This window comes from Lissotriton vulgaris, chromosome 5, assembly GCF_964263255.1.
Source record: "Lissotriton vulgaris chromosome 5, aLisVul1.2, whole genome shotgun sequence".
Classification (NCBI taxonomy): domain Eukaryota; kingdom Metazoa; phylum Chordata; class Amphibia; order Caudata; family Salamandridae; genus Lissotriton; species Lissotriton vulgaris.
In genome coordinates this window covers 1,501,420,436-1,501,564,614 of record NC_141693.1, presented here as the reverse complement: position 1 = coordinate 1,501,564,614, position 144,179 = coordinate 1,501,420,436, and the positions used below count along the sequence as shown (strand labels likewise).

Genomic DNA, 144,179 nt, shown 5'->3' with positions numbered 1-144,179 from the left:
CACTATCCAACACTTACCCTACTGTTGCACCCCCTGGAATTAGAATAGTAATTTTTACCCCTACACTATCCAACACTTGCCCTACTGTTGCACCCCCCTGGAGTTAGAATAGTAATTTTTACCCCTACACTATCCAATACTTACCTTACATGCAATGTAATATTATGCATTGTAATGGTATGCGTTGTAAAGGTAGTATGCGATGTATTGGAATGCATTGTAAAGGCAGTTTTAAAAAATTTGTTGTAAATGCATGCATTGTAATGATATGCGTTGTAATGGATGTTGCGTTGTAAAAAATGCGTTGTAAAGGTAGGCGTTGTAAAAGTATGCGTTGTAACGTCATACATCAATGCCCAAGTGCTTGTAGATGGATGCATTACGGAAGGTACTTTTGCCATTTGTTAACGTGATTCTTTATTATCAAGTTTATTGTGGAATAATGTGTGCCAATATTTTGAACATTATTACAAATGTGCAGGTGATACCCAAAAATATTTTGCCACATGTTTGTAACCCAATCCAAACTTTGGGTAACTGCATTGTTTCAGAGTGAGTGTGAACTCACAATATCCTGGGATTCAAACACTAGCATTCCATTACCATTACAGTGACATCATAAGGAGTGCAAGGTAGATGGACAGCATGCTTATAGAGCTACTACAACATCTCCACTCTTTCCATTAACACAAAAGGAAAAGAGATAAAGCAAAGGCAAAAGAAGATAGGCAGAGAAGAGGAGAGATGAGAAAGATTTACCAAGAAGCAATGGGATGAAAAAGGCAAAAGGTGTACCAAACAGCGATAACAAAAGGGCACTGAGGATAAAGATGGACACAAAGGCCACACATAAATGTTCATAAATCGAAAAAGCAATAAAACAACCTACAGATTTAAATGATTTGGCGGGACAATCGTCCTACTACTCCTTCGTGGAAGGACATATTTCGAAAAGGATTTCACAACCTGGGAAGGTCTCAGTACACTCTCTTTAACAGTAGGTTTTCTTTGAACTGATTGGGGTTGAACAACGTTCCCCATTTCAAGACCCAGGTGCATCACAACACACATGGGATTCTTGTAAATTCTGGACAGATTCAACCAATTTTTGCCATTGACTATTACAGCAAAGCGCGAGGTAGCATAAACTTCGACAGGAGGACTAAACTTTGACAGACCCTTGGGGACATTAAGAGGGGACTTAATTCTCACCCAATTCTCACAAAAACCACAGACTTGGATTTGGTCACATCCGAGGCAGCAGGCTGTGGATGCTTACCACAATCACTTTGTGTCAGGAATGCAGGAAGTTATTGTAAACCACTATCTCCCTGTGTCTCCCGGCATCTTGACAGCAAACCCCACTTCTTAATCCAAGCAGGGCACATGTGATAGGTAGCTTATCTACCTCTAAGTAGAGCGAAAGGACTAGACCCAGTGATGGCACTTGGAAGAGTGCGATATGCCCCCAACGTACTCTGAGCAGCCCCCTTGATATCAACTCTGGATGAAACAGCCCACTGAACACATTCGACAAGAATTCGGTTGGTGCGCACAATGAAACCATTGGCCTGTGGGTGATATAGAGCTACATGCCGGTGGGAGATGCCACACTGGAACAGAAAATCAGACATTTCTTTGGACGTAAACTGCTCACCATTGTCGGATACAATCTCCTTTTGGAAACCCTCTCTGACAAAAAGGCTCTGAAGAAACCTGATGACCTCATGAGAGTTGGGATCTGTCATAAAATGGACCACCCACCATTTGCTGAAGTAGTCAGCAACTACCAGTGCAAACTTGTATTCATTGGGCAGAGCATTGAAGGGTCACACGAAGTTGATAACCAACTTCTACCAAGGACCCTCGGGTGCCTCCACTTGTTGAACAGGAGGCAAAACAATCTTAATAACCTTATCACTGGTACAACATGTCACACATCCTTACACAGCATCATTGATTTGACGGTCCATGGAGGGCCACCAATAGGCACAACAAATCCTTTTTTTAGTGTTTGTCTGCCCAAAATGGCCCTCTTGACCATAGTCGTGATGCGATCTCTGAGAGATTCAGGAGGGACAAACGTATCCCCCTGCATAATCATCTCTCCACCCTCCAAAGTAAGCTCATCAGCGACCTTGGCAAAAGGATGAAGATCATTGTCCAGATGTTTTTCCTTAGGCCAACCCGATACAATAAAATACTTCACCTTGTTAAGTAAAGTATCAGACTCCATTCCACCAAACCAATCACACTCAGTGAAAGAACCCACACCACATGCATCAACTGTGGCAATAAGGCACTCTTCATCTGTATTGTCATAACGATCATCTTTTCCTAAAGGTAAAGGAGACCTTGAAAGATAATCAGCTCTTGTGTTTCTCCCACACGGGAAGTGTGCAACCCCAAAATTGTACTGCAGCAATTTTGAACTCAACTCACGATTCTGGGGGTATGGTCTTTGACAATTCTACCCTCAAGGTTGGGAATGAGGGGCCTCTGATCAGTAAGAAGAGTAAACATCTTCCCCCACAAAAAGCATTTGAAATGCTCAACAGCCCAGCAACACACTAGCAATTCTCGCTTAATAACTGAGTTGTTTTTTTCACTCTGGCGTAACGCACGTGAAGCGAAACCTACAGTGTACTCTTTACTCTGCTTGACCTGAGAAATCATGCCAACAAGACCATCTAGACTGGCATCCACAGACACTGTACATTGAAATAGGGGGTCAAATGGGGTAAGAATGGTGCAGGACCCTAATTCTTTTTAAACTGTGAAAACTCCTCCTGACAGGAATCATCCCAACCAAACACAGTTTTCTTCTTGAGGAGACATCTCATGTGGACTGTCTTGGCAGAAAAATTGGAAATTAATTTCGTGTAGACTTCGCACAAACCCAAAAATGAGGAGACTTGTTGCTTGGAGGTGGGACATTGAGCGTTAGAAATGGCTTCTATGAGACCCTCTCTTGGCACAATACTGTCATCAGAAATGAGGTGTCCCGGGTACTAAATAGACTCAACAACAAAAACACACTTGACCTTGTTAGCTACAATTCTCCTACTCTCCAATCTCTACAAAGCTTTCGCAAGGTTTTTGTCATGTGAATCCTTGCTCTTTCCAGACACCAAAATGTCATCTTGGAAGACAACTGTATCTGTGACACCCTCCAAAACCTTCTCCATGACACGCTGGAAATCTGAGGCTGCCGAAGCTAACCCGAACGGCATCCTTCTGAACTGGAAGGTGCCGACAGGTGACACAAAACCTGTCAACTGCTTGCAGACTGGATCCAGCTCAACTTGATGGTATGCTGAGGCTAGATCGATCTTGGAGAAGTATTTCATACCTGCAAATTTTGACAGAATGTCATCGATATGGGGAAGGAGGTGCAAGTCAACCCAAATCTCCCTATTAAGCATGCACAAGTCTATACATACCCTGAGAGTCCCATTCTTTTTGCGCGCCACCACCAAAGGAGATAACCCGAGGGAGGACTCAATGACACCAGATTCACACATTCTGATGACAGGTCATCCCTGATACTGAAAGGCCCATTACGCAATTTGTGCTTGATGGGTAGAGCCACTTCCTTGACCTTGATAAAGTATTTGAACCCTATGATGCATCCAAGCGTGTCTCCAAAAACTCTCAGAAATTTCTTGGACCAAGAAACTAAACTCTCTCTTTCAGATTGTTCACCCACCACCGGAACTTGTTCTACCGTGCCAGGCTTAAGAGTCATCCCGAACAACCCCTGGTGATACCAACCAAGACTGTTAAGACCCTTCTCTGCCACGTAATTGTTCCCTTGGATGTGCCAGTCCTTAAAAACAATGGAGGTCACAAATAAACCAGTTTATTCAATCCTCCTGCTTTCATGGGACAAGGGACTTTGGTCACGGGGGATCAAGAGGTTTATTTCCCCATGTACTTTCAAACAATTCCTTAGTAATCATAGTCATGCGCTCCCCCAAATCCACCAGCGGTTGCAGACATTTACCATCCACCAACACATCAACTAGAGGATCGACACAATCCTCAGAATCGTCTTAAACAACCACTACAAAGTTGGTAAGCGAGCTAACAACTTCACACCCAGGATCATTCTTGGGGTCCTCAGAGAACACAACATTGACACTCCCTTGGAAACCACACGTTTTTGCGAAATGCCCTTGTTTCCCACATTTCGAGTTGGGGAAATGCGATGGCAACCCACACTTGGTACAGAGATTTTTAGAGTAAGAACATTTTTTCTGTTTTTGTCAGAACAAACCTATTCCCCCTTTGATCAGATAGCGGTTTGATTTTGTCTCCTTGTATTTTCACACTGAGATCCTTATGATCTTTAACAACACCCACAACACTCTTCTCAGGTTTTAGCTCATTCAAGGCATTTTGAAACAATTCCTTACCCTTGACAATGGTAATCATTTCCTCCAAAAAAGGGTTCTTTAAGGTGAGTATTTTCTCTTGGACCTTCTTATCCCTACAATGCACCACACTTTGATCTCAAATGAGTTGAGAAGTAAAATGTTCAAATTCGCATTCTGAGGCGAGAATGCGCAAAGCCGCAACATAAGACACAATGCTTTCATCATTCTCCTACTCTCTAGTAAAAAACTTGTGCCTAGCAACAACAAGACTGCTTTCCACATCAAAGTGTTTCTCCAGCATGCCCATGGCATGATCATAAACATGTATTTCGTCTTCTCCCTCAACTACAACTAGAAGAGGTAGAAGTTCTAAAACAGCTTGACCTTCAAACCCCAGATTATGCTCTTAAATGAAACGCTTCCTCTCAGCGCTAAATCTTGAGCCTCCCATACCGCCTAAGTATTTTACGAACAATCTACACCAGACTTTCCACTTAACTGGTGAACCACCTGGAAGCTTTAAAAAAGGGGGGGGGTGGTGGTTGTTGCACATTCTGCATGGTGAGCATAAAACAGGAAGCATATAATTTCAATAAGCATAAATGTTCATTTGAAAAAAATATCTGTAAGGAAAAGAAATTAATACCAATACAACTATGTCAAAATTGGAATAGTCCACATGTGAAATAAAGAACAGGTTACTAATTTAGACACCACCAAGTCGATAATGGACCTCCACTTTGACCGCGTATTCTCAAAAAGATGTAGCGCTGTCACTGTGCAGCACTGAAACAGACTGCTAAGCCACAAAATTGAAGATAAATTATGCCAAACTTCTGTTCAACGTGTCGCTTGTGATGGAAGAGTTAATTGCGTCACTTCGATTGCAGTACTTGAATAACAGAGTGACAGTCAATTACATTTAAATAATGCATGTAGCCAAACAATTGCTCCGCCTCTACTGCAGTGTTGGTCGCATACCTTAAAGGAAATCCTGTGTTGACCTTCGGATTGAACCAGAGTGAAATAACTTTCCGCTGTCCACAACCAGCTCGGCAGAACAATTTTTCGCTTTCCACTAGTAGCTCCCTACTGAGAGAAGCGATGTCACCTGGACGATGAATGGAGAGGAGCTCCAGTGGAAGTCTCTGTAAGACTTAATTCCCGTAACCAGGGAAACCCAAGGAGTGCGCTCAGAAAGAGCTGCGCTCAACGCACTCCTCCAGCGGGAAGACTCAGTGATGCACTCAGAAAGAAATGCGCTCTATGCACTCCTTGGCATGAAGACGCAGACTCAGTGACACGCTGTAGACCAATGTTTTCTGTTATCAAGGAACTGCTTGTGACACGTAAATCGCTCATACTGATGCGTAGCCCATCACCACCGACTCTTGTGGGAGGTTCTAACACGTCTTCAGATGTTGAAAGCTGCAGAAGGTGAAGGACCTCTACCCCAAGCGATTTCAACGGCCAACGAACAACAGCGCAGGATCGAGTCCGCTACAGGCAGCAAATTCAATTTGAACACAAGACGAAGCACAACAATGTCTGCACACCAGGAAATGTCACTAAACCACAACACAGTATCTTCTCCAAATGCTTGTTCCGAACTTGAAGTGTGTGGAAAATAGAGTAAACATGAAAACAAATGTGATGAACCAAATGTGGCAAAGAGTCACTCCTGTCTGAAGATGTTGTTTAAGATGATCTTCTGCACTGAAGATACCAAGGAAGGCTCCAAAAACTTGGAACGAAGGAATCCTTTGCTGCACACGTGGGTGAAGATAGGAACAGCCATCCTTGTCTCCAAATTTGAAGTGATAACACCAAGCAGGTAAGTGTAAGAGCACATACTTTATTGACTGTTCGTCTCCACAGCTTTCAGGAACTCACAAGATCTTGGGATTCAAACTATAGCATTCCATTACCATGACAGTGACATCATAAAGAGTGCAAGGCAGGTGGACAGCATGCTTATACAGAAACTATTACAACTATGCACTCTCCTTTGTTTTTTATGTTATCTAGGGACTCATGTTCCTTACTAGAAAAAGGGTATTTATTTTTTGACCTTACATTCAGGTCTCGAGATATATGTTGTATTGTAAGCTGCTTTGTGATCTTTTTGCAAATTATAACTTTTAGTTTTATGAAAATTGGTATAACTAGCCTTGAGTGGTTGGGTCTCTTAGGAATTAACAACTGTTATTAGGGAACTCTCTTACCTGATTGAAATTATTCGAAATTTGACTTGCATTGTCGCTACTGTACTTATTCCTATTTGGTTGAATTAAGATAGTCGACCTTTTGTGCTCATGTACAATACATACCCCTTTTTAGAAAGGAGTGCAATTTTGAAGAGCACGGACAGATAGTTAGATATCCCTTGTGTTGGGTTGTGGATTAGAATGTTATTGGGGATATGTGGAATGGATTGTTGGGCGGTGGGGTGAGAGATCCAGGACCGATAGTTGCTGGTCGGTTTGACTGTGGATGCGATGTGCTGGTGGTTTGTACAATGGACTAAATAAAGAAAAGTACATGCTGTATTATTGGAAGGTCTTCTTCTTTTCATTGGCGATGAGCAGGAGCCATTCTGCCAGCAGCTTTCCACATTCTCAGCGGTATTTCTCCTGTTGCTTCATTCCAAAGTAAGCTGTTCCATTGACCCATCGCTGAAGCTGCTACTCATCCACGGCGAGTTTGTGGTCCCCATTTTGAAATTGCCCTTACTACAGAATATTGATACAGTTTTGGTGAGCTGTGTTGCTCACTGGCAGGTGAGCGCAATCCAGAGGATACGCCAGCCTTCTGACCCCTGTCAGTTGGTCTCCAGGTGCGATCTCTGGCATGACTCCAGTCAGTTTTCCCAGGGGCGCTGGATACTTGCCTGCTTTCATGTCTCCTGCCAGGAGTTTAGGTAGCGGGCTGCACAGATTTAGGCAGTCTCCCAGGGGCGGAGTGATGTGCAGAGCGGGTGTTTATCTGAAGCCTTGTTTTATCCAGTGACGTTAGCGCGGCCGCCATCTTAGTGTCAGGTGCTGAACCTTTCCTCTGAAAGGAGTTTGTCATTACTGTGGCACGCTGTACCATTGTGGAGATAGAGAAATCCAGCGGTCATCTTTGAAAGATTTACACCATGTGCCTTATGGCTGTGCAGTGGATACCAATTTTCCACACAACCCAATTTTTGTTTCTCTTTTATTGCACCTCCAGCATTTTTGTCTGCGCCTGGTACTCCTCCTTTGTGTTGGACACAGTGGAAAGAAGCTTATGAAGCATATTTGGATGCACTTGATGGGGGCACGTTTACCAATAAAAAGAAGAAAGCTTTACTGATCCACAATTTAGGTCCACAATTTAGGTCCTGAGGGCAGGTCTATTTTAAAAACATTACTGCTACTGGAGGTAAAGGTGCAAATACAGCAAGAAGCAGCTTCTGGGGAACTGGCCACAATTGATGTAGTGGATGACTATGCCTCTGTAATAAAAACTCTTGACATAAGATTTTCACCACCTAGGAAAATTGTATAAGAACGACACAAACTCCTACAAAGAGCGAAACATCAGGGTGACTCAATAGATGACTTCGTGTCACCGTTAAGTCAGTTGGCCATTGCCTGCAATTACAGAGATTTCAAGGATGAAATCATTTGTGATGAGTTAATTGAGAAAACTCATAACAAGAGTGAGGTTCCGTGACAATTGTAAGTGGTGTTTTCGACTCGCACGAATATGGTCGAGTCTGGTATCTATGAACCGCAAATGACGAGTTTAGTAAGTGTGCGCAGTTTCGCTGTGCTAACTTAAACCGTTCGTTTGTTATGTGGGTTTTTCATCTATACCCACGGGTTCCATCTTAGATATGGCATCCATTTTGTCTCTTGCCCTCAAGTAGCCAGCGAACGGACGTTGTCCGTTTCGCGACCCTGGGACTCCCAAAATATCCGCGGAAGACACATGTTCTTTGTGAGTGTCTTTATGACGAGGGGGTTGCTACTGTAAGGCAGATGGCGCCGCTCGAGGCTCATCTTGCCGCACGGACTTATTGTCTCAGCCGTGCATCTCATTAGGCACGTCCCTTTGATGCCTGTATCTCGTGTTTCCCGATACCTCCCCTTTTACACCCTTTCCGATCTCCCCACTGTCTCCGTCTTCCTCTACACCTGTCCTTGTTCCTATTTCGATCTGTTTTACTGCTGATTGGAATTTTGCTAATGATGGGAAGATGGGTTTTTACAGTTGGGAACCGCCAAATGCTTCCGCGCTTATGTTCCGGACCTCATGTGTTTCAAAGTGACCAAAGCGACCCCTCTGGGGGATAATGATCGGAACCGGGTTGTAAACTTTTGTGTTCAATGTTATCCTATGGGTAAAAACTGTATAAAAGGAGCGATCCACAGAACCAATTTGAAGCAGTCTCCCCAAGTTGCACGCTGTGTACTTGCCGTGATCTCTGTGTTCCCTGCAGCAAATAAACCTTGAATCTTTGACGTCGAAGGAAGTGTCCCGTGTCTCTGTGATTTGTACGCCGGAGCAGGTTACCCACGAAGGTTTCAGGTGTTGTGCCCTGGCACCGCTGGGTCTTAAAGAACCCAGTCCTTCAGTTGGCGCCCAACGTGGGGCTGCATCAGTGGTACCGGTCCAAGCCCGACGATCGTGAGGAACTTCGTGTGAAATCTCCGAGGGAAGGTGCACTCCGCTTCATCGATCCTGTTGTCGAAATAAGTGGCCCGAAGACTTTTCCCGCGAAGATTCCCGCCTCCGGACGGCTGCGACGGACTGCTGCCCTGACTGTAGACCTGTTTTGGCGCCTGGCGTAGACCTTGGTATAGCGAGACGATTGACGGGCCTTCCTGGTGACGCCATCGATTTTTGAGTTAAGTATTTGTGGGTCGCTCCCATAGTTCTTGGTTGTTGACACTTTAGCGAGTGTTTTTGTTGTTAGCGCTGTGTGAGTGTTTTTGTCGGTGACACTTTGCTAGCGTACTTTGTTGTGTTGTTTGACGACTGCAGCCGCCAAAAACCGAGGGTTTTGTTCTTTGCTGGGACTTGGTAAATCCCGTAACCCTTGAAGTTTGTGAAACTCGGCTAGTGTGCAAGATGCCTGGTCGCAGTACTTTGTTTAGTTGTTTCAGACCTTGTGGTACGGATTCCCGACTGGAGGACTCGTGTCCGATACCTCCGGTTGGAACTCCCACGTATGAGCTCTATAGTAAGCATGGGCTAGGCCCAGTTACCTTTAACGATTACTGGATTAAATATACGAAAAAGGACGGCGACCTTCGTTGGCCACCTCATGGTAGCTTCGAAGCTCCGATCTTAGATAATCTAGAGATTAAATTGTTCGAAAGAAAGTCAAGGCCGGCCATGTTTGATGCCTTTCGGTTGTGGCGCAAAGAAGCCCGACAGAAAGAAATCAGACAGACTAAACGTAATCAGCGAGATAATGTTGCTACCATAGTGAAGAAAGCAGAGCAATTTCAGCGTGATAAGGAGGTTAAGGATAAGGAAGTGTTTGACCGATTACAGCGTATGACTGTAGATAAATGTTACCCCGCTTTGCATACGGAGTCGGAAAAGAAGGAAGAGTCAGTTGAGGATCCCTTAATGTCTTATCTTATGAAGTCGCCACCTCCGTACGTACAGGGTACCGCAGCTCCTGTGGTCCCTGCCGTACCTATTCTTCCGCCCATTCCTCCTCCGCCTGTTCCTCAACCTGCACCCGTTCTTCCGACTGTTCCTGCTCCTTTGCCTGTTGCTATCCCTACTGCTCCTCCGCTTCCACATACTCCTGTTCCCGCTACTGCTTTTACTACTGCTCCTGTTTTGTTAACCCCTGCAGTTGCTACTGTTTCTACTCCTTCTCTTGTTAGTCCTGTATCGTATGCTTCTCCCTCTACTCGTAGTCGCAATTCTCCTCTTGCGGCTAGTTTCTTTCATTCGCTTGGACCTGTTCATGGGTCCGCTGGTTCCGATGGTCCTCAGAGACGTAGTCAGCTTCCTGGAAACAGAGAACGCGTGGCGCTATATAATATGGCGATGGGTTGGATGGTAAATCCTCAGAGAAGTCCACCCCGTGTTGTCCTCGAGACATTTTGTCAATTCAATATACCAACCCAGAGATATGTGTTTAATGAAATGTGCAAGTTCCTTTATGATCAAATAGCGGCTGATGCGCCTGACGAGGTGCTCACCGCTTTGTCTGATCTTCAGCTTCAGTTCGCAAATGGACTGATAGTGGATACTAACGTTCGACGTGCTGTTGAACGATTGTTATCTCTTCGTCCCGCTCCCATCCCTCACGCATTGTTTGTTGAGGATATTGAAAAACAACCAGATGAGTCTGGCCAATATCCTATGCGTGAAGTTCCACCGGTTTGGATGCCAGGTAACCCCGCAGCTGCCCCTCCGGTCCCGCCGTATTTCCAGAGAGTATGGATACATCTCCCATGGAAAAGATCGGAAGTGTTGCAGGTGAAGCAATCTTTGCCTGACCCTCGCAAAAATCCTGCAGGGTATTACAAAGAATTATCGCAGCTCGTAGATGCTACGGTTATGAATCTTGCCGATATCGACATGTTGTTTGGCAATGTCGTACCGCAACCGGTATGGGCTAAGATTCGTCAGGAAAATCACACAAATGAACTAGGTGGTGATTGGGCGGCCATTGTAGCGGCAGATGGGTTGCAAGTTGGTGGCGCTAAGCCTGAACAGTTGATTGCTGCTCTCCCTCAAAGAATAATAACATTAATGAAAACACTTATGCCAGCTATGAGGGTAAACTGGGACAAATTGTCAGCTTGCAGGCAGAAGAAAGATGAGAGTGTTTCCGACTTCTTTACGAGGTTCGAGGAAGCATTCATCGACCATAGTGGTCAGGATATGGGTACCGAGGGTGGTCAGAGATTGTTTGTGGATAAATTTGTTTCGAACTTATTGCCCGACTTGAGCAATAAATTGAGGAATTCGGAAAGTGCATGGGCCGTTTCTACTTCGGCTCAGATATTGGCTACGGCACAATACTATGAGAATAGAGAGAAAGAAGAGAACGACCGTGCTGATAAAAAGACGAAAGAGCTCAAAACTAAAGTGTTGTTGCAACAAGCGTATCCTCCGCGGTCAAATCAGAATAATTCACAACAGAATAGGTCACAGCCACAATCGAACAGATCCCAAACCCGTAATGACTCCTCCTCCCAAAGATCCTCGTTAGGGTACAATCAATGTGCCTATTGTAGACAGGAGGGACACATTAAATTCAATTGCCCCGTTTTGAATGAACGTAATAGTGGTAACTCATCTAGAGGAGGTCGTGGTGGTTCGCAGCAAACATCACGTGGTAGAGGTCGTGGTGCTCAGAACGATCGCTCAGACAACTCGTCTAATTCTAATAATTGTTTCGATCAACGTGGATCATCGCAAGGACGATCTGCGCAGTACAATGTAGACGATTATTACGTCGATCAGGGAACTGACGACAGTAATTACTAGGACAGCCATAGACAAGGAGAGGGAGTGGTATCAGTTCCGGTTGATCAGAGAGGGCCTTACGTCGCAGTTGCTACATCGGGCGTCGTTGAGCCTTTTCTGTTGGACACTGGTGCAGCGAAAAGTTCTATCATGTATTCGAAACTCCCTGGCGCACCTTTGTCTGGCTTAACAAATGTTTCCGTTGGATTCTCTGGCGCCCCCGTTAGCAATCCAGTTTCGTGCCCTTTGCCCCTTAAAATTGGGCCACGTGAGCTAGAAGCCCCGTTGATTTTGACTACGGGTTGTGGTGAAAATCTTTTGGGCCTGGATTTGCTTAAACGTTTGTACGCAACTTTGTATTGTTCTCCTGCGGGTGTAAAGCTTACGTTAGGAGAGAGGGTTGTCTCTCCCATGTACTTGTCCCTCGATAAGCTCCCACCGGAATTGAGTTCTCTTCCTGCGTCTTTGTGGGCAACAGGTCCAAACGACGTGGGCCTGCTTGATATCTCCCCTTATGTTGTTCAGTTGAAATCTAATGTGCGATTGCCACGTATTCCCCAATATCGTATCTCCCTTGATGGTGAACGAGCACTGTTGGCGATCATCTATGATTTGATCGAGAAAGATGTTATCGAAGAGACTCGAGGAAACGTGTGCAACAGCCCTGTGCTGCCCATTCTTAAACGTACTGATCCTTCAAAACCGCCTGTTTATCGTTTTGTTATCGATTTACGGGAGGTAAATAAAATTGTGGTTCCTCAATTTCCTGTTGTGCCTGACATCACGGCGCTACTGACTCTGATTCCAGCTTCTGCATCATGGTTTTCGGTGATTGACTTGAAAAATGCGTTTTTCAGCATCCCAATTGCCGAAGAGAGCAGGGACCTTTTCGGTTTCTCTCTCGGTGGACGTAGCTTCCGGTTCAAACGCGCTCCTCAGGGCTACTGTGAAAGTCCATCTATTTACAGTCAAGCCTTGAAGGGTCAACTGGATGCATTTAGGTTGCCGGTTGGTGCGGCCTTGATCCAATACGTCGATGACTTATTGGTGGCTGCTGATACTCAGGACATTTGCAAGATTGCTACGGTGTCGTTGCTGCAACATCTCTGTGAGTTAAATCACAAGGTGTCACCTTCTAAACTCCAATATTGTTGTCAAGAAGTAACCTATCTAGGTCACTTATTGTCAAAGGAGGGAAGGAGATTGACCCCAGAGAGAATTGCAGCGATTGCGCGAATGGCTGTGCCAAAAACCCAAAGAGATGTGCGTGCCTTTCTAGGTATCACGTCATACTGCAGGCAATGGATTCCAAATTTTTCATTGCTAGCGAAACCATTGGTGGCTCTTACGTGCAAGGATGTTTCAACTCCTTTACCATGGACGGAAGAATGTCAGAAAAGTTTTTCTGAACTGCGTGATTCATTGTGTTCGGCTCCTGTGTTAGGTACCCCTGATTACAGTAAGCCGTTTACGTTATATGTTCACGAGAGGGAAGGTTGTGCTTTGAGTGTCTTAACGCAACCTTTTGGTGGTAAGCAACGTCCATGTGCATATTTTTCCTCGACCTTGGACCCAGTAGCTAGAGCATTGCCGAGTTGTTTACGAGCAACAGCGGCAGCTGCGGTCTCCATCCGACAATCAGCAGGATTGGTCATGGATAATATGCTTACGGTGATGGTTCCGCATGCAGTCGATACTCTTTTGAATCGAACGAAAACTCAGCACTTGACGAGTGCGAGGTTGTCTGGGTACGAATTGACGCTCTTGGCAAGCCACATTCAGATAAAACGTTGTAACGTTCTGAACCCGGCGACTTTGTTACCAATTAGCACAGAGTCAGATGAAGTAGCAGAACATGACTGCTACTTGAGGACTGAAGAGGAAACAAAAGGTCGAGTGGACCTTAAAAACACCCCATTGGAAGATCCGGATGGTACTTTGTATGTGGATGGGTCATGTTTTAAGTTGCCGAATGGCGATGTGACTACTGCTTATGCTGTTGTAACATTGAATACTGTTGTTGAGACTGCAAGGTTGAATCAGAATTCTGCCCAAGCTGCGGAGCTGATTGCTCTTACTAGAGCATGTGTGTTAGCGAAAGGGAAACGTGTGAATGTGTTTACTGATAGCCAATATGCGTTCGGTGTTGCTCACAGCTTTGGACGATTGTGGAGAGAGAGAGGTTTCTTGACGTCGCACGGTACGAAGATACAGCATGGCCAGCTTGTGAATGATCTTTTGGATGCATTGACTTTGCCTACGCAAGTTGCGATTGTTAAATGTAGTGCGCATCGTAAGGTGACGGATGATGTTGGTCGTGGTAATGCGTTTGCGGATGAGACTGCTAAGGAGACTGCCCGGAACCTTAGCACTCGAATGTATGTGACGAGTTCGGTTAGGTGGCCTACAGAATCGAGTATGTGTGAAGACACTATCGAGAGTGTGAAAGCAATTCAGAATGAGGCCACCGAGACTGAACAGACGAAGTGGAAAGAAAGTACGGGAAAGTTGGATGCGAATGGTTGTTGGATTGATTTGTCGGATCAGAAAAGATGGATGTTGCCGGATGCGTATGTGCTGGCCGTTGTGACAATGGCGCATGGATTAGCACATATTAGCGCGAAAGGTATTTGTAAGTTGCTGGCTCCTGTGTGGAAGAATGATGGTATTACGAAATGTGCTGAACGTTTGGTGAAGAATTGTATGGTGTGTATAATGTACAATCCTGGCAAAGGAACCCCAACTCCTCCTGGCAGTTTTGCTCCCCCTTCGTATCCCTTTGAGGTGATTCAATTGGACTTCATCCATATGGAGCGATGCAATAACCTGAAATACATTTTAGTTGTGGTTTGCGCATTCTCCCGATGGATCGAGGCCTATCCCCTCAAAGATAATACTGCTTTGTCTACTGCGAAAATCCTACTGAAGGAATATTTTCCTCGGTATGGAATGCCTAGAGTCGTGTGGTCGGATAACGGAAGTGAGTTTGTTGGAAGTGTGATGAAGAGTGTGTGTAAGGGCCTTGGAATTAATCAGAAATTCCACAGCGTCAATCATTGCCAGTCAGCTGGATTGGTTGAAGGGTACAATGGCACCCTCAAACTAAAGTTAGCGAAGATTCAGGCTACGACTGGTCTTTCGTGGCCTGACGCTTTACCTTTAGCATTACTGTCAACTAGGGCGACTGTACACTCCCGAGTAGGGCTTAGTCCCTACGAAATAGTGTTCGGCCGTCCTGCGAATGTGTGGGGGGTTCCTAGGCCAGGAATGTTTTCTGATCTTGAGTACCCAATGTTGATTGATTATCTACATGACTTGACTGCTAAACTGAGGTTAATTCACCAACAGGTTTACGACGCATTGCCGACGCAGACAGAGGGTCCAGGCCACCAGCTCCAGCCCGGAGATTGGGTGGTGACAAGGAACTTTTCACGCAAAAATAACCTGGACCCGAGGTTCACCGGACCCTATCAAGTGCTCCTGGCCACGAGGACTGCCGTTCGTCTCGAGGGACGTAAGAATTGGGTGCATGCTACGCACACCAAGAGAGTCCCTATCCCTTTGCCGGCAGACCCGTGGGTAAGGAGAGGCATTGCGTCATCTGAAACAGAAACATTGCCGGCGTTTGTGCCTTTTAGCGACGCACAGCTTGTTGAAGAACCCTCAGCGCAGCAGAAAGACATTGTTGAACAGTCGGCATCAAAAGACTCAAGACCAGAACACTCAACTGAACAGCAGGACGCTGTCTCTTCAACGGATCCTTTGTTTGACGAGCAGACACGTCCTGGGAAAACTCGATACTTTTTGCGATCTCGCACTAAGGACAAATAAAAAGATCTTGCCTTGCCGTATTGACAACTGCATTATCCCGTTTTCCGTGATCAGTTTTGAACTTTCGTATTACTGTAATTATTTTTGTACATATATTTTGAGTTTCACTCCTTGTATCTTTTTGCCTTTACAGCTGAGAGACTTTGTTTTTGCATTTGTACATATTGTGCATTGAAGGCCGTAGGGCCGCGCGCGTACTTCCTTCTGGACGGTAGGTCTTGACGCTAGGTTAAAGGCCGTCGGTTCCTGGGAACTCCTAGGGATTGACTATTGCTGCACAGAACGAAGTGCGTCAAGAAACGTTGCGGACGGTCGTAGGGAATGGCATTCTCGAAGCTGAATGATTTGGAGGGAGCTCAAGTCCACAGATTCAAGCTGCAGCAGCTCAGTCGTACCAAATGTTTCATATTCCAACTGTTTGTATTGTTCTTGACTGCTTCTGCATTATTGGCGGGTGGGGTGTATTACACGATGTCTTACTTCTCACCTGCTACTCCTACTCCTACTCCTTACCCTAATCTTACCTCTACTGCTTCTCCCCATTCCTTTCACATGTTACCGGAACACGAGCAGGCTAGACGTGTAGAATTCCGCAACAATTCCTTTATTCAGCTCCTCCATCAGCATCAGTTAGTGGTTAACACTACCAATTGTTGGGTGTGTGGGTTGATGCCACATACTACGGATAAGGGAATTCCATATCTGGTGTTACCGTATAGTTCCCAAGGGTCAGCTCGAGCATTTCAAACAATGTTTCGAAGCGCACTGGGTTTCCACCCCATTCGAGAGCCACGTTCCCCCTACTCTGGTCCTACCTCGTATCAAAAACCTTTGTCGATAGCAATAGAGGATTTGGATAGTGATATCTATGATCCTTCGCTTATTCCCGAAGAAGAGGTACAAGCCTATAGAGTCCTAAGTAGAGGTGAATATAGTGTGTTCACTAGCGAAAAGCAGCTTAAAAGCTCGCCTCCGATATGGGTCGTACCCCACACTGGTAATTTTTGTCTTATGGGTCGTGGCCGAAGATCGCAAGCCCGACTTGGAGCAAGTGCTTGCACTGAAAATTACATTCTGCCGATGTTCTCGTCCCCTGTGTTTCTGGCTGCCAAGGGTACATACTTTATCTGCTATGATCGTGCATACACATGGTTGCCCGCTGACTTCATGGGCTCATGTTTCATTGCAAATTTGTTGCCTCCGACGTTTACTGTAGATGCCGATTATCATAAGACTAGAGTTGTGCGAGGCGTAATTAGCGAAGAGGATACTGCCGGTCAAGAGGCAGGAGACTTTTTCAAGGGTTTCCTCCCGTTTTGGGGACCTATGGTCAATAGTAGGAACCTGAGACAGTTGACTCGGGTGGTAGAATCGACAGCTAATATTACTGCCAGTGCCCTTGGTAATATCACCACAGAACTTCAGGCGGAGAGACTTATGACGTTACAAAACCGTATGGTTTTAGATGTCATCTTAGCAGATCGAGGTGGGGTATGTAAGGTGATCCATTCGAGCTGCTGCATTTTCATTCCAGATAATGCTCCTACTGTCTATCAAGCCATCTCGAGGTTGCATAAGATCTCCGAATCCATACACGTGGATGTAGGGGATTGGACGCTACTTGGATGGTTTTGGGGCCTGATGTCGACTTGGGGTTGGAAGATTCTGATGATCATCGGAGTCGTTGTAGTGTTCCTGTTCACGTGTTGCCTTTGTGTGCAGTGTGGTCCTGCCTTATGTGGCCTTTGTGCTACAACGTGTATGAGACAACCACCTGTTACCAAGGGGACTCAGTTGGACAGAGCTATGCTACAGCAACATCTCGATGGTTTGATGAATATCGAATATGATTCCGACTAGTGCTTGCCTACATGAGGGCAAAAGGAGCGTCTGAGGTTCCGTGACAATTGTAAGTGGTGTTTTCGACTCGCACGAATATGGTCGAGTCTGGTATCTATGAACCGCAAATGACGAGTTTAGTAAGTGTGCGCAGTTTCGCTGTGCTAACTTAAACCGTTCATTTGTTATGTGGGTTTTTCATCTATACCCACGGGTTCCATCTTAGATATGGCATCCATTTTGTCTCTTGCCCTCAAGTAGCCAGCGAACGGACGTTGTCCGTTTCGCGACCCTGGGACTCCCAAAATATCCGCGGAAGACACATGTTCTTTGTGAGTGTCTTTATGACGAGGGGGTTGCTACTGTAAGGCAGATGGCGCCGCTCGAGGCTCATCTTGCCGCACGGACTTATTGTCTCAGCCGTGCATCTCATTAGGCACGTCCCTTTGATGCCTGTATCTCGTGTTTCCCGATACCTCCCCTTTTACACCCTTTCCGATCTCCCCACTGTCTCCGTCTTCCTCTACACCTGTCCTTGTTCCTATTTCGATCTGTTTTACTGCTGATTGGAATTTTGCTAATGATGGGAAGATGGGTTTTTACAGTTGGGAACCGCCAAATGCTTCCGCGCTTATGTTCCGGACCTCATGTGTTTCAAAGTGACCAAAGCGACCCCTCTGGGGGATAATGATGGGAACCGGGTTGTAAACTTTTGTGTTCAATGTTATCCTATGGGTAAAAACTGTATAAAAGGAGCGATCCACAGAACCAATTTGAAGCAGTCTCCCCAAGTTGCACGCTGTGTACTTGCCGTGATCTCTGTGTTCCCTGCAGCAAATAAACCTTGAATCTTTGACGTCGAAGGAAGTGTCCCGTGTCTCTGTGATTTGTACGCCGGAGCAGGTTACCCACGAAGGTTTCAGGTGTTGTGCCCTGGCACCGCTGGGTCTTAAAGAACCCAGTCCTTCAAGAGGATTCAGGAAAGATTGGTGTCCACAGGTGATCAGTGTTTTGAAACAGCTATCACCATTGCCAGAGCTGTGGAAAATTCAGATGCATACTTCAAAGAATTGGCAGACCAAGGGGATTCTAGTTTTTCTAAAGGGGCTAACGTTGTGCCAGCGAGAGAATTGAAGGATGTGAAAAAGTATATTCTTGGAGAAAAAAAAGGAAAGAAGTTGGAAGGCAAGCAGAACAAAAATTACACTATTCTATATTTCAGGTGTGGGAGTGACAACCATGTGGCTTCTGCCTAGAATTATCCTGGGTTATCTGTCACATGTTTTAAATGCAATCAAAAGGGACATTTTGCGATTATGTGAAGAAATACACGAAAACCAGTAGTATCTCAGATTGATAAGTCTGCAATTGAGAGCGAAGAGGATGTTGTTTTAACTATTGTACCCGATAATGGTAACGTATGTGTCACTGATGAGTGTTTGGGTGGTGGGGATGACTCAATGGTTTGGGGAGTTGAATCTGGTTCACAGAAAACCACCCTTTTGCAATGTATGATTAATGGAATCAGTGAATACCTCATGGCTAATTCTGGATCACTGTTCACATTAATTGGTCCTGAAGTTTTTTTGATGTTCAAACTTCTAGAACTTCCTCCATCCAAAGTTAAAATATGTGCATATGGGGGCAAGAAGATTAAGGTTGAAGGTCAATTTGATGGTCTTCTTGAGTTTGAAGGGAAGACTGTGCAAGGGATCTTGTTTCTGGCAAAGGAAGGTTTAAATTGATTGGGGTGGCATAATCAAGGTGAATTAGATGTAATTCTGGATCCCAATCACCCTGGTTGAAGTCTAAGTCGGATTTGGTACCGACATGTTTGAATGTGCCTGCTTCGCACCGAGAAAGCATGCAACAAGCAACTGACCAACTTCCTCTAAACCAACGGCTCCCTTGACCCGACCCAGTCTGGCTTCCGCAGCAACCACAGTACAGAGACCGCCCTCATCGCCGCCACCGACGACATCAGAACCCTGCTCGACAACGGAGAAACCGCAGCCCTCATGCTTCTAGACCTCTCAGCTGCCTTCGACACGGTCTGCCACCGCACCCTAAAAACACGTCTACACAACACAGGGATCCAGGGAAAGGCCCTGGACTGGATCTCCTCTTTCCTCACCGACAGAACCCAGAGAGTCCGCCTACCCCCGTTCCACTCAGAGGCCACCAAGATCATCTGCTGCGCACCCCAAGGCTCTTCACTCAGCCCGACGCTCTTCAACATCTACATGAGCCCCCTCGCCGATATCGTCCGCGCACACGACCTCAACATCATCTCCTACGCCGAGGACACCCAGCTGATCCTCTCCCTGACCAAAGACCCAGTCACCGCCAAATCCAACTTCCAAGAAGGAATGAGGGCCGTCGCTGAATGGATGAAGATCAGCCGCCTGAAACTGAACACAGACAAGATGGAGGTCCTCATCCTTGGACCATCCCTCTCCGCCTGGAAAGATTCCTGGTGGCCCGCCGCCCTGGGCACAGCACCAACTCCCACCGACCACGCACGGAACCTTGGGTTCGTCCTGGACTCAACGCTCACTATGACCAAGCAAGTCAATGCCATCTCCTCCTCCTCCTTCAACACCCTCTGCATGCTACGAAAGATCTTCAAATGGATCCCCTCGGAAACAAGAAGGACTGTCACCCAAGCTCTTGTCACAAACCGGCTCGACTATGGCAACGCACTCTATGCAGGGACAACGGCCAAGCTACAGAAAAGACTACAACACATACAGAATGCCTCCACACGCCTCATCCTGGACATCCCCTGCCACAGCCACATCACCACCCACCTGAGAGACCTGCACTGGCTCCCCGTCAACAAGAGGATCCCATTCAAGCTCCTCACCCACGCACACAAAGCGCTCCACAACGCCGGACCCGAATACCTCAACAAACGCCTCTCATTCTACGCCCTGACTCGCCAACTCTGCTCTGCCAGCCACGCCCTCGCCACCGTACCATGCACCAGAAGAACAACAACAGGCAGAAGATCTTTCTCCTACCTCGCCACCAAGAACTGGAACTCCCTCCCCACTCACCTCCGACTGACCCAAGACCTTCTCACCTTCAGGAGACAACTCAAGACCTGGCTGTTCGAGCAGTAGCAGCACTCCTCCTCCCCCCCTCAGCGCCTTGAAACCCTCGCAGGTGGGTAGTGCACTCTATAAATGTACTGATTGATTAAAGTGGGTAATCAAGTTTCCCAAAGTTTTTACCAAAAAGCTTGTGAAATTGTCTGGGTTCAAGCATAAAGTAATATTAAGACCTGGCTCTATTCCAGTCGAACACAAAGTATGCAAGGTCTTTTTGTCATTAATAGATGAACTATACAGGGAACTCGATAAATTATGCAGTCTCGATGTGATTGAGCCCATTGAAAGTTCAGAACGGCTTGCTCCTGTGGTTTTAGCACGTAAAGTTGATACTTTCTTATGTTTATGTGTTGATCTGCTCAATCTCAATCATAGCATTTTGGTGGATAGGAATCCTCTACCTTACATTGGTGAGATTCTAAGTACATTGGAGGTGTTGTGTGTCGATTTAGATACCCGTATATAGGTTTCCCGATTTATGCCCGTATATAGGCACAATTCTCATTGTCCTTATTTAGGCATAGAAATCCAACCCTTAATAATGCATTACCCATGCTAACCAAATACAGGTATGGTCACCTACATCCGTCCATCCACATCACAATAAGGTCTTGGAAAACCAGACACTTAAGCCTGTAGGACTTCCCCTGCTTGGATTATTGATTTTTCCAAGAACTCATTTATTATGCATGAACATCTATTCCTAAGGGGTTCATTCATGACATTCCTCTACCCGACTTTTACGTCAATACTGGCATTCCTAAACACCTTCAAGGTATAAATATACCTTCACTTGCCATGGCAAACCACGGCTTGGCTACACAGCTCGATTCAGCTCGCCAGGGCAAGTTCGGAAGGAATTCGAGTCCCCGCCTGACGCACTGACCAGACGCTGTCATCTTCCTCGCAGAGAATCCAGCTCCAGTGTTTCTGACTCCCTTCGTGGGGTGTTAGAGATGGAGACACGGAAAGAGATTCCAAACTCTCTCATTCTAAGGTATGGAGCAGACTAAAACCTAGAGGGACTCTTGGCAGTACTAACTATAGCTAAACTAGACTATAGAAAACAGCACCTCGTACTACTCATAGGTTGGGTACACTGGGGTAGAATTAGCTAGAAGCACCAGACGAGAATTCACATTTTAGCCTGTGTTATTTATGTATGTATTTTTATGAATATATGTCATAGCTACAAGCCATGCTATTGCAGTATCATTTTATCTTACTGCTAACTCTGTATGTATTATACTTCGCATTCTGTCTTACGATTGTAGCAGCTCATATCTCTTGCACGAGGAATAAGACTGTTCAATAAACCCTTTTTATTGAAACGCACATCTACCTATTTCTGTGTAACTGTGTAGAAACGCAGCATGCACGATTGATTGAGTGAAACTGTTATCTGTTGTTTCCACGATTCTGAGAACTGTTCCGATTCTAAGGGAAACAAAGTTGTCATGTTTATGCGGTTGTCAGAGACGAATCCCTTCTTGTTCATTCGAGAAGTTTCTAGTGACCTCTAAGCTAGCTGGCACACACAAGTAATTAAGTTTAATGTACTCGATAGAGACATACTGACCTCAGTCCTTTGTCAAAACTATAGTGTATATAATTCCAATGTGCAGAGCCTATAAGGGGTATAGGAACTACACTACATCAGTGTTAACCAATTTGGACATGTCGGCTGCATACCACCAAGTAGTCTTGAGTGAGGAATCCAGGCATTTAACTTCCTTTGTCACACAACTGTAGGCGCTTTTAGATTTGAGTACATGCCAATTGGGTTGGCATCTGCCTCCAGTGTATTTCAAAGGCTTATAAAGCAGATTTTCAAGGGTTGTGAGGGTGTTTGTTATTTTCAGGACATCTTAATTTCTGGTCGAAATTTGCAACAACACAATAGGCGTTTGAACAAGGTTTTCAGTATATTGCATGAAAAGGGAATAACTCTGCAGGAAGACAAGTGCATATTTGAACAACATGGAGTTGACTATTTAGGCCACTATATCTCTAAGGATGGTAAAGATGAAGCATATAAAAGCTGTCGAGCAGGCTCCTATCCCTTGTAACAAAGAGCACCTGATATTCTTTTTAGGCTGTGCGGAATACTATTCAGGTTTGTGCCCCATTTTGCTGAGAAAACTAACGCAATGAGGAATATGTTAAAAAAGGAAGCAGTGTATGTGTGGGACGATGAGTGTCGGAAGTCTTTGACAAGGTGTGGTCAGACTCTGTGTCAGCATGTCCTCTGAAGTTGTTTGACACCATGGATAGAGGCATCATAGTCACAGAAGCGAGCAATTTCGGGCTTGGTGCATTACTCATGCAGAAGAGGGGTAACTGCAAGGAGGATGTAATTGCTTTTGCCTCTTGATCTCTCAGAGAAGCAGAGCATACGTATTCTACCATTGAGAAGGAAGCCTTAGAGTTGTGGTGGGGAACTCAGCATTTTTGCATGAATGTATGGGATGTTCCTTTCTTGTTATGAATTGATCACAAACGATTAGTAGAACTGCTCAACACAAAAAAGGGTGATAAAGCCACTCCCAGGATTGCTAAGTGGAAACATTGGTTACAAGAATTCAAGTGTGACATTGAATATGTACCTGGTAAAATGAATATCTTAGCGGATTTCTTATCCTGTACGCCATTGGATGATTTGAATCAGTGTGCCGAAGGGACCATGGAGGAAGATGAGAAGTGGTGTGCTTAGCTAATTCCATTAATAAGGTGTTGCAAGGAAAATTGGATGAGAATTAGTTGAGGTCAGAGTTGTGCAAGGTCCCTTGTTGTGCAAGGTCATGAGTTGAGTTGTGCAAGGTTGGCCTAATTTGAAGTCCTTGCATGAAAGTTTTTTGCCATATGGGCAGGTTGCATGTGAATTGTCGTGTGAAGATGGTCTTTTAAGGAGACTCTGTCACTTAGTAGTTTGTGTGAGTTTCAGGGGGCAGATCTTGGAATTAGCCCATGAGGGCCACTGTGGCATAAGGGGCATCAAACATAGAGTATGAGAAGACTGCTGGTGGCCTGATGTAGATAGAGTGGTGGAAAGCCACATGCGTGATGTTGGTCCTTGTGTTGTGAGTGATAAGTCGCAGGTGACTCATCTGTCCCCCATTGACCCAGTTCGTTTTCCTTTGGTTCCATGGGCGAAGGTGGCATTGGATATTGCAGGTCATGTTAATGTTTGAGGTGACAGGTCCAAATTTGCGATTGCTCTTATTGACTGTATGTTGAAATGGCCTGAAGTTGGTTTTGTAAACAACATTAACTTGGATGCCATTATACCATTTTTTCACAAGGTCTTCATGAGGGAAGGCTATCCTGCAGATATTGTAACAGATAATGGTACACAATTGGTGTCCAGCAAAATGGAAGCATTTCTGGTATCACAGGCAATCAAGCACGCAAAGACGTCCTTGTACCATCCTAGGAGCAATAGTCTAGCTGAACGCTTCAATCGCATGTTGGTGGATCATTTGCAACTAGCTTGCATCAACAATTTGGATTGGAAGTCAGTTGTGGACGATATGCTATGAGAAAGAAGGTATAAAGCAAGTATGAGAATGTACATACCGGATGTGTTCCCAGTGATTTCTGTGTGGAAAATTGGATTAGAATCAAGAAACCTGGACATGTTCCCAAGGGTTGTCATGGTTTTCCCCTCCCAAATTAGAGGTTAAGGTCTCTCAGAGCTCTGTTCACACCAGTGATGGCAAGGTGTGGAATAAGGGCAGGATCTCCATTGTTCCTGAAAGCGAGATTGATCTGGTGCGAGCTCATTTCGAGAATACGTTGAGGTACATGGGGTCTAGTGATCCGCCTGTGACCAGAGCCAATAGTGAGCGGGCCAAGCCAGTGTGGCATAAGGATTATTTGGTTGGGAGGTTTTTCTGCCAAGTGCAATGTTCTTGACTTTCTTTTTAGATTTCTTTGCTTATTTGTTTTCTTCCTCTTTCTCTTTCATTTATTAGGGGGTGAAGTGTTGGGTTATGAGTTAAAATGTTATTGGGGATATGTGGAATGGAATGTTGGGCAGTGGTGTTGTAGGACAGGGAGTTCTAGGACCAGCACTTGCTGGTCGGATTGACTGTTGATGCGATGTGTTGTTGGTTTGTAACATGGACTAAATAAACAAAAGTACATACTGTATTATCGGAAGTTTCTCTTCTTTTCACCTTGCTACCACTCAGACTCTACAGTTAGCTTCCATATTTTGTGTTAAGCAAGACACAATAGAATGGTTTAAATCACTGCAGTTTTCTCTAAAATATATTAATAATCAAGGGTTGTTTTACAGTATAAAATTAGATATTTGACATACATGCTCTGAACCCACGATACTAACTTTGATCACACTATACATACAGTCCTGCTGCGTGGGCTCCCCCGAGACCCACGGGACATTCAAATGTTGTTGACGACCACTTTGGGCCTGGCGTAAACTGACGCGGATCTACTCCTCTGAACTCCCGATCGCCAATAACCCATGGCTCCCCATTACAGAGGAGAGGCTAGTTCAGCGCACGATAGCCACTTACTCTATGACCAAATTTGTAGATCTATTCCCTGAAGGTCATGTTTTCTCCAGTACAGATGGGAGAAAGTTTAGCGAGGTGACATTTATGGATCAATGTGTGTTCAGTAGACTACGCAGGGCACTCCGGTCTAAAATCGCGGACTATCCTTTGGAACCAAAGTCTTTCTCTCCACTGTCCCTACTGATTAAGAATGCAAGCAGGGATCATCTGATCACAACACTATTCAAGGCTTGTAAGGGATTGGTCCCTTGTTATGATACCAAGGTCCGGGAGGCATGGGAGGGAGATCTGGGGCACCCAATACAGGACTCACATTGGCTGTACTGCTGCACTCATATTAAAGCAGTAACCCTAAATAGCAGGCATAAATTAATACATTTTGATTCTTTATGGAGGGTTTACATGACACCTGCAAGACTCCATTCAATTGACCCCAATCGTCTGCACAACTGTTTGAAATGTGGGATTCCGCAGGCGGATTTCTCTCATTTAACCTGGAATTGTGCTACGCTTAGGGATTTCTGGAGAGCTATTTTAGACTAATATTCCAGGTGACTCACTTGGATATAGCTCCCAAACCAGAGGTAGCTTTATTGGGATACGTGCATACCATGCCTAAAGGGTCGCGCAGATTCGTTGCTATCGCACTGTTGCTGGCAAATCGGGAAATAGCACTCAAATGGGGTAGTAGATCCTCACCCACAGTAAAGGCTTGGCTAGCTAGTCTAACTTACTGAACACAAATAGTGAACTATATGCAACTATCCTCCCCCTGCTTTCCATCTCAAAGACATCTGGGGTCTCCTCAAACAGTACCTACTTAGCATAAGTGGGCTGAACCTGAAGCATCCAGTTGTCTATACGGTACACATCCCCAACCCATTAATGGATGGCGACTCAGATGCAGGAAATGGCCAAGAAACTATGTACTTGATAGTGAGCAAATGTTAAAATATGATATTGTGACTACCCTGTTCCACAATGCGACACATGACTGTGTACCATCTGTCTGTGTAAGTTTGTGATACTGATTGATGTAGACTAGCGGTGAATTATCGTATATTGTTATTACTCATGTGGAAAATGATAAATACAAACAAAAAACTTTGATCACGCTGTGAGCTTTGCATTCTTTTTTTTAAATGAAGCAATAAGTCTATTTAGAAAATGAGTTAGAACACAACATGTTATGTATTCCACCTCCAGCCTCTCAGGTTAGAAACCTTGGGGTCATCATAGATGACAGTCTATCTATGACTCAGCAAGCCAACAAAGTAGCAGGCATATGTTTTACCATTCTTAAATGGCTACGCAAAATTGTCTGGATGTTACCATCTACTACCCAGAAGACCGTAGTCAATGCCTTAGTGACATCTCGGCTTGATTACGGTAACATCTTGTACCTGGGCTCAAACAATGCAGTAATAAGACGTCTGCAACTGGTGCAAAACGCTGCTGCCAGACTGCTTTGCAGAATCCCTAGATCCGCTAGGATCACCAAACATCTTAGGGACCTGCATTGGCTCAGGGTTGAAAACCGGATTCGTTTCAAAACCCTGAACTACCTATTTAAAATCAAAGCTGGCACTGCTCCCAAATACCTACAGGACCTTGCTAAGCCCAACTTCCCCAATCGCAGTCTTCGTTCATGCACAGCTGCGAACTTTGCGGTACCGAGGTTCAAACGGGCTAGAATAGGCGGGAGATCCTTTTCCTATTTGGGCCCAACTCTGTGGAACACATTGCCCATTCATATACGCAAGGAGGAAAGCTATATGAAATTTAGGAAAAGCGTAAAAACCTGGTTGTTCGACAAATAAGTGCTTTGACTGTTCTCTATCCAGTTGTGTTTTGTGTTTTGCTGGTCCGGCGCCGGGAAACCCTTTGTGGGTAGCTGTGCGCCTTACAAGTGTTATAAAATAATAAAATAATAAATATATTGGTTATGATGAGTGATGAGAAAGACAATTTTTTTTACTACATTAAAAATATATGTGCTTAGATAGTTTAGCACTTTGAGAAAGTAGAAAGAAGATGTATCTGTACATCACAGTTTTTCAAGTATCTTGTATGGGTTCTAGTACTGTTTGGGATACTTTGTAACGATCTGTTTGTTTAAATGCATCACCACACTCTATGTCACTTGTCTTTTTGCGTGTATATAACATTTATTAAATATTTGTGTTTGTACTTGTTTGCTCTGATTGTTTATATGTTTTTTAACAGCCACAAAGAAGTCCTTATATTTAGGGATGAAATGCATTGTGTGTCATTGTCTCTGTTTTGAAACTGAAACTGAAAAAAAAGAAATAAAATATGAGTTTTCAGAAAATGTCATATGTTTTGTGATGTCTAGTTCCTCTTTGTTGGGATACTAATGTAACTCTGCCTTCTAACACTTTGGAGGGACATTTTTTTATATGAGAAATGTTCAATTTTTTTTGCTATTCAAGTGTGTGCTTCTTCCCATGCTATCATCTTTGTTAATACCAGGGTCTCTTGGACGATTGGGACTATGAGAGAGCACCTACAGTTTGAGGGAACTATACAGAGTGCGGTAATATACATTGCAATCATTTTGGTAGCGTTTTGACTCAATTTATCAATTCATGTCTGGATTACGGCAACTCCCTATACCTAGGGAGCCCCAAATACATGACAAGACGACTGCAGGTAGCCTAAACCGCTGCTGCGGGGACTCTCTACAAAATCCACTTGTCAGATGCACTAGTGTTAAGAGCCCTGCAATGCCCGCTGACTCACAGCAGAATCCAATTCAAAACACTCTGTCTGGTGTATCACGCCATCCATAAGAAAGGTCCCCAGCATAATCATCACTTGGGGACTCCTTATACGCCAAACAGATCATTGCAGTAAGGGCAAAAACAATCCGGCACCTGCTTTCCCGAACAAAGGTGCCCTCTGCTCATCCTTGCCCACCAAAACTGCGCCATCTTGTAGTCACAGCCACACAAGCACCACCAATGTAGTGTCAGGACACTTGCCTTCCCCATACAGCCTCACAATCACTTGCTTTCTTAGATAAGTGACTTCGCTTTGCATTACCTTTGCATTAGCGTATTTGGGTACTCGTCGTTCGAAGAGGTCAATAACAGATCAGAAATATCTACACATCGGAATGAAAACGTAACAGGAAACAACATAGGAAATCAAAGAGAGGAAACATCACCCCGCCTAAAACAAAGAGACGCTTCAACGATAAGGATGAACGCTGAAGACAGCAAAACGCAAGGCATTGAAGACTCCTCTACAGCTGTACCCCAGTCTACTCCAGCTCAAAGGTATTCGAGAACGACAAGAAATGCATCTATTCCAAACAGAGTATTAGTTGCACAAAGCTTGGACAGCACATCCAACAACTCAAATAATAGAGAAACAGCCAACCAAACCAATTTCAAAAGGAAGAAGACCCAGATGAAGAGATCAGGACCAATGAAAAGGAAAAGAAATTACCAATCTCGAATAAAACAGGGGATCGAACGCAACACACATCCCCAGACCCTGAGAGATATCAAAGAACTTCAAACAAAAATGGACAAAATGGCACAAGTCACGACAAGATCTTTGCATGAGATGGAAAAACTACACAAAGCCTTAGACAGCCCACAAGAAAATTGAGCACATCATAGATGTAATGTGTAACGCACAAGGAAAGAATAAGGTGACTGCGACACCATTATTAAACAGGCGTAATGGACCTGACAGGAAACGCAATGACTTAACTGAAGAAGAAACCCTATCATTACTTCTGGAGTATGAGGAAATGGACGGCAGGATAGGGGAGGTAATCAAAACAGTACAGATCAATACCAATAGAACATCAAGACAGAATGATAGGAAACCCAACTTTAACAACCTACAACAAATACATATAAACACCGAACCTCAAAACCTAAACTCAAACAACATTGGGAATTCACTAAAAGGTCTTCTGATCAACTGTAGATCTGCCACTAAACATGCATCAGACATAGCGGACATCATCATTAACAAGGAAATTGATTTAACAATCCTCACGGAAACATGGCTAATGGAATCATCATCGCCGGTCATGGACTTACTAGTGCCCCCTTCATATAACATTGTAAGACTGGATAGACCTGCTAAAACAGGAGGCGGCTTAGCCTGAATACACCGCTCTAACATAGAAGTAAACCAAATCCAATCGGAACCACTCAAATCCTGTGAATACTTAGGTCTAAATATAAGATCGGCTAACAACCAAAATTGCAACTTACATGCAATTTATCACCCACCAGGTAACAATATCTCTTTTATTGAACAACTAATGGAGATCATTACATCAAACGCTAACACCGACGCAAATAATATATTCTTAGGAGATTTTAATCTGCATTGGGATGACAATAATGACAAACAGGTCAACACTATTAAAGAGTTCTTAACTGAGCTAAACCTAGTGCAAGCATGCAGACTGCCAACTCATTCGAAAGGAGCTACGTTGGATTGGATAATCTCAAAAAAAGAGAACACGTCAATCCTAGCAATTGAACCTTGCGACTGGTCGGATCACCATGCCATAACCTTCCTGATTCATACATGGAAAAAGAATAAACACTCACAACCAAACAAAATAAAAAAATGGATACGGGACTCAAGAGAAACTAACTTGGAACTCCTAAAAGATAGATGCGAGAAGGACCTGCACCCACCTAACAACTTGCAGAATGTGAGTGACCTAACAGACCACTACACTAATTCAATAAAGGATATAGTGAATTCCACTATGCCCCTAAAACTGAAAAAATTCACAGAGAAAGACAAAATCCCATGGTTTAACGACACACTGAATGAGGAAAGAAGAAAATTGACACAAGCAGAGAGAAAATGGAGACAACACCCATCCTCTCCCGAACTGAAAACTCTCAGAAAAACCAGAAAAGAATACAATAAGAAGATCCTCAACACCAAAAAAGAATTTATAAGAGCATAACTAGACCTCGCCAAAAACAGACCTCGGAAACTTTTTGAAATTTTAAAACAACAATCCAACAAATGTGCCAAATCCTCACAAGAAATCACAAAAACACAGCTAAGCTGCGATGAATTCTCAAATTTCTTCACCAACAAAGCCAATTCATTGGAAAAAGATCTTAGGAGAGCAGCGGACATACTTAACTCCCAAAGTCCCAGAACGAACAGCACCAACTCTACCAATGCAATAATTAAAGAGGTCGAGACGAAAAACAAGGCACACTGGGATACATTCAAGTTGTTAGACCAGACTAACATTACCAAAATGTTAGTACACACCAAACCTAATAACCATTATAATGACCATCTGCCATCTAAATTCACGAAAGAAATCAGCCACATCTTGATTCCTATATGGACAAAAATTATCAACGCCTCTCTCTCACAAGGGATTCTTCCGGATTGTCTAAAAACCGGTCAGGTAGTCCCCATTATCAAAAAACCGACGGCAAACCCAGCTGATCCGAATAACTTTCGCCCTGTGACCAACATCCCTATTCTGGCCAAGGTAATAGGGAAATGTGTACAAAAACAACTTAGCGAACACATAGACAATTTCTCCCTATTGGATGAATGCCAATCGGGTTTCAGAACAGGACACAGCACGGAAACAGCAATCCTTCATATAGTTGATGATGCTCTACATGCCCTAGACCAAAAAAGATCATGTCTACTCATCCTTCTAGACCTGTCCTCTGCATTTGACACGGTAAACCATGAAAAATTGCTGAACAAACTCCGGGACAGGATGGGAATATCGGGCACTGTCTTGAAATGGTTTGATTCCTTCCTCAAAAATAGAACGCAAAGATTCCTGATCAACCAAAAACTATCGACTTCATGTCCTAACACGATTGGAGTTCCCCAAGGATCTACATTATCTCCCTCATTGTTTAACCTATATGTGGAACCGCTCACGGAAATTCTCCGAAATTCAAAAATAGCCTTTCATATGTACGCAGATGACACACAACTATACATTAAAATTGCATCTCTGGAAGACATCAAGATAATGAACGAGGCCTTACAATCAACATTACAATGGTTAACAAGCAATCATCTGAAGCTAAACACCCAGAAAACAGAATTCCTACTAATCTCACCGCTAAAGAACCGCACAGAGTCTAAGGAATGGTCAAAAATGATCACAGCGCTCAACTGCACCCCTACGCTAGTTGAGTCGGCGAAATCGCTTGGAATCACACTCGATGAGAACCTTGACATGAAAACTCACATCAAAGCAATGGCAAAAAGTGCCAGTTTCCATTTGAACTACATCAGAAAAATGAAATCTTACATCTCTCAGGCGGATCTTAAACTAGCAATCCAATCCTTGGTAATCGCGAGGATTTAATATGGCTGCACAACTTTAGCCGGCTTACCCAAAATCTCCACAGCCCCACTAAAAGCATGCCTCAACGCAGCCGCAAGAATGATCACCGGGTCAAGAAAGTTCGACCATATCTCTCCACACTTGAAAGCGTTAAACTGGTTACCGTACAAAGCCAGAATTCAACTAAAAATGGCATGTATCACCCACAAAGCACTTCACTACAGGACACCTAGCTACCTGGCCCAGAAAATTGAACTATCGGGAGGAAGCAGACCAGCGAGAAGTGCCAAGGAGTTTGTACTGAACCACCCATCTTCCGGAAGAAGAAAACCTATGATAGAGCTTTCTCAGGAGCAGCACCCAGAATCTGGAACTCTCTCCCACCAAACATTAGAAAAATAACACACACAGAATCTTTCAAGAGGGAATTAAAAACTTTCCTAATGAGCAAATACCTCCCATAGACGAGTCTATTAGTTTTGAAGCTCCACGTTAGACCATGGTAACTGTGTATTCTGTTCAACTGAGCTATACTTTTTGACAGCACTTAACCAGGCATTGTTCTATTGTAGAAAACGGTATATGTTGAATTTGCTTGATTGTATCTCATCTGCCTCACTTACTGTAAAGCGCTCTGATACCCATGGGTCTTGTTCGCCCTATACAAAACTTTTCAAATAAATAAATAAATATTCATCAAACCGGACCTTGATGTCACCCAACAGACTCTGCTCTGCCATTTCTCTGTGTGCCCACTCTAGGCTTGCTAGTTTTGCCTCCAGCCGTGACAACCATACCGGAAGCGACCGAAGCACACCAGCGTGCTTTGACATTGTAAACCATGAAAGCCTCCAAGACTTGAGCAAATTTCTACACAGATCCTATGTTGGCATTAAAATATTGATTAATCGCCTGCGCAAGCTCCTTCCGGAACACAGTGTCCAGAAGTGAGTACTGTGGGAACCGCCAGGAGAATGCAGGAAGCCATGCACTATCCAGCTGAAGCACCTGTGAGTGATCTTAGTATGTGTGCGGCAATTGCTCGCACCACCAGACATGTGGCACCAGGTTCTAGGACATTGACCAATAGTCTATACACATGTGAATATTGTGTACCATAGAGCAATGGAAATACCCCTCACCCATGGGAAACCTATGTTGCCAAACATCCAGCAATCCAGACTGCTCCCCAATATTTAACAATACAGCACACTTGACAGCGGCCTGTCAAAGCCGCACTTCACTGTTCTGTTACTGCTGTATATTTTATATTTTAAATGAAGATGTGCACAACAATTCCTGCACCTTCCGTCGTTCGGTGAAACTGCAACGCAGAACAGAAATCTTGAATTTTGGAATGGTGCACCATCAAACTTATTGTCAACAATCAATAAGGATATGCGTAAACTCCGATAATCCTTTTAATTCTTTATTTATTTATTCAATTCAGATTCTTTGCATCAATGCACAACTTCCACCCAACACGTTTCGTTCAATTTACACTTGAACTTCATCAGGGCTTTCACAATAATAACTCATTGGGCTGTCCAAATTCCTCTCAAAATGCCGCACGTATGTTCTGACCAACTTTTTCGGCCCTCCTTTGAGGGAGGATGATTGGAGGTGACTCCAGCCTGTTATCATTCTAGTGCAGGGATTAGAACTACAAACAGGGCCTATTCATAAGGCACATTAATGCACTTTAGTACCCTTTTCCTTAGATCAGGGCTTATAAACTTAAGTTAGGGGATAGATTCATTAGTATTAGTGATAATCCGTCCTTTTACAAGAGTGTTAGTACACCTTCTATGGAGTTATGCGTATTTCGGGCCTTGTAGGCCTCAAACGGGAGAGACTCCATCTTGCTTTCTGCCCCGGCAGCTTGAGATGCTTCTAGGTCAAGTGTAATGTTTTAGTTTCGAAGTGTTGTTCGCTTGGAGAGAACCGGCTCAGGCTGGCCCTTATCGAAAGACTGTATTTTTCTCCACTCCGAAGACACAACATCAGGCCGGCCGGCTGGGAATGTGTCCTTGGTACGGGGAGGTACAAGAATTTGGTGGGCGGCAGGTTACTGGCCGTAACTTTCCATGAAAGGACAGGCTTCCATATTAGTGAAAGCGTTAGGCTGTGAGTCAGTCAGTCTGTAGGCGGCAGCTAGCCGTTAGCATCAATGCCATTAATTATTTCCAGGCAGACAGTCGCCATTTTGAAGTCCGAGAAAGATCATGAAACTGATACTCTCTGAGAAAGATTGAAGAGGAGAGAGGAGTAGGGCAGAACGACCAGAGACAGCAGCTAATAAAGAGGAAGGTTCCAGTGACTTGGAGGGAAGCAGAGGAGACAGAGCATAGCGGTGCAGACGTGTACTCGTGACTGCTGAGGTGTGATTCTAAGACGAGCTAAGGCACAGACGAGAAGGGAACCTAGAAGACTGTCGAACCCCGACTTCGTGTCCATAAGGTGACGTCCGCCCATATTTCCTAGTGTGCACATTCTAACCTTTTACTTTTCTTTGCAGGATATATGTTATAGTATAGTATTGTGTTTTTAAAATCATTGTAATAAAATACCCCAGTTCTTAGTGAACCAACATGTGCCTTGTATTCTTGTTCAATCAGGGTAACCTGGTCTTCTAGTCAGACATCGTTCTCATGAACGGATGTAAATCCCGGTCAGGTAAGAGGTGACTGAATAATGAAGGAGAGAGGGACCATTTGATGTTGAGAGCAGAAGGTACATGATTCAATTTGGCAAGTTGTGCTAATTCCTGTTATTGTAGTATCATCCCGAGTAGCCAATGAGAGATTCCTTCCAAAAGGTATTTATAGGAGAGTGATCGTGGTTGGTAAGCGGCGTTAATGAGAACACCAGGGGGGACACTGGTGTGGAGATCCGCCGGATTGCGGATCGGGCTGTGAGGGAGAGAACACTGGGGGGGACACCAGTGTGTAGGTCCGCCGGATTGTGGACCGGATTGGGAGGAAGAGAGCACTAGGGCTGGAGCCTAGTGTATAGGCACGCCGGATTGCGTGTCGAGTGAGCACTGGTGGTGATCAGTGTGTAATGGTAAATAATCAGAACTGCCCCAGGGTAGATTAGTCTGGGCCTAAGTTGCCGTGAGACTAACTGGTATGAGTGAGATATTGTAGAAAACCTATACGTGTATATTGCTATTTCCCCATCCTTAGGTTCGAGATATAAATATATATATATATGTACATACCTATTGTAAATACGTTCTAAGGAGGGAGGTGATTACGTTCCGACTGGGTTGGAGGTGCTCTAAGGAGCTGATTCCATCTGGTTCGAGAATCCGGTCGTTACACGGGCGCACCGGCCTCCACCCGCTCTCTGTTGTGGGGCGTGCCCCATTGCGTTACCATGACGCGGCGGGCGCGCCTCAACTTTGATTGGCCCCAGGGTCCCCTAGTGACCCGGAAGTGATCGGATCACTTCTGGGTCACTGTGGAACAAAGGCCAGGCCGGTTAGATCCGGCCTGACAAGTGAGGGGTGAAAAGGCAAGAGAGAGCGGGAGTTGGCTTCTTTGACTCCGCGTTCTACGGCCTGCCCCTCAAGCCTCTTGGAGGCTGTAATTCTTTTTCTTTGTTTCCCCCCTTGCAGGTCTTTGGGATCAGAACAGCTGATCGTCGCCGTACAGGCCGAGACGTGGCCACGCGTGGGGGATATTTGAGAAATGAGCAGTGCAGCTGATCGTGGCAAGCGGCGTGAGAAGAGTGGGGGAGCGAGATCCCAAGTGAAGTTGGGAGGCGTTCGTCGTTTCCGGGAGAAGTGTGTCGAGCCGCAACAGGATCTGGCAAGACTTGAGAGACTTCAGGCACTGGGCAGCGAAGCCCGGGTGTGGGCAGAGACGGTGGTCCATCGGCGCGGAATTCGGCATGGCGCTGGTTTTAAAGGGGAGCCGCGTGTGCCATGTTTTCCCAGTGTGGGTGTTGTGTACATGTGGGGGAGGGGGCACATAATGGACCTGGTACTTTTTCGGCACAGAATTTGCCTGCCCTGTTGCGCACCAAGTTAAAGACCATCAAGCCGCGCTTCTTTTTAAGTGGGCGCTGTTGTATTTCAGCCAAATATAAGGCTTTATAAATGGTCATAAATTAAGCATTGTGAGTGTTGATCATTTGTAGATGGGGTTGGCCACTGTGTGGGTGTGTGAGCCTATGTGAATGTTTGGGTGCGTGTATGTGTAACGAAGAACTCTGCTAGGCTCCAGTGGAAGTAGGTGTACCCCAAATATATTTCCCCTTCCTTCACTAAAGCAGCAGTTGTTGGGGTCAACAAGAATGGACTGATATAATTTACTGTTGGCATTCCGATGCTATCGGTGTATCAGGCTTTGCCCACACATGCACTTTGTTTTTGTAGCATGCCTACTTGTAATTTTTTTTTGCTCAAGTAACGCTGCTGTTCCTAGGGTGACCAACCGTCCGTAAATTTCACGGACAGTCCGTAATTTCAGCCGTCTGTCCGTTATCCCTGAAGGATTCTTTAACGGACTCCCATTTGTCCATAACTTTTTACTGCCCACACTGCCCAACAGTTGGCACAGCTTCCACCCACCTCCCTTCTTGACTCCGATGCTGTTGAGGTAGGGTGTAACAGACTCTGGTGCAGTACCAAAGCTCAGATACCCAGAAGCATTGGAGAGGCACAGCGGAATGGCAAACTTCACTCCTCCGGCCCTTGATGAGCTGTTAAGAGGTGCTTGAAGGTGACTGAGAGAGTGGGGCTGCAGCCTCAGGAGCAGGGGCATCTATTCAGATGCAAACAGCCCTGAATGCTCATGTCTCTACAATTTAGAGGGGCCTCACACATTCAGTTTCTACCCAGGGCCCCAAACATCCTAGAACCAGCCCTGATTACACCGAGGCAGCACGTGGTTCTCTTCACAGAGCTTAATTACTTTTATTAAATTGTAAACAAACCTGTAGTCTGTAATGTAATAGAAAAAAGAAATGGCACAATCGCACCCACACTGATTAACAAAGTATGGAGGACAATCAGTTAAATCAGTTCTCTTGGAGTATCTCCTTTAAGTACTGTACATCACAGGGGGAATGGCAAAACTAACATTTTGGAAAGAATGCCTGTCTTCTCCTTGTCTTGTCCAGGAGGGGTTCAGGAGCCCTACCCCACCCTGGTGGATCCTGTCTCTGCCCTGGGTAGCTTCTGTCCCAGTCCCGGAATGGCTCCTGCAGTGAGGGTGAAGTTCTTGATGGGCCTCTTCTCAAAATGGCTCAGATCAAAATTAATATGAACAGGTGTGCGAGTGAGTAAGTGAAGGGATGGGTGAATGGCTGGATGAATTAGTGAAAGGGTGAATGGATGAATGAAAGATTGAATAGATGGATAATGAGCGAGGGTGGATGGATTGATGAGTGAGTGGAAGGATGGAAGAGAGAAAAGGTAAAAAGCTGGATGTATGGGTGGAAGGGTAGCTGGATGGGTAAAAGGGTGGATGGATGAGTGAAAGGATGGATGAGTGAAAAGGTGGATGAGTGGGTAGGTGGATGATGAGTGAAATGATGGATGGATTGATGAATTGATAAGTGCAAGGGTGAATGGATGGTTGGATGAGTGAAAGGGTGGATGTAAGGATGGATGAGTGAGTGAAAGGGAGAGTAGATGGACAAAAGGATGAATAGATGAGTGAAGGAGTGAAAGGATAAATGGATGAGAGAAAGGGTGGATGAGAGATAGGGTCAATGGATAGATTCATGAGTGGATGAGTAGATGGGTGGATGGATGGATGGAAGGAATGATTGCTAAGTGAAAGGGTCGATGGAGAGAGAAAAGGAGGATGAATGGATGTTTGAAAGGGTGGATGGGTGGAAGGATGAGTGACTGGGTGGATGGATGAGTAAGTGAAAGGATGGCTGGATGGGTGAAAGGGTAAATGGCTGGATGGATGAGTGAATGGATGGATGGTTAGAAGAGTGGATGGATGAGTGTACAGATGGATAGGGTGAAAGGATGGATGGATAATGAATGGATGGATGAGTGAAAAGATGGATGAAGGGATGGATGAGTGAAATGATAGATGGAAGGATACATAATGGATAGGTTTGCAAATGGTTGAATATGTTTGGATATGGCTGGGCTTACTTATATACTATTGCGCGACCTCTGATGTGTCGGTAAAACTTATCCAATTGTCCTGAAGTTTTGTCCTGAATTTTGACCTCCTGTCCTGAATTTGTGTCCTGAATTTTGACTCTTTGTCTGAACTTTTACACTCACCGTCCTGAATTTGCACCAAAGCCAGTTGATCACCCTAGCTGTTCCTATTATGAAGCGCTCTGACACTTTCGGGTTCAGTCCGCGCTATATTAAAAACGCAAAGGATAAAAATGAAATGGACGACAGTCTGAGATGGGATTCTTTTCGGCATACAGGAGACTAAATCTAGCCTGCATGTGCTACCATCTAGTGGTCATGTTGAAGAATTCGGAAATAATTGTAATGACATGCCTTTCAGAGCCTGGGATCCGTAATAGATGATTTTCCATCTTTTGGGAAGACACTTCATGGAAATATGTGGGAAGTGAATGACTATTGTTGTAAAAAGACCGGCCTGGCTCGGAGTTTCCCAGATTATAAAGATCCAGTTCTCAGATATGTCCGATTCAAAATATTGACATCATTGATGCTGACAAACTTATGCTTGACTCCCATTTGGAAAAATACGAACAAATTTGTAAAAATAAATGGGGAAGAACTGGGGAGAGCACGGCCTGTATTTTTTATGGTGGCCTTAATTCACACTTGATGGTTTTCTTTGAGAATGGCGTTTTGCTATAATAAAACTGTTCAAGTAGAATTTATTGATTTCTTTACTAACTACTAGTGATTGAAGCTGGGCGTCTGTGTACTGGTATGTCATAGCCTTTGACTTGTCTGGGAAAGAGGCAACTAATCCAAAAATGCAAATTAGCAGGTTTGCATTGATGACGGATGGTGCGTGCCAGGGAGAAGGCAACGTGCAGGCAATTAGAAGTGCGAATACAAAACCTTTGAGAGTGCGACATTATATTATGCAAACCAATTTCTTCGTGTTTGCCTTCCTTCACAGAAAATATTATTTTAGCTTTTCGGTTGTGGGAAACTAGCAGTCGTTTCAAGTTTGTGCAGATATCAAACGTGTGCTAGTATCGTGTACAGGAGTATAAATCAAAGTCAGGCCTATTGCGAACCATTTCCCCAGTACATTTCACTTGGACGAATCAGAGACATTTAGAAATAATCAGTCAGTGTGCTGTGTTTACTGCCTTTATCAAAGTGTGCCTAATATGGGCTAAAAGCAACATGGAACGCAAAGGGGCCATGGCATTTCTAAGCTAATAAGAATTTCCTCAAGTTTCCTTTTCAACCTAGCACCCTGATATGATTTATACTAGGGTATGAACCTGGTACATTCACCACATGCGACTCGTGTAAGAAACCAGATGACGTTTGATTACTCTTGTTCAGGAAAAGAATTCCAATGGCCTAATGGTGAAGGTCTTAGATTATTATTCTCAAGTTAGGAATTCATTTCCTGGTGTTGCATGGTATCAGTTTCTTCTAATATAGCTAAAGGCAATGTTACCAAATGCCGGCTGGGAATTAGTCCCAATGTTTATTTAATGAACAGAGGCGTGGCGCACCATCTACGGGCTCCGTGTATAAAGTGCCCTCAGGTTGTTATCAGGCACGAAGCAGGAAGAAGAGTGGTGCAGCGGCCATGGTGACTGACTCAAGACATGGAGTTCAGAGTTCGATTCCCGGCTTAGGTGACAGGTTAAACCTGATACTCTGGCCACTAGCTCGCTTAATCTTCCGATGACTCCCAGCGCCAGGACACCTCTCCAGAGGTAGCTGGGTAGTTTACTAATGCTGGGATTATGACAAAAAGACACTGGGTACATTTTGTTTCTGTCGGTATGGGTCAGACACAAATATTTTAGCTGTAGCATTCCTTTGGTTAAGCACTATTACCCTAAACTTTGCACGGCAGGTCCATTCTGGAATTTGTAGGGCTCCCACTTTTGGGGACATTTTCATGTGACCCTGGGGAAAATCATATGACCCCCTGCAGAACTGCGTATGAAGGGGTCCCCCTGTAATGCGACTGGTGCTATTGCTAAGCACTCTCATAATAGGCCTAATTTCAACGTTCCTCACGTAATACAGCTGGTACGATGCTAACGGGCACATGCATCAACCTATTTAGGAAGTGCAAACCGTGCGAATCGGTAAATTTGGCCGTTTGCGCTTCCTAAATACGTTTTTGGGATGCATGAAACAATTTTTCAAAATTCGCTTTTTTTTGCATTTCCTAAAAATGCGAATGCATTTAAGGAATCGCATTGTGCGATTCCTTAAATGCAATGCATCAATTTTTAAAAAAATCTGAATTTTGAAATAGGAAGTGCAAATTAACACGAGGTTGACCCTCGTGTTAATTTGCAAAATTCTTTAAAAAAGCACAAAAATGCATTTTTGAAAGTGTCATGTTACAGACAGGACATGTGTGTGTGAAACATGCACTTTAAAATACTTTTCAGGGGTGCAGGGGGGGGGTCCTTTGGACCCCCCTCTGCACCCTTGCAATGCATCAACAAATTGCGAATTCCCAAAAAAAGAAATGCAAAACGGCATTGATTCCTATGGGCCTTTCCTTATGCCATTCCTTAATTGCGATTCGCAATTAAGGAATCGCAAATTCCAAAAATTAAGAAATCCTAAAAAAATTTAGGATTTCTTGATGCATAGGATTTTGCAATTCCTAAATTGCGATTCCTTAATTTTCTCAATTTAGGAAATGCAAATTCCTACAATGATGCATGTGCCCGTAAGTGCTCTCAGCTGACAATTTGATCGTAATGCAATGGCTAGGCTGGACTCTCACAATAAAACGCCTGTTTTAAAACTAATTATTAGAAACACCCAGCCTGCGCATGCTCCTCTAGTCGGGCACAACGTGTTAGCCGTGGGCATGTCACTTTGTTTGCAGCTCTTCTCATAGGGATCCAAGAGGGGAGATGTCACCTGGCCTTCTCCTTCAAAGGTTACATTTGTCGGGTCAACTGTATATCGCAGCAATATAAAGGAAAACAGCTGATGCTGGGCAGATCACTTAATCTCCAGCGCAGGAAATATGTAGGCCCCCCTCCATCATGTAATGAAAATGGGGGCAAGGCCAGGCGCTCTTATTGAAAGTCCGCTTTCAATGTTCCTTACAATAAAACTTTTGAGACAAAGTAAGTTTTAAAAAGCCAGTCTCTGGGCGGCCAGCTATCGCAGGCCGAGGACCTCACAGGAAACGCAAGTTAAAAAGATTCTGCATTTGTCGGTTATAAATTCATGCCCAGTCATTCCACTTCTGGGGCATTACTTATCGATGGGGGTTTTTAATGATCACGTTTTAAGTGCATCAGAGGCAGGCCTTTGGTACCGAAGGGCTGGTCGGGGTAGTTTGTTGCCACCAGAATGGGTGAACCATGGGCGTTTTTTAGGGCAAAACGTGACTTGCCTTACTGTTGGCATCACATCTAGACGCGCTCATTGAATGTCGGTTTTTCCATGATCTTTATGTAATACAACTGATGCTATGCTAGCGTCTCACATGAACACGTTAGGGCAAGGACCATTCACAGTTAAATTGAGTTTGGACCAGTTCACAAGAAACACAAATTATATATTCAGCTTAGTACCTACTTGGGGAGTTACGCTTAGCATGTTACAGCAATTGATTACAAGGTTTTGAGGTCAGTCCTGCGAGACACTGGCCTCGGTGAGATCACTCGAGTACATTATCAACACTTATGATGTCGAAGCAGTGCATCCCAAGCCTTGTTGTCAGACTTCGAGAGTACCTCCGCACGCAGGTGCAATTACACATATATAGATTAGGTGTCTGTGTCAGAAGCATCTAGGCACCAATTATAGGTACACATGTGGTGCAGAAGTACGTTACTTCACGCAGTGCTATGAGACCGGTCCGCGTCTACCCGTATGCGTAGTATGCCAGTCGTTGTCACACGGTATCTATACACCCTCATGCGCCTACACGTATGCGCATTAATGTATTGTGCCACACAGTATCTCAGCACCCATATTTGGGCACCTGTGCAGTGAATGGCCGGGTGACGTCACACGGTAACGGTCTGCACCCTTTTGCTTGTACATGTCTGTGGTTTGTCACGCGGTATTTCGGCACCCTGTGCTTGAACACTTATATAGTGTCACGTCCGTGTGGGGTCACACACTACTAACGTCCTGGGCACTATACAACTAAGCACCCTACTTATGTGTTGTCGCAAGGTCCCTATTACCCAGAGGGCCTTGTACAAATTGGTGCATTCGGATGCCTATGTTGTCAGACAATACTTGTGAACTATTTGGGCACGGACAATTTGGCAAAGGGTACAGGTGTAGTATCACGCAGTATCGAAGCATCTATGGCCGGCATATTAAATGTCAGGGTTGCGTCCCAACAGTACCTATGCACCCTAGGCTGAGGGTGTGGGTGAAAAAAGGAGGTGCAGTCTCGTGAAGTAGGGCTGGCATGTGAACTGTATCTGTCATCTGAAAGCCAAAAAACACTAACCCTTTGTGTTTGTTTTCATTTATGTATGGCTGGATCCCTGATGGGTACCTTGGAAGTGCTCCACACCACAGCAACTGCAAGAGGCGAACAGCCAAGGGGACCGGTAGATCCGGAAGGTGAGTGGTAAGTGTGATGTGTGATCAATCAAGGGATCAAGAGGTCCAGCACTATATTGGTTGTGTATAGGTGTGTTAACCATTGGTTATGCCAGCTGTAGTAATTTAAATGTACGCTGCTTCACAGGTGTATGCCTTGACAGCTTGACCAAACCCAGGGGTAACGGTCGTAAGCAACACCTCAACACCCTTTGTCGGTAAACAGTTTCTGCCTTTACAGCGCCTGTGCTCGCAGGTGCCATCATAGCAGACACTACGAGGTTGGGATATTCCGTAGCAGGGGGGTAAGCAGGCTAGAGCATATCTCAGATAATAGTGGTCAGGTGTAGGTGGTGCACAGACTTAACACCTTAGCTGCTTCGCAAATATCCCTCCCCAGTGCTGCGCTGTCCATTGGAACTAGTGCTGAATGGACGTCCAATGGTCGTGCGCAGCACTGGGGAGGTAGAGCTCGTGACGACTGTTGGCCGTCAGCAGCGCTTAAGAGGTTAATGAGATGCGCATGGGAGATATTGGGGCCTGTGGTTCTCTGGGTAGCCTTCCAATTGCACCAACAAGGAGTGTTAGTGTATGGGGCAACGTGTCATAGCGGGCCCAGCGTGATGACATCAATTGAGCTCATTTAGTGGCCCCATGACGCTATGTCACCTTTTCCTGAGTCATACAGCCTTAGCATCTTTATCTCGCACACTTCAGACACTCCAGAGATACTAATGGGAGGAGCGAGTATGTGGGGGGATTGAGCCACTCGCAAAAAAATCAAATAAATACCTAGTAAAAACTGGTGTGGTTATCCAGGGTTTTACACTTACAGTCTATAGCCAATGGGTGCACCTGGGGGGAGTTGTGCTTCTTAAAAGACGGCGCCCATGTGTCCACATCAGGGAAAGAAATTGTCGCAGGAGAATCTTCTTGCCTATTTGGTGGTTTATAGGGACAGGGCATGACCTTTCAGTGTAGGAGGGTAGTGGGGCCATATAGTCGGTCAACTACGCTGGCCTGCGGCAGTAAGGTCATGATTGGTGAGCAGTAAATGTCAGGTCCTTAGAGGGTGGAGCCATTCTTGGATGGGGTCGCCCAAGGGGAGGGATAAGTGGTCTCTGCTAGAACTCCAGGGGTAGTTACAGCCTGTTGGCTGGATGGTTGTGGGGGAGGGGGTAGTCACGCTTCCTCTAGGCTGTTTGGCCACACCGCACATGCACAATGACACCAGTAAATGGCGCAGAGATGCAAGGGCCCCCTTTAATGGAGTTAATAGAGCGTATGGGGGTAACTGTGGGGGAAAAGTACCCTCACGGTAAATGGGCCCACTGCGCATGCGCACTTCAACAGAAGGGCATGGTTAATAGGGCGTACGGGGGTAACCAGGGGGGAAGTACCCTCACAGTAAACGGGCACTCTATGCATGGGCACTCCGGCAGGAGGGCGTGGTTTAAGTGATAAGGATCTGACACCAGCTAGTGACCTTGCCGAAGGCCCAAATAGGATACGCAGAAAAGTAATTATTGTATAATTATGATTGATACGTTAGATTCTGATAGGAAATACCTTGTACTAGATTTATGTTTAGGTTAGCCACCTGATATCTGTATATATCAATTGTAATCAAATGTCATGGAACGTTTTCTGCGTAATTGTGTAAATATTGTTTATTTCAATTTTTGATTTATTTTTATGTTTTAATAAATACGGCCAGGGGTTGTACGACCCCCGCATCCAAAGAAATGCCTCTCATGTCCTTTTATTAATGTTTATGAACGGAAGGGGGTGGTCCTTCGTTCTTATGAATTACAGTGATCAGACCTTGTGCTCCGCTGGTCCTGGGAACTCATGGTACTTGGCCACCATGGCGCTTAAATATCTCTTTTCCCTGATGTCACTCAGCATGTCCAGGAGGCGTGGAGGCAATTTATCTCGGCCAAGCAAAAGTTGCAAGAACTGTACTTGGAATATGCAATGCTACACCCTGCTCGCCTGTGGGTGACGATGGATGAAAAGGCCAAGATCTTCAGTGACCCTAAACAGGTACAGCAGTTTCTTTAAGCAACGTGTGGCTGCAAGAACTCAGCGGTTCTCACTGCGGTCAGAGGAGGGAGAGCTGGTGGCATCGAAGGACCTGCAGTAGCAGGACTAACACCCTTTCTGCCTCATGGACTGGTTACAATAATTTGTTCTATGACTTTGTGGCCCTTGTTTAGGTGGCTAGTCCCTCATGCTCCGTGAATATGTGGGGGTACCTGATGCTCGTGTTCTACTTGTGTGCTACTCGGGATGCTGGAGATGGAGGCCCTGGGTTATGACTGTGGATGGCCTTTAGTGGTTTAACTTGTGTTAGGACAGTTGTGAGTTCCTGCGGCCTAGATGTGCGACTTGCTGCTTTGGCAGAGATGCATGGGACCCAGATGGCAGATCAGTATCTTTTAGGAGGCTGAGTGGCAGTTGGAGTACCCAGTAATTGACATTTGTTGTACATCTTTATGCACAGTATGCCTGGTAGCTGCCCCCTGCACCTTAGTGCAGCAGGGGAGTTCGTCAGGGCAACATCTGTCCCCATTTGTGCTCCACATTGTTTGGGTTTCAGGGTAGGAGCAGGATGGGTTATGGATGTGAGTGGGGGTGGGTTATGTTCAGCGAAACCATAAAATGTGCACTGGCGAGAGCTTACTGCAATGCATGGTCTGAAATATGCTTCTTGTAATTTGTGAGGAATCGTGATGGCAAGGATGGTGAAGGCGCGGACCCTAGGTGTCCATTGATGTAGAAACTTGGAATGTCAGGGGATTGAATGATTGCAGTAAAGTGTGCAAAAGGGTGACATACTAACAAAAGCATAGCATAAACGTTGCCACATCGCAGAAACCACACCTGGTTCCCGGGAGCGGGCTACTTACATAGTGATGCATGTGGGGCGCCTGCTATGCAGCGGGCTTCACTGCGCAGGCCAGAGGCATGCTGATTTGGGTTCGGCGGGCGAGACACTGGTATTAAGATTCAAGTGTTTCAAGAACCGGGTGGGCGATTTTTGGCAGTGTGCTGTCACAAAAATGATTTGTCTGCTCTGCCTTTGGGGGTGTATAGTCCCAGTTATGACAACCTAAGAGGAATGTGCATGCACAGGCTCCAGCGCATGCGCAGTTTCAAAGAAGAAGGCGTGATAGACAGGAAGAGATGTCCCCTCGATAATGTAAGTGTTTTAACTCTTATTTCAGCTTTAATCTTTTTAATATTGTGGGTGGGAGGTGGGCGGGCGGTGGGCGGGTGTCACGTAACAGAAATTTGCGGAGAGGCACGTAAATTGGTTCAATTTCCGTGCCTCTCCGCGAAAGTCCATTACGGGACTTCCGCCCACCCCTACCTGTAACGCCCCTAAATCTAGTATTTAGGGGGCACCATGAACCTTGCTTACTCAGATCCAGAAACGATAAGCAGAAAAGAAAAAGGACCGTACAGCCGTGCAGCCAGCTAACAAGAGAAAGGCTCCCACTGACTTAGAACCCAGCCCTACAGGCATGTTTCCTCTCAAACTTGCTCCTGTGAAATCCCGGTGTGTCCTGCAACCAGCAACCTCAAAAGCCCCGGAGGACCTTCCTGCCTTCACTTCCAAAGACTGCTTCTCTCGTGAACATCGGATTTGTTCAACTGCAACCTCTGGCAGCAGCCGGAGATCGCGAATCCAGCCCACTCTGCACTTACCGAACCCGGCCCGAGCTCAAGTGGAAAAACACCACTAGGAGGTCACCCCAGCGATCATGAACCGAGATCCAGTGACCCCTGACAAGCCTCCAGCCGACGCCTGTAGTCTAAATCCAGAAGGCCCCCCTAACTATGACCAGGAGCTGGTATGAAGATCTGACCCCAAAAGGCACCACTGCATCCGACACCCCACGGATTTGTGTGCCCAAACTGACGGTGCCTAACCAACCCTTAACTTCTCAAATTACCTCCTGAAGTGGTGCTCGCACCCAGAAGTCCTTTGTCTCCCTGCCTGTAGTGCTTTTGCAAACTGGAGGTTCTCCATTAAAATTAACGGGGTGCCCGACGTTTAAAGAGCACTCTGCATCCGGCCGCCTCAGTGCCGCTTTTGTGCTACTTTGTTTCCCCATTTGCCCTCACCTAAACCCTAGGAGCTTTGCACCCACAACCCAGGGAAGCAGTGGGCGGCGGTCACAGGTTTGCAGTGACATCCGAGGGTTGGTTTTAAAGGCGGGCGGAAAAGCATAACTGCAGGTTATGTAGGGGTGAGAGTAAAGTAAATGGATGCGTTAGTAGCAGGCACGAAGGCAGTGGTATGTGTTTGAAGGTGAGTCACTAAGTAGGAGGATGTGTTTGGTGGGCTGGCTGGAGGCAGTGTTATGTGACTTTGCTGGAGGGCGCAGCAGCAGCATTTACTGATGTATGTAAATCGCCCGATGAAAGGGCGGAGGTGACCAATGTTTAAGGCTGGGGTGAACCCCTGCAGTATGGCGGGTCGCTGGCCTGAGAGCTCTTGACTGACGAGGAGAATAGGGGGCCCCTCTGTGTACTTTGCATGGGGGCACCCTAAAGTTTTTTACACCACTGAGCTGTTGGGCTCCTTAAAATGAGGATTTTAAGCAGCAAAACATGCACTTTAATGAATGGAAATATATGATTTCTAGTCACACAGGCAAGGTTGCTATGTGAAGAAATATTTTTGGTTTCTAGTTGGCTAATCTATGAACTCCATTCCAGATTATGTTCGTGGCATTTATTGCTTTTTTATCTAATCTATTTACTTGTTATGTTTGGGTCCTGATGAACGTTCTTTCTGCCTGTAGCCCAAATGATTCTTACTCAATAGTTTGGCAAGCCAGGAGTCGGAAGGACATGTAGACACTGCACTAGTAAATTACTGTGTTGCAGTGTATGAAAGTTAAAAGTTTAAAACTGGCATTCTTAGAAACTTTCAAAGTGCATTGATTCAATGAGAAACCTTAAGGGCCTCGGATATTTCTTTCCGTCTCCTGATGGCAATAGTCGTAAACTATCTGCTGCCTGTCTTTTTCGTAATGCTTTTTAGGTCTCGCCTGGAAATCGCATCCGAAGGATGCGTCCAGGCTGGAGACTTAAAGCTGTCTGACACGGGGGAATGAAGGACAAGAAACTGTGACGAGCTTATCCTTGGCTGGATTCAGCTGCGTGCACGCGCACCAACATTCACGCATGCGCACATCACAGCCACACGCATACACAGCACTCACGCATGCGCACATACACACGCATACACAGGCACACCCCCGTCGCCGCCGCCGCACCTACATGCATACACAGAGACCCCTCCACACACACCAGCCCCTCTCCTCCCGGCTCCACTCACCGGTGTCTGGCGGGCGCTCCCCGGGTCTCCAGGCTCCTTCCCTTCCTCCGCAGCTGCAGGCTCTCCCCACATCACGGGGGCCCGCTGCTGGACAGAAGGCTTCTCTGTGGCTGGGCGGTGGTAGCGCTCGGCGGGGCTCTCTCTCCACATGGGAGCCCCGCCTCCTCAGTGCGCCCGCTTCGCCCCGCGGGTCTTCACCCGGTCCCCCATCTCGGGACCGGGACTTTAAGGGAAACAGTATCCAGGGCTCCTTCCTGGTCACGGGAGCCCCGGGGCCGCAATGCTCACGCCTCTTCCTGCTGCCGGCTCCTCTTCCTGGTTGCACGTCAGGTCCCGGGCCAGCAGCCAATCAGAGCGCGGCCCGGGAATGACGTCACAGAGGTGTCCCGCAGTACCGCCTGCCTGACTTCCTTTTAAGATTCCATGACAAACGTGGTGCCGAGGATGCGATGGACCCCATGGACGGAGCCGTACTGGATGGGCGCGAACTTCGGGTGCAGATGGCTCGTTATGGAAGGCCACCAGACTCACACCATAGCCGCAGGGGACCACCACCCCGAAGATATGGAGGCAGTGGAGGAAGTTATGGACGCCGGAGTCGCAGTCCCAGGAGGCGTCGTCGGTCGAGGTCCCGCAGTCGGAGTCGCTCCAGATCCCGCACATCGAAGTCCCGCTCCGTCCGAAGATGCACGTAGGCCACTGGTATGAATCTCAGCATAGCCCAGTGGTTCCCAAACTGTGCGCCGCGGCACCCCGGTGCGCCGCTATGAGGTGCCAGGGGCGCCGCGCTCACAATGTGGGAAAGTGCACTTAGTGTCAGCTGTAGTGCAAATTATGTGTCCCCTGCACCCCCTGCATAATCTGAGTACATAGTTTGGCCCGAGAGAACTGGCGCGTCTAAATGAACGCCTCGATGAGTCTTGGAATGGCTCCCCGCCGCCTCCTGATTAAAGAGTCTCCTGTAACGAGGGCGGGCTCGGACCACCACAGCTACGCACCAGAAATGCAGAGAACAGGTCTGCCTGATAGACGGTGATCGAGTTTGCATCGAATGACTGTCGAACAAGGCAGTGGTTAAAAAAAATGTTAAATGAAATGCAGTTGCCCTGAGGTAGGAAGGCCCATCGATGGCACTCACTGCTGAGAACAAAGTGTCAGGTTATCTCGGGAGACCATCATCTCGGGACCCGCCAGTGTCTCTTGCATTTTAGATTACAGGTCGCTTTAGAAAGTTCAAAGTTACTTTTTTACAGCACTCACTCTTTGTAAGCGCTCCTTTTGTTGTGTTACGAAGACACAGGAATATATTATCACGTCGAGATGTACACTTCCTTACCGATTATTAACCACGTTCTTTGTATGTGCAGAAGGGGAGCATGCTTCTGACTAGTAAACGTGTAATTTCAGTCAAGAGCACTCCCCCCCACCACCACAATTTAGAACGGCAACAGTTCTTGTTTCTGGATCTAGTTCGGGCAATATGGAAAGCCAGCGTCCACCCCTAACCAGGTAAGCTATGCTAATGCAAGGAACCATCCTGTGCTTAATTTGTAAAATATGCGGTGCCGAGGCCTATGTGCTTAGAAGTCCATGGCTGGTGCTACTGAAAGTCAGGGTACCAAATAGAAAGGCTACGTAGTCTGTTTTACACTCGAATCACCAGCATTATTTTTACTGTAAATTTTACAGGAAAAATAATGCTGGTGATACGGGAGTAAAACGGAGGTTGTGCTGAAGATCAGCATGGTGCTTGATTAATAATTTGACTATGAAAAGGCGGGCTCCAGGGAGCGAGTAAAAGTTTAAAAGCACAAATCGTACTTTTGCAGAAGAGGGACAATTAGTAAAGTAAACACTTTCCGCAAATGCCAGCATAGATTCTAATCTGGGCAAATCACGTAATTTCGCCAGTGCTGTTCAAAAATGAATGATTATAATACCTTCATTGCATCCCAATTACTTTAGGTAGCTGACGGTAAGTACTCCCGAGGTCGTGCTTACATCCCCCCCCCCAGCCCACTGGTAAAAAATGGTGGGGAGCCACGGCCAACTGCCAATTAGGTCAAGGGAGCCACGGGTCAAAAAAGTTGGGGAACTACTGGCATAGCCGATTCAACCATTCCCCCTTGTGAGGTTGATAAAAGTAGTATCATTCAGTTGAATAGTAATCACAGTGTAATGGTGAGAGAAAAGTATACTTGCACTCTGTAAGAATGATCAGGTCATCAAAATGTTAAGTAGCGTTCTATTTCCTGAGGAGGGTATTGGGGAGGTTTGTGTTGCTGAAGAGTTTCTACTTTTGCGATTGTTGGTTTGCGTTTGTCCCCTTCTGTGAGTGCAGAGTGACAGTGAGTGCAGAGTGCGTGCAGAGTGACAGTAAGTGCAGAGTGCGTGCAGAGTGACAGTGAGTGCAGAGTGCGTGCAGAGTGACAGTGAGTGCAGAGTGAGTGCAGAGTGACAGTGAGTGCAGGGTGCGTGCAGAGTGACAGTGAGTGCAGAGTGAGTGCAGAGTGACAGTGAGTGCAGATTGACAGTGAGTGCGGAGTGACAGTGAGTGCGGAGTGACAGTGAGTGCGGAGTGACAGTGAGTGCGGAGTGACAGTGAGTGCAGAGTGACAGTGAGTGCAGAGTGACAGTGAGTGCAGAGTGACAGTGAGTGCAGAGTGCGTGCAGAGTGACAGTGAGTGCAGAGTGCGTGCAGAGTGACAGTGAGTGCAGAGTGACAGTGAGTGCAGAGTGACAGTGAGTACAGTCACTCAGCACCACCATAGTATCACTCAGAACCACCACAGCATCACTCAGAACCACCACAGCACCACTCAGCACCACCACAGCATCATTCAGCATCACTCAGCACCACCACAGCACCACCACAGCACCACTCAGCACCACCACAGCATCACTCAGCATCACCACAGCCCCATTCAGCACCACCACAGCCCCATTCAGCACCACCACAGCCCCATTCAGCACCACCACAGCATCACTCAGCACCACCACAGCACAAATATGTTCTCTCAATGTTTCAAGCTTTATTACAAATGTCACAAAAAGATGTTAATATTTCACTTCTGTTCTTGGATTTCGTTACAATAAAATACACTGAACATAATCTTCACAAAAGTTATTTACAAAAGTTTAAGCTATTGCCATTATAAATTACAATCATTTTTATTAAGTATTAAAAAAAATTAAAAGCCATTGTTATTTGTAATATCAATACATCTAAGTCACGTAAATACAAATGTTGCATTACAAATGCTATAGGTGTCACATTTGCGAAAGTTATAACTATTGGCATTGTAAATGACAAAGCTAGTAAATGACAAAGCTATTAATTTAGCTATTTTCAAAACCAACACATAAATGAACATTTGGTGAATTACCATTAAAATATTTGACTTTTTTACTAAGATATTATTGTACTCTTTTATGCAAACAAAATTTAGATACTGCATAAATAACTTTAATAAAACATATTTTATATGTAGCTTTTTATGTAAAAAAAACTATAGCACAAAGCAAAAAACAATTGCCATTTACAATGCTAATAGCTCAAATTTAAATAATGCGAGACCTATTGCATTGCAAATGCTTGTTAGTAGAAGGAGCAGATTTTGTGCCCCTAATCTCCCCTCTCCCTAGCTGAGAATGTACAAATCATTGTCAGAAATTCAGATCTGTTAAGAGAGACTGATTTATGAAGAATTGTGAGACCCTTAAATTGAATCCATGGGGTCCGTGGAGAACTAGAGACGGGCAGACCTTACTGTATTCGTGATTGCACTCGATGCTTTATTCTACATGACGTGCAGTCTATCTACGGTGAATGTAAATTATTCATCAAAAAGGGGAAATCCTAATATTGCTTTGTCGCTATAAGGGCCTTGGCAGTTCTAGACTGATCTGCTTCAGAGTAAAGGTGACGACCTGCTAGCAGCCTCTGGGTATGGTGGGAGAAATATAGTTATGGCTTTTCATAAACATCATGAAATTCATGTTCGGATGAGTTGATCCAGGGACTGGGCAAGAATGCTGCTTACCTTTGGACAAGCGCAAGAAAGATCCACTTTAGTACTTTATATCAAATATTTATTGTATTTGCTCTTTCCATTCACAATCAGAGCCTTTCTCTTGAACAGAAGTGGCACTGAGAGCCTCTTGACGCCAACCTAAACACTGCTCAACAGTGTGGGGTGCTCAGAGGCGTGTTAGTCAGCTGACAAATTAAACACAATAAACTGGGCCACATACATCAGCAATATAGGGAATGGTTGTTTGGATAGCTAACAAAAGCTGCCTTGATGCTTCTGATGTTGAAATCCTGACTTAGCCTCTGAATTTTATTGTTCATCATAAATGCTTGCAGTTGGATAGAGGGCACCTTCCCAAATGTTTCGACCAAAAATGAATATTTAAAATCGGGTGGTATTTCGTATGCAAGAACTGTAGATTATTCTATCTATTTTTCAATAACGCTTTTTTAAATATTTGACTTTGGCTTTTTAATATTTTAATTGCATGTGTTTTAATTTAATTTTATAGTGCTATCTTTTATGATTTAAACTAAAACCGAAATAAGATTGTTTGACTTCTTTTTCAAAAGAAGAGCTACTCGATTTCCTTCATAACATTGGGATACACCAAAATGTTAAGCATACACTGGGTGGGGTGAGTCCAAGATGGCAACGGAGTAGGAGCCTCATATCCCCGCTCTGCGCCCAAGAAAAATCGCCCACATGTCCTCCTGCCCGGGCCCTCATAGCTACCATTGGGCTGCAGATGTTGAGCGAGCGATTTCGAGGTCTGTGTCTGAAGAGGAGCTAGGGCCTGCAGCTGCAGCGCGGAGACCTGGACCTGAGGAAGTGCATGGCTGCCAACTCATCCCCCAGCTATGAAGAGGAGCTGCACTGCTGCCACTGGGCCTACACTGCAAGTTCCTGCAGTAGGGAGGTGCTGGGCAGCGGGATCCGGGTACCCTTGTGATTGTGGCACTCGCCCGGGTGAGCGGAAGCTTCATGGTTTGGCTGGGAGGTGGCCGCGTGGCCTGGGAGTGACTGTGGCACAGCTACAATATGGGCACACCCACGAGGATTGGTCTTCAGCCCCTTGTGCCCCCCGTTGTGGAATTAGACTGCAGGGGTGCGGCCTGGATGGCCCATAAAGCACGTGGCTGCCCAGCCTGACGGAGGAGGACACCACTGGGAGTGTTTCTGGGAGCCTGCCCATCTGGGAGAATAGGGCAGAGGACTGCCATGAGGAACTGGCGTGCTGACACCTGTTGAGGCCCTATGACTTTAAGCCGATAGAAGCAAGGTGAGACTGAAACGGGTGAACACCCCCCCAAGGCCAGTAGAGACATTGAGCTCTGCTTCGGGGCAGAGCGGCTACAATCACACTGCCTGTTATTCAAGACCGAGCTGGAGGTTCCCAAGGCATATAGTGGATGGCATCAGACAGAAACATGAAAGATGCCAACTTGAAGGACACCCACGCGAAAGCAGCAGCAAAGAAGGTGGCAGGGACAGTACGAGTTGGGGAGGCAGTCAGACTTTTCTGCCAATAGGCTGTCACATGGGGCAGCAGAGGCACCCCTCACCCATGCCGGTATGTAGGACTGGTTAGAGAAAGCTACACAGTGACACAACCATCCTGCTGGAGGACTTTTATAAAGATCTAAAAGAGGTGTGGATGCGAGTTGGGGGGTAGAAATCAGCAAATCTGTACGCTGTAACCTGCAGGTGGCTCCAGGGAAGTAAAATTGAAGCACTTGGGCAGAAGGTTCTTGAGCTGCTCGACCTAAGCATAGACCTTCAATGCCACTTGGACGACCTGGTCCCAGTTTTCATTCTATTTTATAATGACTTTGCAAAGACTGGAGCCTTTGCCCCATCCATGCAGAAAGCAGTGGTAACTGTTATACACAAGCTTGGGAAAGACCCCCTGCACTCTTCTCCTACAGGCCCATATCACTACTGAATGTCGATGCGAAGATCTTTACAGGGATTTTAGTTCAGATGCTGGTTCCGTACATGCAGGGGCTGATGGACCCAGGCGAAACGGGTTACATTCATGATAGTGGGTGCAGTGACAATACTAAGCAACTCCTACACCTCCTTCCTACTCTCCATCAAGGCTGAAAAAAAATTGGCCTGAGTCCATTGGCTAGCAGCGACACTGGAAACAAGCATTTGCAATGCAATAGGTCTCACATTTGCGAGAGTTTAAGCTATTGGCATTATAAATGACAATGCCTTTTATTTGGGTTTTCAAAAGCAAAACATATATAAAAGGCAGTCATTTACAATGCCAATAGCTCAAACTCGCGTAAATGCGAGATCTATTGTATTGCAAATGCTTGTTCTTGACTCTTGATGTGACGAGCCTGGGACAGTTTGAAAGCAGATGGAACACTACAGCCCCATACACACATAGTTTTAAACAGGCAAAGACCAACAACCCTAATCTGCACCACCGTAAGCAACTAGGCCCCATCCAGAGAAAACTATAACCTACTCCAAAAAAGGCCATCAAACCCCAACACAGTTAAATATTCTAGCACAACCTACACCCTGGATAACCCAAATTTAGAGTAACGCCCTGCCCTACACCTAGGGCACATGAAATGACTCTCACTAATCATGCACACAAGACAACACGCTACCAACACGCACACATCAGCAGCTACAACCAGCCCCACGACAGTGGGATACATTCCAGGACCAGTATCATATACCGTGTCACTGTCTGTATGGACTTGCAACTGGCCCAGTGAGCACAGTGGAATGAGCAGGGTTGATCTGCTGGGCCTTTCTACAATTACACCTGCAGCCTGTGCTCCTGGTTCAAACGAGTGTCTCCTTTGCAAGTAGGCTTATCTGGAGTCCCAGCTGAGAAGCAAGCAACAAGTACAGCACCTTTCTGTCTACCAGATGTTGCACCCAGGCTTCACGATCTGGCTGCTCACAGCCATCTGCCCCGTTTCTGCAGCCTCATCACAGAACCTAATTCATCATATAGTTGTGTACCTTCAAGGTCTGTGCCGTCCTGTGCTTTCTTCGGACTCTCTTCAAACAAATGTTTCCTAGCATGAAGCACTTTACCAGCTTGTAACATTAATTGTGATAATCTGCACTTAGATGGTGCAAAACAGCAAGCAGTGATGTAAGTTCGTGTGAGCTATGCAGCTACGGGGTGGAAACCCGCCTTATTCCTGATGCCCACTTTCCCTCAAAACACAAACTAAGTCTCATTGGCATCTCCTCTGGGTTAGTCTCTTAGATGGTCCACACCTCTGGTTTAGTGGCAGCCTGTTGAACGTTGAGTGGTATCATGGCCATCACGCAAGCATGTGAATAGGGCCCATCATATTTATTTTCTAATAAAAAGTCACTTACTGGGGTGGAGTGGGCCACACACAGCCCAAGGCCATCATGCCATGGCACCCGAGACACTTGTTAGCTGCACCCCTCTGAAGGACTCGTATTCGTAGCAGCTGGGTTAGAGTTAATCTTTCTCACCTACAGAGACCTTGCAAGATGAATTGATTTTCTGCCCTTCTGTTTTCTTGCTCCTGCTTCTGTGTTGTTTAGCACCCGTCCAGGCGCCAGGTGTGTGGTTCCCACCCTGATAGGATGGCTGCTTTTCATATAAAAGGTAAGTCACCGCTGAGGCGCATGTGGATTCTCACCTCGAGCACAGCAATGGGGAAGATGCTTCTGTGGGCTGGTAAGTGTCACCAGATCCGTCCCCAGCAGAGGGCTGATAGAATCCCCATCGGTGGCCTTTGTGTGTCAGGGCAGATCATCCCATGCATTCGCTTACCAGCCTATACAATTCACAGTATTTGCTCTGTCTGGACAGGGACTAGAGGGAGTGTTGGTTGTTTAATATTCCCCAGCCTGAAGGTTTGTGTCACAGGAGGTGGCTGCCTCCAGTTCACCCACAGCAGGCACTCCTTGCCCCCTTGATGGCAGAGGCCAAGAACCGCATCACCACAGAATGGTGTGAGCCCTAATCTCCACAAGACATGCCCCGCACAAGGGACATTTCTCAGACCCGACTCAGTTCATGGCCTCTGGTCCCCTCACAGTAAAGCCTCCCAGTGTCCTGTGTTACCAGACCACAGACTGCATCATCATGGATGTGAACCCTCCTCGCCCAGGGTTGATGGTTTCACGTGTGTCACTCACACTGGAACATCAGCTTTTGTAGAACAGGTTTTCTTTGCTGGAGACTTTGGATTTTCTTTTATGGGTAAGTATGTTCATTGCTTAGGATAGCCAGCCAGTCAATGAGATTATTCACCTTGGAAAGCAGAAGGCACTCTGGCCTCACCCAGCCAGCTGTTGCATAGTCACTCTTTAGCATGCAGTTCTGGCTTTTTAGCCACTAATACTTTCCATACCGGGATTCTGAAGCCTACATGTATAATGCTAAAGAAATATGTCAAGTCTCAGTAAGCAAAGTGCACCGACTAAAAGTTTAGTACAGTCTGTGGGAGTCACACACCACATGAGGCCATAATACAGGTATGTATGAAGACGTATAAGGACAACCATTCCCCTCCAGTCTGCTCCTGTGCTTCTCCTGACTCACAGACCTACAGGAACAAACTCCCACACCTCTATTTTCAGTTCACTCGCATGTATTCGTTCCAGCCATAAAGAATGTGTTTATACATTTTGTCTCAGCCACCCTTCCATTGGCATGATGTTCCATGCATTCACTGCTCCTTCCATGTAAACATATGCTGTTCCTCAGAAGCCCCTTCAATATCACAGTGTGACGTTTTACTCCTGCGGAACCCCTCCTTCACCCTGCATCTCCTCTCTTTTATGTGTCCGCTGAACCTGAAATGTGAAGTTCTGACGTGTGTTTGAAACCACTGCAGCTACCGCAGGCGTGCCCAGAGGCTAAGCTCCGAAGTACTGAGTCCTCTGGGCAGCTGAGCATATATACCTTACATACGTCTTGCCACCTCAGACTGTACCTGCACCTCAGCCTTAAGAAAGAAGTATCCTACATGAAAGAGTAGAGTCCCGCCTCATCACCATGGCTAAGACTTCTTTCATTTCATCCCTGGCTTATACTGACACCTTTTCCTCTTGGGTCTCAACACTCCAACATCATATTCTAACCTTCATCTACCAAAATGTCCTATTACATTTCATATTGTGACTCTTTTTCCTGTGTCTTCTGGACTGTCTTCACATGGTGACATCTTACTGCCCCTCCATCAACCTTGATCAATGATTGATTAATGAGGTGTGAGGAGTGAGTGACCTAAGGTCCGTGGTCAGGGAGGCATTTGGGTGTACATTACGTGATTTGTAAATATACCCCAACAGGCTTTCTGTCACTACTGGTGTGAGCCTTAGAAATGAGACATTAAGCAAGCCTCTTGTGGGCATTGCTAGGTCTTTCGGAGTGCTCTTACATTTAAAGTGATCTGATGGGATTCTTTTCTACACGGGCTGGCCTCCTAGATGTATTCTCTATACCGTGGGGACATTCAGTGTCAACGTGATCTGTGAGCGGAGCATAGAAAGCGAGCAGTAGAAGTAAATTGGATAATATAAATGTTACTTGGGTGTGGTGTATAACTTCATGTACTCCAAAGAAGGCTTTGATTTGTCACTGATTCCTTCATAGGTAGACAGTGTAGAAAACCATCAGGGCTGGTGTGATTCAACAACATCTGATTAGCATTATTAATAGACACGTTCCCATGTTCTACTTCAATGATACAATTAACATGATCAATTAATTGGACCGAAGTATACAGAATTACAGTAGTTTATCCTGAAAACTGGAGCAGTGTGCTAGCAAGATGAAGAAACAAGCATTGATCCCCTTTGTGGTGGGGGCCATTGTTCGTTTAGAATCAATATTTTACACTTGCGTTCCAGACCGCTTTGGCATGGCTGGGGGCGAACCCAAAGAAACAGGCCAAAAAGTGGATTCTCAGATTGGAGAGCCATTAAAAGGGGCCAAGATCCCTGTTTTTGACCCATTCAATGTTACCCAGTGGTGGCGAATCCAGGCCTTCACTGCTTGCATGCATGTGCATCAAGTGTTCTATGAGTCCACCGAGATTGCGTCCCACCTTCAGGACAACTTGGATATCATCGGCCTACAAATAAAAAACAAATCTAAAAGATTCCACTAACTAGGCCAGAGGGGACACATACAAATTACAAGGCATTGCTGAAAGGCTCGTTCTCTGTGAGATTTGGCGGGTTCCTGCATTAGTACACATATACTCCAGTTCCAGGACACATCGCAGATGCTCAGCTGGTGTAGGCGCTTCGGAGGGCTCTGATGATGGGCAGTGTCAAACAAGGTTTAATATCACGAGTACCACAATGCCATCTTCATCCACTAGCAGACAGAGACCATTCGAGCGGAGCGTCACAAACAATTCTGCAAACATGTCAGGATGAAAACCAGTTTGATGGCCGTGAAGTCTGGCATTACTCTCAATACATTCTTGGAGTCAGCCAACCATCACCCATTCTACTGACAAACGGTGAGCTGGAGACAGGTCAGTAGATAGCTGGATCTGGCATATCCGAGAACTGCTTTTTCATTCGGGAATTTACCACTGCCTTCTTTTTTAGTTCAATAAGTTTATTAGGATTACAAGAATATATAAAAAACTTGAATAGCATAGAAGTGATACAGATGAGGAAAAAATATAAATTCATCAGGAATTACTATTTGAGATAAAATATAATAAGGAAACCAATAAACCGTGACCCAGAACAATGGTATCACCATGGGTTAAAAGAGAGATTTAAGAGAAAGAAGAAAAGAGAGAGCAGAAAGAAAGAAAATGGAAAGGGAAGGAAGGAGGAGAAGACAGACAGAAGGTAAAGATAGGGAGAGGAAGAAAAGAAGGGAAAGGAGAGAAAGGAAAGGATCTTCTGGGGAGCTACTCCTGAACAAAAGGACAACACTCACGCAAACGAATCAAAAGGATATTGAGCAACCAAACCCTTAGAAGCTAAATCCATATACGAATCTAAAGTTCTCTAGACACCAGTAGAAATTAAAGGGGAGAGATGAGCATCATCAACTGAGGTGTGTGCACCTCTCAAAAAGGATACCCATGCCCACCAAGTGTGATAAGAAATTGAAGAAAAAGATTTCCATTCCATAAGAATTACCTTTACCGCAATAGTTAGTAACAAATCTAGTAATTGGGAGTCCAAGGAATCTAAGGGTAGTGGAGTCCGAGATGCAAGTGGGCCTAACAAATTCATGGGGAAAGAAAGCTGGACCCGGAGGTTAAAAATCAATTGAAGATGTTTATGTATTAAATCCCAAAAGGGTTTAAGAAGCGAACATTCAAAAAACATGTGTGAGTAATTGCCTGTACAAAGACCACAACTCCAACAGAGTACCACTGCCTTCTTAAGGAGGATTGGAAGTGTACCTGGAGTGAGAGTTACATTTATGGTGAGGAGAAGTTAATTTTTCATTATTGGGAAAAGAGTGTTATATAGCATTGCAGGACTCGGGCCATGTTGTGACTCTAAGAGGCTGCTAGCGTTCGCCAGTCGCAATGGTTTTTCTGCTTCAAGAGATAGACAAGATTTGAAAAATGAGGGGAGCACCATATCGTGTTGTGTCAGTATCTCGTAATTTAAGAAGTATTTGTGAGTAGGATGATAGGGTGTTTTGGGCTGTAGCTCTTTGTGCGAAAGATTCACAAAATGCAATAGATGTAGTGGAACAGGAAGGCAGCTCATTGTCTGTCTGAGGTTCTTGAATAAATTGAATGACTTCCGTTACCCGACTACAGTCACAGAACATCTTCTCTAAATAATAGGCAGATGTAGCTTTTGATTTGCAGATTATATAATCTGGCCTGTTTTCGACAATTTGCTTTACCTTCCAAAGCCATGTTCCCCACACCAGGAGTGCCCTCACTTCTAGAGTATATGATCTGTCCGCAATCTGTTAGGGGTTTTGGGTTATTGCCAACATTTGTCAAGGTCAGGTAAAATAAAGTATAAACGAATCTAATTTACAATTGGGGTGGTTGGGGTTAGAGTGATATGCCACATGTAGCTCAAAGGAGACAACATCACTGTCTCTTAATCTGGGAATAAAATGTTCTAAAGAGGGTCGAGTGCCATGATCTATTTCATGATTTCAATGTGTTGTTAACTGACTACAGTGACCCCTCCTCTCCACCCCCTTTCTTTAGTCTCTAGTTTGTATCACAATTTGGTAGCCATTTGTCAATAAACAATTAAACACTGGACCGCTGTCACCGGAACAGTACTCGAGAAGCAAGCTTCCGTAATGTACAACACAACCAGATTATAGGCAACAAAGATATTGTGCGTACATGACATATTTTTCACAGTTGAACCTGTATTAATTAATATTCCCAAAATGAGTTTCAATCATGAGACAATTAATACCCGTTCGGCTTATTAGCTCACTGTTGTTAACCACCCTTTTTCTTTTTGTTCTCTTCCCCTCCGATGCACTGTTTACTTATTTTTCATGCTGTATTTTTTTTATCTCTGGTTTGTTTCCCTACTGTCTGCCCACTATGTAATGCAATTTCCTTCTGTTTTTTTACATTGTGTATGTAAAGCGCTCTGATACCTACGGGTCAAGCTGGCGCTATATAAATCTTTAATAATAAAAAAAAAATTAGTGGAGATAAACAACAGATTACCCGGTGCAGACTCGTAGAGGGCAATGTAAGCGCCACTAGTCAGACTCTTTAAAAGATGGCATGGGGCAGCCTTTTGCTGGATCATGAATCTTGAATCTCAATGTGCAGACGTCTGCTGCTACTACATAATTCATCATGACACAATATTTCTTTTGCAGGGTTGGCCCTTTTGCTGCAGGTGCAGATGGGTAAGTGCATAAGGTTCTTTCTCTGTACATGCACACAATAAAACTACTTGTAGTATTTGATATATATGCCCATGTTGTGTTTGCTGGGAATACATACACCTTTCATTACATTTCTGTACGGCGAAATGACATTTTAATACTATTTTTTAAAAACCAAGAATTTTTTACATGATTTTTAGGTCTGCATGAAACAGTGTTTAGCTGTCTGACAAGACCGGGGGGGGGGGGGGGGGGGGGGAGCAAAATATATACTCCCTCGGTCATTGGTCGTTGTAAATGTAGTTTATGTATGTACTGATCATCCCACATTCATCATTGTGACTAGCAGTTATATCATACTGAGCTTTTCCTCTATACCAACATATGCCTGTTTCATTAGTAATGCAATTGTATGAGTCCACCTCGGTGGCACGGACACAGCATGGCAATGAAGTCTGTCACTGGCGAGACAGAAATCACCCGGACAAACATAGCGCTTCATTTAACTGGTGTACTGTGAGGCACGCACAGCGAAACCACCACTTCACGTGTCTTGGCACACCTGTCTTCAGTGGGTCCACAAGTGGGATGGGTATGCCCAGACGTGGGTCCCTTGCTCACAGTGCCACTGGATTCCATCTAGTCTGGCTGATGAAGGGTAATACCCAGAAACCGGTCCCAGGATGCTTGTTTCCGGTCCAGTGAGGACCTGGCTTGGCAGTTCGGTCTGGACTGTTCCTATGAGGTCAGAGTCAAGTCTGATTTGCATATGGCTGGGTCTAAACTGGGGTGGCATGGTGAGCAAAAGAACGATGGATGTAAGCCAGATCTCTTGACTGGGGTGAATGTATGATTTATTCAGCATTCTGTCCATCCTTTGTTTGGGTAGCATGCATCGATCGAAGGGTCTGTGATACCTTCCCATGGTGGGAGTAATCTGTCATGCACCCACAATACGTGAGCTGGGAGGCCAGTAATGAAATGTTAGAGAGAGTGCCATGGCCCCTGTGCATGGGTGATGAGGTTGGAGGCACCCACAGAGCTCCATGCCATCACTTATCTATCTATGCACTCATTCCTTCAACAATTAACGTGTTCTCGCATTACCCTCCCACCCACTCAACCAACCATGGAACCAGACAATCAATGCTGAAGCATATCTTCTCATAAAAATGTTAGGCCTATTGGCCTTGCCAGTGCTTGCTGTGATTACTTTTCAAAACCTACTGGCCTATATTTCCACACCCTCACTTTTCCGAAGCGAACACTGTACTTGGCCTCGATACAAACCAGACTCATTTGGTGACATATGGTTCTTGTTCACCTCAATTGGCCTTTTTGTCCTGGGCTTGGTTGACATGTAGGTTACTGTTAGAATGTATTAACCTAACTATGGCACGTTTCTTGGTATCAGGCCAGAGGTCTGAAGCACCTCTTGACAACAAAGGCCTGAGTTCTTTTCAGAGCGTTAGCTAATACATATGGGAGTGGAGTGAGTGTAGGAGGAAGGGGCACTGCCTGTGGAAGGCCGTCAAGGCTGGGAAGAGTCAGTCACAAAAACCTCTCAGTGCTGTCTCAGATGTTAGGATGACTTAGTGAGTCGAATGCCTGCTGCTTAAACAGGCAGGGATCTACAGGTCACAAGTTCGAATCTCATCAAGGCCAACTCAGCCTTTCATCCTTTCGAGGATGGTAGATTGAGTTCCATTAAACTGGGTAACAGTAACACCTGTCGTTTACAGTGCAAACGAACGGTACTATCTATATTAAAAACAAAGTATTATCACAAGGAGGACCTCATCTGCCTTGGAATCATTTGAACAAAATGCCAAATGTTTTCCAAAGACTTTTAAGGGTACCCCCGCCCAAGCACTCCCCCCAATTACCCCAATGAAACGTTCTAGCTACCTTTAGTCCCAGTGACGCCCAGCTCTAGTGCACCCCATTGTGCCTCAGGTGCCTCGCAGCTGTACCCTACAGTGCCCCCATTGCCCAATGTAATGTTACCTCTATCCCCACCCCAGTTGTCCCAGGAAACGAGAATGAAGATGTGGTCAGACTTCATAACAGGCTCTTTCCATGATGGTGTATAACAAATGCAATACAATGCTCACTGACTCGCGCAGTCTCAGTCTGACCTACCCAGTCTCACTCATGCTCACTTACGCTCACTTACTCTCACTCAGTTCCATTCAGATTCACTCAGTCTCGCTGACTCACTCAGTAGTGCTCATTCAGACTCAATCTCACTGTGACTCACTCATTCCCACTCAGTCTCTCACTGACTCACTCCTTCTCTCTGATTCACTCATTCTCACTCTAGCTCACTGAGCCTCACTTATTTACAGTCTGTCTAATTCATGACCTACTCATTCGCACTGATACACCAATCCCACTGATTCTGATTCATTCAATATCACCCTGGCTCACTCATACTCATACAGTCTCATTCATTCACACTCAATCAATCTTACTCTGACTCGCCTAGACTCACTCACTCTCACTCTGATTCACTCTGTCCCACTCATTCAATGACTCACTCAGACTGTGACTCACCCAATCTCACACACAGTAACACTCAGTAACACTCACTGTCATTCTCCCTCACTCTCGTTTAATCCCAATTGTACTCTCTTCCTATCACGCATTATCACTCTGAATCACTCCTTTACTGACTCTCACTTTCACTCACACATTGACACACAGACGTGCTCACACATACACATGATCTCTCACAGACACATGTTCTCTATCCAGTGGTGGCTGGTGCCATATGAAAATCCTACAATCTTCAGAGTAAATGAGTTTGCTCTGCTTAGTTTCATAGGTGAGTCTGCAAGATCTAGTCCTAACAGAGCTGGGGCCAGACCAGAGCCCTGCGGAGGCCATTATTAAAACCGTTGAGTCTTGATATGCGGCGCGTGCCTAACTTGAATCAGGAAATGCTCAATCATTGATAATTGGTCAATGGAGATAGTCCGAGTAGATGCTTCCACTAGAGTTACTCTTCGTCTACTGAGTGGAAGGATGCTCAGAGTCAGGAAAGACAGGCGCCTGTCTGGGGCTCCTGGGCCAAACGCATTTTGATGGCCCTTGATCTGAACAGGTTTGATCCAGTTTCAGCTCTTTCATGCCCTCTTTTGGATGTATGACATTACAACGCATGCTTTTACCACGCATGCTGTTACAACGCAGTTTTTACAACGCATGCTGTTACAACGCATAGCGCTTTGGGGTGCTGGATAGTGAATAGTTTAATTTACTATTCTAACTCCAGTCTCCCTGGATAGTAGGGAAGGTGTTGGATAGTAAATTAAAACTATTCCCTATCCTAGAGCACCCCCCAGTGCAATGCGTTGTAATGGTTTTTGTTGTAAAACCTGCGTTGTAAAAGCACTGCGTTGTAAAAGTTTCATTGTAAAGGATGTTTCCCCCTCTTTTTCCAGGTCACTGACAGTGCTCAGGCACACTCCTCCAAGTTCTGCCTTGTTTTCAATGTTGTAACACAACAACAGCTCATTGATATTACTACATATAATCTCTGTAATATCCTCCTATTTCTCATATGTGAGGTCCTATTTTGAGCCAAAAGAAACATTTTTGTGGATGTTGCATAAAATATGAACATAAAATATAAACAGTACATTTCTCTGCAAAATGTCTGTAATAGACTCACACATCATCCACACTAAAAGTAAAGTAAATAAATAGAGTATTCCTTTTAAGAAATATTCAAGGTCATCAGGGCAGACTCTGCAGAGCAGAGCTGGCTCTATCTGGGGGTCCTCTGAATGACTGGGGCCCTGGGCCAGAGCCTTCTTTGCCCATGCCTTAAAAATGTCTCTGCTGCAAAAAAGGTGATTTCTGGTGAAGCGATCTTGATGAAAACCACCTAGCTCAACAGACATAAGCTCATGAATCAAACCCCCTACATTCACATGATAACGTATAACCTCTGAATATACTTTGGCTATGATGTGAGTTAGACTAATGACCCTATAGTATGTGGGCAGACTAATATACACTTTTTTGAAGAAGGGTTGTACTTTAATATCTTTCCATGAATGTCAGTTACCCAAAGACAAAATGGAGAAGACTAGCAGGCCCACCCCTCAAAGATTGAGTTTGAAGGAGTTGGAGATTGTAGCAACAGACCGCAGCCAGCCTACGTCAGGGCATGTCCCTGGGGGGATTCCCCAGCAGGACTCAGGGGCAGCACAAGCCAGTCTCCTCCTGACAGCTTCGCGTGGGAACCTCAAATGAACGTGGGAATCCGAGACTAAGGAACCTGCGCCTTTTAAGGTGTGTGCCTCACATTTCATCATTACACATCTTCTTGCTGCAGCGAGGTCGGCCAGGCATGGCTACACTGCTCGCGTCTTCTCAGCTGCCTGAGCGAACACACGCGCACACTATTCAACATAAATCCTATTTTATGCACACATTTAGAGTGTTGTAAGTTCTAAGCTCACGCTGTTTATAGGCACACACAATACACACACACATCTTTAATGTCACACAAGAATTGTATTTATTAGCCTACATATACATTTTTATTTTAAATGTTAAACAGTGACCACCAGCGCAAATACAAAACATTCAAAGCATCAACGCAAACACCCCCAGCTCGAATAAATACGAAGGTAATATGATTAAAAATCCTAAACATAACATGTTTCATGAGGCTCCTTTAGCTTCAAGCACGACCATAGAAAGTAATGGCACTGACTACCTGCCGAGGAGATGTTACTATACCTGTTGCGAGGCCTTCACTGTGCATCACTGTAGACAGCTATCACCCTGATAGATTTGCATTGGCGCTGTTAGCCTAATTTAAAGATGAGCAGAAAATAGTTGTATGTTAATTCAATATACATTAACAACAACTGATAGCTGCCACCCAAGCCATTGTTAAAGCTTTGGCGGCCTCTAACAGTCTGAACTGTCACACTTCAGTGTGATGGGGAAGTATTGGTGGAAATACAGTGGCTGTGTGTTGTGCAAACTGTGCTGTGGTGGCCTCCTGACGAGGGCCCGGCGCTTATTTGTTGACAAATTAGCCACTGTACTATTGATGAGGGAGGAAAGCAGAGAGGAGAATGTTAACGTATTGTATACAAAGGCCACGAAGTTCGGACAAAATCGATAAGGCCACAGAAATGTCTACATTATTTACATTGGATATGCTCAAGACCTAATTTCATGAAATGGAATGGTTCTTTTAATTTGTTTTTTATTACACACGGTATATGTGCTATTGGATTGCCAGTGGTCATTTTTTTTCTTCTTTTCTGCGATATGAGAAAATCTAAATAAATACAATATAAAAGATACAAGTCTGAGTTCTGTGCATATATAACTTTAGTAAGCACAGCTGTCAAGTTTGCAGCATGCATATGTGTGACATTTCTGTTTCGCAGTACTTATGTATCTTCAATCAGTATTTGTAAAGTGCAGCCCCATCACCCTTAGGGTATCTGAGCGCTGGGGGAGCTGTGTCTCCGTTGAAGAGCCAGGTCTTGAGTTTCCTTCTGAAGTACGCCAGTGAGGGTGCTGTTCTGAGGTGGAGTTGCAGGTTATTCCAGGTCTTGGCAGCGATGTAGAAGATGGGGTGGCCACCGTTGCTGCTGTGATGGATGCGGGGGGTGTGCGAAGGCGAGCGAGCCGGGCCATAGGTGTCTTGCGGGGAGGTGGAAGCTTATTCGAATGTTGCTGTATGATGGTCCTTGGTTGTGTAGAGCTTTTTATGCCTGCGTGAGGATCTTGAACTGGCATCTTTTCTGGATGGGGAGCCAGTGGAGGTTTCTGAGGTGAGGGGGATGATGGTTTATTTGGGCAGGTTCAGGATGAGTCTGGCTGCAGTGTTCTGTATGGCCTGGAGTCTTTTGAGGAGCCTTGTGGAAATTGTGGCATAGAGAACGTTGCCATAGTCAAGACTGCTTGTAACGAGGGTGTGTGATGGTCATTCTGGGGTTGGTTGGGGTCCATCTGCAGATCTTGACGTTTCATGGTCAGTTGGCAGTTGAGGATGATGCTCAAGTCGTATGCGTGGTCTATTGGAGTGCGTGTTGGTATGAGTTGTGCTGGCCACCAGCTGTGGTCCCATGCAGTGGAGTTCTTTCGAAAGATCAGTACTTCTGTTTTGTTCGAGTTAGTATGACTTTGGTATGTCATGAGTGACACCAACATCCACGAGAATGGGAAATCATCTGAAGGAGTTAACAGAACAAAAATACCAAATTACTTTGTGAGGCTTCAGCTTCAAACAGAGCATTAATTGTTTTGCGAAAAGTACCCAAAATGGTGAAAAGTATTTTCCTTTTTAGGTCTGGTGTTATCAAAGACCTTTTGATTTTACTAAAAAATATATATGACAAATTTACTTATAGGGGCATCTGCCAGCTCTCCATTCATTGGTCTATTGTTGCTTTTTTACCATCTTTCTTCCACCCACTCGAATATACAGCATTGAACACTGGGGCAGAGCCCTTCGGTCATTGGCTAGCTTCACTGTGAGTGACTGCATTCTGCCCTTCACAATGAAGTAATCCATACACAAATAGGTTCCCTTCAGTGCCAGGGAGTATTGTGTTTTTTATTGATTCGGCAGCGCTTGAGGCCCATCATGACTCCTGAAGCACGTGATATTTCTTTAATTTCTTCTTGCCCTTCTCCTGCTACCTGAAACTTATTCAGGCGCCAAGCAACAGGTGATCTAATTGCCATACAGTCTGCTGCCACTCCTTTGAGCTTCAAACGTGCTATTTTAAATTAAAGCATGGTACATGCCCACGGAAAGTAGCAGCAGTGATGGCACAAAGGCAGCCTCTGAGTACTTTTGTGACAAGCCCCATCCCGGTTGTACTTGTGCTTGAGGTGCAGATCCTGAACTCGGCCAGAGCACAGATGTGTGACTGCCTATCCTGAGCTTTAGTGCTGCTGTCCATGTTGGTTGAGTGGTTCATCTCAATACAGGTTCACCATCAAGGTTGTTTTTGGGCGCTTAGAGCATCATACTGGCTATTGCTAGGCAGGTGAAGAGAACGGGTGGGAGCCAGTGGCGGCCGCTGCAAAACTCAATTGGGTGGTGCGGGGAGGGGCGGCCAGGTCAGGGGATTAGGGAAATAATTATATTAATAACAAAAAACATACTTGTTCCAATGCTGCCGGCAGCCTCTGTTGTCCTCTTCTCTTCTGATGAAGTCGGGCATCAGCACAGTCTCCCCACCCAATCCCGGCGCTCAGTGGCATTACAAAACTTGAGCCCCCCCCCGCACAGTACATGGAGGGGGGCCCCTCTGGCCACACTCAGGAGCTCTACAGCCAGGGTACTGTGCTGAGGGCCCCCCTACCACTGGGGTTGCAAGGGCCTTTGTTACGCCACTGCGAGCGCTGCTCTCAATAGCATGAGAGCAGCGCCAGGACTGGTCTTTGTTTGCTGCTCAGACAGTACCTGGGAGTCTGTGCTGTTTCTCCAACCCGGCCTAAAACGGCTGGCAAAACCGTCATGCACACTTACAGTGTGTACTACTCATCCCCTGCTGGCTGTGACACCAGCCAAGCCCCACCCCGCCCAGACTTGGCTGGTTCTAGAGGGAAACGGGAAAAATAAAATAATAATAAAGTAAAATAAATGAATTTATTATCATTTTATTTTTCCCGTTTCCCTCAGCTGGCTCGCAGCAGGGGTTGATCATCTTCTGTCATAGTGGAGGAGCAGCCGCCGGTGGGACCTTGAACTGCAGGCCAGACTGATGGTTTTCAGTTGCAGGAAAACAAATAAACTGCTCTGAATCAGAAAGGAAAGTAAACTTGCAGCAGATCTTTTTAGCTCTCCCTCCCACTGCTCACAACAAAAGCCAACAACTTTCCAATATGAGTGAATGGTAAGCACCTTTTCACTCCACGAAGTGAGAAACACATCTTGCAGCGTTCAGTCTCCCATTTATTCTTTGACGGACTGCTAGTCATGTCTTTGGTCTCCTGTTTAATACTACAGAGGCATCCTATTTGCATGCCCATAAGTCATATTTGCAGCACTTTCTTAAGATAATTAGACAGTACCATGGACGTCAATTCACCAAAATGCCTGGGGTAATGGAAGTGACAACGCACACCATTTGACCTTTACTTTGACTCACATACACATGCTTACACATACTAACACATTCACACAATCTTGTGCACGTAAGCATACTCTCAAACGCTAGCAAGCATATAACATACATTTCATAGCATTTTATACTTATCTTAGCTTCCAGGTAGAGTCATATTCTAGCTAATGTACTCCATTTCTATTCCACTAATAGTGAATAATATTATTCACTATTTGTATAAGAAAAAATTTGACAGAAACCAGGCAAGTGGAGTTCCAACCAGCGTCCAGTATGGAAGAGCTGCCCCTGTGTTCCAGGCCCTGATTTTGCAACCTCTGAGGCCAGGGGTCGCAAAAGCAGCGCCAGGGGTAGCAAGAGGCAATGAAAGGGTAGTAGCTGTGACCCTTTGTGACCTCTAAATGATGCCCATGGACAGCATGGGAAAGTTCAGGACATCCTTAAAGCAGCATTGTTAAAGAAAAACAATGGTTTTGGGTGGCCTAAGAAGGTCCTAGTAGAGTAAGGTATAATTTTGGTAAATGAATTAATCTTGGGAGACAGTTTTGTAAAAATATGTACAGTAGGGTAGGGGAGTTTCCTTGCATGGGCGTGCGTGCTTGCTTACTTTGCTCGTGCAAAGTAAGCAAGCACGCACGCTATATATAAAAAGCGCGTAAAATAACTTCAACCCAAAAAAGTTTTCCCTCCAAATTTAACTAAAGCGCGTTACATTCACGGTTCGCCTTATATCTATATTTATAGAACTGTGCATGAATTATATGCCACTGGGAGCACCACATCACTCTGTTTCAAGAAGTTATGATTTTGTAAGGCCTCAGTATTAAAACTTAAATTCAATTTTTCAGGAAAGCTCACATCCTGATGATGATCTAAAATCATTTAGATCGAAACGCCGTCGACCCATGCAAGGAAACTCCCCTACCCTACTGTACATATTGTTTGGGGGAATACCCTTGTTTGTGACACCTTGTATATAGTTTTTTAACAATATTTCACTCAGTCACTATAAGCACCTTGTCACATGTGTTAGCACCTGAAAAAACAAAAAACATAATTGTGAAAGCATAAATAAAGTTTTTTATATGTTTGTTACCTTACCTTACAAAACTGTCTACCAAGATTAATTCATTTACCAAAATTATACCTTACTCTACTAGGACCTTCTTAGGCCACCCAAAACCATTGTTTTTCTTTAACAATACTTTCACCCCAAGTTTTACTAATGGGGTACCTTTGTTCTCCATAACTATCCTTAAAGCAGCATGCAAGTTGTCAAGTAAGCATCTGTGTATTTTTAACATGTCTCAGTTAACATGCTCCAGACTTTTTATGTCTGGTATTAACCATGCACCTTTTGATTTGAGTACAATTACAATTATATACAAAATATGCAGACAAACTATTTACAAACCAAAAGTGAACCACCGTGAATGAATACAGTTCAGTGAGCTAGCAGAAGAGATCTTGAATGATCACAACATTGCCAAGACCATCCTAGAAAGTTATCTGCAAGAACAGCAAGCACAACGTGAATGGAAGACAAAAAACACAACTTTGCTCGATTATGCTAATGCCTTGTATCTTGGCCTGCCAGCATATACTATCCATAGACTGCAAGTGGTGCAATACGCTGTGGCGCGCCTTCTTCTGAATCCACCAAAGAGAGCGAGGATCTTGAGTCATCTTTCCTTTCTGCACTGGCTCCCAGTAGAGAAGAGAATTCTGTTCAAAACCTTGGTGCTGATTTTTCGTGCTCTCCTCAATATAGGCTATCTGGCTTCCCATAATCTTTTCTACAATCCTGCGAGGCGCCTCCGGTCCTCACATCTGGCTTCCAGAGTGCCGAGAGTGAGACTGTCAACTTCCCTTGTTAGGTCCATCTGCATCAGAGATAGGAAGCTTCGGAACCTGCTTTCAGGAAGGGATTGAAAACGTGGTTATTCACACTGTAATTTGGCTTGCTCTTGAATTAGCGCCGGGACACTCCTAGGAGCATCTGAGGTCTTTATAAAGTTGCTTCCTCATCATCATCATCATCATGTGCTGCAGAAATAATACACAGTGAACATGCTGGTGGTGAGATCCCTTTTGAACAAGGTGTAGTTGAGACCTGAGGCCTTCTTAGCATAAGCCAGGAAAAGTCACTTTAACATGTCATAGTGAATTTGTTTCAAATTTAATGGGATCAAATATGAGTATACATATCAATTCAAGTGTAAATCCGCATTATACTCAATGTTGATAATACACAATTATATAAATGCACAAAACAATCCCACACCTGTTTCTATAATATACAGTATGCATGGGGCACATTGCAATTCTGTTTTTCAATCACACATTACACATAGCACACATTGCCAGGATAGCACTCACGTTGTCATGTATGTAAAGTGCACAAGGCCCTACCCATTTCCACATGTACAGAACATACAGCATCTATTGCCAAGTCAATTCCCTCAATGTGCTGCTCCCACAGAACATGGCATGCTCAATTTCACATTGCAGGTTTGAAAGCACGGTTGCCTTCACAGTTTCCAAATGCCTGTTATGGATTTCGAACGTTGCCTCCAAAGGTTGGCTGCTATCCTATATGTGAAGCTCACATTGCTATTCCTATTTCCATACTGCCATGTGTGTAGCTCAGATATCTATGTCAGCATCCACCTTCTCCTATATGTAAGGCACACATTGCCATGCCCTGCTCTACGCTCTCCCATAGGTCGAACCCATGTTGCCATGGCAGCTTGAACATTTGATGAGTAAAAAAAACATTTACCTTTATGCAGCACATGTGGCTGTGTCTGTTTCCACAATGTCAATTTGAGATGCGCGATCACCAGGCCCATTTCCACCATCCCAACTATTTACCAACCTTTAACATGTAAAACTCACTGCTGAGGAGCTGCTGGGGCTCAAAGCCCGCCAGCTCCACCAAGACCCAGAACGGACTATTGAACACAGAGGCCTGGACCCACATGGCACAGGTCCAGGCCTTTACCATACTTGCGAGCCAAGCAGATGTGGTGGTCTGCCCCACTGACACCTTCTTCAACACTCTCATTGAACAGGCAGGGTGCTGAGTTGGAAGGGTAACACTGTCCATCATGCAAGTGGAGACATGTATTTTAAGAAGCTTGTTAAATGAGTGGAGGGTCTGTGCGCAGAGTGTGGTTTGCTCTAAATACACAAGAGCCTCTGTACTCTTAAAATTAATTTATTTTTCAAAACGTTTAGTGGTTGGTAGCTGCTCACTACTTGGGAGAACTGGGACCATTTTATTACTGCTGTGGGCTAGAGGTCTATGACAGGTGCCAGACCAGGCCTGATTTATATAGAGCATCACCCGCTATATTCAAGGTTGTCCCCAGGGCCAATAAAGTGTTGGCCTTTGGCATACCTTTTCTAGAGGCAAGGATCCTATTGGAGGTTGACCCAAAAAAGCCTTTGCCGTCCTCTGCAACCACCCACACCATCCTCTGTTCTCTGTTTCTAGGTTCAACCTACAAATTGGCCTGCTACTTCACCAACTGGTCGCAGTACAGAGAAGCACCAGCAACATACTGGCCAGCAGATGTGGACCCAATGCTGTGCACACACATCATCTACGCTTTTGCCAGCATGGAGAACCACAAGATCGCCACTTATGAAGAGAATGACCCAGAGCTCTACCTGCAGGTCAACGCCCTCAAGGAGAAGTCAGTAATTATTACTCTATATTTAAATGCATTTCCACCTTTGTAGTTAAGGTTGACCCTAGGCTCCTTAGAAAACCCTGTTTTTTGCATTATTAATGCCATCCATGGACAAATAAACACCAAACTTTGGAAACCCAAGGTGCAAAGTCAAGGTGTAAAGGAAGCAGTTTTCTGTTTAATGGTATAAAGGTAAACCTTTCCAAAGGCAATATTAGCCAAGGGGAAAAAAGCCACAATGAATGTACACTAAATTAGGTAGGCATTGTGTGATTGGTTTCATTTGTTACTTTTGGTGGGTTTGGAATATAAAATAGAAATAAAAGAGGCCTTTGTGCATGGGCATGATCTGAAAATATCCGTTAATGTATGCAAACATCTGGGATATAATAAAAATAAAAAGCAGCATTCTGATTAGTTGATTTTTTCCCAATGTTAATGAACATCGCAGCATGTGGTTGCCTGTGGAATATGTTCAGAGCGATTCCATCCATTTGATAACAAAAATCATGATGTTAGCAATTCAAAGGAAAGAAAACAACACAAATTAGTTGTTTCCCCCTAAATAAAAACATACTACACCAGCAACAAAGGGAACCCATGTTGTAGAATGTTATTTTGATGAGGATAATACGCCCCATTAAAAAATAACGTGACGTTCATGAACATCAGCTAAAAAAAAGAAAAAAAAAAAAAGTACAGTTGTCAACAATGTGCCAGGGCAGCTGAGAGTTCTTCAGGTCATCCTTCACCCTCATTTTATGAAGGGAAAAGATGGACTAGGAGAGCTGACAGCTGCACTTGTGCTCTTCGAAATTTAGAGGAGGCTGCGGTGGCAGCTGTCCCAGTTGTCCTTGTATGGTGTGGATGAAGAAGGACCTAGACCGCGGACAGCTATCCTAGAGGCTCATTATGATGGTGGGCGGACAGCAGTCCACCCGCAATCGCTGTGGAGCTGGGACCGGCTGCCGGTAAGGCAGCAGTCTCGCTCAGTGTATTTGGATGTGCCTGCCACTATGCCGGGCGCATCCAGGCCCCTGATCATTGTGGATGGTGGTGCTGGCAGCAGCACCTTCCGCAATGCACAAATGGCACATAGTGCCTCTCCATTCACAACGTGGCAGGCAACACGCGGTGCCTGTCACCTTGTGCATGGAAATATAGAGGCTACCCCGGCTGGCTCCCAGTGCACATTGACAATCCCAGAACCCAGTCTCCACCAGCCTTTTCATGACAGTGGAACCGCCATGGAAAATCTGGCTGATGCCAGCATTGTAATCTGGCGGGCGGTGCCTGCTAGGCATCGCCGCCGTTTAACACATGCTGATCGCCAAGCAATCGCTATAATTGCGGTGGCGGAAACGTGGTAGGCAGTTGTGAGAAGTTGGCCGGCTATATGCTGTCCACTAGTGATAGTGGGCACCTTGCACCAGTCCAAACAGCTCCTTAGAGGTGATAGGTTAAAGACAACCTTCATTGAAAGCTATCCTGGTGGTAGCTATGGAGAGCAGCCTTCAGGCTAAGTCTTGATGGAATGTAAAGCAGCTTGTTTTACCAGTCTATAATCTTGTGAATGACCAAATGAAAGGAGAACCACACCAGGTATATGTATAAAATATGTGTATTTATTCTAAACACACCCTACTAGTCTCTTTATGAGGCTAGAGGTTAAAGCACATATGTTTCACTTAATAACACACAGTAAATTAGCACAATATACGTTGAGCCCTAGGGGCGGACCAAACCATATATCTATAAAGTGGTATAAGAACCATGACTTAACTAGACACAGGGCCTAGAGGCAGTAGAAGTGCTGGGACCACAAGGAACCACCCAAGATAGTGACACAGGGGACCCACAGGGGACCCACTTGGGACGCATGCAGTGTGAGAACACAGCCGCGGATCACCGTTAACTTCAATGGGGAAAGTCGCAGTTGGACATTTAAAGACAAAGGACACTTAGGGGAGGACTTTGAGCAAACCCCTTTAGACTTAAGGGGTTCTAGGGGCAACACCCAAAGGAGCACCGGAGTACTCGAGTTACCTCACCCAGGGAAGCCGGGTGCATAGGTGTGTTTTGGTGTCGGGAATCATCGTTGATTTCATTGGTGATCTGCTGCAAAGTGCTGCTGCCATCGAAGAGGAAAGTGTCCGGGGTGATCCAAGCCTGGATCGAATATGAGAAGAACCTAAAAGCAGAGGGGACAGAGTCTGGATCACTAGCCAGTGACCCGGGGCACGATAGGTGTATGCCCACCGATGCCGGGTGATTTCAGGTGAAGGAAGTGAAGCTTGACTCTTCAGTCACAAAGACCAGGAGGCGTCGACGACAACCAGGAGCTGGATTCGAGCTGTCCCACAAAGGATGTCGAGTGCTGCGGTGTCGGTGCCCGGATTGGGTCCAACAAGCCTTGCCAACAGCAACCCATGCAGAAAGAAGAAAGATGCTTCAGTGTGGACCAGCAAGGTCCAAGGGACTCACCACTCGGTGGGGAGTCAGGGCACATCTGGAGCAACCAGAGAAGCCCAAAGAAAAATCAGAGTTGCCTTCACAGGGACCCACCACTTGATGGACCAGGGATCGCAAAAGGGCCTCGAGAAGTCGCACTCAGAATTGGTAAACTGAACACTCGTGGAGTGTAGGCCAGTAATCTTCGGCGCAAAAGGTGCCCGGGGCTTGGGCGACAAGTAACCCAAAGCACAGCCTCAAAGAACGTTGAGAAGCTGGTGCACAGTGTCCAGGAGTTCCGGTTCCATGTCACTCACGAGGGCTGAGGGTCTCAGCTTTGCTCTGCAGGGGAGTAACTCCTTTAATCTAAGGGAGATTCTTCAGTCCTCTGGCACTGAACAGATCGTCAAAGTTCAAGGATTCAGTTGCAGATTTTCATCCAGGGATATCTAAAGTCCTGTTGCCAGGGGTTCCTTACTTATACCCAAGGAAGGGGTTGGACATACTCTGGAGACCCACCTATGGGGGGGTTTGGAAAGAGGGGTGGCTGCACCCATTTCCTTTGTCCAGTTTCATGCCAGAGCAGCAGCTGGTAGCCCCTGCAACCGGTTTGAACTGGACTATTCACAGGGACAACAAATATGCCCCCAGTGCAGACTTCAAAGCTCTCTCAGTGTGCACCTACCCAGTCCCAATACACTAAAGCCTGTCTGGGAGTTGGCTACACCTCCCTGTGACAGGAAACCTATTGTCCAGGCCTCCCCTGCCTGAGTTTCGGTCAGCAGCAGGAGGCCAGACTTGTGTCTGTGGCTGCAGCATCCATTTTGTGATGCCAGGGCTCTTTAAAACTGTTACCAGGTGTACCGGTGTGTACAAGTCTCTCCCTCTAGAAGGGTGGAATTCTACCCCCGCGGCCAGGACTGGCGGGGGGGGGGGGGGGTAGGATTCCAAAGTGTTTGACACCAAACACGACATGTGTCCGTGCATCACAGAACAACCCCGGAGAATAGATTCCGAAGGCTGCAGAGGGGCCCTGCTCATGCATGGGCACCCTCTCACACGAAAGTAGTCACCCTGCCTTCAGGATTGATAAGGCCTGGCATAGGGGTGACTGACTGGTCTCTATGTGTAGTGATTTAAGGTAGATATAGGTAACCTATATCTCAGTAAGGGGTGCATGCACCACCTTACCCAGGCTGCAGTAGCAGTCCTGTGGTGTCATTTTGGAAGGTTTCCCAGTGGTGGCATAATACATGCTGCAGCCCCTGGTAGGCCTCTGGGGTACCTATGGCCTTAGTCCCTAGTGTAACATATACTAGGGACTCACAAGGGTATCCCAGTAACCAAACTGGAGTGTACCTATAGTACATGGAATCAATTTAGAGAGGAAAGCAGAAAGGTTGGGGACCTGAATAGCAGGTTCCCAGCCAAACTAAGTCAAAAACCATAAAAAAAACCAGGAAAAAAGTAGGGGCAACCATGTAGTCAGATTCCACCTTCCTACGGTGGTCTTTGTGACTGCCGCGGTCAGTAAGCGATTCCCCCGTCTTCCTAATGTGGCAGGGGGAAATGGAAGCCAGATGGCGGAGAGACCACCACTGCCGGGCCGGCGGTGGCGGCCCCTGCACATCCTAATGGGCTTTCTAGTGTTTGTAACTGTGAACAGGACACTGGAACTGCTGTAAGCTACCCCGGTACACACAGCTAAAGAGAAAAATCCATAGTCTTTTGGCAAAGCTGAGAGGATAAAGTCAATATTGTGGTGGTTTTACATTATATTTCAAGAGGCTATTGACTACTTAAAAAAAGGGGAAATGATAGCAGTGGAAGTGGTCCGTTCATAACAGAAATTGATTATTTTTCATATATGCAGCCCTCACCTACAAAGGGTGGCATGCTTCATCACCGAGTCCTGTCTATATCCAATTCGGGGCTTTGGTTGGTCGAACTTTCTGATTTTCCCTCTCAGTGGTTTGGAATACTGAAATATTAAACATGCACCAAAACCCTGAAAACAGCGAATATTGGGTTAATTTGTAGCGGCGGCTCCGCCGATAAGGAGCGTCGCGTCACTTTTCTGTGAGTAGTACAAAAAGGAAAACATAAATCGATAATAGCGCAATGTTCTCAGTTTATTTTTCCCTATTGGCTTTAGGGCGAGGCAGGCTGGGCTGGCCAGAGCAGGGGCTGGGGTGGAGTGGTTGGCACTCTCTAAGTGCACATGACTGTTTGACTGGTCATCTTGGGCCGGCCAAATCGTCATGTGTACTTAGCATGTACACCACCCGACTGTACTGCACAGCCTGGGTGGAGAACATGCACTGGCTCCCACTCCCAGTCTGAGCGCTGAACCACAGCGCTCTGACCGGTCATGAAGCTGCTGTCATGCAGGTGACAGCAGCGTTGTGATTGGCTAGGGGAACCTGTGTGCTTCTTGATTTCTGCATCAACATCGGAAGAGGCCGGAGAGGCAGTGGCCTGTCTGCAGATACGTGGATTTCTTTTTTTAATCCTCGCTCCCCCTGCCTCGCTACCCCCTTAAGCAGCAGCTGCCACGGTTTATTTTCCATTTTTATATCTCTTCCCAGTATTTGAAAAAATCTGAACACGAAAACAGAAACATGTTGCACGGAACTGTTGTATATTACAGTTGCGGGCACTGGCTAGGCAAATTTGTTACTAGTAAGATTACGGCTCCTAAATGTCTTAGCACATTGATGACCTCTGATACTCATTACTTCCAAAAATCATCATTATTGTCCTTCGTGGCCTCGGACAAAAGCTCGCAATTTTAAGTGCCCTACATGTTGGCACCATTAATAGCTATTACTGGTTGGGTCTATTAGTACTTTAATCCTATTTCGTATTGGGTAGGCTATTGGATAAATTACAGTTGCCGATTATGATAATAAAAAGTGGGTTCAATTTAAATTTCATATGTCAAAGTTAACATGTAATAACGAACAGTGAAAGAAAAAATGCTCATTCAAAAACCAAGTTTTAAGAGCTTTGCAAATTTCCAGTGTTGTATAATCAGTGAACATGCAATTAAAATCTCTATTCATACATTCTTCTCCCTGGGTAATCTAGTTTTGCTCTGAAACTTATTAATGAATACATTTTATTCCAAAATATAGTACATTAGCAGTATGTGCCACCATCACTGATTATATAATTTGGACATCTGAAAACACGTGCAATGTGATTGAACATCTTATTTAGGAGCTTATGTGTGTAAAATAACATAATTTAGTATAAAAAGTGGGGGTGGGTGTAAATTGTGTAATTCCTAGTAGCATACTCACGCAGAATTACTTAAAATTTCTGCAAGATTGTGCTGATATTATGCAAAAGAGTAATTCTTCATGTAAGCCCAATTTTCATAGTGCAAATGTGCCTCCTAACGTCCCCTACCGACACATTTGGTTTGCCTTATTTCTTTTTTGAGGCATCTCAAATTTTTTATGATTTCTGGTAAATAATTCAATTGATCAAGAAACATACAAACTAATTATAGATCTTTAGTATTCCAACAATTTGCCATAATCGCAAGGGCAATAAAATAATAAAGTCTGCCGTTTGGTAATGCCATCCTTCCATAGTCTTAATTAGGCTCCAATTTTGTAATGTGTATTTTACTCTTTTTCATCTCTGGACAGTGATGAGATATTATTAGTGAGGCACTATGTTCTAAATCTATTTTCAATTTTAGTATAGATAATATAGCCCCTAACAGAAATGAAATGAAATGAAAAAGGCATTTATAAAGCGCATGGCTACCCGAGGGCCTCCCAGCGCTAGGAAGAGAGCCAACAGATGAGAGCTGATTATCTGGTTGGGAATAAATGAGTCTTCAGCATTTTTCGAAAGGAGAGATGCTCTTCTTCCAGACGAATATATTCCAGAAGCTCATTCCATTTTTTGGAGGCAACATAAGAAAAACGTCGACCTCCACTTCTGGCTCTCTTAATTTTTGGTACTATAGCCATGCGTTTACTTTCAGAGCGGAGACATCTTTTTGGACAGCAGCTTTAAACGTGTCCCAAACAACAGGAAGTTTGCTATGGCTATGTTTATCTATAAAAATACCTTAATGAAACTGCCCATATCTTGTATCAGAGATTCATCCTGCAATCATAATTTGCCAAAGATCCATCTGGATATATATATATCCAGATATTCAGGCACTCTGTTGACATATGTTAGGAACGGTGTCACTCAGTAGTACAAAAAAATAGTAATTTGGCTTAGTATATATCTATAACTCTCAAATACGTTTGTGAAACACACTCACTGGAGGATGTAATCAGTGATGTCATTTGAAATATCATCAGTGAAGCCACTGACCATGTCATGAGTGATGTAAAATGTGAGGTTATTAGCAGTGCATTGCGGGTGTGAGTTATAGTTAGCTCAGGTAACTGCTGAATTTAAATGGTTTTATACAAGTGGAATCTTAGCCTAACTATAACGTCCTTACAAGTGTCTCAGGAGGTGACAATGTTAAGCCTCTTAGGTGAGATTCTGCACTGAAACTCATCATTATAAATAATAAAACTGTTTTTTGCTCCATAGGAATCCCGAACTACGCACCCTGTTGGCGATTGGAGGATGGACCTTTGGTACTGCGAAGTAAGAGCTGCTTTTAGAATCAGAACGTTCTACTTTGGGATGAGAGTGTGGTCAGTGATCAACATTTACAAACCCACAGAGAGTGGAGCTGGGAGGAGATAGTGAGTAAGACTATGACGGAGACAGTGAAGTTTGAGAAGATGTTCCATGAAGTTAGAGAAGGGATTCATCAGTGAGATTAGAGATGGACATAGGTCTAAACTCTGGGGCTGAAAAGGGACATATAAAGTGAAGTTGTAGATGATTACTGAAATTTGTGGTTGTACTTCTGTTCAAGTGGTAGACCGAACCTGGAGATGATATTCCTGATATTTAATGAGGTTTCAAGCTTTCAATGAAGTTGAAATTGATAAGTTGTCAGAAAGTTAGAAATGTCAATACTGATTACCACAGTGATTCAGTTGAGAATCCAGAGTAGAAAATGTGCCCATGTAGCAAGAGCACCTTGTGATTGATCATTGTTGTAGATTCACAGCTATGTCTTCCTCTGCGGCGAACCGTAAAATATTCATTGATTCAGTGATTGACTGGCTTCGTTTGTATGGGTTCGACGGACTGGACCTGGACTGGGAGTACCCAGGGCATGCGGACAGAGGGAGCCCTCCAGAGGACAAGCAGCGCTTCACCGTCCTGGTTCAGGTCAGTGAACATGTATAAAGATGAAATCTATGCAGAGACGGTCCTACCTGTAGGGAGCAGCTGAGGCCATTCCTAAAACTGTCACAGGCGGAGTAAATGGTAAAATCTGGATGAACTTTCATTAGAAGCCTTTTCAGACAGCAGGGAGTTGTCTTGTCACATTGAGATTGTGCAATTTCCCCATGCCTTTGAAAGGATAGTAGAGCTGGGACAGAGCTAGTGATCAGCACACGGTTAACTCTCTGTGCTGTCTTATTGGCTAATATGTCACCCACTGCCCATGTGCCTTCTAGCCCCGCGCGCTGTGTCCAAGTGCCTCCCTCGCCTACGTATAGCCTCAGCTTTGCACAAGGGCCATTGGTGCCAATTGCCTCACACTGTATTTCTCCTCAACGCAAGCCGCTCATACTGTCTACCCTTGCAGCTGTGGTTGCGTCTTACTCCTCAAACTGTCTCTCTATCAACCCTCTATCCCCTGCTCTTCACAATTTCCCCATGTATCCTTGGACCCCCACACTGCATCCATTCGGCCCCGGCTCCTCACAATGGGCCAAATTTCTAAAAATCTGACTGTGTCTATAGCAGATGGACCCCCACAAAGATTCACAAACTCCGAAAGCATGTCTAAAAATGGATCCACAGAGCCAGGATGGCCATCACTGGCTCTGATGTCACTCATGGGTATTCATTAGTAACACCTCGAGGGTTAAAGAGGGTTTCCAGGGGAGCAGCAGGTTATTTATACGAGGGAAAGCAATGTAAATGAGGTGAACATTCATCGAATCACTACTCAAGGGTGTAACTCAAGACACTGCAGCCTTGAGGCGTGGAGGGACCTCACCCCTTTAGGAGACCCAAACACTTCAGAGGTTCCAAACACTTCAGGGGTACCCATTCAGGCCAAGGTCTGTCAGCTATGGGAGACGCAGAGGCCCCTCATCACATTCCACAGAGGGGACCCATCAGTTTAGATCATGCCGCTGTACTACTCTCTGGGTATACACTGAGATTAAAAAATAGTTGTGAAAGCAAACAAACATCCTAATTCCAGTCAGATGGGGTTTCCGCACGTGTGCACTCCCCAAACTAGGGTTAGCATGCTGCAAAAGTTGCAAATCACAAAGACGCCAAATAAGTCTATAAATCGCGCACAAAATCTTAAATCTCCTCAATGAATTTGCAACTGCACAGGTACCCATAAATGTACAAATAAATTCTGAATCAGGCTCACTGTCTCTCCATGTGCCGCTGTGTCTTTAACCTGTGCACATGTGTGCCCATCTCCATTGGCTGCCTGCCATGTGGGTCCATCTTTTTATATGTGCCCTGGCTTCCTCCCAGCATATGTCCTTGCGCTTTATCCTCTGTACACTGTTCACGTGAGAGTGCATTTCACTGTTTGTCCCAATGTGAGGAGCCCTCTGCTCCTCACATTGTGTTCATGTGCCTCTGGTGTGCACACACTTTTTGCCTTTCTGCTCAACTCCCGCGCTCCCACCAGTGCCTGCCTGTGTGCCCCCAGCTACTCTGACTGTCTGTACTTTCCTTCAACACCCCTCATAGTATGTCCATATTGCCTCTTCCTCTGCCTGTTTATGCTGCCCCCTCCTCGCTCTGTAAACGTGTGCCAGTGGCCATGGCTCCTCACATGGTCTCTTGTGAGTCCTAGGCACCTCACATGTTGTTTTTGTTCCATGGCTCCTTACAAAGTCCAGTCATGTGCCCTTTCCCCTTCACACTGTGAGCATGTCCCATAGCTTCGTCCTGTGCCAGTCCCTATGCCCCTCCTCAGCACACGCTGTCCATCTTCCACGGCTTCCCACACCGACTTTCCATGTTCCATGGCCCCGCTAAGTGATGGACAGTGAGATGTGTTCACACCCTAACTTTCACTTCGGGGAATAAGGAAATGCCACCCTACTCTTGTCCAATCTCTCCATACCTCTAAATGCCACACAGAAATTGTAGGGAATGTCTGCTGCTCTGGGGATAATAAGGACTTCTTAGTACAGTGCTTAGGAAAAGTGTCTGTGTAGGATTTTTCTGGGCTCCTCTGCTAATCCTTGCATCGCCCGACCCCTTGCAGCACGTCTAGCGTCCTAGAACCGTTGCTGTAGTAGAGGAGTGAGAGTTCTTCAATAATTTGTTGCACAGCAGCGCCGTAGGCCTTCCTGCTGCGCTGCCGTGCGTCAAAATAAAATGGTAGGAATATGTTGTATCTACAAGATGCAGTGCATTCCTGTCCTTCTCCCCTGCACTGGTGCACAAACAGCAGCTGTGCGTCAGTGCAGACACCCTGCGTCATTTTGAAGGGTGCCTGCGCTGAGGGGATGATTGTTTCTGTGCAGAAAGAGACACCTTCCTCTGCAGCACGCATACAAAGAGGAAAAAACAAGGAGAAATAACAGTATATCTCCTTGTTGCGCCTCCTTACGCCTCCCTAGGATTCTGACGCAGTCCCAGTTTTACAAAATGTAAATCTGGGAATGTCTAAAGTTACATGGATGTTGCGTGGGAACACTCACAGCAACACCTGTGGAACGCCCCTTTCACGCAGAGGTATGTGTAAAAGGAATTTTTTTTTACAAGACCATGAAAAGTCAGGCAGGGGGACTTTACATGGCCTTGTTAATATGGCGAAGGCCCTTGTGCTGCCGGTGCTTCAATAAAAGTGATGCGCAGGCGGCGCAATGGGCTAGTAAATAAGCCCCTCGAACAGGTCATGTGACAAGAAGATGGTAAGGGGGGAGTGACAGCGTAGGTGGACAAATGAAACGGTGAGACAGTTTCACAATCACCCAGGTCCTCTTAGTTACTGTATTGATCATGGTGATGTGCTGTTGAAGAAAAATATCCTTTGCGGTTTACTGGAATGCATAACAATTGTGACTCTTACCTGTATTTTTAACCAGGAACTGCTTGAAGCTTTTGAAGCCGAAGGCAAAGCGACAGGGCGCCCCAGACTGCTTGTCGCTGCGGCTGTGTCTGGTGCCAAAGGAACCATTGACACTGGATACGAAATTAAGAAACTTGGAGAGTAAGTACACCAAATGGACCAGACGGCCACCATCAAAAGGAAACTGATGCAATCTTGCACTGTAGGAAGACAATTCATGTACACAGAGGCTTCCACTGGAAGGTCTTTCTGAAGTGCAAACCAGTGGGTTGGTTTTTATATCCTCACTCCCGAGTTCCACAAGAATGATGTACTCCTCACAATTTTTACCTTGTGTGTCAAATATATCTTGTTGGCACCTTGCCTAGGGCGGATGGGAGTAAACCCCCAGTACGGGCGATGGCCATAGAGTTGGCTTATGGAGACTGAATAATCTTGGTGGAGTAAGAACGCCTGGTACCTAGCTTGGGAAATTTCATTTTAAGTTATTTAAATGAAAAGTTATTAGTGCCTGTGGCATTTGTGTGGCACACGGAGCTTGTAAGCTTTTTCAGGTGGTGTACCACGTCCTCTGATGAGACCTGGTGGTAGGGCTTTTCTCCAGTCCCTGGGCAGTGAGTGGGGACCGCTCTATGATGGGCACTGCCATGTATTGCTGATGTGTCAGGGCCTCGGATTCTACAGCACTAGTAAACATTAGGCCAGGCAGTGCTAACACTCGCCACTGCTGGCAGCTTTCCAACATGCCCATGCTGCCAGTGTCTGACTTCCCGTGAAATCTCTGCCTAATGGCGTTTATACAGACATCAGCATAACTGCACACTTCCGGATCCTTTTGTCAGAGCTCTTCTTTGGTGACTCTGCCACGTGTGTGGGGTGGGCTGAGACACAAATGAATGCGCAATGGATACCGCAGCCCCCTTCCATCGTGGCCTCGCCTTTTGCTTTGCCTTTTTTGGACGGAGAGTGTTGGTGTTTTGGCGGTGAAGACTTGAGGGTTAGATCCAGGGTACAGGTGATGGTGGTGACTGGTGCAAACACCTGCCAAGACTCTCTTGGTGAATTTGACTCTCCAGCAGCAGCTTAAGTGAGAAGGCAATGGTCAATAGCAGGCGGTATAATTTTGGGGCCAGATAACGCAATTAAATATAACTACTCAGAATCAGAAAGGGGAGGAGGACAGGCAGCATTTAGAGTTTAAATTAGTATTTGCAGGTTTTGCTCACCATATCTTGTTGTTCATTCAGTATCAAGTTGTCACCTAAAGAAGTGATCCTAGTTTTTTTGGCTAGTTTGTAAGAAGACTCTTCCTCTAAATATTGCGGTACTGGAGGAAATAGGACTGGGTCTGCCCAGAGTGTGTAAGACCAACAACCCTTCGTTAACTTGTGCTCCTTTTGTTGTGGAATTGCTGAGGGGCATCTGCAATTCATTTGTGAAGACACTCTAAGATGTGGTGCTGAACCAGTTTTTACAGTGCGGGACATTCTGACATATTGATTTTCTAATGTCTTTATATCCAGCTAAGCCTCAAAAAAATTCTCGACACGCATAACTTTCTGTACTTAGATAAGTAATTGTTGTGTATTTTTTTGTTTTTGTAAGGCTTCTAGATTTCATCAGCGTAATGACCTATGACTTCCATGGACCCTGGGACAGGACCACCGGCTTCAACAGTCCTCTGAATAAAGGAAGCAACGACTGGGGCGGCTATGCATACTACAACTGCGTAAGAGGACTCCTCCATCTGTCCTGGCTGCTCTATAATATATCTCTTGACACGTTTAAAAGTATGGAGTTTTTTAGAGTTTGGCAGATATGTGGCATCTGTCAAAAAGGGTCAGAGGCCTTGTCCGCCAAACTCATGGTTGTCCCTGTTATTTTAAAGGTGCCATGGTTCAGCAAGTGGAACCGCAGCTGGCTTTGCGGCCTGAAACTATAGACAAATGTATGACGTAATAACGCATACATTTACAACGCAGTTTTTACATCGCAACATCCACTATAATGCATTCCATTACATCGCATGACACTTCATCGCATTTTAAAAAACTACCTTTACAATGCATTCCATTACATCTCATACTACCTTAACAACGCATACCATTACATTGAATTTAAAGTAAGTATTGGATAGTATAGGGGTAAAAAATACTATTCTAACTCCAGGGGGTGCAACAGTAGGGTAAGTTTGGGATAGTGTAGGGGTACAAATTACTATTCTAACTCCAGCGGGTGCAACTGTAGGGTAAGTGTTGGGATAGTGTAGGGTCTAAAAATTACTATTCTAACTCCAATGGTATGCATTGTAATAGTATGCGTTGTAATTCCTGCATTGTAGTGACATGCGATGTAGTGTCATGCGTTGTAATGGTATGAGTTGTAATGCCTGCATTGTAGTAACATGCATTGTAAAGGATGTTGTGATGTAATGACTGTGTTGTAAGTGTAGTGCGATGTAATGGTTGCGTTGTAAAGGTTGTTTTCCACCATAGACTAACGGCCCACCTACAATAATGCAGTTGGTTAATGTAGGTCAGGACCACCCCTCTTTAGGGCGGTCCATGTGCAGTAAATTTTTTCTGTTCGGATCGCCTGGAAAAGCCTGAAGTCCTGAACAGCAAGCATAGGAAATGACCCCCATGAGCAGGAAGAAAACTGTGAGCATCAGGGCCATCCATTGCCTTTTTTGGCTTTCAAGAATACACTTTTGGGAGTTTGCTTTTGAAAACCAATATAGTTTGCTGAGCTGGCATTTCAAAGATGGTGTCCATTCGGCAAAGGATCGGTGCTTTCAGTGGTGCCACCACAGTGGCTTCACTGTAGAAACACGAGTTTCCGGCAGGAAGCCGAGGATTTCTAAATCTGGTGACCAGTCTCTCAGAAGGGGAGCAGGGACCCTAACCACCTCTGACTTGGTTTGCCAGGGGCTTGTCCACCGACTCTAATTGACATCAAATCTGTTATGATAACAAAACATTTACCTAAGGCGATAGGAACAGTCAGTTGCCATTATTGAGTAATGCATTAATGACTGTAGCAGTTATGTCTGTTCTTTGTAAACTGTAAAACCCACTGTGTCATTTATGTATCATCTTTAAGACCTGGGCTTTGCTAAATATAGGATATAAGCACATTGTGCAGCAAACTTTGATGTGTTCCATAACACTCTCTCTCACTCCTGACCATATTGCTGTGATTGTGTTTCCAGGAGTATGCTATGAATTACTGGAAGGAGAAGGGTGCACCTGCAGATAAGCTACTGATGGGCTTTCCAACATATGGGCGGTCATTCACCATCCCAGGCTATGACACAAAGCCGGGAGCTCAGATCAATGGCCCAGGGACCGCTGGTGAATTTACCAAGGAGCCAGGCATCTTAACCTATTTTGAGGTGAGCATCCTTACAAATTCTTAACACCAAAGTGTCATTTGCTATCGGAGTTTGCAATGAATGAATGAATGAATAAATGAATGGTTTTACAGAGTACACAGCTGCTCAAACCTGGGCATCCCAGTGCTGAAGATCAGTCAGCGGTTAAGCGGAGTAAGAAGAACAAGAGTAGCTATGAGTAAAAGAGGCAGGTTTTCATTTGTGGCTGAAACAATGGTCAGATGTAACAGAGCGAATGTGCAATGGCAAGGACTTCCAGAGTTTGGCAGCACCAAAAACCAAGGAATGACCACCATCATGAGATCTGTGGAATCTTGGAAAAGTAAGACTCTAAGTCCAGATAATCCCCAAGGCCCTGGCAGGGCATACCAGGAAAACGCACCCAGAAGATATTTGGGGTTTTTGTCCTGAACTGCCCTAATGTAAAAAAAAAACTTAAATTGGATTATCCTGATAATGGGATGCCAGTGAAGGAGTTTTAGTGATGGTAAAGTAGGTTGCCATTTAAGAATGTTAAGGATCAAGCTAGCAGCGGAATTCTGTACAACTTGATGGTGCTGTATCGAATATTTACAGCTGCCCAGCAAGAGGAACTTACCATAGTCAGGTCTAAGGGTAATTAAAGTATCTACCATTCTTTTGCAAGCCGAGGAAGCAATATACTCTAATAATTTTTTAAGGGATTTCTTGAGAGAGAAACAGGTGGCAGATAGGGAGGTGGTCTGTGGGGAAAAAGAGAGATTGGCATCAGTTCTGGTGCCCAGATTTTTGGATGCATGATGGTTTTGGATGATGGCCAGGTTCTTTTGGACTCCACGCAAGAGGCCACAGTAGCTGGAAGTCATAGATTTGGCTACTAAGGAAAAAAAGTCTTCAAAGAACACTTGGACTAGGGCATGCTGAATACACTGAGACTGGTGGCTGAGTCTTGCAGAGGTCTGATGGGCAGGTCATGTTGCATAAACTGAGTCTCTGGCTTAGCTCTACAAGGTTTGCTTTCACACCTACAAGTGACATGCGTGGAGAAGCGTGGCTCAGTGGTTAGAGGCGGCAGACCCAGAAGCTGAGATCGACCGTGGACCAGGGTTCGATTCCCCGCCTCGGCGGGTCTCGGGCTCAAAATTCCACGGACTCGACAATTCTCGCTCTGGTGCCTACTCAACTCACGGGGTCACACTCTGCGACTCTGGGCAATAGCTTGCTTAATCTCCACTACGGCCCCTCGCGGCGGGATGCCTGGCTTTCACCTTGTGGACACCCTGCCGTGGTTTCTCACAGGGGAATACCAGGACGGGTTCCCTAAGCAAGCGCCGGGACGCCTACGGGCAGCTGTGCGCTTTACAAGTCCAGCACATTTACATTTACATTTACATGAGTGAACTTAGCTGAATGTACAACACAGGTTTTTGCAGCCCGCAGAACCTCACCCAATACACAGTTGAAGTTAGGTCAATGTTTTTGGGTTACTGCCAGTCCATAAACAGGGATCTAGGGACACTGTGGTAATTAAAAACAAACCATGGTTAAAATGCTATCCATAACACCTAACACCCTAAAACCTACTTCAATACACCATGCTAGGAGAGCATGGAATGTAAAATAGCTTGCAGCTAGATTTTCTTAGAAATAATGGGCACACTGCATACCTGGTTTGTAGCAGAACTCTGTAATTGTCAGGAGTCAGGGAGGTTGTATTTGCTGAAAAGGGCAAACACTCATTCAGCATCATCATCAACTCCTTATGGGCTCGGTATCAGCTATTTTTTCCTTACAACTTTATTTTATATTTTATTGGGGATGTGGACACACACTTTGATATCACAGTCCCTTACAATATACATTATTAAACATACAACTGGACAGCGCAATTAGGAAAAACCGGATACAAGTGGACATACCACTGTTCATCGTATGCTCAGGTCCATAACATTTGCCTCAACTTGGTCATATTATGGATTCAGAGGTTGACACACAAGGTAGACACGTGCTGGTGCAGGGGTTATTGGACGGGGTGGATATAAATATCTGAATACCTACACTCCCAATGTTGAAGACAGGGAGTTCTTCCCAAAGATGCAAACACTGATGGGTAATATGGTGGAGCGACTGTTGTGGTGGTGGACTTCAGTTGTGTCCGAGATCCAGTTATAGATCGACGGCCAACCAGCGGTATGACTAAACTAGGTATTGTGGACACTCTAACTGATGTTATGAATAATTTGCAATGTGTAGATGTGTGGAGAGATTGTTATGCATCAGGGTGGGAATATTCCTGCTATTAGGACAAACATAATACTTACAGCTGTTAGACCGTGCCTTGGGTACATCTAATATGCAGGTGGATATACAGAAGGTAGTCTACCTGGGTAGGTTCTTATCTGACCACTCCCCATGCTACTGGAGAGGAATGGAGCCTGGACACAATCTGACGGGGACTTTGATGATTGCAGATGAAGGCATTGCTGGATGTGTCATTTAGACAGGCCCTTGGTGAAAAGATTACAGAATAATTGGGGCACCATGACGAGCAGGGGCATGGAGTGGGAGGTGCTCAAAGCGGTTATACTTGGGGAATGTTTAAGTAGGATAAGTGGTCTGCATAGACAGCTGCAGGCCAAACTGGAGAACCTTGAGAAGCAATTAGCGGAGGCCCAGCAGTTGGATGATGAGAGCCCAGATATAGCTGACTCCTTAGTTGATATCAAAAGACATCTGTGGGATACATGGGACAGATTAGATAAGATGAGAGCACAGGCAGAAACTACACCGAGAGAGACCCCGAATGGGTAGATGGCTAGCCTGGCTACTTAGGAGAGAGACAGAGAAGCCCCCCTCATGACTCTCCGCCGTGGTGACTAGACCATGGTCAATACACAGCAACATATTACTGAAGTCTTGAGGGACCACCAAGTAGACCTTTACGGGGGAGGTGCGACTGCTGATGATATGACAGTGTCAGATTATCCAGCAAGTAAGGAACTTTCTGATTTGCCATCCCTCTTACGAGAAAAGCTAAAGTCAGATATTACTCTTCAGGAAGTGAAACAGGTGATTACTGATATGAATTGCAGAAAGTCGCCCGGAGGTGATGGCTTTCCGGTAGAGGTCTACCAGGCATGTAAGGCACAGCTGGCGAGTATTCCAAGAGGCAAGGGGGAGTGGTGTGTTACCCCACAACACTTAGGGAAGGGGTAGTATGTTTGGTGCCCAAGTCGGGGGGAGATGCAATGGATCCATCATCATATAGTCCTCTCACAATGCTGAATGTGGACAAGAAAGTATTGTGTAAACTGCTGTCGAATTGCCTGCAAGCTGCGATGAGGACCAGTGTGGTTTTTTACTGGGACGTAGTATGGCCCTCAATTTGCGTAAGGCTGCCCACGTCATACACGAGACCAGCTTTGATAATGCAGAAATAGCACTTGTGTCAGTAGATATAATTAAAGCATTTGACACAGTAGAATGGGGTTAATTACAACACATCCTAAGAGAAGATGGGCTTTGGCCCCCGTTTTTTACACTGGGTGTTAATACTATACACTGCACCCAGGGCAAGGGTACACAGTGGAGGTCTGATACTATCCGTGTGAGAAGTGCAACGTGGCACCCGAAGAGATGCCCACTCTCAACATTACTCTTTGCCTTAGCAATGGAGCCGCTGGTGGGTTTCCTCTGGGCTGCAATGAATGATGCAGGTATTATGGTGGGGGATGTGACACACCTCATTTCACTCTATGCTGATGTGCTGTTCTACCTGTGGGGCCCTTGGGAAGCGGTACCATGGCTTTTGTCCTACTTAGAGACATTTGAGATGGTAGCGGGACTTTGGATTAATAGAAGTAAATCTGTATTGTTCTCAATATGGACACTAGTGGCAATCCAGGACACAGATCATTGGTGTTGCATTGGGAGATGGATGCCTTTCGATATCTTGGAATCAGGGTGGGTCACACAGTAGCAGTTGAGCTGCTGCACTGCATAGAGCCATAGCTGAGTGGCTTGACTAATTCTGTACATTTCTGGAACACATTCTGATCTCTATGGTGGGAAGAGTGGCTGTGGCAAAGATGGTGTTTCTCCCCTAGTGTCTGTCTATTATACAGAATGTCTTATTTATGCTCCCATGCACCCTGTTTAAGATGGTGGACAATTTGTTGGTCTCTCGTGTCTGAGCAGGAGGAAGGTGCTGTGTGGTATTGCCCCAGCTCAAGCGTGATATGTTGGAGGTTGGAATGGATTTGTCAGACTTGGGGCTTTATTATTATGCTTCAAAATTACAGCATGCAGTGAGTGCAACCCTGAGGATGATAACTGGGAGAAGAGGTTGCTCCGTGGCACCTATGATAAGTATCCTTTGATGGAACTTCCTATGCGCGGATCTTGGACACTGCATGATGCCCCGTATCTGGTCCGACAGGTTGCAGAACTTTGTGAGTGAGTGGTCATGGGGGTGATTAAGCGACTGCCATTTGCTGGTGAATTGGGTATATGGACGTTGCTCCAATTTAAGCACATTGTGGGGGATATGTCAGTGATGCGATGGAGAGAAGGAGGCTGTGAAATGATGGAGGATCTATACCAAAAGAAGACCTTCCTTACATTCATGGAGGCTGCAAGAGGCATATGTGGTGGGAGGGGGAAATTCCTGCATTATGCTAAACTGTTGCATACAGTGCCACAGATTTGGACCAACTTCCCGGCTGCCTATCGGGTGAAGAACATATTACAGTTGATACTGACGGTTGGGCCGGCTAGACATTTAGTACATTCCTTTTCCCTTTTGTAAAAATACAGCAATTTAGCCTAAATATGGGCCATTTTTCAAAATCTTTTCCCTGTTCTCCATAGATGTCCCCATATTGTAGGTCCTGAAGAGACCCTACACCCAGTATAGGGTCGAAACGCCGTCAACAGAAAAAGGAAAAGCGAACCATTTAAAAACTGTATTCTAATTTTATATAGATACTATGTAAATGTTAAACATGAAACATTGGTCGCTTTTAGAAACGAAAAACATTAGAAACCTTATTAATATTGTCACAAAACGTCACTCTTGTTATTTAGGTTCATGTTTTCACTTGGGACACTATACACACCTGTATATATATTTCATATATTTCTCTCAAATGCTTTGTAAATATTGGTAATTGATTTAAGGAATACAACTTTAGTTAGCAACTGAGTCAGTGTATGTGTATTCCTTTCTCTTTGACACCTCTATGAAACCCTGGCCCAATGCGATTTTCACTTAGTTTGTCCCAAGTAAATATTAAGTACATATTCCACAGGAACCACTGTTTCTTAGACTAATTGATCACCCTGGTTCCTTAGTGAGTAAGGTCCCCCTGTTTTCCTTTTTAGGGCTAGACAATTAATGACGCTCCTCTCCAATGCACTTAAGACTGATATAGTTCAGAGGGAGCCAGTGGCAAGGCGGACATGGGGAGGGGAGTTCTCAGAGCAGCTCCCTGACTAGGATTGGGATGCAGCATCTGAGCTGTCAATTTAAGTTAACTCATGTTAGACCTGACATCCTTGGTGTGGTTTCTCCTGTCTTTTTTTACTCTGCCTCCTGTATTTTTGCTGTGCTGTGTGCTAGATTCCATTTTTGCTGGTCTAGATGCTTTTGGCACTTTGACACTGCTGATCAGTGCCAAAGTGCAAGCGCACCCTATGTAAATTGTGCATATGGATTCGTGTTTCCATAATTGGCTTGTTTGACTTACTACTAAGTCCCTAGTCCGATGCATTGTATGTGCCCAGACCATGTTAGTCAAAAGTTGCTAGTGGGCCTGCAGCACTGATTGTGCCACCCACACCAGCAGCCTTTCAAAGGGGTGTCAGACCTGCCCCTGAAGTGTCTGTGTGCAGTCTCTACTGACATGTTGACCTGGCAAGTGCACCTACTTGCAGGCCCTAAACTTCGCTTTTCTTACATGTGAGTCACCTCTAAGTAAGGCCCACGAGGTGAACAATGAACCACCACGACTTGCACCGCAGCCCCAATGCCTGCTGATGCCGCACCAACTCCGATGCCGTCATCAAGGCTGCTGGCTGCACTGGAGCCAAGGGCACCGCTCATGACGCACCACCCTGACTCGCATCGCAGCCCCAACCTCACTGATGCCGATGCTTCATCATCGCGGAGCCGATACCTGACGTGGGTGACTTCCCGAATCCATTGACCCTGCATCGTAGTAAGGAACTGATGCATTAACGCCACTGTGACGTCACCTCTCCATCAACAGTAAGGAACCAACATCTCACTTCCCCTGCATTGCAGTAAGGAACCAAAGCCTCACCTCCCCTGTTGTCATAAGGAACCAACACCACCTATCGCCAACGAAGCATCACCTCCCCGACGCAGTGAATTTTCTTTGTTTTCATCGTTTGCCAAGGTACTATTCTTTGGGGTCCGAGTGACTCTGAGCCTGATGCCGTGCTGCCCACGGTTGGCGCTGTACTTTGGGATTTTCAACTGTTGCAAGTCATAATAGTCCCAGGTGGAGCTATTTGTTACTACAAGCTTTATTTTTGGTAATCTAATCTTCTAATCTATGTATGGCGGATTTATGTTGCTTTGATCTTGTTTTGTTTAGATAAAGATTTCCTGTTTTTCTAAACTGGTGTGATGTCCATTTGTAGTATTTTCACTGTATTACTGTATGTGTACACAAATACTTTACACACTGCCTTTGAGATAATCGTGCCTGCTCATGCCAAGCTACCAAGGGGGTGAGCAGGTGTTGTCTAAGGGCGTAAATCCCTTACCCTGACTAGAAGCAAGGGTCCCTATTTATACAAAGATGCAAACCATTGAGAACTAAAGACCCCCATTTACATCAACTCACTTTAATTTTTTGCACCGAAAGTACATTATGCTGATTAAACTTAGTAAGATGTGTAGTGGTAGGGGAGCAGTCTGTCCTTGGTGTGGGTGTGAGGGTGCTACCTTCTTGTACATGGTGGAGGACTTTCAGAGAAACTGGAGTTTTGGCAGCAGGTAGTGATGAAACATCAGGCTGTCACTGCGATGGTATTAGAGGAAGACCCTCAGATGTGTCAGCTTGGCATTATTAAAAAGCCTAGTAAGTGGAAGATGCACTGGAAATTCGTACAGTTAGTCCTGGTATTGGCCAGGAGGAGAATAGCCATTGGGTGGATGGGTGCCAAAGCACCCTCTGTTAAATTGTGGAGTAGGGATGAGGTAGAGTTGGCGATTGCAGAGGAGGTCAAAATGAAATTCAGTCACAGGGATGATAATCTACAGGAGGATCTGGACACCTGGACCATCTTACAGGGGAGTATACATAGGAATCGGAATTAAATGATTATGCAGACGACACAATCACAGGGGGAAGAGAATCATAATGGATTAATTACTTCTGAAAGTAAGGTTGAGCAGGGAGGTGTATGAAATGCATGTGCTGAGCAGGCTTACAGCACTATTGAAGAATTCTGGGAGAGTGATGAACTTGGTGAGGTGTTTGGGAATGCTTCTCTTATATTGTATCCTGTATCATTGATGATGGTAAATTGACATATAGACTGTACCAAGTTCGGTTTTTATCATGTTAATTTCTTAATATGGCTTATCTTAACTATAGATCAAAAGAGTATTTTTATATATGTCAGAGATGTACTATCATGTACTGCCCTTGTTCTGAGCATCTTTCGGTATAATGCGTAATAAACAGAATAAAACAAAAGTTAGGTTGAGAAACTATCTTAATCAGGAAATGTGCCTAGTGGTAGAGAGTGTACAGGTTTAACAAGCAGGTGATTTACCCCACCCATATAACAGGACTTATTCAGAAAAGATTTTTTTGCAATAAGTCAGATCTAAAGGTTGAAGATATCTTGCCTATTACAGTCAATTTTTATTTAGAATCTGTCTCGTCCACTAATGCTATAAAAAAACATGTGCAATGTCAAAAAGTCCAAGCCTGGAATTACAATTTTCAAAATAGACCTGGTAGAGGTTTTAGCCAGATCATACCCCCGATTTATGAAAGACTCTTAGCCAACTGTAGATACATATTTGGAGTGGTTAAGAGCTGCTGTTACCAAGATCGCCCCTGCTAAAACTAGCAAAAATTACAGAAGAAGACCATCTGCCCCTCTGGCTCTCTGCTCAGTTTAAGGAACTAAAAACAAAAATATATAAGGCAGGAAAAGTGTGGAGGAAATACTACTGTAGGGGAGAAAAGATTAAATATCATAATTTATCCAAGAATATAAAAATCTGACAGTTATTGAGAAAAGCAAATATTTATCAGAGAAAATTAATTGAGCCAAGAATTCCACATGAGAACTATTTAAAACAGTTTAGATGCTTTCCAGATTATGTTCAAACTGCACTATGGTCCCTTGTCAGCTGGCCTGTGATCAAATACCTCATAAAAATACCATTGTTAAGATTTCCCTTCTTATGGAGGAACAAGTAGCTCAGCTCCTAGGCCATACAAAATCTGTGGCTCCGTCTGACCCTTGCTACCCCCCGAAAATTGTTCATGAGATTGCTGGGGTGATTACTCCCCCCTAACTATCCTATCAAAGTCCATTTTGGATTCTTGACTCTTTCCTATGGAGTGGAAAAATGCCTCTAGTCTCTCACTATTTTGAACAAACCTTCAATTAGATCTAAAAGAAGTGAAGGGCTACATTCCTATTTTTTTTCTACAGAGTTTTACATAGCTCGAATTTGAGCTGAAGGTAGCAGGTATCAGAGCACCTTACATAGCACCAGTTGCGTTACATGAGGATACATTCATTTTTGTTCAGAATCACAGGATGTTCAGTGTCATTGCTGAGACTCGAACCCGGTTCCCCAGATTTGAGGTCAGCCACCCTTGCCGTTAGGCCAACTCCTCTCTCCTATTTCTTGGTTACCTTTTCCAGCTAAGATCCTTGAAAACATATGAACATTTCACTGTCTAAATTAGTGGAGGAGAAAGAAATCCTAGAATCTGCACAATATGGTTTTAGGTCAAATCACAGCACAGTGTCCACTCTTGTTGTGGCTTTTGAGGCGCTGAGAAGTACCCTGGATAACGAAGGCAAGGCAGCGATGATCTTATTGGATCTATCGGCAGCCTTTGACACCGTTAACCATGAGTTCTTGCTAGATGACTTGGTAGAAATTGTAGTTGGAGGCTCAGCTTTGGAGCTGCTTCATTCCTTTATTTCACACAGAGAACAATCACTGGCCTTGGGGGACTTGATTTCTTAGTACTTTACACTGCCATATGGAGTCCCTCAGGGCTCATCGCTAAGCTCCACGCTGTTTAACATTTATGTGGGCCCCCTGACAAGACTAATTTGGTCATTTGGTTTTGCTCCTGTAGCATATGCAGATGACACAAAAATTGTTGTTTATTTCTCAAATGATGTTGATGAGACAGCACGCTGCTTCAATGGATGTATGAGAGCCATTAAACAAAGGATGAGCGATAACAGTCTTATGTTTAATACGGCTAAAACTGAGGTTCACCTTTTAACAAGGAGTTGGTCTCTTGGGATCAATACTGGTGGCCCCAGATGCTTGCCTCTCCTCCCACTCTGGTATCTTTTGTCAGGAATCTGGGAATAATCTTGGATCCCAGTTTGTTCTTCAACGCACAGATTAATAAACTCACCTCCTCTGGTTTTGCGTAAGACCAGGAAGAATCTTCCATTCATCCCTTTGAACTCAAAGAATCAGTGGTCACAGCCTTGGTGTTATCATGGCTAGATTATTGTAATGCCTTATAATTAGGCATTCACCAGCTCAAGACGGGTAAAGAGAATTGCAAAGTTCAAGGCAGTGTCTGGGACGTTACGAAAGCTTAACTGACCTCCTGTGAAGAAAAGAGTCAGTTTCAAGGCCTTATGCTTGGATCATAAAACCATGTATGGGGTGACCCAGCCTACTTGAAAAAAGGGCCTAGCAGGACCCTACATTTGACTAATTCTAGGACAGCAATGTCGGTAAAATCAGAAAAAGGGATTGAGGAAGTAGGAGTTTTATTTGCTCCACGGCATAACGGTGAAATAACAGACCCGAACACATAAGAGACCAGTCTTTTTTTTAGCTTCAGGAAACAGCTTAAAACTTAGTTATTCTCTTGCTCAATGTGAATAGATGCAAGCAGTATAGGTGAGTTTTGCAATCGTTCTTTATTCAGTGCAGTAGATAGACATTAGTGCCAAGATGCCATTGGCATCGAGCGCTTTACAAAACAAACCAATATTAATATATCTGGAATCAGGTAGTCTAACTCCTGGCTTACTCAGTTTGATAGGCACAACACTACTGAGTACATTCTGATTACCTTATCTTTTACTTTCCCACCAGGAATATGAAATTTCCTCATAAAAAGATTGGAACAAGTCATCAATTTCCTCATTTTTGCAACTATCTAAATTTGACAGGATAGTTGAACTGCATTTCTTTCATTTTAGACATGTACGTCGAATTTTGGATGTTGTCCCAGAACCTAGCTCTTTGTCTCGATAGCTTGCTATAGTCATATATTTTTTTAACCTGGGTTTGGATTTCTTTGGAAGAATTCTAGATGTGTCTATTCTCAAGATTTTGACTTCAAATGTTCAATTCCCTTACTATCTAATTTAACATTTTCTTACGCAACATCCCAACACTGAATATAACCCCCAACAATGGCTGCCATAAATACATCCCATGATATTGGCATGGATAAACATTATGCCTCATTTTTGTGCAAGAAATGAGTAATAGCTTCTCTGGTAGTTTTCAAGTCTATAAGACATGGTTTCATGGAAACATAACAAGTCATCAATGGGATGACTTCAACCTACACAAAAGTCACTGGTAGATGTAGCATGTTTGTTAAATAAGGAACCTCATCTCTCTGATTAAGAAGGTAGTTTTAGTACTCATGGACAAAAAGGAATAGTTTAACCATGTGTGCATTAGCATACCAGTTGCGCTACCAGTTGCTCAAAAAAAGCTTCACCAAGCGAAGGTTTTCTATTTAGAATCTTCTATTTAAAGGGAAGTGCCTTTAAAAGAATGTGTTATCAGAAATTAAGTCCACTTACTGAGAATAGCACGAAATGGTGTTCATGGTGACATGCCCAGAGCCAAACACCAACTTTGTCCATCATGTTTCAGTGTTCCAAATTGAGACCCTCACCAGTATTCAGCCCAAAAAGTCAATAGTGGGACGATTTTGTCCTCATGGATCTTCAAGAATGGGGTCACTGAAAACCCCTCATAAGCATTATAAAATGTGTACACAATGTCTTAATGGGAATAACTTTCCAACTATGAACCTAAATAGCCTAGATAGTTAAATGTGACAACTATCTTATTTTTTTTTACAATTAATAGGCCTTGTGCTAGCGTCGTTTTTTTACAAGGCAACAATATTTTGATTTTGGATGTAATTGTGTGCAGATGCTTTATGGTGGCATATAGAGCCAAATTATCCAGGTGAACCTGGACCAAATTATCCAGGCCTTTTGTTGTTTGGTGAGGGAGGCATTGTCTGTATACATACGCAACAGTGTAAATTCCCCTTCACAATACAAAGAAGAAAACCTGAAGGAAAGATATTGAAAGAGCTACTTATTCCGCTACTGAGACTTTTTATTTTTCAAAATTGTTGCTAACTGACCCTTTGCTTTCAAACTTTAGTTTGCCATATCATCCTGATTAAATTGCACTTTACAAAGTCTTTGTTCAACCAACATCCTTCTACACATCTCCCTGTTGAGGGGGGATGCTTACCTGCAATCAGGTTCTGGGCCTTCATCTGTCCGATGTGACAGCGATTGTTTCCGGAAGCCACAATGTCACCACACACTAGAATATGTGGTAGTCATCTTTTTAGGAGGAAAAATACAAAATTGTAAATAACCTCCTTGCTGGATGAAGATTTCAAAGGACTGAAGAAACCAGAAACAAAGGAGTCTAAATTTGCAATTCGCCTGGAGCAAAGAGTCATGATCAGCAATTGGAAAGAGAGAGGAAAACGCCAAGGAACACAGCGTTGTTGGGACAAATTCTCTAACCAGGTGGAAGCCCTTATGTAATGAAGGAACAGAAAAAGGAAATTACATCAAACACCACAAACCAGGAAACATAATGAACTGAGACAATTAGGAAGAAACCAATTAAAACAGCTATGATACAAAGGGGAAAGAAAAGAGGGATTACGCCTGAACTGGACAAGCTGTGGGATAATCTGACTGCCATTTTGGAGCTAGAGGAACAAGGAGCAGCTGCCAGGAGCACTAGGTGAGTGAGACTCAAAGACTGCAAATGTGGGCTTCTTGCAGCATTATCTGCAGCCCAGAAACCAAAGGACCATGCAAGGTGCCACAGGTTTCAGTGCCCTGCCGGCTGAAACCCTGCAGCCCAACACTCCCAGGCATGTACTTTTTTCCTCAACTGGGATTTCCTCATTATTGATCAAATACAGTGTAGAATATAATTAACCGGCCTAGAATATCATTAACCGGCCTCTTGTCATTGGCTATGTCACTGGGATGAGGAGTAAAGGTTTGGAGATAAAGCTATTAAGGAACGCACATAAAAGCTGTACTGTTATTTCAAATGAACTAAGCGTTTCACAAGGATTTTTTTGTTCCTATAACCCTTATTGTTTGTGAAAGATAGGCATATGACATGGGGGAAATTTTTGTTTAAATTAAAAAAAAGATAATCTTAAATATAGTAAAAAAAATATGAAATCTTGTTTACAAAATTATTGTCTGTCACAGAATTGTCGAGTCGAGGAGGGAGAAAGTAACCAAAGAAACCACCATAGAACATAACCACATTCTTGTGTATGAAGTGCTAAATAATTTAGGAAAAATAAGAGGCCCAAAAAGTTCCATTGCTTGTTACAGATCCTCTATACCATTAAAAAAAGCTTTAGTCCGCATGCAAGTTTCTATAAAAGTCCATCATATCAATCTATATCTCCTGTATGAAGATGTACCCTTTCAGTCATTTACAGTGCTTCCTGATTTTCATTTTTTTAGCGTATGGTTCAAAGCTTTCACATTTAAAGACAAACTTATTAAACCACCTCTCTTCAACACCCAAACATTGGTTGACCAAAGGAATGCCATGTAGCAAATTCCGCTATGGTCAACACTATTCAACTCCGTTGTGATGAAACAACAGGTATAACAATTACCACTACCCCATTAATCAGTCTCTCCCACGCAATCATAGTCAAATACCTCTAACAAAAAGGTCTCAAAGGCATCTAGGTCACCAAGAAAAATAATAACAAAACAAAAGACAAGATAGAGCAAATATGAATCCTTTCCTACACACCCTGGTGCCTCCACCACCAATCTTAAGGAAGGACACACCGGTTGACAATTGCTCTCCAACCCTCTACCATGAAACATAATTGATTATTATGTTCATTCCAGTGGGCAAACCTGAGCTTCTAAACAAGCTATGAACAGTTTGCTATTGTGCCAATATTCGTAGGTTACATTTGCATGAAAATGGAGGATCTGTTCATGTCATTTTCACAATCTGTAGATTTCTTTGGATTACTCAAACATATGTCAGCTGTGGCTAAGAGACCCAATGGAGTGTTTCAGGATGTAGCATATGTTGTAAACAAGATAGTACTAAGCCCCAAGTTTAAACAGTAATTTCTCCTTCCACTATGTTGTCAAGAAACTGTGCAGGTATTACCTAGGTTAAAGAATTAAAGTGTCTTCCCTTTCTGTAATCTTCTCTTGGGATGCACCTCCAAAGGCCTTTTTCTTAGATTCATCGCAATCAAAGCTCAGGCTGCTGTGCAACATGGCTTATAGTACAGAAAAAAGCAATATGATTAGACCAACCGTGGCTGTGTCATAGTGCTTTGTTTTTCTTTACTTTTAGACATGTTTATCACATGTCTAAAAAAACATTGACAAAGCCAATTGATCCCCCATATGCGAAACTAGTTGCTGATACTGTTTTTACTTTGCGGATTCCATTTTTTGGTCAGTAATGATGAAGTAAATGGGTAAACATTATCTATATTCTCCAATCAGTGAGGAAACACTTCTAAATCAGTGTGCAGTAGAAGATAGGCATTGCCCACCATGATGCATGTGCCATGTCCTTTATCAGTGCTTTTCACTTTAGAATAGAGTACAATTAGAAGCTGATGAAATTCCTTTGTTCTCAAAATTTCTTCAATAACTTAAAGACGGAAAACGCAGACTAGTTGTACTCCCATTTACTGCCATCCTCCCTCCAAGGGTAGTAGCTTGAGGATTCTGCTGTTAAATATTATTGAAGTATTATTGCAAGGTGATATTTGGAGTACAGTTAACGATTGGTAACTAGGAATTTTATTTTAGGCCTATTTCGGATAGCCAGGAGCGGCCCGTGCAGGTAAGAGCAGTGGGGCGGTAGGGCCGATTTGGGAGAGTGGGGGGAGAGTTGACAGAGGAACATGAGGGAAAATTGAATAGATAATTAATTTCCCCTCATCGTCATCGTCTTTCGAAATCCCCACAGCCCTACTGCTCTTCCCTGCACGGGCGGCACCTGGGACTAGTATTGTTAAGTGGGTTCTGGACATGCAGGATTGTCACCCCTTTAAAGCTAATGTCCGCAACCTTTATTGACCTCTCCAAAGTCATCCAATCTATATCCAATTGCCCATGGCCTTTACAAATTGATGTATTACAAGTCACTTACAACAATCTCACCGACATCCCAAGGGGCAAAAGGCCTTGCCTCGCAGACCACACATTTACCAATACTGACAATACTCATGCGTATATCTTCTACCGCAAAGGGGTGGCCGGCATCAGCTATACTCTGTATGACCCCATTATAACTGATAGGAAATAGGAAATGTTATCATCATTGTCCTGAATTTACCCTGTGTGTCTGAATCAAATGGTTCATACATTGATCCATTTTTGGAAATCCTAAATTGTGCTAAGTACGCGCTTGATGTCATGGACCAAGAGCCTATCATAGCAACGTTTAAGGCTTTTGATACAAAATTTGTCACTTTTTCTGAAAAATAGGATTTCCAAAAGGGAAACTTAAAAAAAAGTCAATGGGACCATCAAGACTATTCCAGGAATTGCATTCTACTGCTATTAAAAAAAGTTAAGGCGTCAAAAGTAAGACAGATGTGTGCTTTGCTTCACAGGCATCAAGGTGGAAATGCATTATTTTCAGTTGTGTTTTAAGTCTACTGGTAGTGTTGTATGTGCCTAGGAAACCGCAGCCAGCAGCTGTCACACAAGTTGTCAAAGGGTTGCACTGTATGCATTACATTTTTGTCCCATGTCCCAGGCTTTTGTCAGCGGCATATTCCAGCTGTGAAACAAGAACTCAGACACTCAACACCCCTTGGAGTGTCCCGGGGAGAGGTCCTGTGTACGGCCTGGACAACACCATCTTTCCCCCCACTCCTGATTTCACTCTGGCCATACTTGAGAAAAAAATGATCACACACTGGTTACAATATTCAAAGGCAGTGTCACTCCAACCCTTGCATTATTAGGTTGAAAATGAAAGCTCACAAAAACTTTCTGATGTTTATGACATAGATCCTTTATTGGAATTCTGGAATGGTGCCCCTTATGTATAGACCTCCTGTGCTACGAGTCTACCATTGCGACTTTTAGGGGTTTGATCCAAAATGTGATACTTCTTCGAAAATATAGGACTTCCTCCTCAGAAGTTTAAATAAAATCCATGAGGAGTCAAAACTGAGACCGGTTTCATGCTTGATGATTGTTTTGCAGACTCCTAGCTCATATAAGGTTATTATGTTTGGTGAAGAATATGCCTGTATTGTGAAGTTCCTGGAGTCGTTACTGATATACTGAAAAGCTTTCAAAGATAAAGCCCGGCACCATGTCGTCAGGGGTAGCAAGCGCTATATAAATGCAATTACAATACAATGCAATACAATACAATATCTAGTCTTAATAAACTGTGGATTTCTAGAATTGTGGCTGATGGGTATCAATATTAATGTTGCAGGGCCTCCCTCATTGTCTTATTTTCAGATTAAGTGATTGTTTACTCTTTTGGTAGATCTGCCCCTTTCTGGAAGGTGCAACTGACAACTGGGAAAGTGTCAAAAAGGTCCCCTACGCCTACAAGGGCAACCAGTGGGTGAGCTACGACAATGTGCTGAGCTACCAGTACAAGGTGAGTGTTCCACCTCACTGTATGTCTTGTAATACATGGATTACTTACTGGTGTTTTTGTTAGTCTGAGTCTCTTCTGCTACCTCATTGAGGTCTTGGAAAATATTACCCACTTGGGCAACGTCTGGACACAGGGTAAGGTCTGTGTGTATGTATGTCTAATGTGTTTGCAGTTCTAGCATTTGAACCTGAAATGTTGCTGCTAGTGGTTTCTGTTTCATCTTAGAAATCTGCAGGGAAACACACAGAGTTTTATACCCTGCTCACTCTATTGTGTCCTCAACATGTCCAAAGCATGCAGAACCCTGGTCATGAATAGAGAACTCCTCACTTATTTTAGCAGCTATATTGGCAGTCAGTCATCAGGATGAGACTTCTTGGCATCTAGCATCTGGGCCAGCAATATTCCAGTTTTTTGATGTGATATCCTTGCCCCGACATTGTTCCGACATTTTAGACTTCACGTAACCCTATGCCTGATGCCAAATTCTTTAGAGAGATTAGTCTTTGGGATCCCTCAGCTCCTGATGTTACTCTGGCTATCCCTAAAGGTGTATATCAACAAAGAGAGAGAAAGGGTTATATGGCACTCTTAGTCCCCAGTCAGTTTAGCAAATAAACAAAGGAAGAGTGTCCGTCAGGGAAGGGTTCAGAATAGTTGTAGCACATGAAATATGAGGCCAGTTGTAAGTGGTCAGATGTAAAGACCAATTTCAAGAAAAAATACAGGATTTTTTCAGGAAACCCTCACTCACCCTAGTGGTGACATGCTTTGATTACCTGGCTCCGATTGGCCCGCGCCCTGTTACCTTTCCCATAACACCGGGTTCGCCCTTCACTCAGGATCCATGAGATCCAGCGAGGGAACAGCTAGGTACCGAGAGGGTGCAGAGCGTTGCGTCTTCTATTAAGATAAGTCTTGTCCTCGAGATCCGGCCAGATCTCTAAATCCTCTGTGTGTGTTTGTTTTTTCCTTCCCAAATAGGGTGTGCCATTTTCGCTCCCACCCCCCTCCTGAGTTCTATGGGGCGTGGCTCATGTTCTTACAAGTGAGGAATATTTCGTATTCACGCTCATAGATTTGTGTGCTTGAACAATTAACAAGTCACGGCCAGCAGAGTTACTGGTATTTATACTGAAGCTCTGCCTCTTCGCTCTACACCTCGAGGACCATCTCCCCGCCGCCCTATTATAGGTAGCAATGTAACAACGGGTAGCCACTCCTGGCCTCCCGCACGGATTGACTTAACACTGTAAGTCTCCATTTGTCAACCTGTTGCCTTATTCTTCACGTGCAACAGACCGCGCTGGACTACTCTTTTCAGCGCTAGTTGAGGCCCCCACCCCGGATTGTGGCACAACGATTCCTTCGCATCCCATGCATCTCGGCCACGGCCCTTGATAGGTATGCCAGCACGTGTCACGCCACCAAGTTGCATCAATTGCCATTGATAATGATCAATACCTATTGATTTTATGTTATTTGTCTGTGTATTTGTCTGTTTGTCTCACCTTTTATTTCCACAGACTTCTAGGTTCCTCGTAACAGAGGTAATTCCCCAAACTTACAAGTTTGTTCCTTTTTTTGCACCTTTTTACATATAGTGCTATTTTTAACTTTCACCGCCTTTGGCAGGGTAGGCCTTAGCGCGCCTACACCTGTTAAGGTGACACTCGCATACTGGTCCTGAAGAAAGCCCTGTAAAGTCACACATACCACGGGCAGAAACATGTTGACCTTTCTCTAAAAGGGAAACACCAGTATATTCTATTTGGTTAGTTTTCCCTACACATAGCAAGTTTTTATCATGTCAGGTTGACCAGCCAATAAATGATTTTTTGGTACAACCTTGGACATTTTTAAACTCACTACACTTTTTCACTCTTTACCCTCACAAGAACCTGCTCCGCAGTCTCCTGGCGTCGCAGCACACCGGGGAGGTATTCGATCTCTCCTGGTGGACCCGATGATGAAGCATGTCACCACTAGGGTGAGTGAGGGTTTCCTGAAAAAATCCTGTATTTTTTCTTGAAATTGGTCTTTACATCTGACCACTTACAACTGGCCTCATATTTCATGTGCTACAACTATTCTGAACCCTTCCCTGACGGACACTCTTCCTTTGTTTATTTGCTATCCCTAAAGGTGAACTGATGATCATGTATCAAGCAGAATTTACCCTGCTCCCCGTCCAAAACTGCTGCCGTGGAGGATGTTGAAATTATGGTCTCCGTACTTCGCCTTACTCCCATCTTGTCTTTCTCTGGGGGCACTTATTTGCCAGCTCCCAGGGCACCCAAGTGAATTAATCAACTCATTAATAGATATAATTTCTCCCCATATAATGAACTTCTCTCTCGAATGTTTCCATTTTAAGGGACTTAAAATGTCATATTGATAGCCCTCATCGCTCATACGATGTTGGATTCCTACGCCATTCTCAGTCTTTTCTAGTACATTCTGCTCTCTACCTGTGTCGCTTGGCATAGTCTAGATCCCATTTTCCAACGTCATGAATATCAGTTACCAGTGATACCTTTTTCTGACCGATATGTAGTCCCAATCAATCAATCAATCAATCAATCAATCAATCAATCAATCAATCAGGGGTTTGTTAAGCGCGACTACTCACCCATAAGGGTCTGAAGGCGCAAGAGGTAGAGGGGCTGCAGGTTCCATTCCATCAAGGAAGGGGTCTGTCGAAGAGCCAGGTTTTGAGGTTTATTGCGAAGATGGGGAGCGATGTTGTCTGTCTGAGGTGGAGTGGAAAAGCGTTCCAGGCTTTGGCCGCAAGGAAGGAGAAGGAACGGCCTCCCGATCTCGTCTTTCTGGTGCGGGGGACCATGGCGGAGGAGAACTGGGCTGAACCGAGGGTCCTTTGGGGTGCTTGCAATTTGAGTCGGCTGTTCAGGTATGCTGGTCCGGTGCCGTGGAGGGCCTTGTGTGCGTGGGTGAGTATCTTGAAGGTGATTTGCGCCTCAACGGGGAGCCAGTGTAGTGTGTGCAGGTGCTTTGAGATGTGGCAGTGGTTTGGCAGGTTGAGGACCAGTCTTGTGGCGACATTCTGGATGTTCTGTAGCTTGTGGGTGAGCTTTTTGTTTATTCCAGCGTAGAGTGCGGTGCCGTAGTCAAATCTGCTGGTGACCAGGGCGTGAGTGACAGTCTTTCTGTGTTTGAGGGAGATCCATTTGAAGGTCTTGCGAAGGAGGCAGAGGGTGTGGAAGCAGGAAGATGAGATGGAGTAGATATGGCGGTCCATTTTGAGCTCGAACTCCACGATGATTCCCAGGTTGCGTGAGTGGTCCGTGGGGCTTGGTGGGTTTCCGAGGGTGGGGGGTCACCAGGTATCGCTCCAGGCATTGGGGTTTGGGCCCATGATGAGTATTTCTGTTTTGTTGGTGTTTAGTTGTAGGCAGCCGTTTTTCATCCATTTGGCGATGGCTTCCATACCTTCTCAATAGTTGTGTCTGGCGCCGTTGGGTTCGTTTGATAGGGAGAGGATGAGTTGAGTGTCTTCTGCGTATGATACAATTTTGAGTCCATCGGTTCTGATGATGAGGGCGAGTGGAGCCATGTAGACGTTGAAGAGCGTTGGGCTGAGCGACTCCGCAGGTGGTAGGTGTAGAGTTCGAGAGGAAAGGGGGAGTCTGACCCACTTCGTTCTGCCGGAGAGGAAGAGCAGATCCAGTCGAGGGCCTTGTCCTGGATTCCTGCGTCGTGGAGTCTGCGTATTAGGGTGCGGTGAGAGACTGTGTCAATCGCCGCTGAGAGGTCGAGGAGGATGAGGGCTACTGTTTCTCCTTAGTCCAGTAGGGTGTGGATGTCCTCTGTTGCGGCGAGGAGGGCGGTTTCCATACTGTGTTTTTTCTGAAGCCGCATTGGGAGAAGTCGAGGATGTTGTGTTCTTAGATGAATGTGGTGAGGTGGCTGTTGATGGCTTTCTCGTTGATTTTCGCTGGGAACGGGGGCAGGGAGATAGGTCTGTAGTTTTTGAGGTCGGTGGGGTCCGCTGAGGGTTTCTTCAGGAGGGGGTTGATCTTGGCATGTTTCCAGTCGTCGGGGAACAAGGCGGATACCAGAGAGCAGTTGATGGTGTGGCGGAGCATGGGTACAAAGGTGTTGGCGGCTCTGTTAAAAATGTGGTGGGGCAGGGGTCCGTGGGGGCCCCTGAGTGGATTGAATTAATTGTCTTCAGTGTGTCTTCAGTGGTGAGGGCTGTCCAGTTGTCAATTGCTGGTTTCTGGGTGTCGGGGTGGTTGGTGAGGGTTCAGTGTGTTGGTTATCTTCGTCGAAGTTGTTGTAGATGCTCTTGATTTTGTGGTGGAAAAAGGTGCTGAGTTTGTCGCAGAGGTCTTGTGAGGGAGGGATGTCAGTAGACTCGCTGGTAGGTTGGGCAAACTCCTTGATGCTGAAGAGTTCCTTGCTGTTGTTCGTGTGGGTGGAGATTCTGTCTTCAATCGCTTTTTTCCACGTTTCTCTGATGAGTTGGTGGTGGGCTTTGGTGGTGGCTCTGAAGTTGTTGTGGGCTTCTGTGGATTTGGTGTTCCTCCAGGCCTTTTCAAGGTGGCGGCAAGTGCGTCTGGACTCTCGAAGTTCAGTGGTAAACCATCTGGCTTTCTTGGCGTGGGTATTGTTGTTTTACCTGAGGGGGGCTATGGTGTTGGCGCGTAGCCACAGGAATTGGGGTCAGAATTGGTGGACTACATATATCAAACACAGATAACATGCACTCAGGATTTTAGAGCATAAAACTGCGTATGCACATAAAAGTAGAACTTTAAACAAGTGGGCCAGTAGACTTCCACTCCAGTGAGTCAGATAGGAAGGCCTGGTCACATTATGGATTCTCAAAACATGGTAACCTGCCACCACCCCACTATATGCTAAACCAATACCAGTCCCAGTAATCCTGTGTCGGTCAATGTGGGCACACATAGGACACGTTTGATTCGTCCCTCCCCATTACAGGACAAGTAAGTAAGTAAGAAAGTAAAATATTTATTTGTATATGATTAATTAAAATCTTTACAAAATTGAAAAGTATCCATAGTAATTTTTGCTTTAACGTACAAACAAAAACAAAAAATAAGGTGCATAAAATTACAGTGATGTTAACAGTTATATGGTTAGCATCATAGGATTAAAAGTTCATATGGCATGGTTAAGTCTCTTTCTTATTAGGTCAAAGAACTTCACAACTTGACAGTTCAATTTAGTGTCGCTAGTAGAAAAGCACAATATGGCTGCCTGTCTGCAGGTCCGGACGGCATAAAAGTTAAAAAAAGGACGTAAGAGATTGAACCTCAGGTCCTTTATGCTAGGGCAGATGCAAATCACATGAATTATGTCTTCCTTGCCGGTTTTGCACATGCGACACTGTTGTGACGGGTTATTTCTCTCCCAAGGTGGAAGATGTGAAAGTATGGGAATTACAGCAAGTCGTAATTTTAGGAATTTTTCTTTAACATTTATTTTCATGCCAATACTGAAGTACGCTTGTGGCCGCAGTTTTTCATAAGCTCCCACCGTTAGCCATCCATGTGCTCGGTTTGCTAGGTCTTTCTTGTCTTCTATCGCTGAGATGATGCTAGCTGATTTTTTAGCTACTTTTTTAAAGGACAAGAGATCCATTGATGTTTCCCAGGTTTCAGTCAGGCCTAGAACTTTGAGAGATTCATATAAGTAGGCTCTCGGCGCGAGGTTGCGGTGCCGAAGTAATTCTTCCCATAGGTTTGCACATAGAGATCCAGCATCTGCGTTGCAAATTTTATGCCAGTTTGTTGCATACACGCTCCGCCTCTCTAGAGTTTGTTTCAAGATACCGAATTCTAGTCGAATCTGAGCCGGGGAAACGTACTTGGGAAGATTGAAAATAGCCCTGTATGAATTGGCAATAAGAGTGTCCAGTAACGCCGCGTCCTTACCATGGTGTGATTCACTCCCATATGTGAGAGTCGGTTTTAATTTGGCACTCAATAGATCGAGAAGAGGTTTCAGTGTCAGATCGGGTAATTTACCCTTCAATGTTTTTAGAGACATATAAGTCATTATAGCCTTCCCTCGCAAAGATTTAAACTGCGCCCTCGAAGTGTTATTTGAGTCCAGGATTACTCCCAGGTACTTATATGTGGTAACCTGCTCAAGCTTTTCGCCATTCAAGTACCAGCGAGGGTTCTTTTTTTTCTTATAGTTCATTACAGGACAAGACCAGGTCCTAGCCGTGGGCCGCTCCACATGCATTAGAGTAACATTACTGGAGGTACAAATCAAAAGTTAGCATACCAGATACTTACAGCCGGGCTTTCATGGCAGGGGAGCACCCCTGTACACCATGCAGGCGATATTCATGTCCCAATAGAATCAGTTGTATCTTTACAAGTTTTCTCATTTCCTCATTTGTTTTATATTTACCTAAATCATTTACATCGTTTTCTACATCTTAATGCACCAAATAGCATAAATACAATTATGCAGCTGGTCTTTGTGATTACGTATTTCTAGAGTAGTGATCATTAGGTATCATTGAAATAAAAATTCCGTTAGCAACGTTTTGGAACTTTACAGAACTTCTTTAGTAAGCAAACTTCTCTTCAAAAAGACTTCTTTGCTTGAGCTTTTTCCATCAAAACATGTTTATGTCTGAGAACTTGTCAACAAAAAGTAGATCCTAAATCCACTACTTTACTCTGTTCCATAACACAATCCCTCACAGCAAGACCCCACCATCTGACTGCACCTTTACTAAACAGAACACTCTCACCTTCTCCATCTGTGCTCCATCTCATCCCCACACACGCCGTCAACATATCCCTCATCCCTCACACACACAGTCTCTTTGCCACAGCTCCTCTAGCTGGCACTCTCCTACACAGCACAACCATCGCTTTTCACCAACTGCTGAGTTTAGAGCTCCAAAGCTAGACCCTCATGATCCTCCTGCTACGTGCACCACATCCAGTTTTCACAAATGCAAAAGAATTGCAGATTCTCCTTGCAAGTTGTGAAGAAGAATCCTGATTTTATTAAAGACAAGGAGGTGATTTAGTATGCAGTCTATTTTCTAACTATTTATTTACAGCTTTTGAAACCACTACATATACCTTAATGCATTTCAGTTTACAAAGCCATAAATATCAAAAAGGACCAATAATGCTCAATCTATATATAAAGGCTATTAACCACTGTGTCCACCTCTGTTCTTGATGCAAAGAAGTTAAAATCTGACCTTTCTAAGAAACACATATAATTGAAGTCTAAAACATAAACAAATAACGTTGTCTAATCCTTTCTCAGATTCCATTTGTGGTCCACATATTGGCGTCCAAAGCCACTCACAAGCTTGGCTGGTTAGCCTGAAGTTTGATTTGATGGCGTACACCAGATAACAGAAAAATAATAGAGAGGAAGCATAATACTCTCCTCCTTATCCTTAAAAAAATCAGGGCTCTCCTTCAAAACTGAATAGGAGAATCTGCAATACAATTTTCTAACAACAAAGGAGGCTGGTATTATGCATTTTAACACACGATGACTACAGTTGTTGCTGCATGTTCCATCGGCTTGCAATAGAAAGCCATAAATGTTGAAACCCAAGATCAACCGGAATTTCTTTGGGATATCTTCCAGACTGGTACCCACCCAAAAGGCAGTAGAAGCCATTGCTTTTCTAGCCAATTGGAACACAACATGAAAGCAATGCCACGATTGGATAGAGCAGGCTCTCCCAGCGCTCCTAAGAGCACTGGAGGCCTGCGCTTTCTCTAACCCTGCTGTCTAAGACTCCTTGGTTAGAAAACTTTAAAATGCGCATGCCTGGCAGGTCAGCCAAAGACGGCCGGCCAAAGAGACGTGCACATTTTAAAGCGCATAGTTCTCTGCTGCTGCTACTCGACAGCGCTAGCCCTGCCCGGCCCTGTTCTTACCATTAGTTCAGGACGGGTTGCAGGAAAATAAAAAAGTAATACATTTACTTTTATTTCAGTTTTATTTTTCAGCTCTGAGGCTTGCGAGCGACAATCCTCCGCTCAAATGGAGGAGCCGTCTCTGTGCAAGTGTCATTCTTGCGCTCTTTGGTCTGCTCAAATGTGACTTAATGGTTAAAATGTGACTTTAGACTGGCCAGACAATGAAAATGCAGGTCCAAATTGTTCTGTCACCAATACAGCAGTGTTCCGTCGCTGGTGCAAAGAAAGTATTCTGCTTTCCTTATTTTGTTTTGATAATATGTAACACTTATTGCCCTGTTATACTATATAGCAATACAAAACAATTGAGAAAAAAAAATACAGGCCCAGTGCAAGGCAATTCTAGATGGTTGCCTAGAGCACTATCATCGAGGAAGCACAAATTTGTCATAAAAAAATAAAAAATAAAATATGGCCCAACTGCCAAGTCCTACCCTGGCCCTATTCGATTTATGAGGTTTAACTCTGCCTGGTTATGTAACTTGGAACAGACACCTATTAAGAATACAACAGAATGAATGGATGGGTCTTTTCACAACTTTTGTATGTGTATTTACAGGTCAAGTTTGTGAGGGAGCAAGGATTTGGAGGCGGCATGGTCTGGGCCATCGACCAGGATGACTTTGCGGGTACTTTCTGCAACCAGGGCCCGTACCCTCTTATAAACAAGCTCAAGGAGTTCCTTGAAGGTAAGGAGGACACAGGAGAAGGAGAAAAATCACAAAAGTGTTGAAAGTCCATGTTCAGCGTGGTGCTTAGATCCCGGCGTGACAACGGTCCTTCCGGTCTCCATCGGAGGCTAGGACCAGTGGCTGGAGTGAAGCGAGAGACGTGCAGGGGACTGCCCGAAGCACTTGTGTCTCTCTTAGAGCCACAGCGGAGTACCTAGCATTAGTGGCCGGGCGTCCCGTGAAATGGACGGGGTAAGAGGGGAGAATCCATCAACCTCTATCGCTGTCTGTTCTAGGTCTGCTGTGATGAATTATCCCCTGACGTCAGGCTGAATTCTGAATCTGGGGAATAACTTATCACAAGTTAATTCGTAGACAATATCAATACTGGGAAACCACTGATACGGTTTGGTAAACTTCTCTAACTTCTGACTGCGACTAGTAACCAGTTGAAGGGGGAGGGGCACTCCTGCATTTACCTTGGCATCCCAGGCAGGCGTTTTAAGCCCTGGGCATGGACATGCCCCCACCTTTCAGGGCCGCCCCCACATAGAGCCAGCTCAGCTGGGTTCTGCAGAGTCTTGCCCTGGTGACCTTGAGTAATTTCTAAACAGATTGTTTTAAATACCGTTTCCTTTAATGTATGTTAATGTAGTTGATGTGTGAGACTTTATTACAGACATTTTGTAAAGGAATGTTGTTTTCATGTTTCATGGAATATTCATGAAAAAGTTTATTTTGGAACAGAACAGGACCTCGCATAGGAGAAATGGGAGGGTGGCACAGAGATTACTTGCAGTAATATTCTCGAGCTGCTGCTGTGCAACAATATTGAAAGCACTCATCACTATCCCTGGAAATTAGATGTAAACACATTTAGGATTTGGACGAATGTGCCTGTGCACTGCCAGTGACCGGGCCAAAGAGGGCATGAAAGAGCTCAAACGTATTCAGAACAGAATCCCCCAGGGAAACCACTCCAAACACATTGCAAAGAAAGGTAATGATAACGGCACAGATGCCTCGTTAGGAGGAGGTAGGGACCAAACAGGGACGGACTGGCCATAGCGGGCACCAGGCATTTCTCTGGTGGGCCATCGGGTTTGGGGCCAGTTTTTGGTCACCTGGGGGGGTGTTTTTGTCACCGGGGCCAGGCAATATCGGTCCCCTGTAACAAATCAGCCGAAACGGCCCAAACAAACAGCTCGGCCGCACACCCCCCTCCCGCCCTCCCAAGGGGCCGGTTGAGCAGTTTGCCAGGGGCGGTTTCGGCTCCCAGTCTGGCCCTGGGATCAAGCCTTTGTGTTCCGAGGAACGTGGAGCCCGAATTTGAGTTTAGTTAAGCAGGACATCTGCCTAAAAGTGTCAGATGATCCGTATGCATAGCTTAAGTGCCATTACAGGGGAGAACTCACTTGCCAGTTTTTGGCAGACATCATGTATCCACCCAACTCCATCTAAGGACCCTGGTCGCTCACTCACTGGAAGCTGGAAGTGAGCAGGGCCTGTGGGTTGTAGCGTGGGAGGCTAATCTTTGAATTCTCTACTGCAGCGTTTCCCAAATGGTGGGCCATGAGCCGACTTTTAGTGGGCTGCTAAATACAGAGCAATAAATAAAGATGCTTATAAATTTGATGTTTCTCTTGTCAAATTAAGGGGGCTTCAAAGGCAGAGGTGAGATGTCCGGCACGTCTTCTGACAAATTGCTGCTTATTCTTTTGACACGTGCACTAGTATTTTAATTTTTTTTCTCTGACTGTAAAGTGAGGGAAGTTTTCAAAGTGAGCTATGTAACCATCTTGCTCGAGTACAGGGAGTGTGAAAGGAAAGACTGTAGGATGGTGTTTTTGCAGTGGCGGCCCATGCAGGTAAGCGCGGTGAAAGTGGGGCAGGGTGGGGCGGGCAGGGGCATGGGTGGGGTGTGGAAGTGACAAATGACTAAAAAGGTCAAATAAATAAATAAAACCACTTACCTTGCGCTCACAGCATCGCCAGCTCGGCGATGCTGTGAGCACAAGGTAAGTGGTTTTATTTATTTATGTACTTTATTCAACCTATTCCGTCATTTGTCACTTCCACCCCACCGCGCTTACTTGCACCGGCCAAGACAATGTAAATTATCTTTAAATGAACTGTATTCCCTCAGCAGTCAGGAAAGCAAAAATAAAACACTTTTTTGTGACTCTAAAGTGTGATAAAAAACTGAGATTTAATAGGATCAACACAAATCAAAACACTTACTTAGTGATGCACAAATAATAAATATTCACAGAAACCAGGATTCCACACATTATCCATTGGCCCTGGCTATAATGCTGCGCTATGGCAGACTTGACATCCGCCACATTTCAGACGGATTTTCCTGTACACTAAAATCTAAATAAAGCCTTTTGTTGTCCTGCTCTTTAGAGTTACTCTTACTATGTAAGATTATGCCACTCTAAAACAATGATTCAATTAAAGCATGACATCTGAGTCAAATCAAGGGTGGAAGTCTGTTTTATGCTAACACACCAACATGTAGAAGAGTTGCAAAGGAAGCGGCTTCAATTTGTGATATTTGGCTGAACTATTGAGTTCTCACTAATAATGTCACACAAGATTATTACACATATTTATAACCGACTATCTACTTTAGGATAAAAGCAAGTACTAAGTTCTTGATGTTTTCCGTTTTTGCTAGTTTTAGTGCATTTACATGTTTCAAATCACTGTTTATCAACATGCTGCAGCCTCCACTTCCCAATAAAGAATGGTTAACAACGGTATGACAGGCTTTGCTTGGTAGTGAAAGGTCATAGGATGCCGCTTGCTTTGAGGTTGCAGCAAGATCATAGGTGTATGATGTCATTACAGGTAGCCCTTAAATCTTGGTGAAATGATACTAGTCAAATTAATTTAATCTAAAATTCTCCAAATTCGGGAAATACGTTTGATGTAATCAGTAATACGTCATTGGTGAAGTTGCTGTAGCACCCATTGCTTGCTGCTCATCATGTGACTAGGACTGTTTCACATATATCTGTATATATAAAAAATAGACTGATTCCTCAGTGGTTGAGGAAGAGCTTGTTCTAGATTAAAGGAGAGAGCTTCTTGGGAACCTCTTACTACAGGCACACAACCAGTTCTCGGTTACTCGGTGTCAAGTGAAAGAGCAATCTTCATAAAAACATTGAGTGTAAACATCACTGGAAAGGGCTATACCTACTTGCAGAGCTTGAGTCTGTTGCTTACACTGAAAACAGTTACCAGGGTAATACATTCACTGTTCATCACATAAATGGAAGTTGACCTTGGTGACATGTCTTTGCTGGAAACAACCCCAGCTCACAGATTCACTCAGAAACTGTCCTTCCTCCGGGCTGGTTAATTTAACTCAGTCCCTGGCTAGATTCTGGGATTGCCAATAAAAACATTTCATAACTGCAATACATTTTATCTAATCAGTATTTTCTTTCATTTTCTTGCAGCACCTGAAATCTCACACCCAGATCCTGATGACACCACTACTCCGACCACCTCACCGACAGAAAGCACGCCCACTGTGCCCGTCGAGCCGGGGTTTTGTACTGGGAAGCCTGATGGCTTCTATGCCGATCCAGTGGACCCTTCCAGGTTCTACCAGTGTGCTGGTGGCAGAACATACCCTATGAAGTGTGCTAATGGGTTGGTGTTTGACCCCAGCTGCGATTGCTGTAATTGGCCGCTCAAGAGGGAAAACTGATTTATGGATCTTTGGTCAAAGATTCTGTAGAAATCATGTGCAAATAAATTCAATTTATCAGTGAAGTCTATCTAAAGTTCATAACTCATTGGTTTACTCTCGAGCACGGTTTTTTCACAAACAGCAGATAAGTCAAAATATCTATCAGGATAAAAATTCTCATAGTTGGGGCACTTTTTACATGCACCGATAGGACTCTGTGATGTTCACATCCACAGACCAGTATAGTTTTCATTTGCCTTTAGGATCAGTTGCTCCAGTTATTTTTATTGGCAAACATACACATGCAATATAAAGTGTAGTATAGTTAAAGTTGATAACTACGGCCAAACTTTCCTCGCCAGACTCCTTATTTCGATTTACTTTGTCAGGGGGGCATGGAGGGTAGAGAAGAGAGGACTACACCATCATCAAAGCAGCATTACCAACTCATGTTGAGGAACGGGGCAGTGGTGCTAAGTAGTAATATGGCTGGATGCAGTGGTGGCCATAGGATAGTGCACTACTAAGCTACAAAAACATGTCAAACTTCAAGATTTATCAAAGTATAACCAGGGGCTAGAATGCAGAAGATATAAAATAAAGTAAAATAATGCAGTGCATGAAACACCGTTCAAGTATCACTAATAAAAGTTAGAACGAAAATCATGGTACTGTACATAATCAAAAACAGTCACCCACTTTTGCATTGCTCCCAGTGGAAAATGAGGTGGGAGGGTGGCTGCGGACTTGAATTCCTGTTCTAGGTGAACTTTCACTGCACTCTAGGGTCTAAGGAAGTGTGGTAGGTGCTGGCATATAGTTATTCCGGCTGGAAGCCCATCATAAGGTTCATCCCTCTATGGTACTCAAACATTTCATCGTCCTCAGATGAAGCAGTTTATGAGCAGTTGGAACGTGGTCAGCCGGGTTGCAGAGTCATAATTCCTGGGCAGGTTGTCTTCGTGGACTCACTCTTCTGCAATTCGGGGTCAGTAAGACTTTAGTCATGTCTTTCTGACCAGCACAGTTCCAGCTCTCACAGGCAGCTCAAGAGTTTGTCTTCCAGGCAGGACACAGCAGCAAAACTTGTTCTAACCTTGAGGGGGACACAGATTCAATACCCTGGTCACTTCTCTCTCTTTAGAAGTTCATACCAAAGGAAGCTACAGGCTCCACAGGGGCAGTGTATTTTTAACCCCTTGACCACGGCGCAAATTCCGCTTCGGTGCTCGGGAAATAATGAGTGGGAGGGGATCGGAGGCCGGGGCCGTCCTCCACACAAGCCCACTGTGACGTCGGATGGCCGGGGGCCGTTTAACACATGCAAGGGGTTAAAAGTGAAGGCATGTGCTGACATCTCAAGCCAATAATAATGTGTGCCATCTTCAAAAATCACAACTCATAACAACTATTGCAGGCACACCTCTGGTCATTTCTACACTGGGGTAGAAGGGAAGTACCAACTAGCCTGAAGAATGTGCATTAGAGAGGCACTGTGCAGCCAAATACCCCTTAGGGCAGCTCATTGTTGGGCAGCTCCCATGACAATACATAAAAGGGAAGGGACAGTTGGCCATAAAGATGTGCACTGCAACATTCACAGGTAATACATTAAAAGCAGGAGGGGTAAGCTATGCTTGGACATATATGGGAACAGGGCTCCACATCCATTACATTTCCTGTCAGTCCTTTGTTTCATGAAAGTCTCTTGGTTGTACGCAGGTGCATTGGGCCCTATTGCAAGCAAAGTAACTGGAGCCCTTACTAGGGTGACATCTCAGTCTGTCAGCTGCCCCCAACCCTTTTCAACCTTCTTTGACAGTCTGAATCTGCCATATCAAAGCTCACTACCATTTTCATGCACACACTAGTGTATTTCCACTCCCTTCACTGCCCTTGTGTAAGTAAAAGCCATAACTGTAATAGGCATTACCAAAGCCAATAGGATTGGCCCTTGAAAAGTGCAGACACACAGACATAACATGCACACACTGCTGCCCTCACATAGGTGCATTAACACAGTCAAATGCCTCATTCTGCGCATACACAGGGACAACTTTCAACCTGTAGACCACTTACTGCGCACTCACAAATGTCATCATTCATCCTTCGTTCATATAGCCACGCCTCACAATGCAAAACATGGTGGCTAGCCTGCACACTCATAAACACACTGGTCTCACACAGGAACACCACGCACTAGGTAGGAGTAGAGTTGGGGCAGAGGGTAGCATAGGAGGCACGTGTATCTGGTGCATCCCTGCTAAGTGTCACACATCAGGGTTTACACTAACACGTGTGGTGTGGTGATCGCATCACCACACCAACATGTGTTCGCATCACCAGACTAAAATGCATTAGTGACACATTACAGTGCCACCCTGAACTCCCCACAATAACACATGCTGAACAAGGAGCTGCATAGCAGGAAGCATGCAGGCAGTGAGAGTGCACTCTCCGGGCTGCCTAAGAGCCTGCCGACAGTGTTTAGGAATACACTGTGGCCTCTTTATACTAACATGGACAAGTTTCAAAGTAAACGTAAATGTAAATCCAGTATTTTGAAGGTACGAAAAGTTAACCAGAGTGGAGAAGTGTGGCTCGCTGGTTAGAAGCAGCAGACCCTGAAGCAGAGATCAGGCCCAGGACCAGGGTTCAATTCCCGATGCGGCAGGGTCTTGGGCTCAATGTCCGCGGACTCGATTATTCTCTCGCCTCGGAGCCTACTCTAATCATGAGTCCCACGCTGCGACTCTGGGCAATAGCTTGCTTAATCTCCACAATGGCCCCAACAACACTGGGATGCCTGGCTTCACCTTGGGGGGTGCCCAGGAGGGGCATCTCACAGTGAGAGCCAGGAAGGGTTCCACAGCGTTATACAGCGCCGGGACGCCCCGTTGCTGGGGCAGCTGTGCGCTTTACAAGTATACTACATTTACATTTTACATTTTTACCCGGAGGCATCCCGGCGCTGAGGGCTGTCGGGAAGATTAAGCAAGCTATTGCCCAGAGTCTCATGGTGCTGGGCTGACCTGCAGCCAATGCTGGGGATCGAACCGTGGGCCCCAGATTCCAGCGTCAGCCCCACACCTCTTCCCTATTATTGGCACGTGGCAACCAGAGCTCTAGCCCCTTCGATGCTTGTGTGCTCATGACGAGCTGAGCTCGTCATGACCACACCCAGTTCTATTATGGCCCAGCACAGGAGAAGAATATCTCAAGCATCGATGAGGTTAAGCAATCCGAGTCAAGCCGCTTTGCCTGTTGCTGTTTTTCAGCATGTCACCATCCCGCTATGGCTACGCGGTGTGCTTAGTGTCCCCATTAGGCACTGAGCGGCACGCTGCAACTTTCATTTGTAATTGCCACACCTGCCACCAGAATGCCACCTCCTCAGTAAATGAAAAACCCCTCAGTGCTGCTTCATGAAGTAGGTCTCATGCATGAATGGCAACAGGCAAGATGCTTTACAAGTGCTGCACTCTTCCCACTCAGGAGCCACGCCCGGTAGGCGACTAGCCGCTGCCCAGGCGAAGCACAAATGAAAACAATAATTGTCCCTCACATGTGTTGGGGCGGAAGGGGCCACATACGTTTGTATCTGGTGTCTTTAAAAGGCACTGTTGACCAGTGTGTGAATGAGAGTCACTAGACTGCACAACATCACTGTCTGTGCCGCCTGACACCAAAGTCAAGAGAGACTGACTGAGGTGCAGAGCCGCCCAACAACCAGCATGACTCCAGCACAACCATTGAGTCCAGCAGCACTGAGGCAATTAGTAGAGAAGATCAGCCCACCACTGCTAGAGACCACTACAGCGGAGACTCAGCATTTCCCAGAAGTTGGCAAGTTGCTACTAGTCCACATAGGGCAAGCACTGGCTAGAGAGTGATCATGATGTCTGATTGGAGACTGTGCTGTATATCTATAGGAGTTTGGATTTAATGGTCATCCTTGTGCGGGGACGTAGCTTCCATTGGTGCAGCAGGTGCAGAGACACTGGGGCCCATAGGCCTGAGGTACCCATGACTGACCCTGATTATTATATTTCATAATGCAAACTGCAGCCAGCCACCAGACCCATTGCTATACTGGCACTAGGGTCAATGACCCTTAGGCTTTGCTAATGGTCTTGTGGTAAGTGCATGTTTTGTCTATTGTACTGCAAGTAAGTGCTGCATTACAGCAACTGTTAAATGTAGGATCTCAGGAGATTGTGCAAGAGTATGGGAGCATTTTGGAGAATAGTGTTTTGAAGGAGGATGTGTAGGGCAGAAAACTGAAGCAGGCCAGCTGCAACTGTTTTACACTACTATCGTCTTAGATATGGGAAGTAATTAGTGACCTTCTATTTCAGGGTCCAAGATCTTTTTAGAACTTCCAATTCCTCAAAAGGATTTGAGTTCTGATATTTATATCTGCCCATGCACTTCATTGCTTGCTTTTACTCGCAAGAAAGTGCCACTCTAAGTGTAACACATTTGATCTGTGAATGTTACTCTTAACTTGGGCTAATACAGCAGATTATGTGAGACTTGCAGACGCTTGCAGGAAAGAGTCTTTGCATTAAAAAAAATACCCACTTGCCTTCTAAAAAACAAGACAGTATTTTTCTTTGTAATGCAAGTATGTGCTAACATAAATAAAGGAAGCAAGAACACAAAAGAGAACCTATGCCAATTATATGTGGCGGGCATGCCCCTCAATAAAAACAAATGAAAAGGTAAAGCTTCGCACAGGTCTGCTACCTTGGAACATGAAAACAATATAGACTATGCAAAATACCATTTCAAGATAGTGACATGGTTTGTAACCCTGCAGTAGTGATGCCTGGTGCTCTGCATAAGAAAGTTGTGGTCCAGTAGTAATTGCAGTGGAGCTGCTGGTACATTCATTACTCAATTAGCACTAGTCTGCAGGTGAGGTGTTGGGAGATGAACTAAAGGAAATATCTCCTAAAGTCTTGCTCCTCTGGATGCAGAGTAACAGAGTTCACAGGCAAAATATTATTATTTAGACTAGCTGACATACTAATTAATGACCAGTGGTTTTGTTCGAGCAGAGCCAAACATTGGCAACAAAGCTCCGTTTTATCTCTCTCCTCTCTTGTTTCTTTCTCCTCTTTACTCCTGCTCTCTCTCTCATCTCTAACACTGCTGCTGCCTGTGACCCCTGTCATTAGCCTGTACATGTCCCTACTATTTTGAACTCTGAGTTTCCCTGTTGTTGTTCCTAAAGAAGCGGAAGATGACGTATTTTACTTTCTTACCTACACGAGTGGAAAAACAAAATGTGCACCAAATGAAAATGCTTTTGTGCATATATTAATCAGTGTGGTATGACTGGCTTTATTGTGGAACAGGCGGCTGCTTGAGCACCGCAGGTCATGTCACTGCTAGTGCTGCCTGTAATTAATAGGTCCAGGAATGGCGACGGCATCAGCATCCACTGCTCAGCTTGCTGTGATCCTGCCTGCTACAGCACAGGCATTGTCCCCAGCAGTAATGCTGCCAATGCCGGTAAGTATGGCTGTGTTGCCTACTGGACTCACTCACGCTCAGCAATTATCATGCTGGGGTGCAGCGCACAGATTCTACTGGTGACGCCATGGCGCACAAAAGTTGTGTTGGGGCACAGCCGCAACAAGCACATTGAGGATAGCAGCAGTGCAGGGCTGCCGGATATGCTACTCTGGCTCAGCAGCAAGTGGAAAGTCCACACTTACTTTCATTGATTCTTCCTCAAGAGCCCTTACTCCCAAGTTCCAAATGCGTTCTTTCAGCTCCCTTGCCTCAACTTCGTCATGAGCCAGTCCCCAGCTACAATTATTCAATGGGAGGTTTAGGCTCAGGCAGTGGCAGGTGCAGCAGACTAGGGGAATAGAATGTAAGCCATAGTTTGTAGATGACTTCTTGGATTTGTGATCAGCGTGATGACATCATCACTAACTTGGTGATACACAATCATGTAACCACAATGTCCAGATAAATCTGGACTAAGGAAACCAGAGGCACGGGGTACTGGTAGACGGCAGCCTCCAACATGAACTGTATACCACAACGAACCGCTACCAGTCGGAATATTACTAGTGTAAGTGAAGTGTTATTTTGTGAGTACCCTAGTAAAAAAGGCAACTAGTTTCGAGCTGTACCCCTCAGCTCTTCTTCAGGACTTCACAGGGTCCCGCCCTGTGAGTGCCACTCCAAAAGTATGAAAGATAAGCCTAATTTAATATGGAATTATACATACTATTTTCTCTACAATTCAATGGCATATCTGTAAAGAAAAAGACATTTCAAATATTATAGGCTCAAAAACGTTTCTTTTCTGTACTCAAATTCAAAAGAGTCTATAAGTTCAGAGGTGTCTTGTGATATTCATAGAAATAAGCATTGTGTCCATAGAGAAGGAATTGTCTAAACTTGCACCACTTTTACATGCACCATTACAAAAATGAGTGGTCCCAATTGCCGGAACACCCAGTGTAAACATACTGAACTTATAGACTCTTTTGAATGCGAGTACAGAAAAGAAACGTTTTTGAGCCTATAATATTTGAAATGTCTTTTTATGCACGCCTCAACCCGCAGCGGGTTCGGAAGCTCCTATGATGAAGCATGTCACCGTGAGGAAACTCCGTTGAGTGAGGGGACTAAAGAAAAAAGTTTTTTTCCCCTTGCCCAATTTGTTTCTTTTGAGACATATCCAATTTTGGAAATGTCTTATCTGTCAGCTAGGTTTTCTTGATCTGATTCCTTCAGATTTTTTTGCGTACATTAAGTTGTGGAGGGCGAGCCTAGCTGCTTTCTCCTCTACCTCCCCCCCTCTTTTTGAATTTGGGACACTAATATCGCCATGGCACCAATCACTTTATTTTAAACTACCATATGGATGTCGACACTATTAAAATTAAGTAGACACCCATAATGGCCTTTTAACTCACTGTATATCTTTCTTTGGGCCCCCACTTAGTTTAGAAGTGCATCCCTGTTGTCAGGTGTATGCCCGCCCTCTATCAAACCAAGTTTTTAGAGGGTGAGGACTGGTCAATGATGAAGCATGACACCCGGTGGTGAGTGAGACCAGTCCTTCACTTTTTGTGAGATGCCAGCACTCACAAAATAACACTTCACTTACACTAGTAATATTCCGACTGGTAGCGGTTCGTTGTGGTATACTGATACACAATAATGCCTGCCTGGACAGTTGTATGACTGCCTGCCTATGAACATTTACCAGCCAGTCACCATATAATGTATGTTATTCTTTTTATTTTGAATTGAACAATCAATATTGAGACCACCACCTGCAGGATCAGAAATCGTAGCCCCGGCCCAGTGAAAGAAGTACAAGTGCTGAGCACCTGAAAGCACCTGCTCAAATTAAGCACTGGTTAGACCCTTAAGAGCTCTCCAAAGTGAAGCCAGTTTTGTAGTCTATCTATTGTTGTCTGTTTTAGCTGTGAAACCATGAAGGTCCATCTACTCTTCAAATTGTACTGGAGTACTGTAGTGTTTGTCCAGTTTTGACTTTGGAAGACAGTAGCATAGCTGATGTCAGTTTGTGTTTAAAGTATATCCTGACATTACCTTGGTTTTTAAGAACCTCCCCTTAGCAGTAGCATCTGTATGATTCACTCATTCTTCAGGGAAGGTGGATAGAGACATGTTGAGTCAAGACAAGATGTGACAAGCACAAAGAGGCCTACCATGGATATGCACATGTATGTGTTTGCAAATCACAGTGGCCTTTGTAAGTCGTATTTGGCATTCATGGTCCTCCCCTGTCCTGTTAGAGGAGAATTTGTGTTATCTTGAACCTTTGAATTTCCAGGAAGAGGTGCTTGTTCCTGCTCACTTTCCCGAAACTCTCAGGAATGGGAAGTTTGGTATCCAGGTGCATGCACTGGAGAGCTTACATGTAGAGCTAATATGTCAGAGGCGCAATTGTGATCACGATGCGAATGGTGTAAATGCACTTCCTTGTCAGCTGTTTGTTGAATTGCCTATAATGGTGCTATCCTGTTTTATTGTGAGCAGTCATCACAGTATTTCCCTAGTCCGGTTTGACTAATACCAGAGATTGTACTACTGGCTGCAAATCTAAATCTGGTAATCCACGTTTTATGCTTCTTCTGAGATATAGAAACAACAGGGATTCTTTGATGAGGTCTTTCTGTGTCAGGGTAACTGTAGCTTCTTATCCATTTTAGACCAAATGCTACTAGTTTAGAATTTTTGTTTTGTCTAATCCATTTTTAAACTTTTTTCTAATAAAGTTCAGTTGGTTTGAGCTCTAGTTCTTTTTGTACAGATCATATCATTCTTTATCTGGGACTCCTAGCTTACCTACTCCCATACCTTCAGCATCATTAAAAAGCTGAGGCACCTCTGGTGCTGCAACTTAAAGATTTTATATTATTGCTCGATCCCTTTTCTTTCTTTGCTGGCAGCTCATTCACAGATGGGTTCTTTTCAAAGCTGTGTACATGGAGCACAGGGCAGTGAACAGATTAGTCACTTCTTTTTCTTTTTTCAAAGTTTTGCTGTTGTCGTCCAACCCATCTACTTCCATCATCCTTGGTAGCCTTTATTGGCATTGCCAAACTTTGTGGACGATGAGTAGGATGCAGAACGTTCATGGTTCAAGCCTGTATACAATTTTCTGTTACAGGGTAGGCTTACAGAAGATCATCTGACATTGCGACGTCTCTTGGAGACCCAGTATTCCTTCTTCAGTGACTCCTTTCGAACCAGACATTCACAGTTGTTTAGAGGATATCTATATTGCCAAGTGACTATTAGTGACAGACATTGCTCAGTAACACAATGTACACAACACAAAAATAACAGAAGCAATTCCAAATGTTTCCTATAGGACATAGCTACTCAGTTTGAGATGGAAAGTTGACCTCCCAGATGTCCTTAACTCTGGACTAGCTTGGCCGAGTAATCAAAGCCTGGCATATAGTGGGCGCTGTGAAGGTGGAGACTAGTAGTGCTGCAAGGATGCCATTGCACCTGGAGCAGGCAAGGAAAATGGCCTCTTGGACTGCTGTTGGGGTAGTAAAATACAGCTTTGTCTGGAATTTGAGGGTCCGTCAGTGTTGTGTGTCCCTGTCCCTGATGCACCAATGGTAGCTACGCCCCTAGTAATATAACCTAAAGATACAAGCTAGAGGGTTAGTTCTGTATATAAAAGAACAATGATTTCATTCCAGTTTAGATACAGAACGATATGTAACAATAGAGAACCAATCCTTAGAAACCACTAAAATCAACAAAGCAATAAAATATCACGAAAGATAGGCAGTAGCAACACTGTGTATCCCCTTCACACAATACATATAAAGTTATCAATCCTTGCGTGTTCATGAACGCTGTGCTGTTCTTAATTACTTGAGTCACAGATGCAATCCTCCTGCCAAAGCAATAACTAACATCCTGCAGATCGCAATGAACTAACAGCCTGATTCATGAAGTAAAATTGCGCCCGCAATCGCTGCGAAAATGCAATTGCGGGCGCAATTTCCGTAATCGGCATTCAACATCAAAATTGCAAACTCGCAAACACATAATAGCGAAATCGCTATTATATTCGCAGAATCCCGGTAGGAGAGCAAAATGCGACAAACCATGGATTCTGCGAAATAAATAGCGAATTTGCTATACAATCGCAATCGGCATTCATGAAAAATCGCAATTAGCGAAAAACCCAAAAATCGCAGTTTGCGCCGCGCAAATTAAGGACAACTCAAAGCAGGTGGTAACCATAAAAGCCATGCAAAAATTACAATTAAAAAACTGTTGGCCAATCAACAACAGGTTCAGGCCTGACCAATCACACATAAGGACAATCAGCAGCAGCAGCATTAGGAGTTCCACAATGCCAGGAATGTACATGGTGGTGAGGCGTCGAAGGCTACAGCGATTAGCACGGAGGAGACGTAGGATCCAGGACAGGATTTTCCGCCAGCGGGTCACCTTGCTGGGCCAAACCAGAGAGCAGATATATGCAAAATACAGGCTGAATGGGGAAATGATAATGCAGCTAATACAGGACCTTGACCCCCTCATGCAGCACCCAACAAGCCGTACCAATGCGGTGCCTACACATGTGCAGGTATTGTGTAGCCTGCACCTCCTGGCCGCCGGGAGTTTCCAGGGGATAGTAGCGGCTGCTGGGGGGATATCCCAGCCCACCATGTCACGCTGCCTCCACACTTTTGTTGACGCCATGCTCACCCAGCTACACCGTCACATCAAATTTCCCACCAGCCAACAGGAATTGGACTTGACCAAGCTACAATTCTACAATGTAGCCCATTTTCCACATGTACTCGGATGCATAGACTGTACCCACGTCGCCATCTGCCCACCAGCTGCCACGGAGTATATGTTCCGCAATAGAAAGTCCTATCACTCCCTCAACATACAGATGGTCTGCAATCCTAAGACATACATCACTGACATTGTCGCCCAGTACCCAGGGAGTAGCCATGACTCCTTCATATTCCGGCACAGCGGCCTCCACACACGACTGGTCAGGGGAGAGTTTGGGGAAGGACACCTACTTGGTAAGTACACTTTGTCGACAATGTCACATTGCTATGAAGTAACAGCGCAGCACAGGCAATCACCAGCTGCTCCTCTCATTCAGGTGACAGTGGCTACGCCCTCCGTGAATTCCTCCTGACCCCATACCTCAACCCTGCTACACCACAGCAACGGCGCTACAATATTGCACATATACGGACAAGGAATTGCATAGAAAGGACATTTGGCCTGCTCAAGAGCAGGTTCCGCATACTGCACAAGACAGGTGGGGCCATGTATTACAGTCCTGCCGTGTGCTGCCGCATTGTGGCTGTCTGCGCAATACTACATAACATTGCAACCAAGCGCCGGATTCCTGTCGACATCTCTGGCAGTGAATCTGAAGGGGACAACCGGCCACCTGCACATGCGCGCCATGCACGCGGGGAGAACCCAGCTGAAGGCCACAGACGTGGAAACCATATCACAGTGAACAGTTTCTAGTGCACCCTCTTCCCTCACCCCACAAATCACTAATGCATGCAAAATGTAATAATGGCACAACGCTAATGTGTGCTGCAAAATAAATATATTTGTTTAAATCACAAAAATGGTACCAGTTCAACTATCTTCTACTAACAGTATTACTGCATACTGCTGTGTCAAAGGACAGGGCAGGCTTATAGTCAGCCTGTGCCTGTAATTGTCAATTGTACTCAAGTGCGCCTCCTGCGCGTTCCACCCAAGCACCTCTGAGGCGCATACTCTTCCGGGGCACCTGGATCTGGCGTGGGCCTGGTGCTGCGCCTGAGTGGCGGGACTTGTGAGGCAGAGTGGCTGCTGATGCTGGATGCCCCCTCACTGACATCATCACTCCCAACAGTGGCAGGTAGAGCAGGAGGGTGTAGTGCTGTAACCGCCGTGGTGAGGTGCTCCAGGACCCTGGTCATGTCCTCACAGCACTGGATAAGTTGGTGCTGCTGTGCTAGGGACCGCAGCGACAACAGTGAAGTTGCATTGGCTGCAACATAATTGGACCTGCTGTAGGCGGCCAGCCGGCTCATGAGCTGATGGTGGCGCCGGCGTGCTGCACTGCGCTGAGTAGTCATCGCTGCAGTGTTGGCCTCCATGGCTGCAGTCATGCGGGCCATTCCCTCCCCCACACCTGCCATGGATGCAGTCATGTTGTCCATGCGGTCCCCCACACCTGCCATGGCCGCCGTCATGCGGTCCATGCGATCACCCACTCCGGCCACATTGCGCCCAATCTTGTGGAGCTGAATGGCACCTTGCTGCCGTGCCTGGCGCTGATGGATGCGCAACATGCGTCTTTCGACGCTCATACGCGCCAGCCCCTGTCCATTGCCCCTCCTGCTGATTGCTGCAGTGGTGTGCTGGCGAGACCTGCCACGCCTGCTCTGCTGGCCTGACACTGTGGCTGGCCGCTGTGTTGCCGCTGTCGCGGGCCCAGATGTTGTAGCACCAGCTGCTGGTGGTGTCACAGCAGGCGTTGCTGGTGCGGAAGGGACTGGAGGCACAATAGTCGCGGGCCTGGCTGTGGCTGTAGGTGGTGTGCCAGATGCAGGGGGCACAATAGTCGCGGGCCTGGCTGTGGCTGTAGGTGGTGTGCCAGACGCAGGGGGCACACTGCTGGTGGACCTGGCTGCTGGTGTTGTTGCAGCGGCAGGGGCTGGTGCCTGTGTTTGTGGTGGCACCTCCTCCTCCTGGGCCTCCTCATCAATTAGCAGCCTTTCGCTGTCGCTGCTTTCAGCTCCACCTGTGAGGGTAAGTGGACGATCATTAGTTGCATGTATCTGTCAGACGTGCAGTTGCTACATGCATGCTGGGTGACATTCCCTGAATGGCAGTGGCTTTGCGTACTTTGGAACCTTTCTGGCTGCATTGTGGTACTACTACATTGTGGCCACACTACATCTCCCACAATGCTTCAGGGCATTCCCTGATGTGCAACAATGGCATGACTATGGAACATTATGGGAGCCTATTTGGTCATGGACATTCATAGGGGACAGGGTCGCAGTCGCATGCCACTTACCTTGGGTGTCTTGGGTGGGGCGGGATGAGTCCAGACGTGTGAAGCCAATGCACGCCTCCCTCTCAAGGGTGTCTTCCACCTGGTCCTCCAAGGCTGTGTTAGGAGGGACTGTAGGTCCGCCACATCGGAGGTCGTACCATCTTTTTTTCAGTTCGTCTAGCGACCTATCGGGCACACCTACGGAGTTGACGGTGGAGGCTATTCCCTGCCAGATCCTCCTTTTTTCTTGCTACGGGACCCTCCTGGAGTCTTTGCCAAAGAGTTTGGCGTGGTTGGCCACCACCCCTTCAATCAAATGTTCGAGCTCCTGCTCTGAAAATTTGAGCTTCCTCTTCCGCCCTGTGGTGTTGCTGGGGCCAGGAACAGGTTCCTCTGACATGGCAGCAATGTTGTTGCAGAGTACAAATCACCAGAATAGCAGCAGCTCTCCCACTTGCTCCCTCGAGGTCTGCCTCACTGTGGTGAATGGGGGTGGGAACTGGCTGCTTCCTGGTTGTGGTGTCATCACTGTGCTCGAAATGCGACTTCCCGTTTTCCGGATCTTGCGATTTTGCGATCTCGCAATTAGCGATATCGCAAATAGCGATATCGCTATTTGCGAGTTCGCAATCCCGACGCGGGTAGCCGGAAATAGCGATTTTTCTGCGATTATCGTTAATCGCAAATGGAATTTGCGCCCGCGTGCGAATCGCTTTTTTTTATCGCTAATCTTCATGAATTCAGATTTGTGATTTCTCAATAGTGAATCGCAATTTATCGCTATTTGAGAATCGCAAATCCCGTTTTTCATGATTCAGGCTGTTAGTGTATCAAGATGCTCTCTGCCATAAGCTGCTAGCAGTACGGGACTGCTATGATATGGTTGTTTAACTTTGTGTTAGGAAAACGGCAATAAACATTCCTTAAAATAATTAACTAACATTGTGATCTGGGGAAAATTGCATTAACCTCACATTAAAGGATGCTAAAAAAGAAGCAACCTTAAAGAGAATAAGATACAGATCATTTAACTGTCCTACAATCTTAATGTTCAATGGAAGAGTTATTTAGCTTTTAGGGTTATATTTGGAGAGTACCTAGTTGGATAGGCCCCGCTGGTGTATGCTGGTGGGGAACAACTCCAGAGCTGCCACACACAGTCCATGGGGAGTTCAGCTGATCCGCCGGCCGTGATATTTTCAAAGATGTTTCAGAGTGAGGTTTTATTTTGTACCGTGTACACGGCCTGCTCAGCACTCAAGGATATTAACTTTCCACATTTAGTTGCCACTCTCGCTACCAATTTTGCATGTATGCACGTGCTAACCTTAATGTCCTGTCACCGACTAAATCACTTACTTGTCAGAGACTGTGCCGGTCCGTGACTGCTGCTACATCAATGGTGCATTCTACAGCCTGTTCTTCATGCAGGCTCTGCTGGCCACTCTCATCTCGGCGTGCCGGCCCTGCTTCCGCTGGCCATCCTGACTGAGTCGACTGCACGTAGTGTTTTGCGCCACCCACCGCGATGAGACCGATCATGCCTCTTGCGCAGCGGGTGGCCATGAGAGAGAGAGAGAGACTCGTGTCTGGTGGACTGACTCAGATTGAGTCTCCCGCAGCTTCTGCCTACTTCCTTTGATAGAGCGCGCAGTCCTCCCGGGTCACCGAGGTTACCAATTCTTTACACGCACTGGGCCCTGGCGTGCAAATTTTCAATACCACACTACTAATTTGGGTGAACCGGGTGAGGATTACTTGGATTCTCCTCCTGCACGCTGCTATGAGTAATTAAGGTTTGGCTTCACCTCTGCTTACCATGCACCTGACTTACCACAGGCACAATTCTTATGACAGATCTGGAGCTATCAGGGAAACAGCAGACAGGCCTGAGATCAAATACTCTTTATAATCAGTACAATACTTATCCACAATTTCTGTAAAATGACCACAGACACCTGAGGATGTTCAAAGCTTTATATAAAGTTCAAAGACAAGGCAATAAGTGATAGGCAGAGTAATACGTCAATCATCAGAATTAACACCATAAAATAGCTATAGATTAATGCCACGACCATTTGAGTATAATGGGAAAACTAAGGTAGGAGTTTAGAACAAAACTAGTTCACTGCAACTTTATACTAAGACACCGGATATGGACCTATAACATGTACTTAACCTAAGTGTTTCTAGGCTATTCTTACTAAGATCACCGCAATCAGCTAAAGGAAAGGGAAAAATTGGAGCATACTAATAAAATATAACAGTTTGGCAATTTTCTAAAGGTAGGAAGAGAAGTGGAACAATTCTAACTTACAATTGCATATAACTTGTTTTCACGGTGATAGGGCAATATCACAGGCAAGAGAGCTTTATTAGAAAAATAGAGAGAGAGAGAGAGAGAGAGAGACGCAAACCCACAGGCTGATATTTACCTAATTCTGAAAGAAGACTAACCCTGGCCACGGGTCAGTTGGAAGGACGGGGACAAGGACCCTCAGGAAGGAATGCCAGAATGCGAGCAGGTACAGCTCACGGACAGTAAGGACAGGATACCCCTCAGGATTTGGGATCAGGGCTGGGCTCACCAAGGTACGACCAACACCCACAGCTTCAGAAGCAATGCCAGCGTTGTCCCTCTCTGCAAGTAATCCGCCAGTAACCCCGATTGGGTTTTTCGAATTTCCCAGCAAAGTGCTTCGCCAGCACTTAGGATTATTTCCACACCTTAGGAGTTTGTGGAAAGTATGGACAGAGTGCTCCGCAGCACTTCGGATTGAGCACCTATAGAGTTCGTAGGGTCAGTGACAGGTCTGCTTCTCGGACAAGTCGGACAATTTTCCTAAGCTAAACTAGGGCGATTATACTGTTTTGGGGACCCTTAGACCACCCTCTAATGTTGCAAGTGACAGTTTCCCACATTATGATTGGTCAGGAGAGGTGGTGCGGTCATTACCACCTCCTAGAATTCAACTTTCTCATCCCAAATATTAAAATTTTCCTACCCGCCCCTTGGGTTCATGTTCCCATGCATAGAATACAACAGCGTAATAAAGTTCACAATAGGTAGCAACAGAGTTGCATCGTCCAAGGTAAGATTTTGCTTTCCCAGAGAAGTTCTCAGGCGCATTGTGCTTCAGGAGCCAGCTGGCTTGTTTCAGCTTCTGTGCAATGGAGTTTTCTCTCCGGTCATGTGACGGTGCCCAGCAGAGCTTCAAGTATGGCTCCGCTCCCGATTTCCCAGCCCCAGAGACGCGGTACATGAAAAGTAAGCGAGAACGAATTAAAATCACAAAAAAATGATCACACTGTATACCATGATAAAGTTCTAACCAACCCTTACTTTATAATGACTATAGCATTATTGTTTTAGTGCGAAAAGACAGATAGGCTAAAGCAGCAGTAGCAAGCAGAAAGCGTGGTGAGAGACAAGCGGCCATGTTTGCAACAGTGCACATGAGCACAAATTCCCTCCAGAATGCGAGTGCGTCACATCACATGGGTATGACCGACGCATGCGCAGACTGAATTTCAGCGAAGCAGCCGTGTTTAGTGCAAGCTTCGTTAGTATGAGAAAAGACATACAAGCAAGCATCCTGGGGACACCCGCGTGTTTGGGAAAACACTTAATAAATGACAAACAATGGTGTTATTATGATTATACGTTTTAGGCAAGGGTTTTGTATGAGAGCAGGGCGCTTACATGCGAATCCCAGCTCCATCAATCCCCTCTTTGATGATATTTACTATCATCACCACATAGAAGGAAACAGATGCCAACTTTTCTCATTCATCCACATCACTCATTTGAATTTCAACAAATTTATTGTTGAGTTTTCTTTCAGCTTCTCTATGAGAGTGGTGATGTTTCACCTTTTTGTAAATTTCACTCTTTAACTCCTCTAATTCTAGATCATCAATATTTCTTTTCACCCCCCTCTTATTCACAGTATATTTCTTTTTGCACTTCTGACATTTGCAGCAGATAAAAATGATCAATACAACTACACCTATTACAACTATTGGCATCAGTATTTTCCAAAAAAGATTTCTACCTAGGTTAGTAAACCAACTACCTATAGAGGAGAGACCTCCAGTCAGTCTCGTCCAGGCACTGTCAACCTCCAATGGTTTGAGTTCTTTTTCCAAATTAGTTATGTTTTTCACATATTGTTTTAGTTCGATACTTTTATCAGGAATGTAAGTGCAACAATGTTGCGCTTTCAGCATTCTACAGACTCCGCCCTCTTTTGCTAATAGGGTGTCAAGGGCAAGACGGTTTTGCAAAACCATTGATCTGATCGCAACCATTTCAGTATTGACCATCAGGAATCCAGCAGCAGTGTCCGTTGATAACCGGTCCACTACTGTAGACAATTTGCAGATTCTATGAGTGTTCAGAACTACCCCCATTCCAGGTATCAGTGCACTAAAAATATCACCTATAATTTCACCTACACTTTCACGTCTACTACGCACTAAGCCATTAGTTTCTTCATCGCTTCCAGCTGCATTATTCACATGGTATATTTTCGGGAAAACAATGCCAAAGTAGCAGCTTCCATACCAGTGATCCGGCAATTTGAAATAAGCCTTGTTCCCACATATATAATATATTCCGGGAAACACAGGTTCTGACCCATTTTTGAAACCCCAACCTCCAATTACCTTGTAATTATGTTCACACTCGCTGGAACCGATGAATACATTGTTATAGTACTCTGTCTTTTCCCTATGGATACAAAGTTTCCCCTTTCGTTCAAAATCCAGCAACAAGGCAGGGCTAGCTTCGCCTGGCGAGGTGTTATCCATGTGCTCAGCCCACCTAGGGACTCTATCCTTTTCGTCATTTGCCTTCTTCTGAAACTTTTCTCTCCTTCTGTCTGCCATCTTTATGAACATCTTTTCCTGCTCTTGCAGAGAACAGGTCAGATTAGCTTGTCTTGCTTCATCTAAATCTATATTGCCTATAGTCAGAAAATATTCTCCCATATAACGGGTCACGTCACTTTTAGTATGTACAAGGTTCAAGTGTCCTCTAATAGGAAGTTCAGAAAATACTACGTCAGCATTTGAATAATAATACTGTAAAGTGCTTCTATAAAACAAGCTAGCTAATATACTACAGGAGATTCCATAGGTTAAAGGTAAATGGTGGTATGTCACGCCTTCAGCCACTGAGGTTGGCAGCTTCATGCAGACATAACAGTCCTCTATTTCCTTTTTTTTTTTTTTATTTTATTTTTTTTATTGAAAGTACATGACAATAGCATATCCAATAAATACAAGAAAAATACATTAATACAAAGAGACAAAATAAGTATACATCAAAGATGTTAAAACAGATAAGAAAACCGATAATGTAGGAAGAGTGATAATATATCTGTGGAGGACAGGAGGGAATTTCTACATAGGTATTAAGAACTGAGGCACGTGATTTTCGACCGCCTCCATGCTGCAACGGGCGACCACAACCTTAGCCCCATATCCCTGGATTTCACTCCCTTCAGTGCGTACAGCTCCGATTCGATGTTATGAATCCCGAGCAGCCTACAGATCCACATCCGAAAGGTTGGGGCATCAGAGTCCTTCCATGCAGCAGCAATTAGTATTCTAAAAACAGCTATTGCTAAAAACACAAGTGCCTCAGCCTCGATGCTTAAACCCTGTTTGGCGTCAAACCCGAATATTAAAAGTGTAGGGGATAAGTCGATCCTGACAGCTAGCAGCCCCTCTAAAAACTTTGCAATTTCGTTCTTAATTGGCCCTAGCTTTTCACAGCTGCAAAACATGTGAGGCAGATCCGCAGGGCCCTTACCACATCTAGGACAGTTGTTATCCACTCTCTTACCCCAATCATACAGTTTTGCCGGTGTATAGTATAAATTAAATAGGGTTTTAAAATGCTGTGCTCTTAGGTTTGAAGAGCGTAAAAACCTTTTATCCATAAGGATGGCTCTGTCCAGGTCGATATCGGGATCGTTCAGTTTCCCAGCCCAGGTAGCCTCTGTCTTGAGCATATCATCTGGCAGAGTTCCCAAGAATATTGCATATATTTTCCTTATACGGCGACCGCCACCCTTCATATAATCTAATAGTATACATTCTTTTGATATATCTATCGCAGGTCTTTTGGATTTAATTGTGTTAGTCAATTGTATATATTTGAACTCTTGAGGGCCTTGAAGTGAATATTGTGTCTTTAGAAGTTCAAGAGGCCTCAGAGCATTTTTTACCATAACTTGGCCCAATGTAGTGATTCCCTGCATTTCCCAGTGTCTCCAAGAACCATCTTTGCTTAAGTGCGGGAATAACCCTGATTTCCAAAGAAGAGTACGTTTATTAAACTTAGGAATACTCTGGTTCTTTTGTATTGCCAGCCATACCACCCGGTTATCTTCCAATATTTTGTAGCCTGGGGATTTGAAAAAACGTTTATCATAGTTCCTTAACAGTATACCATACGCCTCATTCCCTAATGCTAACTGGTATATGGATGGGATACTACACTGGGAATGTATCGTATCAGCAGGGAAGAAAAGTATAGCCATATCAGTGAGGAGACAAGACCAGTGATATAATTTTAAGTTAGGTATACCCAATCCACCCTGTTCCTGGGGTAGAGACATAAATTTAATTGATCTCCTCACCTTGCCGTATTGCCAAAGGAAGTTCATAAAAATACCCTCCTTCTCCCTGATCAGGATATCGTCTATTTTAAAGGGGATTGACCTAAACTTATATAGGATTTTTGGGAACATTGCCATTTTAATGACATTGGCCCTACCTATAATTGATAAGTGTAGAGTATCGATTCTTTTTAGGTCCTGTTTCATTTTCAACAGTAGTGGTGAGAAGTTATCTTTAATGATTTCCTGTATCTGGGCATTAATTGTGATTCCCAGATATACCACCGAATCCACATATCTATCATCCAGTTTAACTATTTGGTTTGAGCATAATACCTGTGTTTTTGCCACATTAAGTCTATATCCAGAGACATTCCCAAAATCAGAGGTGATATTGATTATTTCTCTCATAGCACTAGCTGGATCGACAGTGATGATGGCTATGTCGTCCGCGTATGCGAGAATTTTGGTTTCAAGACCATTGATGATAATTGGTTTAATATTAATATTGCTCATAATGCGGCAAATCAGGGGATCGATATAAAGTGCAAATAGGATGGGTGAGCACGGACACCCTTGTCTCGTCCCTCTTGAAATCTGAATAGGGTTGGAGGCCTCGCCCATTGACTGAATGCTAGCTATTGGGTTGTGATACATGGCCTTAATACCCTGAAGAAAACGGGGACCAAATCCTTTGCCGACCAATACTTCCCAGAGAAAGCTCCACCTGACCCGGTCGAACGCTTTCTCTGCGCCGAGGAGGATCATCGCGATCCCCCCCTCCCCCGTGCATGCAAGTCAAACAAAGTTATGGCTCTTTTGATATGGTCGGTGGTACCTCTGCCAGGGATAAAGCCATGCTGCCAGGGAGAGACGAGGCCCGCAATGATCCTACCCATCCGTGAGGCCAATATTTTAGCGTAAAGTTTATTATCGCTATTAATTAGTGATATAGGCCGATAGGAGCCCGGGCTCTCCTTGGGTTTGCCCTTTTTATGAAAGACCACAATATTGGTTTTAGTCCAGGATTCAGGTATAGTACCTGTGTTGATAACCCCATTAAATAGATCTAGCAAGAGAGGGGCCGTTTCTTCCCTCAGGCATTTATAAACTTCAAGAGGTATAAAATCGGGCCCTGCTGCCTTGCCAGCAGAGAGATCTTTTAGTGCCTGGAGAAGCTCCTCCATAGTAATTTCCTGTTCTAAGGATTCCCTCTCATTGGACGTCAGATTAAGACCTGTATCCTGCCAATTAATGCCAGGATGTGCTGTATCTGCCTCCTCCTTATAAAGGACCTGATAGAATCGCCTAAAGACCTCTATGATTTCTATTGGTTTTGTATACATCTGCTCGCCATCTTTGATCTCGGTGATAATATTTTTTGAGGTGGCCTGTCTTATCCGAAGCGCTAGAGCCCTGCCAGCATTCTCGCCTGTTTCATACATGCCTAATCTACGGGTCTGATATTCTGCTGCAGCCTTCTTTGCTAAATGTCGCTGAATATCTGCTTTTATAGTATTTAGGCTCTCTAGGCTCTGTGACCCCTGGATCCCGTGACAGACATCCCTCCTGTGTTGCTCCTCTGCCTTCACCAGTTTAGCCAAAAGACATTCCCTATCCTCCTTCATTTTTTTCCAAAGCCGTGCAGAAAAACTAATTGTCTCCCCTCTTAGACCAGCCTTAAAGCTATCCCAGACCATACCGCGGGAAGCGCTATATCTGTTGGCATCAAAAAAGGATTTGGACCACTCCTTCATATGTGTTAAATAGTCGCTATCCACTAGTAATTTCCTGTCAAAAGACCATGGCCTCATTTTTTCCCTTGGTTTGATGACAGAAAAATTCAAGACAAGAGGATTATGGTCCGAGATTAGCTTCGGCAGCATTGAAATTTCGACATTACTAAATTGTGTGGCTGAGACAAAAATATAATCCAATTTTGTGTATTTATTAAATGGGTGTGAAAAGTATGTAAATCCCGGATCATTTTTCTTTTGGTTACCCCAGACATCCTTCAGGCCATAAGAGTGCAATATAGAGGACACTGCCCTAAATACTCTAGGCTTACGGCCGCTATATGGGGTGTTGCCTGTAAAGTCGGCTGAGATATTAAGATCACCGCAAAATACCATGGGTGCTGGCCAGTTAGTAAGCTCCCGTTCAATGTGATCCATCACCCCTGGATCGTCCAGATTAGAACCGTATACTGAGCATAGAGTGATGCCTAATTTTAATTCACAAATTGCCCATCTTCCCAACAGATCAGCTTTTGATTTTCTAGCACCTCCCAGTCCTACCCGGCCTAATATGGCGACCCCCCTGATGGTTGAGGTCTGTGAGGAGCAAGACAAAATTTCATACCCCCTTATGTTCAGCCAATCTTTCTTTTTCCATGGTAGGTGAGTCTCTTGTATACACAGAATATCGGCCCTGATTAATTTGACATACTCCTCAAATTTTTCCCTCTTTTTCCAATCGTTCAGTCCTCCTATATTAAGACTGATTATCTTAATCCTTGACATATCCCTGGAGAGAGACGAGCCAACATACTAACCAGTCACATTTTATCCTAAATCTGACATCAACAAGTTTATCCACTTTCAACAACTCCAATATATCAATAGACATGTTTATTGCATGAACTTTCTTTTTGCTTTGGTTTCCCCCTCCCCCCCCCTTCCTCGAGGTTGCCCCCCCTCCCCTCCCCCCCGACCCCAACTTACTCCCAGGTGAGGCGCGCAGACCAAGTCTGTGCGTGTGATGGGTGTGGCCCTGCGCTGGACACAGTGCAATCAATAGGTCCAAACTTCGACCTTAACCTTATGTGTACCCACAAATCTCCATAACGTGACACATTTCCCTTTATGAAATTCAAACTTAGGCTTAGACCAAACTAGCCCCTAGACTTCAACCAGTGACATAAATTAAAGCCTTAGCCTTTGTTGGTTGCCATTAGTAATATAACATGCTATAGAGAGTCTAGGAACTCCTTAGCCTTAATTTCCGAGGAAAAGTATATGATCTTGCCTAGGTGGATTATCTTCAACTGAGCAGGATTGATGAGATAGATCTGCACTCTTTTATCCTGGAAAGGTTTGATTAATTGTCTTAATCGCCATCGGCGTTCCACGGTGGTATGGCAGAAATCCGGCCTGACAAAGAAGGACCCTCCTTCAAAGGTTCTTTTAGAGTCTGGCCGGGCTTTCTCTGCAATGGACTGGCGAAGAAGAAAATTGCCTATATAGATTAAGATCGCTCTAGGCTTATCCCCTTCTCTAGCGTTTTTTCTCAGTCTGAAGGGTGTCCTGTGTGCTCTCTGTATTTCAGTGGTCCAGTTCCATCCGGCAATATCTGGAAAGGCTTTCTCGAATATTTTAACAATGAACATTTTGGCATCCTGACCCTCGGCCCCTTCTGGAATGCCCAGGACCCTGAGATTGTTCCTTCTTTGCCGATTCTCCAAGTCCTCCAGCTTCCACTGGATGTCGATGGCTTGAGCTCCCAGTGTTTCGACTTTATTTGTGGCTGCGGCCGCCTCAGCTTCAGTGGCGACTACCCTCTCCTCTAGATTTGAGACCCTGTCTCCAACGTTTACCCAGGCTTTTGACATCTTTCTAACCACTGCTTTCATTTTTCTTATTGCAGCTTGGGATTTAAGGCTGTCTGAACGGGTTTCTTCTCTGTGTGCCGTTATCCCCTGTTGGATTGATTCCATCATCGCCATCATTGACAACTGCGCCGTATCGTTGTGCCTTATATCGCCCGTGGCCAGGTTAGCGTTCCCTTGCAAAGATGTCGTAGGAGAGTGGTCCCACGTAAGTGCAGTGTGGTCCCTTTGAGGGGGCACGTTTTTGATAATAGATGACGGTAGCCCTGCCTCACTGTCGCTCTCTGTCTCCGGATTACTGCCATCGATATCTGAACTGTGTGGCTCGTCATCATCATCCTCTGACCAGTTGGCCTCCTCTGTGATAGAAAAGAAGCACTCGCTGGGGGTCTTTTCTTTTTCCGCCTCACCATGTGTGACCCCAAGGTGAATTGTACTAACTGTAGAGTCGGCAAGTAGACCCCTATGTACCTCTAGGGCAGTGCATTTCTCGGCTGTTGTTGAACCTCCTTGATTGCCCTCAATGTTGGCTGGTGGGGCTGCTAACTCTTCTGTTGGGAGGTTCAATGGGAGGTTCGTCGCACATTGTGAGGACATTGAGGTGATAGCCTCAATGCTGCCGGCGGATCCGAAATCATCAGTCCTCAATTCAGCCATTAGAGACTCTGATTGAATCGTCTGGATCATGTCCCCGCTTGCGGCACCCTCCCCAGCTTCCTCCACCTGAGTTGACTGAGGGAATTGTGCCTGCGGATGAATCTGCTGTAACTGCTGCTGCTGCGGTGCTAGAGCTGTACCTGGATCCACTTCTGAGATAATGGCTGGTGTTGGTGGAGAAAGCAACTCAGGTAAAACAGATAGAGCGGGTAGTGAGGATGACCCCGGTAATCCAGGCGCCGAGGCTACCGAAACTGGCTCACTGTCCTTCAATTTTTTTTTTCTTTCATTCCGATTCAGCATTTCCACCACGCTGACAGTCGCTGTGGCTGTAGCTTGTCGGGTTCTGGCTGAGGGTGGACGCATTTCTTTAGGGGTGTTCTGTCCTACGGGCTGTAGAGTTTTGCCCGCCCTGATCCAGCTTCCAATGCAAGACCTTCCACCTCGGTATTTGCCATAGAGTCTAAGCCTAGAGCACTGTCTGCACTGCCACCATCAGCCGTGCCTTTCTTTTTTGTCTTGCCCTCAGTATTGCTTTTAGGAGCCATAGATAGTGCCAATATTATGAGGAGAGAGACCCTCTGCCTCACCTTAACTGTAACTCCGCTGCGGTGACCCCCTCCACCTCCTTGCACCAACCTGTCGTGACTGATGGCTCTATCGGGTCTGACCGAGCTGCTGCCGCCGTTTCTGCCGTCTCTGCTCCGTTTTCCAAGTCTCGCCGGCTTTGATCGGCCCCGCCTCCGGGCTCCGCGAGCTCCGCGAGCCCTGCCATGCGCCAGCCCACCTCCAAGCGAAGCCTCAGCCAGACGCCGCTGCAGACCCATGCGGAGCAACATGGCGTGGAGATCACCGACGAGCACCATTGAACCCGTCACAATCATGGAAGGTAAACACCAAGTGCACTTTTGCCGCTTTGCCGCTTTGCCGCCGCCGCCGCCGCTGAAATGCAACTTTGGTTCCCCCGTCACTTTGAAGGCTGTTAATGACTGCATATCTATCTCATATGGCATATGCATTGCACCATGTGTCCAGCCGGTCGTGTAACACCGGTATATTCACCGTCCTTTTTTTTTTACGATCCTTTAATGCTCAAGAGATGGTGGCATAATAAAAAGGGGCTTAGGTATCGAGGTTTGCTATAATCACATCATCGCCGCACTGTGCACTGTGTCTGGCGCTGCCGCTCAGCCTCTTGTCACGGCCGCCATCTTCCCCCAACGCTATGGAAACAGTCCTCTATGTCCATAGCTTCTACATAATGCACTAACAAGTTAGCAAAAACATTTAGATGCGTCTTGTTTCTCATTTTGTGAAAGTGTAGTCCATCCTCATCTGCTGCTTCTAAATTAGGTCGTGTGTGTGTCAGTCCTACTCGTTTGTCGCGTCTTTCTAGGCTTCGTGGTGTTTCTGCAGTCTGTACAACCCCTACGTCTACTGCTTCGGGTTCAGTAGGGGACAAGTTGGGATCTTTACTTATCATAAAAGGTAGAAAAACTGTTAGTCCTATCCACATTACTATTAGCATTGCTATACTACACAAGCATATTTTACAACAGGTTTTAAGACACCCACACCGGGATCTCCCAGAGACATTCGGATCAGACATTTTTAGCTTACAGGTGGCTTTTGCTACCCCTCTTCGTTTCTTTGCACCAAAGGCTCACTTCGGGGCTCTCTCAAGGAGGGTCTTCGTCAGAACTCCGATCAGCGATGGACTCTTCGTCACTGTTGCCACTGTTGTGTGGTTCGTCTATTTCCTCCAACACAAAGTAAGTCCACTCAGGGCTCCGATACAGTCGGTTCTGTTTCTTTAGTCTGTCGCTCTTTCTTAGCGATTTGCCTTGGGCTGCCTTTCTTTCACTTTCAGCCCTTTTTCTGTCTTTCAGTTTTTCTTCGACTGTCTTTAGTCTGAGCCTCAGTCTCTTGACGTATCGGGGTGCACTTCTGCCTCCGTGCCTCCCAGTCGTTGAGGAGACTTGGCCTTCTTCGTGCACTCTTTTTACTTTTTGATGTGGCACCTCTGTTTCCCTGCCTGTCTGACTTGTTCCAGGTCTTTCGTCTATTTCTTCTGCCTGGTCCCTAATCTGTCCCTGCTCAGATTCAAATCGTACTTGCTTTTTATTTCTGGTTACTGTTGTTTCTGTTGTCTGAGCACTTTGATCTAATTCTATCTGTTCCTGTTCATGCTCTTCGATCTCTTCGCTTTCTTCTGCATGAATGTCAGCTCTAATTTCTAACTGTCCCTCTCCAATTTCTGGAGTTTCAGGAGGAGTTTCGATGTCTTGATCTGACCCTACTTGGCCTACTTCCTGATCAGGTGTGTTGTGATTTTTGTTGACCTGACCTTCTTCCTCTATTTCTAACTCACCTGGACTATCCCACTCACTGTCTAAGTAGGAATATTTCCTGGTTCGTATTGGGTCATGAACCTGGTCGTCGGCGGGGTACCATTCAACGTCTCGACTTGTGCTCGGCAGTTCGATGTCAGCTAGCTCCGGACTCTCTTCCTCGGAAGCTTCTTCAGCTGCGCTGCCTTCAGCTCCAGTCGCGTTTTCTCCAGTTACCCGCTTCGTGTGGCTGGCATGGATCCACTTCGGTACACCAGCACACTTTACAGCAGTTGTAGTGACGAGGATCACTTGTCGTGGCTTTCCCCACCTTGGTTTCAGGCAACTGCTCCGGGTGTGTTTCTTTAACGCCACCCAATCTCCTGGTTGCAGTTTATGTGCCGGAGTCTTTGGCCACTCGTCTTCTGTCTCTCCAATCTGCTGAGAGAGAGAACGCACTTGGTCACCCAGCTGCTTGCAGTATTCTAATACCATATCATCAGAAATGCTTAGCAGTTTGTGTCCGGGTACCCATGCCTGTCGCATCACTCTTCCCATCAACACTTCATGGGGACTTAGGCCAGTTTTTCTGTTCGGGATACTTCTCAAACTCATCAGCACAAGGGGTAAAGCCTCTATCCAGTTCATCTTTGTGGAATCACACATTTTGGCCAATCTGGATTTCAAGGTGCCATTTATTTGTTCCACTACCCCAGAAGCCTCTGGACGGTAGGCACAATGCAGTCCGTTTCGATTGTCTCGGGAATGCCGTACCTAGGTATCAACTCCCTGAGCAATAACTTGGCTGTGGTGAGAGCATCATTTTTCTTTGCTGGATATGCTTCCACCCACCTGGAGAATAGGCAAACTATGACTAAGATATATCTATACCCTTTACACCTAGGCATTGTTATGAAGTCTGCCTGCATCCTGACAAAGGGACCTACTGCCTTTCCGACATTACTCTGTTCCACTACAGTCCTCTTTCCTGCATTGAATTGCTGACACACTAGGCACCTCTGGCAAAGCTTTTCCGCCTGGTTCCTGAACTTTGAATTACAGAACACCTTGTCAAACACCCGACACATTGCGTCTCTTCCCATATGTGTTGGTTCATGTATCATTCTGATCATGGGGTCAATCAAGCTATCAGGCAGTACAGGCACCCCAGTCGAGTCTACCACCACACCATCATCTCTCAATTTGCATCCCTCTGCTGCCCACCTTCCTTTCTCCTGCCGGTCTGTTGCCTGTTGCAAATCCTTTAATTCCTCCCATGTTGACACATTCTCAAACAACATAAGTTGGCAGCTGGTTCCGTCCCACAATGCAATTTGGAGTGACATATGGTATCGGGCACAAAATTGTGCAATTTGGTCAGCGTACCTATTACCGGCAGTCACGTCATCATTTCCAGATTTGTGGGCCGCACACTTGACCACAGCCAATTCTTTGGGCAATTGGATAGCTTCCAGTAAGTTATGCACCACCTTTCCATTTCTGATAGGGGTGCCTGAGGACGTCATGAATTCTCTTTGCAGCCACAATTGGCCGAAGTCATGAACAACCCCGAAACAGTACTGGCTGTCTGTGTAAACAGTTATTCTCTTGTTCTTACCCCTCTTACATGCTCTGGTTAACGCGATGAGCTCTGCCACTTGTGCAGATTTCACCTCGCTCAGGTAAGATGCTTCTATGGTTTCTGTCAACGTAACCACAGCATAGGCAGCACTCAGACTCCCACTCTCATGTCTTAAACACGAGCCATCCACGAACATTGTTTTATCCCCATCAAGTAACGCTATTTCACGGATGTCCGGACGGGGCTTTGTACTGAACTCAGTTAGATCGATGCAATTATGTTCCCCTTCCTCTTCAACTTCTACATCCAGAGGGATAGGTAACAGTGTTGCAGGGTTTAGGACATTGCACCGGGAAATAGTTACATTTTCAGCACCAATCAAAATTCTCTCATACTTAGTCAGCCGACTAGGTGTGAGGTACTGGGTCTTAGTTCTAGTCAGTAGGATGACAACAGAATGAGGAACATATACAGTGACGTGATGTCCCATGACGATGTTCTCACTCTGTTCCAGACTGACGCAAGTAGCAGCAACTGCTTTCAAACATCCAGGTAATCCAGCAGCCACCGGATCTAGGGTGGCCGAAAAATAGGCCACTGGTCTTCTAATTAGTCCGTGCTCCTGGGTCAGGACTGAAAGAGCACAATTCTCTCTTGTGTCACAGAATAGCTCAAAGGGCTTGGTGTAGTCAGTCATACCCAATGCAGGAGCGGTACATAGACAGTTTCTCAAAGTTACCCAAGCGTTCATGCTTTCACTGTCCCAACTGACGGGGTCTTCTACTCCTTTCTTTGTCATTTTTATTAAGGGTCTGGCTAGAGCTGCAAATCCTACAATCCATTGTCTGCAGTAACCCACAACTCCCAAGAACATTCTCACCTCTTTCTGAGTTCTGGGCAGTTCCATTGCTTTAATTATTTTAATTCTTTCGGTAGTAACTTTCCTGATTCCTTTTTCTATCTGGTGCCCCAGATACTTCACTGAGTTTTTACAAAATTGTAACTTGTCAGGTGACACCTTATGTCCTCCCTTTCCTAGGTGATTCAGCAAGGCAATTGTGTCAGTGACACAGTCAGTCTGGGTTTTGGATGCCACCAACAGGTCATCTATGTACTGCACCAAAACAGACTCTCTTGGCAATACTAGGGTTTCAAGGCACTTTTTCAGTATCTGGCTGAAAATCGATGGACTTTCGGTGTACCCCTGGGGGACACGATTCCAGACATAGATATGACTGTCAAATTCAAAACTGAAAAGGAACTTGCTTTCTGGATGCAATGGGATGGAAAAGAATGCATGGCACAGGTCGATGACAGTGAACCATTCTGCATTCCAGGGAATCTGATATAGTATCACGGCAGGGTTGGGCACAACAGGACAGCAAGGCACAACAATTTGGTTTACCTTGCGTAAATCTTGCACCACCCGGTACTTTCCACTAGGCTTTTTGATCCCAATGATTGGCGAATTACAGGGACTGCTCATCACTTCCTCTATTATTTCTGCTTCGAGCAGCCGGGTAATCTCAGTCGCTACTCCAGCTTTTACTTCTGCACTCATTTTGTACTGTCTGGTTTTGGGATATACAGCATTTGTTTTTATTGCTATTTTAACTGGGTCCACATTTGCCATTAAACCTACATCCTTTCCTGTGAAATCCCACACTTCTGGAACTACTCTTAACTGGAGTTCTTCAGGTAGATCCTCAACTGTTAAAGGTTTGATATCAGAATCTTGTCGGACTAACATCAGCTTGTACAAACCATCTTCATCGGGTGTCTGAATTTCGACGCCTTTCGGTGTGCAATAGATGGTACAATGCATCTTGCACAACAAATCACGTCCTAGCAGGTTCACAGGACTGGAATCACAGACCACAAATCTGTGCATTTCTTTGAAATTTCCTATAGAAACTTCCATTGGTTCAGTTACTGGAGTACTTATTATTTGATTTGAGACGCCCACTACTTGGATCGCTTCTCCCGAGAGGGGTAGGTTAGGAACATCCACTGT

General features: G+C 45.0%; 1 protein-coding gene across 1 annotated transcript; it reads left to right on the top strand.

Annotated features, from left to right (window-relative positions):
* Positions 1 to 55,254: 55,254 nt before the first annotated feature.
* Positions 55,255 to 114,872, top strand: LOC147712855 (acidic mammalian chitinase-like). The gene is made up of 11 exons (XM_086923517.1): positions 55,255 to 55,314; positions 60,445 to 60,474; positions 72,067 to 72,268; positions 79,292 to 79,348; positions 79,816 to 79,987; positions 82,900 to 83,024; positions 84,489 to 84,612; positions 86,095 to 86,277; positions 102,329 to 102,445; positions 110,969 to 111,098; positions 114,554 to 114,872. Exons 1-11 carry the CDS (start codon positions 55,263 to 55,265, stop codon positions 114,805 to 114,807), a joined length of 1,446 nt encoding a protein of 481 aa, XP_086779643.1. The 5' UTR covers positions 55,255 to 55,262; the 3' UTR covers positions 114,808 to 114,872.
* The last annotated feature ends 29,307 nt before the right edge of the window (positions 114,873 to 144,179 follow it).

What these genes read in the sequence shown, in the direction of transcription:
- LOC147712855 (XM_086923517.1), top strand. Translation starts at nt 55,263, where the DNA reads ATGTGGATTCTCACCTCGAGCACAGCAATGGGGAAGATGCTTCTGTGG. An exon ending in GCATCTTAACCTATTTTGAG is followed by an intron (nt 86,278 to 102,328) that starts GTGAGCATCCTT and finishes CTCTTTTGGTAG; the next exon opens with ATCTGCCCCTTTCTGGAAGG. An exon ending in GCTCAAGGAGTTCCTTGAAG is followed by an intron (nt 111,099 to 114,553) that starts GTAAGGAGGACA and finishes ATTTTCTTGCAG; the next exon opens with CACCTGAAATCTCACACCCA.